This window comes from Bos taurus, chromosome 5, assembly GCF_002263795.3.
Source record: "Bos taurus isolate L1 Dominette 01449 registration number 42190680 breed Hereford chromosome 5, ARS-UCD2.0, whole genome shotgun sequence".
NCBI lineage: Eukaryota > Metazoa > Chordata > Mammalia > Artiodactyla > Bovidae > Bos > Bos taurus.
Genome location: NC_037332.1, coordinates 44,379,032 through 44,496,948, shown reverse-complemented (window position 1 = coordinate 44,496,948; position 117,917 = coordinate 44,379,032). Strand labels below are relative to the sequence as shown.

At 38.9% G+C, this 117,917-nt stretch overlaps 3 protein-coding genes across 3 annotated transcripts; all 3 read left to right on the top strand.

Moving 5' to 3' along the window:
* Positions 1-28,133: 28,133 nt before the first annotated feature.
* Positions 28,134-52,052, top strand: LOC787241 (lysozyme C-2). The gene is made up of 4 exons (XM_002687391.6): positions 28,134-28,269; positions 49,046-49,203; positions 50,509-50,582; positions 51,848-52,052. Exons 1-4 carry the CDS (start codon positions 28,134-28,136, stop codon positions 51,912-51,914), a joined length of 435 nt encoding a protein of 144 aa, XP_002687437.2. The 3' UTR covers positions 51,915-52,052.
* Positions 52,053-66,174: 14,122 nt separating this feature from the next.
* Positions 66,175-73,169, top strand: LYZ3 (lysozyme 3). Its single transcript, NM_174104.2, is given in 4 exon segments — positions 66,175-66,317; positions 67,569-67,733; positions 69,528-69,603; positions 72,605-73,169. Coding segments are annotated over 4 exon segments (444 nt in total). The 5' UTR covers positions 66,175-66,181; the 3' UTR covers positions 72,672-73,169.
* Positions 73,170-96,854: 23,685 nt separating this feature from the next.
* On the top strand, positions 96,855-104,610 carry LOC781349 (lysozyme (renal amyloidosis)). The gene is given in 4 exon segments (NM_001080339.1): positions 96,855-97,012; positions 99,586-99,750; positions 102,556-102,631; positions 104,105-104,610. Coding segments are annotated over 4 exon segments (444 nt in total). The 5' UTR covers positions 96,855-96,876; the 3' UTR covers positions 104,172-104,610.
* The last annotated feature ends 13,307 nt before the right edge of the window (positions 104,611-117,917 follow it).

Genomic DNA, 117,917 nt, shown 5'->3' with positions numbered 1-117,917 from the left:
CCAGTGTTCTTGCCTGGAGAATCCCAGGGACGGGGGAGCCTGGTGGGCTGCCGTCTATGGGGTCGCACAGAGTTGGACACGACTGAAGTAACTTAGCAGCAGCAGCAAGTTGACTCTTTATTTAAAAGGTGATTCTGTCTTTGAAATTCTAGGTTACCTTTTGTAATTGTTGCCTCCAGTTGGAGAAGCACATCCTTCTATAGTATGTTGCTAGTATTTATTTGTAAGCTTGGATTACTTCCCTGCATCATTTGTTATATCAAAACATTATTGTAACGCAGGTGATCAAGAGAGAAGAATAACACCTTAATTGTAGGTGGAGTATACTTATATACAGGAATTTACCAATTTTGTTGAATGTCTACACTGTACACATGAATGTCTTTTCTGAGAGGGTGGAAGGGAAACCTCAAAGGGACATAAGACCTCGAGTACCTCATCATGATGAATCTGAGGACAACATGACAGCAAACCTCAGAATAGACACTAAAGTCATAGATTACGTGTGATTGACATATGTCTACCATAAATTCTGCATTCTCTGAGTTCAAGGTTGACTTACTCAACGAAGAGTGGGTTGGAGGGAAGAGAAACTGGAGGGAAAGAGACTACTTAGAAAGCTAAGTCAGGCCAAGTCAGTAGTCCTGGCATGAAATTCAGATCTAAACCAGATAACATCGAGGATATTTGACTTGCAGTGGATTAAATTTTTTACATGAGGAAGGTAATTTTAAGTGTAGTTTTTCTATATTTAGGTTTATTTTATTCCCTTTTTTTTACAAAAATTAGTCATGTGTGTACGTATGTGAGCATGTGTAAATTTTCTCATTAGAAGATGCATACTTATTAGGAAACGTAGAAGTGTCCTAACTTCCTAGATGTTAAAGCATCCATTCATTTTTTTAAAGCAGGTTAGAGTTTACCATTCTATATGTTCATATAGTATTTTTAATTTACTAAGTTATTCTTTAATTGAAAATCCTTTTGAATTGACAATCAAGAAAACTATTTCCCAAAATAAAAGTGTAAGGCACCAATGCTAGCCCTTATCATCTTTGGGTCAGGTCATGTGAGACCATGTGAAAATGGTCCTGTTTGTGAGTTCAGTTCCTATTTGACTGAGTTGGAAATAGACCACTCACATGCCAGCAAGCAGCCAACTCAGAGAGGTATGAAGTTGACTTGAGGTGAGGCGTTGGGCTGAGAAAACGTGTGGCTGCATCTTAAACAACTTGGAGTGATGTCAAAGGGAGAACAGAATCATCTTTAATTCAGTGTGTACAGATAAATTGTTGTTAATAAGATTAGCATATTATCTTATTTGCTTCCTAAGGGGAGAAATAAAATGTTTGTTTGTGGAGTGGGGCAAAAGTACAACCCAAGCAACAATTTATTCTCTCTCCCAACACTTTGTGATGTTACCAGAGCTAATTTACAGATGAAATTACTGCTTTCTAGTTCAGTGAGAGAAATTTAATGATCTTGCAGTTGCACTGACATATATAAAAAGATCCAACCAATCCTTAAACCCCAAAGTCATACTTAATAGAGAAGTGAAATCAGAATACTCTTCTAGAGAGAAGAAACTAAAACAGGAACATTTCCATCTCTTTGTAAATAGGATTATGTTTTATCACATGTTTAAAAAATTGGTTACCTATTTCATGATATTACTCAATGATGAACGCCCACTTTTTGTGCAAATTGAGAAATGATTTTTGTAACCTGACCTATGTGGGAAGGGAAATATTTGTTCACAATGTGAAAAGAAGTGAAATCCACCCTAAGTTCTGATTGCATTGACCCTGGAAGTTTAAGGGCTTCCCTCATAGTTCAGCTGGTAAAGCATCCACCTGCAATGCAGGAGACCCCAGTTCGATTCTTGGGTTGGGAAGATCTGCTGGAAAAGGGATAGGCTACCCACTCCAGAATTCTTGAGCTTTCCTTGTGGCTCAGCTAGTAAGGAATCTGCCTGCAATGTGGGAGGCCTGGGTTCGATTCCTGGGTTGGGAAGATCCCTTGGAAAAGGGAAAGGCTACATAGTATTCTGGCCTGGAGAATTCCATGGACTCTATAGTCCATGGGGTCGCAAAGAGTCGGACACGACTGAGCAACCTTCACTGGAAATTTAAATACAACAGAAATAATAGTACAAAGGAAGTATGCACAAAGAAATCAAAAGCTTTCCCTAATTATCAGTTGTACATACATTAAGAATATTGATTTTTAGAGGCTCCTTTAGTGGTCTAAAGCTGAGCGCTGGAGAATTGATGCTTTTGAACTGTGGTGTTGGAGAAGACTCTTGAGAGTCCCTTGGACTGCAAGGAGATCCAACCAGTCCATCCTAAAGGAGATCAATCCTGGGTGTTCATTGGAAGGACTGATGCTGAAGCTGAAACTCCAATACTTTGGCCACCTCATGCGAAGAGTTGACTCATTGGAAAAGACTCTGATGCTGGGAGGGATTGGGGGCAGGAGGAGAAGGGGATGACAGAGGATCAGATGGCTGGATGGCATCACCAACTCGATGGACATGAGTTGGGGTAAACTTCGGGAGTTGATGATGGACAGGGAGGCCTGGCGTGCTGTGATTCATGGGGTCACAAAGAGTCGGACACGACTGAATGACTGAACTGAACTGAACTTAGTGGTCCAGGGGTTAAAAATCTGCCTGTCAATGCAGGGGACATGCGTTGGATCCCTGGTCTGGGAGGATCCCAGATGCCACTGAGCAACTAAACCCAGATGCCACTGAGCAACTAAACCTCTGAGCCACAACTGCTGGGCCCACACACTACAGCCTAGGAGCCACAGCTACTGAAACCAGAGTTCCTAGAACCATGTGGTACAAGAGAAGCCATGTCAATCAGAGGCCCAAGCATCACAACTAGGGAGCAGCCCCCACTCACTGCAAGTAGAGAAAGGCCACATGCAGCAGTTAAGACCCAGCACAGCCTGAAATAAACAAATAAGAAACATCTCTGATTAAGAAAAAAAAAAATACTGATTTCTAAATAGTCTCTGATTGTTTAATGACATTGCCTGGAGTTAGATGAAACTCTCAGAGGAAAATCAGACTTAAAAAAAAAAAAAAAAACATAAAATAAGTTGGCACAACTATATTGGGAACTAAAATCAGCAAGAGGTAGACAAAGAGGTTATAGTGTGTTAAGGGCTGAGAATAGTGTTGCATTGGAATTTCTTCCCTTTCATTTGAACTTCAAGGTAATGAGGTAAACTGAAAAGACCATGGACCTGACCTGAATCTAACTCCCAGATCTCCCACTCACTATCTATATGTCTTTGGGCAGGTGACTTTTTTTCTCTGGAGATATAGTTTTTCATTTGTAAAATGGACATACTACCTATCTTTAAGACCCCTGCAAGAATTATAAATAATGTTTATTAAGTGGCTAACACTTTGCAAGCATTTGACAAAAAAAAAAAAAGCTAGTATTATTTACCTTTCCTTTTTCTGCTGTGTCCCAAAATAATCTCCAATCTTGATTATTCAAACCTCTTAAATATCTCTTGAATCCCCCCAGTTCTATTATCCATTCCCTGCTCTATCTGCCATCTGGATTACTTGTCAGTTTTCTAGCAGTAGTCCCTGAATCCAACTGAGAGTGTTATTTTGTTTTGTTTTTAAAAATTTTGATCCAGTTACTCTCCAGTTTAATAGCCATGAATAGTTTCCATTGTCTTTGAGATTAATTGCTGAATTCCACTGTTTTGGGGATTAAGCTTCCCAGTCTGGTTCTGCTCACCCTCCAATGTTCTTTGCCACCAGACAACCTGATATTTTTTCATTGTCTGCCTAGCACATTGAGGAGACAGCAGCAAGGAAGACAGAAGAGAGTGAGTGCCTGGCAAGTATGCTTGAGTGCTCAGTTGCTTCAGCCATGTCCGACTCTGTGACCCTATGGACTGTAGCCCACCAGGCTCCTCTGTCCATGGGATTCTCCAGGCAAGAATACTGAAGTGGGCTGCTGTGACTTCCTCCAGGTAATCTTCCCCACCCAGGGATCAAACCCACTTCTCCTGTGTCTCCTGCATTGCATGTGGATTCTTTACCGCTAAGCCACTGAAGAAGCATGGCTAGTATGAAGAAAGGTAAAATCTTTGTGAGTAGCAGTAAAGTACCTGGCAGATTTATTAGACTGGTACTGTTTTAGGCTTAAAGATCATTCATGGGTCAGCAACTCTGTGCTAGACTACAGTAACTCTTAAAGCACAATATTGACTCCACAGTAGAAATAATTTCTCCTGTGTGTATTAAGTAGTAATATTTTTTCTCAATATGAACAGTGTTGTTGTTTAGTTGCTAAGTCATGTCTGACTCTTGTGCAACCTTATAGAGTGTAGCCTGCCAAGCTCCTCTGTCCATGGGATTTCCCAGGCAAGAATACTGGAGGAAATAAATACTCAGAATGGAAATACCCTGTCCATTTCCTTCTCCAGAGGATGTTCCTGATGCAGGGATCAAACCCACATCTCCTGCTTGGCAGGTAGATGCCTTACCACTGAACCACCTGGGAAGACCATGAACCAAGAGTATCTGACTCAAAACACCAAAACAGCAAGAGCACAGAGTAAATTAAATACAAAAGTTAGATGATTTCTGGAGTTTGGATGCTGTCAGGAGACGTAGGAAAGCATCTTGCTTGTTTGATCTATTTTGCAAAGAGTGGAAACTTAAATTGCAGAGACATTGAGAGCTAAAAGAACAGAAAGTGGTCACTAATCCTCAAAAAGGATACAGTGGTCTGGATTAGGCAAACCCAAATCATTTACCATTTTTCAATGACCCAGTACCTGGTCAACAAAATGCTAGCTTTGGATTGGGGTGAAGCACTGCCCTGAGTCAGGGAATGTCCCCACAGAGAGCCACTCTGACCTGTGGCTAGGATGCTGGACTTGCTGGGAGCAGCTGGATGCTGGTGCTGTTTCACAGGGCTATTACACAGCTCCATTAGTTGAATAAGACATTATTCCATCTTAAGCTTTCAGCATCTGGGCTCCCTGGGAAAGTCCAGTTGTGTCCCCCACCCCACATGCCAGCCCTCCCATCTCCCGTACCTCTTCCAAATTCTCCTAGCAGCCATGCTGCCACAGCAGAGATGAGATTAGGTCCTCTGCACCCCTGAGCCAAACTACACAAGGACAGTATCAGCTGGGTAATGAGAGCAGTGCAGCTGCTCTGACCATGGTCTCCAAAGGTCCATAATGGCTTCAAGAAACTGGCACTACTTCATAGCAAATGACTATTTACAGTCTTTGACAAAACTCATTCCAATGCCTCTTTTCATTAATACAGTCAATTAATTTACCAGTGTCAATTATTAATACTTTCTGAGGTTATGCTATTTTCATATAGCTTTTCATGTCCTTCATATGTTGACACAAATAGATTTTAATTTAAGAAAAAGCGGAGACATCACTTGCTGACCAGTTCCATCTACTCAGAGGTTGGAACTTATCTTCCCAGAGCCTGCCGGGAAGCTGGTGGGGCACGAACTCCCCCAGGGATCCCCAGGAGGATCTCAGCAGGAAAGGAGGCAGCCTACTGAGCCAGCCCTTGGGTCCTCTCTCTCCAAGGCAGGCAAGGGAACAGGGTTCTTCCAGCAAGCCCAGGAGCCCCACAGTGCCTCTCCCCCAGAAACAGATGTGTTCTTGGAAGGTTTTCTTTTCTTTGTTTTAATCAAAGGATTAAAACAATTTTAATTTACTAGTGTCAGTGATTTTCTGAGATTATCTATCTTCATACAGTTTTTCATGTCCCTCATATACTGACACAAATAGGTTTTAATTTTGTGCTCATAGAGAAAAACAGGACTACAGGAACAACAACAAAAAAGTGATGGGACAGATTATAGTGAAACTAGATTATCAAGACAGAGAGGTCTGAATCACTGAAAACAGAAACACCCAGGCTTACCTCCAGAGTCAATGGTAGCCTGAATCATGGAATGGTAGAGCCAGATGAAAACAGTTTCATCTCTAGGGCTCCCCAAAACCATTTCACTTCCCACTCTCCAGTCACATTCCCTCCCATTACATTCAGAGAAGGTAAGTCTGGGTCAGGTAGTGCAAAGGGCATAAATTTGCTATACCATAAATGGGTGCAAGAACCACCACTTTGCTTTATTTCTCTAAATCAAACAAAATTTGTCTCTAAGCCCTACTTCCCCAAAAGATGAGTCAACGATAGTTTTTTGAAACTTCTGTAGGTAATCCCCTGCCCAGAAACTTCCACCATCTCAAGAAACAACAGAGTCCAGAAAGCTTGAGGAAGACCTTAGAGTTTCAGTCCATCACGGAGATGTTCATACAATAGTTATTACCCAAGTTGACACGGTTCACTGAAAGACAGAAGCTCCTTCCCAAATCTTCATTGATTCCCAAGGTGGGCAATTCATGTTCGCTTTCCCCAGCAGTTACAGGCCATTCAAGAGACCTCTTGCCATCGCTCTGGGCCCCACATGGGAGTGGGATGCAAGGTCCTCCCATTTTTCAAGCACGATATCACTGTCATCTTAGGTCTCTCCAGACTTGCCTCTTCAATTACCCCTGGCCTCAGGAAATCTTTCTCTCCAGCTTATCCTCCTTCAGTGATATAATCTCCCAAATGAAAGCCTGGATGGGACAGAGTGTTCCAGGAGCTTGGCAACTTGTCTTTCACTCCAAGAATTATAAATTCTATCCTTACAAGAGTATTTTTTAGACTTTTTAATAAATTAACTATACAATAAAAATGATCCTAACCAAACAGCATTGTTCTGAGATATTCTCTCATGTTTCTCTTTATATAACTTACATGCCATTTTAATCCAGCTCATGAAGCTCAGTGAAAAATAATATTTAACTCCTTTCCATTGAAGCTTAAGAGACCACTGATCTGGATACAGATGAACTACATAAGAGAAGGTTAATTTTATTTATTTATTTTTATTAAAATGTAGTCAATTGAGAAGGTTAATTTTAAAGTTAAATGGCAGAATAATTCTACCAATATAGCTGAGTTCATATACACAGAGGAATGTTGAGGACTTCAAAAAAAAATCACTCTAGTTTTAGTGATTCCGCACACTCCTCTCTGTATGTGTCATTACTTATTATTTTGCTAATTGCAAAAGTAATATATGCTGAAAGAAGAAAACTTGGAAAATGCCAAAATATACAAATTAAATAAAAATTCTGAATCATATTCATAGATAATCATTGTAAACATTCTGATGTATATCTTTCATATCTTTTTCTTACATAATACATGTTAAACTTTTTTCCTTTTAATATATATATTTTATTGAAGTATAGTTGACCTACAATGTTTCAAGTGTACAGTATGGTGATTCAGTCATACATATACACGTATATTACTTTTCAGATTATTTTCCATTATAGGTTATTACAAGATATTGACTATAGTTCCCTGTTCTATACAGTAAAACTATGTTGCTTGTTGTGCATTTGTTTTTTTAATTAGAAATCTAGCATTCTATTCATACTAAGTCAAACAAGTGGAATCAAATGCTGTAAGTTTTTTAGCTAGGTAAACATTCACAACTTTTAAAATATATATATTATAAATACTATTTATATAATATGTTTACAAAAGCTTTTCTACTATGCTTGATAAAGGCTTGAGAAAGAACATTGATAAAGATAAAAATGAGATGGGAGATATTGGAAAACATAAGCTAATTGAAATGGGAGCACTGAATATGAAATTTAAAAAGTGAAACAAACTAGATACAAGAAAAACATTATCATATAGTCCAGTTGTTTTTAAACATGGCTGCTCATTAGAAATATATCTGGAGTTTTGGAGAAAAAAAACTTTACCTGGGCATTTGTATTTTTCAAAAATTCCAAGATAATTCTGATATACACCTGGATTTTAAAAAGTTATTATAGGTTTTTCTATTAAATGGTAGTTTTAGTGATATAGAATTCTATTAGTTTGTGTAGACCAATCATGATACAATGGTATTAAGTGAATAATTACATAACTACAATAGTAAAAATGCCTATCAGTTTTCACAATCAATAGCCAGACAAAAAATAAAAGAGAATTACAATTGCAAGCCATAATGGAAACATGATTAACCTAACAGTATAAAATAATTACATACAATTTGGAGAGTTAAGTAGAGTGATGTTATAAATGGAAATGCATACATGCACATGTTTTCATCCACCCAGTCAGCCAATGTCTTTTGGTTGGTGCATTTAATCCATTTACATTTAAGGTAATTATTGATATGCATGATCCGATTACCATGTTCTTTGTTGTTTTGGGTTTATTTTGTGTAGATCTTTTCCTTCTCTTGTGTTTCCTGCCTAGAAAAGTTCTTTTAGCATTTGTTGTAAAACTGGTTTGGTGGTGCTGACTTCTCTTAACTTCTTGTCTGGGAAAGATTTTGATTTCTCCATCAAATCTGAACAGGAGTCTTGCTGGGTAGAGTATTCTTGGTTGTAGGGTCTTCCCTTTCATCACTTTGAATATATCGTGCCATTCCCTTCTTGCTTGTAGAGTTTCAATTGCAAAATTAGCTGATAATGTTATAGGAGTTCCCTTGTATGTTATCATTTTCCCCTTGTTTCTTTTAATATTTTATCTTTCTCTTTAAGTTTTTCAGTTTGATTACTGTGTGTCTCCGTGTGTTCCTCCTCGGATTTATCCTGCCTGAAACTCTCTGTGCTTCCTGGATGTGGTTGACTACTTGCTTTCCCATGTGAGGGAAGTTTTTGGCTATTATCTCTTCAAATATTTTCTCATATCCTTTCTCACTCTCTTTTCCTTCTGGGACCTTTATAATGCAAACATTGGCGTGTTTAATGTTGTCCCAGAGGTCTCTTAGACTATTTTCACTTTTCCTCCCTTTTTTCTGTATTCTCTTCTGTGGCAGTGATTTCTACTGTTCTGTCTTTCAAGTTACTTATCCTTTCTTCTGCCTGAGTTATTCTGCTGTTGATTCCTTCTAGTGTATCAGTCATCTCTACTTGTTCTTTAGTTCTTCTAGGTCTTTGGTAAGTATTTCTTGTATCTTCTCCATTCTGTTTCCAAGATCCTGGATCATCTTCATTATCATTATTCTGAATTCTTTTTCTGAAAGATTGCCTATGTTCTCTTCATTTACTTGTTTTTCTGGAGTTTTATCTTGTCCTTTCAGTTGGAACAAAACCCTCTGCTTTCTCATCCTGATTGACTTTCTGAAATATGGCTTTCATTCTAGCTGCTGTGGGATTGCGGTTCTTTTGATTCTTCTGTCTGCCCTCCATTTAATGAGGCTAAGAGGCTTGTGTAAGCTTCCTGATGAGAGGGACTAGCCATGGGAAAAACAGTGTCCTGATCTGGTGGGCAGGACCATGTTCAGTAAAGCTTTAATCCAGTTATTTGCTGATGGGTGGGATTGCACTCCCTTCCTGTTGGTTGTTTGGTCTGAGGTGATCCAGCCCTGGGGTTGATGTGGCTCTATGGTAGGGTTAATGGACACCTCCAAGAAGACTTACATTAAAGGGCACCTTCCAGGACTGCTGCTGCTGGTGTCCCAGTCCCTGTGGTGAGCCACTGCTGACCCACACCTCCATGGGAGACCCTCCAACACATTGGATTGTGACATGTGACAAAAAGTGGATTTTATACAACAACCTGCAACATGTCACAGACAGCATATAGGTCTGCTTCAGTCTCTTATAGGGTCACTGTTCCTTTCCCCTGGGTCTTGGTACATGCAAGATATTTCCCCCCCACTTTATTTATTTTTTTGAATGAAGGATAATTGCTTTACAGAATTTTGTGGTTTTCTGTTGTACCTCAGCAAGAATCAGCCATAGGTACACCCATGTCCCCTCCCTCTGGAACCTCCTTCCCATCTCCCTCCCCATCCCACACTTCTAGATTGTCACAGAGCTCCTGTTTGAGTTCCCTGAGTCTTGCGGCAAATTCCCATTGGCTATCTATTTTACATATGGTATTGTAAGTTTCCATGTTACTCTCTCCATACATCTCTCTCTTTCCTTCCTTCTCTCCCCTGGTGTCCATAGCTCTGTTCTCTATGTCTGGTTCTCAAGATTTTTGTTTGTGCTGTCCAATAGTAGAGTCTCTGCTTCCCCCAGCCTTGTGGAAGTCCTGTAATCAAATCCTGCTAGACTTCAAGGTCAGATTTCCTGGATTTCCCTGTCCCTTTGCCAGATCCCCAGACTGAGAAGCCTGATGTGGGGCTCAGAACCTTCACAAAAGTGGAGAACTTCTTTGGTATTATTGTTCTTCAGTTTGTGGATAGCCCACCTGGCGGAAATGGCATTTGGTTTTATCATGACTGTACCCCTCCTGTACCAGCTTGTTGTGGCTTCTTCTTTGTCTTTGGATGTGGGGTATCTTTTTTTTTTTTTATTCCTTTATTTCTCATGTGTTCCCCATCCTGAACCCTCCTCCCTCCTCCCTCCCCATACCATCCCTCTGGGTCGTCCCAGTGCACCAGCCCCAAGCATCCAGCATCGTGCATTGAACCTGGACTGGCATCTCGTTTCATACATGACATTTCATTTTTTGGCAGGTTCCAGTGTCCTCCTGTTAATGGCTGTTCAATAGCTAGTTGCAATTTTGATGCTCTTGCAGGCGGAGATGAGCACACATCCTTCTACTCTACCATCTTAAACCTTTTTTTAATTGTAAAATACATGTGTATATTTTTAAAAGTCAAATGAGGTGTTATAAATTTAATGATAAAAATAGTCCTGACCTTTCTCATCCAATTCCCAACAGCAGAGGCAATCTCTTTCAACTTCTTTAGCTATTTTTAATAGGTTGGTACATGGGGAGGGAGGAGGGAGGAGGGTTCAGGATGGGGAACACATGTATACCTGTGGCGGATTCATTTTGATATTTGGCAAAACTAATACAATTATGTAAAGTTTAAAAATAAAATAAAATTAAAAAAATAAATTATTTACACTTACAAAAAAAAATAATAGGTTGGTACAAAAGTAATTGTGTTTTTGAACTGTGAATTTTAAGTCATTATAACTAGGTTCAATCACATCTTTATTAATCAAAATAGGAACCATTACTGTTAACACATTTTTGCCAATGAAAGGCATTTGTTTATTTCTGTAGCATAAAAATTTATGCTTTGGATGGCTGACTTTATTTTTCTGGGCTCCAAATCACTGCAGATGGTGATTGCAGCCATGAAAGTAAAAGATGCTTACTCCTTGGAAGGAAAGTTATGACCAACCTAGACAGCATATTAAAAAGCAGAGACATTACTTTGTCAACAAAGGTCCATCTAGTCAAGGCTATGGTCCGTCTAGTCAAGGTATGTATGTATTCATACATACAGTGGTCATGTATGGATGTGAGAGTTGGACTATAAAGAAAGCTGAGCACTGAAGAATTGATGCTTTTGAACTGTGGTGTTGGAGAAGACTCTTGAGAGTCCCTTGGACTGCAAGGAGATCCAACCAGTCCATCCTAAAGGAGATCAGTCCTGGGTGTTCACTGGAAGGACTGATGTTGAAGCTGAAACTCCAATACTTTAGGCACCTGATGTGAAGAGCTGACTCATTTGAAAAGACCTTGATGTTGGGAAAGATTGAGGGCAGGAGGAGAAGGGGACAACAGAGGATAGGATGGTTGGATGGCATCACCGACTCAATGGACATGGGTTTGGGTAGACTCCGGGAGTTGGTGATGGACAGGGAGGCCCGGCGTGCTGCAGTTCATGAAGTCGCAAAGAGTCGGACATGACTGAGTGACTGAACTGAACTGAACTGAAAAGCTCTGCCTCCTGCTGGTTGTGGAAGGGTTTTCCCTGCAAAAAGTTGTTGAGTTGCTTGAATAAGTGGTAGTCAGTTGAGAGGTCAAGTGAATATGGAGGATGAGGCAAAACTTTGTAGCTCAATTTGTTCAACTTTTGAAGTATTGGTTGTGGAACATGAAGTTGAGCTTTGTTGTGGAAAAGAATTGGGCCCATTCTGTTGATTGACCTGAATCAACCTGAATGCAGGTTGCAGGTATTGCAGTTTTCAGTATATCTCATTGATTTGCAGAGCATACTTCTCAGATATAATGGTTTCACCAGGATTCAGAAAGCAGCAGTGGATCAGACCAACAGAAGACCACGAAACAGTGACCATGATCTTTTTTGGTGCAAGTTTGGCTTTGGATAGTGGTTTAGAACTTCTCCATCCAGCCACTGAGTTGGTCATTACATGTTGTAGTATAAAATCCACTTTTCATCGCACGTTACAATCTGATTGAGAAATGGTTCATTGTTGCTGCATAGAATAAGAGAAGACAACACTTCAAAACAATTTTTAAAATTTTTGGTCAGCTCTTGAGGCACTCACGTATTGAGTTTTTTCACCTTTCCAGTTTGCTTCAAATGCAGAGTGAACATAGAAGGGTCGACATTGAGTTCCTCAGCAGCTTCTTGTGTAGTTGTAAGAGGATCAGCTTCGATGATTGCTCTCAATTAGTGGCTGTCAACTTCCGACGGCCAGCCACTGCACTCCTCAATGTCAGGGCTCTTTTCTCCTTTGCAAAATCTCTTGAACTACCACTGCACTGTACGTTTTTTGTCAGTTCCTGAGCCAAATGCGTTGTTGATGTTGTGAGTTGTCTCTGCAGCTTTATGACCCATTTTGAATGTGAATCAAAAAAATCACTTGAATTTGCTTTTTGTCTAATTTGTTTCCATAGTCTAAAATAAATAAAAAATAAATAGCAAGTAAAGTCATTAGCAAAAAAAAAAAAAAGAGAGAGATAAAGCAAGAAAGGCACATCAAAATGATGTATAACATAACCACATTTATTTAACAATGTATTCTAACATCAAATGGCAAAGTTCAGCAATGCAAAACTGCAATTACTTTTGCACCAACCAAATAGCTTCTTTAGTTATATTCTAGTATTACAGCCATATGGCTTCCCAGGTGGCTTAGTGATAAAGAATCTGCCTGTCAGTGCAGGAGCCACAGGAGACTCGAGTTTGATCCCTGGGTCAGGAAGATCTTCTGGAGGAGGAAATGGCAACCCACTCCAGTATTCTTGCTGGGATAATCCCATGGACAGAGGAACCTAGTGGGATACAGTCCTTGGGATTGCAAGGAGTTGGACACAACTGAGCAACTGAGGACACACACAATTACAACCGTATGTCATAAGAGTATGATTATTTTACTCATTTTTGATTTTCAATCATAGATACTCTTTATTTATCTCCAACAAGGAAGATAAGGATTTAGCTCTCTCAACTCGCCTTGCCTTGTTCCTCTTTACAAGCATGTACAAATACTCACAGATGAGTATAATATGATCTTATAGTTTGGTTGTATTTCTATTCTTAAGTTTCCTGGTTTCCTTGGAATTAACAATTGGCTTCCTTTCTGTTTGCTTACTTTCCTGTGTACTTATGCATGTATTAATTCATTATCCAAAGTCTCAGCCAGAGTTGTCAAATTCCTTTCAATAGGTTCAGACATTCCTGGTCTTTTTTTTTTTTTTTTTAAGCTGGGCTATAACACACATATTCTAAGATTTTTTTTTAATTGATTAATTGATTTTTATTTTTTGGTTGGGTCTTTGTCTCTGCAAGGGCGCTTTCTCTAGTTGTGGTGAGGAGGGGCTGCTCTTCATTGCCATGTGCAGGCCACGCATTGTGGTGCTTCTCCTGTTGAAGAACACAGGCTCCAGGTGCTCCAGCTCCAGTAGCTGCAGCACATAGGCTGCAGGGTCTAGAGGGCAGGCTCAGTAGTTGCGGCACACAGGCTGAGTTGCTCTGTGGCATGTAGAATCTTTCTCAACCAGAGATCGAACCCGTGTCCCCTGCATTGCCAGGGAGATTCTTATCCACTGTGGCACCAGGGAAATCCTCCAGGACTTTTTAAAGTTGATTTTTCCCCAGGGAGTCCACAAGGATACGGTTCCCTTCATTTTGATAATTTTCCTTCTCCTCTCTCCTGTATTAGCACTCTGTTACTAGAACCCACATCTTTTATCTTATTTGCTCTTTTGAAATTTTATCTACTTATTTATTTTTTGCCCAAGTTGCATGGCTTTTGGCCCTTATGCCTTTTTATAGTACAATTGTTTTAAAGTGGCAAAAAAAAAATGTTATTAACAGACCCAAGTACCTTTAGTTTCTCTAAAATGAAGTGAAAAGAAGATAAACCTATATTTGACAATGTTTCAGCATTTCTTCTTATCTGGAAATGAGCTAGATATTCAATGAATATGCATCATTTAAACTAAGGTTACAAAGAGTTTGAAAATGTTTTTTAAGCAGACATATTTTATAAAACATGATGAGAGTTGCAAAGTGTATTTACAAATATTCCTCCCACTTATATCCATTTAATTCATGTGTTCTTAACACTTATGCTTGAGTTGCCATGAAAATTTAATGAGACATTAAAAATTAATAATCATTTTAAGTTATTTTTCTTGTTGAAAAAACAGGCAAGTAGCAAAAATCACAGAAGCAAAGAACTTAAAAATTTAAACATGGCTTTTCTTCCTCCTAAGATGTTCACATACATTAAAGAAATGATTTTTATTGTAAATTTAGTTCTTAGGTTGAATTTACAATTTTATAATCTCAAGCATCTAGTAGAGATAACATAAACTTATTTGACATCTTAATTTACATAAGTACTTATATTTTCTTTAAGCCAATTAAATAGAGCTCTTTCACAAGTTTTTATGACTACTATCCAGAGGGAGAAAAATGTCATAAGTACAGAACATACATATATAAAGGTACATAGACATATAGATATTAACAGATGGAAACAGAGATCTTATAACTTTCATTTAAAAATTTTAGCCATGTATCAAGTACAATAGTATAAAACTCACTAGCTTATAAAGGATTTAATGGTGTTTCTTGCAAATGGACCAAGTTAAGTTTACCCCCTCAGATGACTGAAGCCTTTTGCTAATATTTTTGGAAAAGTCTATTAAGAATTTTGTCTTTAATGAATAATCTTGTAGAGCCAATGGGCAAAATTTGGGGCAAAGGAGCTTATGAAAATATCAAATGCAGTTTGTTCTTTTTAAAAAGCCTCTCTCTTTTTTGTTTGTTTCTAGTGCCATGATTGCTTTAGCCAACAATGATCTCTTTGGATGCTTACATTTCAAAGATATGGTAAGATCAGTAGTTACAAGGGACTGAGAAAGGACTGTAGGTTTTATATGAGATGGAACTCAAGGGCTTATTTGTCTATTTTCAGAAATCTAGGATAATTCTATAGCATTTTTCTTTTCTTTAACACTAGGAATTTATAGTTCAATGATTTTTTTTTTTTTTTTTGTAGTGCAGGCCCAAAATATAGGAGGTCTGGACCTGGCGGGATCTGCTATATAGAATAAGGGACATTAAATCAAGTCTTCTTGTGCATTTTCTGGATCTTTGTGAAATCTATTCCTTGGCTATCAACATTTAGGTAAGTTTTACACCTGCTTGAGAGATGTTGGCAGTTCTTGAAATTTATCCTCTTATCTTCCCCTCATAATCTTGTTAAGAAAGTGTGTGTGTGTGTGTGTGTTTCTCATACTAACCAAGGTGCTATTCTGTAGCTATTTCTCTGTTGTCTTTTTTTCATCTGATCTTTCCACTGGTATCAATAGGACATTTATTTAAAATGAGAGCTCTCTTAAAAATCCTTTTAGGTGTAAAAGTCCATCTTCAATATACCTATTTCAATTGTGACTCCAAACCAATAAGTGTTTTTATGACTTGAAACCAATATTAGGGCTTAGCCATGGACACAAGAGTCATCTCCTAAGAAATGTAGCCCTCTCAAAATGCAGAGCCCCCTCCAGAAAAGCCTAAGAATGCCAAAACTTTTCTTGTCATAAGTGGCAAAGAAACCTCTATCTCCAACAAAGTGAGACACCTTGAATCACTATCCTCCTAACCTGGGTTACCAGAAGGTGATACTGCTATGAGAGTTTTTCCTTCACAAATGAGGCAATGAAGGTAGAGGCCATAAAGGGCCCTTATGAATTAAGACAAACTTCCCTGATAGCCAGCATGTTTGGACAAAAAGAATGTTGCCTGTCACTTCATGTCTTCAGCTCCTAGCTGGCTGGCTAGCTGCTGGTGCAAGTCTGACAGACAACCTGAGCTACCTCCTCCCTACCACCTCCCCACTGGCAGAAGCCAGAGGGAATATTCTCACTGGTTACAAAGCCAAGTTCTCAGGATATAAAACAAGACAAATGGAGATTCTCACCTTATGGTTGTTCATCCTTATGACAAATGACAGAGACAAAGGGAAACATGATTCGTTCTGGAAAGCTAAGGATCAATAACCATAGGTGTTGATTACCAAAACCAAATTCACAAAAGTCAAAATTCAAGATCTATTTTCACAAATGCTTTTCTCCTGCCAGTGTGAATTTGAATAGGAATAGACAAGGAGAAATTGTTATCCTCTTTTCTTGACTGTGCACTCTAGATAGAAAGCTGGGAGACTGAAATGGTAAGAATTCTTACTTTCTGCTGGTCTGTTGTTGGTTATCCCATATCTCAACTGCCGTCTCCAGGGAAAGGGGAGCATTCCAGCCTTTCACTGTCCCATCTTCATCACTAGAAACTGTACAGGAGGAAAAATTTGTTTCCTTTTACCTTTTTTAAATTTTTGGCTGGGGCTCTGTAACGAAAGACAGATTAATAAGATAAAAGCAAACAAGTGTATTAAAATGTACATGCTACATATGCTCTGGAGAAATGCAGGGACGAGTGACTCAAAGAGGTGGCTAGAATTGGACTTACCAGATCATCTTAACCAAAGAACAATATATTTTTATGGGGCTACAAGACAGAGTGAAAGAGTGCTAGGCTTCTAAGGTGCCAAGTTGTGGGGTAGTAAATACATCAGAAACTAAGAGAAGATAATAGCTAGTCAGTAAAGGTTGCTTTCTAGAGTCCTATGATCCTTTCTTGGGGGCTAATAAGTGTCTGGGGCTGTTGAGGATAATTTCTGCACAAATTTATGTTCTGCTTTCAGGAAAATAGGGAGAGGACAGAGAACTTTTCTTGGATCTGCTCCTTCTCAGTTGCCTTCAGCTCAAAATAATTCTTGTGCCCAAAGGGAAGATTTTGGGGTGGCATATTCTGTTATTCTTCTGTGTGTGCATGCATGCTGCTGTTTCAGTTGTGTCTGACTCTTAATGACCTTATGGACTGTCGCCCACCAGTCTCCTCTGTCCATGGAATTTTCCAGGCAAGAATCCTGGAGTGAGTTGCCATGCCCTCCTCGGGGGGATCCTCCTGACCCAGGGATGGAACCCACATTTCATGTCTCCTGCATTGTCAGGCAGATTCTTTGCCACTAGAGATGAGAGAGTCGATTTCTAGGTAGGTTGATAAGAAGTTCCAGGTCTCCAAGGAGGAGAAAGGAGCCTGGGGCTTTCAAAGAGGAGATAGAGTTTTAGAATTCTCAAGAAGGAAAAAAGAACAAATGTCTTTTTTCTCTACATTCTTTAGTCTTAATGAGGAGAAGGGAATGACAGAGGATGAGATGGTTGCGTGGCATCACCAACTCAATGGACATGAGTTTGAGTAAGCTCCAGGAGTTGGTGATGTACAGGGAAGTCTGGCATGCTGCAGTCCATGGGGTCGAAAAGAGATGGACACATGACTGAACTGAACTGAACTTAGTCTTAGTCACATAAAGCTTTCACTTTCATTAAGAGGCTCTTTAGTTCTCCTTCTATTTCTGCCATAAGGGTGGTGTCATCTGCACATCTGAGGTGATTGATATTTCTCCCGGCAATCTTGATTCCAGCTTGTGCTTCAAAGTGAAAGAGGAGAGTGAAAAATTTGTCTTAAAATTCAACATTCAGAAAACTAAGATCATGGCATCTGGTCCCATCACTTTATGCCAAATAGATGGGGAAACAGTGGAAACAGTGACAGACTTTATTTTGGGGGGCTCCAAAATCACTGCAGGTGGTGATTGCAGCCATGAAATTAAAAGACACTTGCACTTTGGAAGTAAAGCCATGACCAATCTAGACAGCATGTTATAAAGCAAAGACATTACTTTGCCAACAAAGGTCCCATCTAGTCAAAGCTATAGTTTTTCCAGCAGTCATGTATGGATGTGAGAGTTGGACTATAAAGAAAGCTAAGCGCAGAAGAATTGATGCTTTTGAACTGTGGTGTTGGAGAAGACTCTTGAGAGTCACTTGGACTGCCTGGAGATCCAACCAGTCTATCCTAAAGGAAATCAGTCCTGGAAGGATTGACGCTGAAGCTGAAACTCCAATACTTTGGCCACCCGATGCAAAGAACTGACTCATTAGAAAAGACCCTGATGCTGGGAAAGATTGAAGGCAGGAGGAGAAGGGGATGACAGACGATGAGATGGTTGGATAGCATCACCAACTCAATGGAAATAAGTTTGAGTAAACCCCGGGAGTTGGTGATGGACAGGGAACCCTGGCGTGCTGCAGTCCATGGGGTCTCAAAGAGTCAGAAATGACTGAGCAACTGAACTGAACTGAATCCTGTTATCTTTAAATGTAAATTATGGGAGTGGGTCTGGTAAGATCTTTCTATTGTTAGTTCTAATCCTGTCATCTTTTTTTTTTTTTTTATTACATATTAACTCTTTTTTTTTTTTTTTAAAGAAAATCCATCCTGAACCCTCCTCCCTCCTCCCTCCCCATACCATCCCTCTGGGTCATCCCAGTGCACCAGTCCCAAGCATCCAGCATCGTGCATTGAACCTGGACTGGCATCTCGTTTCATACATGACATTTCACATGTTTCAATGCCATTCTCCCAAATCTTGCCACCCTCTCCCTCTCCCACAGAGTCCATAAGCCTGTTCTATATATCAGTGTCTCTTTTGCTGTCTCGTATACAGGGTTATCGTTACCATCTTTCTAAATTCCATATATATGCGTTAGTATACTGTATTGGTGTTTGTCCTTCTGGCTTACTTCACTCTGTATAATAGGCTCCAGTTTCATCCACCTCATTAGAACTGATTCAAATGTATTCTTTTTAATGGCTGAGTAATACTCCATTGTGTATATGTACCACAGCTTTCTTATCCATTCATCTGCTGATGGACATCTAGGTTGCTTCCATGTCCTGGCTATTATAAACAGTGCTGCGATGAACATTGGGGTACACGTGTCTCTTTCCCTTCTGGTTTCCTCAGTGTGTATGCCCAGCAGTGGGATTGCTGGATCATAAGGCAGTTCTATTTCCAGTTTTTTAAGGAATCTCCACACTGTTCTCCATAGTGGCTGTACTAGTTTGCATTCCCACCAACAGTGTAAGCGGGTTCCCTTTTCTCCACACCCTCTCCAGCATTTATTATTTGTAGACTTTTGGATCGCAGCCATTCTGACTGGTGTGAAATGGTATCTCATAGTGGTTTTGATTTGCATTTCTCTGATAATGAGTGATGTTGAGCATCTTTTCATGTGTTTGTTAGCCATCTGTATGTCTTCTTTGGAGAAATGTCTATTTAGATCTTTGGCCCATTTTTTGATTGGGTCATTTATTTTTCTGGAGTTGAGCTGGAGGAGTTGCTTGTATATTTTTGAGATTAGTTGTTTGTCGGTTGCTTCATTTGCTATTATTTTCTCCCATTCTGAAGGCTGTCTTTTCACCTTGCTAATAGTTTCCTTTGATGTGCAGAAGCTTTTAAGTTTAATTAGGTCCCATTTGTTTATTTTTGCTTTTATTTCCAATATTCTGGGAGGTGGGTCATAGAGGATCCTGCTGTGATGTATGTCGGAGAGTGTTTTGCCTATGTTCTCCTCTAGGAGTTTTATAGTTTCTGGTCTTACGTTGAGATCTTTAATCCATTTTGAGTTTATTTTTGTGTATGGTGTTAGAAAGTGTTCTAGTTTCATTCTTTTACAAGTGGTTGACCAGATTTCTCAGCACCACTTGTTAAAGAGATTGTCTTTAATCCATTGTATATTCTTGCCTCCTTTGTCAAAGATAAGGTGTCCATATGTGCGTGGATTTATCTCTGGGCTTTCTATTTTGTTCCATTGATCTATATTTCTGTCTTTGTGCCAGTACCATACTGTCTTGATAACTGTGGCTTTGTAGTAGAGCCTGAAGTCAGGCAGGTTGATTCCTCCAGTTCCATTTTTCTTTCTCAAGATCACTTTGGCTATTCGAGGTTTTTTGTGTTTCCATACAAATTGTGAAATTATTTGTTCTAGCTCTGTGAAGAATACTGTTGGTAGCTTGATAGGGATTGCATTGAATCTATAAATTGCTTTGGGTAGTATACTCATTTTCACTATATTGATTCTTCCAATCCATGAACATGGTATATTTCTCCATCTATTAGTGTCTTCTTTGATTTCTTTCACCAGTGTTTTATAGTTTTCTATATATAGGTCTTTAGTTTCTTTAGGTAGATATATTCCTAAGTATTTTATTCTTTTCGTTGCAATGGTGAATGGAATTGTTTCCTTAATTTCTCTTTCTGTTTTCTCATTATTAGTGTATAGGAATGCAAGGGATTTCTGTGTGTTGATTTTATATCCTGCAACTTTACTATAATCATTTATTAATTCTAGTAATTTTCTGGTGGAGTCTTTAGGGTTTTCTATGTAGAGGATCATGTCATCTGCAAATAGTGAGAGTTTTACTTCTTCTTTTCCAATTTGGATTCCTTTTATTTCTTTTTCTGCTCTGATTGCTGTGGCCAAAACTTCCAAAACTATGTTGAATAGTAATGGTGAAAGTGGGCACCCTTGTCTTGTTCCTGACTTTAGAGGGAATGCTTTCAATTTTTCACCATTGAGGATAATGTTTGCTGTGGGTTTGTCATATATAGCTTTTATTATGTTGAGGTATGTTCCTTCTATTCCTGCTTTCTGGAGAGTTTTTATCATAAATGGGTGTTGAATTTTGTCAAAGGCTTTCTCTGCATCTATTGAGATAATCATATGGTTTTTGTTTTTCAATTTGTTAATGTGGTGTATTACATTGATTGATTTGCGGATATTGAAGAATCCTTGCATCCCTGGGATAAAGCCCACTTGGTCATGGTGTATGATCTTTTTAATATGTTGTTGGATTCTGATTGCTAGAATTTTGTTTAGGATTTTTGCATCTATGTTCATCAGTGATATTGGCCTGTAGTTTTCTTTTTTTGTGGGATCTTTGTCAGGTTTTGGTATTAGGGTGATGGTGGCCTCATAGAATGAGTTTGGAAGTTTACCTTCCTCTGCAATTTTCTGGAAGAGTTTGAGCAGGATAGGTGTTAGCTCTTCTCTAAATTTTTGGTAGAATTCAGCTGTGAAGCCGTCTGGACCTGGGCTTTTGTTTGCTGGAAGATTTTTGATTGCAGTTTCAATTTCCATGCTTGTGATGGGTCTGTTAAGGTTTTCTATTTCTTCCTGGTCGAGTTTTGGAAAGTTGTACTTTTCTAAGAATTTGTCCATTTCTTCCTCGTTGTCCATTTTATTGGCATATAATTGTTGATAATAGTCTCTTAAGATCCTTTGTATTTCTGTGTTGTCTGTTGTGATCTCTCCATTTTCGTTTCTAATTTTATTGATTTGATTTTTCTCCCTTTGTTTCTTGATGAGTCTGGCTAATGGTTTATCAATTTTATTTATCCTTTCAAAGAACCAGCTTTTGGCTTTGTTGATTTTTGCTATGGTCTCTTTTGTTTCTTTTGCATTTATTTCTGCTCTAATTTTTAAGATTTCTTTCCTTCTACTAACCCTGGGGTTCTTCATTTCTTCCTTTTCTAGTTGCTTTAGGTGTAGAGTTAGGTTATTTATTTGACTTTTTTCTTGTTTCTTGAGGTGTGCCTGTATTGCTATGAACTTTCCCCTTAGGACTGCTTTTACTGTGTCCCACAGGTTTTGGGTTGTTGTGTTTTCATTTTCATTCGTTTCTATGCAAATTTTGATTTCTTTTTTGATTTCTTCTGTGATTTGTTGGTTATTCCGCAGGGTGTTGTTCATCCTCCATATGTTGGAATTTTTAATAGTTTTTCTCCTGTAATTGAGATCTAATCTTACTGCGTTGTGGTCAGAAAAGATGCTTGGAATGATTTCTATCTTTTTGAATTTACCAAGGCTAGCTTTATGGCCCAGGATGTGATCTATCCTGGAGAAGGTTCCATGTGCGCTTGAGAAAAAGGTGAAATTCATTGTTTTGGGATGAAATGTCCTATAGATATCAATAAGGTCTAACTGGTCTATTGTATTGTTTAAAGTTTGTGTTTCCTTGTTAATTTTCTGTTTAGTTGATCTATCCATAGGTGTGAGTGGGGTATTAAAATCTCCCACTATTATTGTGTTATTGTTAATTTCTCCTTTCATACTTGTTAGCATTTGTCTTACATACTGCGGTGCTCCCATGTTGGGTGCATATATATTTATAACTGTTATATCTTCTTCTTGGATTGATCCTTTGATCATTATGTAGTGACCTTCTTTGTCTCTTTTCACAGCCTTTGTTTTAAAGTCTATTTTATCTGATATGAGTATTGCTACTCCTGCTTTCTTTTGGTCCCTATTTGCATGGAAAATCTTTTTCCAGCCCTTCACTTTCAGTCTGTATGTGTCCCCTGTTTTGAGGTGGGTCTCCTGTAGACAACATATGTAGGGGTCTTGTTTTTGTATCCATTCAGCCAGTCTTTGTCTTTTGGTTGGGGCATTCAACCCATTTACGTTTAAGGTAATTACTGATAAGTATGATCCCGTTGCCATTTACTTTATTGTTTGGGGTTCGAATTTATACACCATTTTTGTGTTTCCTGTCTAGAGAATATCCTTTAGTATTTGTTGGAGAGCTGGTTTGGTGGTGCAGAATTCTCTCAGCTTTTGCTTGTCTGAGAAGCTTTTGATTTCTCCTTCATACTTGAATGAAATCCTTGCTGGGTACAATAATCTGGGCTGTAGGTTATTTTCTTTCATCATTTTAAGTATGTCTTGCCATTCCCTCCTGGCTTGAAGAGTTTCTATTGAAAGATCAGCTGTTATCCTTATGGGAATTCCCTTGTGTGTTATTTGTTGTTTTTCCCTTGCTGCTTTTAATATTTGTTCTTTGTGTTTGATCTTTGTTAATTTGATTAATATGTGTCTTGGGGTGTTTCGCCTTGGGTTTATCCTGTTTGGGATTCTCTGGGTTTCTTGGACTTGGGTGATTATTTCCTTCCCCATTTTAGGGAAGTTTTCAACTATTATCTCCTCAAGTATTTTCTCATGGTGTTTCTTTTTGTCTTCTTCTTCTGGAACCCCTATGATTCGAATGTTGTAGTGTTTAATATTGTCCCGGAGGTCTCTGAGATTGTCCTCATTTCTTTTAATTCGTTTTTCTTTTATTCTCTCTGATTCATTTATTTCTACCATTCTATCTTCTAATTCACTAATCCTATCTTCTGCCTCTGTTATTCTACTATTTGTTGCCTCCAGAGTGTTTTTAATTTCATTTATTGCATTATTCATTATATATTGACTCTTTTTTATTTCTTCTAGGTCCTTGTTAAACCTTTCTTGCATCTTCTCAATCCTTGTCTCCAAGCTATTTATCTGTGATTCCATTTTAATTTCAAGATTTTGGATCAATTTCACTATCATTATTCGGAATTCTTTATCAGGTAGATTCCCTATCTCTTCCTCTTTTGTTTGGTTTGGTGGGCATTTATCCTGTTCCTTTATCTGCTGGGTATTCCTCTGTCTCTTCATCTTGTTTAAATTGCTGAGTTTGGGGTGTCCTTTCTGTATTCTGGCAGTTTGTGGAGTTCTCTTTATTGTGGCATTTCCTCACTGTGTGTGGGTTTGTATAGGTGGCTTGTCAAGGTTTCCTGGTTAGGGAAGCTTGTGTCGGTGTTCTGATGGGTGGAGCTGTATTTCTTCTCTTTGTTCAGTCGCGCTGTGGGGAGGGAGGGAGGGATGCTGCAAACAAATGACACTGGCGTGCGCTCGCAGTGCCTCAGCCACACTGGGTCTGCCCCCGCTCACGGCGCGTGTAGCCTCCCTGCCCACACTGCTCGGGCTCTAGGTTGTTCCGCCGGGAACAATCCGAGGCTGGCCCTGGGTTGCATGTACCTCCCAGGTCCAAGCCGCTCAGGTTCAGGCACTCGGGTAGTCCTCAGAGGCGCAGACTCAGTTGGGCCTGAGTTTTGTGCTCTTCCCAGGTCCGAGCAGCTCAAGTGATGAGGTGTTTGGCGAGCGCCAATGCTGCGACTTATCGCCTCCCCGCCACTCGGTTATCTGGGTGTAAAACTGGCGCACCTTCTCAGGCAGATGTTAACGGTCCAGACCCCCAAAAAGTTTTAGTTAGCAAAGAAGCCTGCTTACAGTTTTATAGATAATGTCTCTCTGGGGCTGCGATTGCCCCCTTCCGGCTCTGGCTGCCTGTCACCGGAGGGGGAAGGTCTGCAGCCGGCTATCTCTGATCAATTCTTTGTTCCGTGCGCGGGCGTGGTGGTGTCTTAGGTTGGGGCTGGCTTTTCGCGTGGTAGATATCCCACAGTCTGGTTTGCTAGCCCAAATTATTTCGCTCAGATAGTGCTCAGGGTATGCAGGCCAGATTCTTACTCTAAGCGATGCAGCCCGCGCTGCGCCTCCCTGCCCAGCCCCCGCTTGCTAATGGCGCGTGCAGGTGTCTGCGCTGCTTCTCTGCTGGGGGAGTTACCGTAGGACTCGCAATCTTCGAGTTTTAATTGTTTATTTATTTTTTCTTCCTGTTATGTTGCCCTCTGTGCTTCCAAAGCTCGGCACAGATTCGGCAGTGAGAAGGTTTCCTGGTGTTTGGAAACTTCTCTCTTTTTAAGACTCCCTTCCCAGGACGGAACTCCGTCCCTCCCTCTTTTGTCTCTTTTTTTGTCTTTTATATTTTTTCCTACCTCCTTTCGAAGAGTTGGATTGCTTTTCTGGGTGCCTGATGTCCTCTGCCGGCATTCAGAAGTTGTTTTGTGGAATTTACTTGACGTTTAAATGCTCTTTTAATGAATTTATGGGGGAGAAAGTGTTCTCCCCGTCCTACTCCTCCGCCATCTTGGCTCCTCCTCTAATCCTGTCATCTTAAAATGTAAATTGTGGGTGTGGGTCTGGTAAGATCTTTACAACCTTGAGACATTCTTTTGATTTATTCTAAAAATCAACTTAAAAACGTATATAGCTCCCTTGCTAACACTAGCGAGTGGGGCACTCTTTGTCCCTCTTCTGATGTCTATGTCAGAAGCTTTCTCAAATTGCCAACGTCTGTTGGATCATCGAAAAGAAAGATAGTTCCAGAAAAACATCTACTTCTGCTTTATTGACTATGCCAAAGCCTTTGACTGTGTGAATCACAACAAACTGTGGAAAATTCTTCAAGAAATGGGAATACCAGACCATCTGACCTGCCTCTTGAGAAATCTGTATGCAGGTCAAGAAGCAACAGTTAGAAATGGACATGTAACAACAAACTGGTTAAAAAGCAGGAAAGGAGTACATCAAGGCTGTATATTGTCACTCTGCTTATTTAACTTATATGCAGAATACATGATGAGAAACGCTGGGCTGCATGAAGCACAAGCTGGAATCGAGATTGCCGGGAGAAATATCAATAACCTCAGATATGCAGATGACACCACCCTTCTGGCAGAAAGTGAAGAAGAACTAAAGAGCCTCTTGATGAAAGTGAAAGAGGAGAGTGAAAAAGTTGGCTTAAAGCTCAACATTCAGAAAACGAAGATCATGGCATCTGGCCCCATCACTTTATGCCAAATAGATGGGGTAACAGTGGAAACTGTGACCGACTTTATTTTGGGGGGCACCAAAATCACTGCAGATGGTGACTGCAGTCATGAAATTAAAAGACCTTGGAAGAAAAGTTATGACCAACCTAAGAGTATATTAAAAAGCAGAGACATTACTTTGCCAACAAAGGTCTGTCTAGTCAAAGCTATGATTTTTCTGGTAGTCATGTATGGATGTGACAGTTGGACTATAAAGAAGGCTGAACACTGATGAATTGATGCTTTTAAACTGTGGTGTTGAAGAAGATTCTTGAGAGTCCCTTAGACTACAAGGAGATCCAACCAGTTAATCCTAAAGGAAATCAGTCCTAAATATTCACTGGAAGGACCCATGCCACCTGATACAAAGAACATACTCATTTGAAAAGACTCTGATGATGGGAAAGATTGAAGGCAGGAGAAGGGGATGACAGAGGATGAGATGGTTGGATGGCATCACCAACTCAATGGAAAAAAGTTTGAGTAAACCTCGGGAGTTGGTGATGGACAGGGAGGCCTGGCATGCTGCAGTCCATGGGGTCGCAAAGAGCTGAGTACTGAACTGATGATACTTTAATAAAACTCTGGTAAACAAAAGCTCTTGAGTGATCAAGCCTGGTCTCTGGTCCAGAAGCTAAGTCTTCTTCTAAATCTTCAAAGATCACAAATGCGACACCGTTCACCATAAGCTATCAGAGCCACCTGGGAAGCCCTATTCTTCTGTAGGTTTTACTGTAAATTTCCTTTGCACAATGACCCCTTATGTTCTAAAATAGAAACTGAAGTAAGGCATTGTCAGAAAGGAGTTGGAATGTTATTCATCTGAACTTATGATGGTAAACATTAATTTATAAATTAAGAATTTAGAATAGACACTGGAAAAGTGAGTATAGGAATCTGGCTGAGCAACACAGTGTTGTGATACCTATCTATCAGAACAACAGGCAGTGTGTCATGTTCTTTTGTGGAAAGTGTTAAATGAAAAAGATGAAGCCAAGTTAGTGAAAGCACATAAAACAATTTGATGAAAATAATTTAATGAAAGATTGGAGCTCATTTTTAGTTGAGTAAAATGTTCATTCAGGTTTCTTTTCTTTATACTTGCTTAAATTATATGCAGGTCAGGAAGCAAAAGTTAGAACTGGACATGGAACAACAGACTGGTTCCAAAGAGGAAAAGGAGTACGTCAAGGCTGTATATTGTCATCCTGCTTATTTAACTTATATGCAGAGTACATCATGAGAAACGCTGGGTTGGAAGAAGCACAAACTGGAATCAAGATTGCCGGGAGAAATATCAATAACCTCAAATATGCAGATGACACCACCCTTATGGCAGAAAGTGAAGAGGAACTCAAAAGCCTCTTGATGAAAGTGAAAGGAGAGTGAAAAAGTTGGCTTAAAGCTCAACATTCAGAAAATGAAGGTCATGGCATCCGGTCCCATCACTTCATGGGAAATAGATGGGGAAACGGTGTCAGACTTTATTTTTGGGGGCTCCAAAGTCACTGCAGATGGTGACCACAGCCATGAAATTAAAAGACGCTTACTCCTTGGAAGAAAAGTTATGACCAACCTAGATAGCATATTCAAAAGCAGAGACATTACTTTGCCAACAAAGGTTCATCTAGTCAAGGCTATGGTTTTTTCAGTGGTCACGTATGGATGTGAGAGTTGGACTGTGAAGAAAGCTGAGTGCTGAAGAATTGATGATTTTAAACTGTGGTGTTGGAGAAGACTCTTGAGAGTCCCTTGGACTGCAAGGAGATCCAACCAGTCCATTCTAAAGGAGATCAGTCCTGGGTGTTCTTTGGAAGGAATGATGTTAAAGCTGAAACTCTAGTACTTTGGCCACCTCATGGGAAGAGTTGACTCGTTGGAAAAGACTCTGATGCTGGGAGGGATTGGGGGCAGGAGGAGAAGGGGACGACAGAGGATGAGATGGCTGGATGGCATCACCGACTCGATGGATGTGAGTTTGAGTGAACTCTAGGAGTTGGTGATGGACAGAGAGGCCTGGCGTGCTGCAATTCATGGGGTTGCAAAGAATCGGACACGACTGAGCAACTGAGCTGAACTGAACTGGAATTCATAATAAAATAGGTGTAAGTTCCTCTTTAGCAATAGTGCCAAATTCTTCCTGAGCAATGTCTTCAAGCAATGTCATTTCATAATTTTCTTGCAGATTAGTTCTTAGGACATCAGAATGTCCCTCTTCAGACATAAGAAAGAAAAAATTTAAAGTCAGTGGACCAATAAGCATTTCCTATTTACCACATGTCTCAAAGGGTGGAGCTTCCAAACCTGTCAGATAAGAGGGAAGTGAAAAGATGTTAAATACCAAGACCAGCTCACCCTGGTCAGCCTGGACTTTTGGCTTCTCAGTCAAGATGAAGGCTCTCCTTATTCTGGGGCTTCTCCTCCTTTCTGTCCCTGTCCAGGGCAAGGTCTTTGAGAGATGTGAGCTTGCCAAAACTCTGAAAAGACTTGGAATGGATGGCTTTAGGGGAGTCAGTCTGGCAAATTGTAAGTTAACTTCTCTTTCTCCTTTCAAACAGGTAATCATGTGTGGAACAGATACTAATAGAAGATGAATAATAAGAAAGGGACTTTGAACAAATGGTTTTTTTCTTTCTTGGTGGGTTTGTACACTTACAATTATTCAAAACATTGACTTGTTCCTTTAGAATCAAATGTACCAAGTGAAGGATTGATGCATGAAAGGGTCAAATTCTACAACATTCTAAGCATACCAGGTCCCCATGTACTCCTCTCAGTTCAGTTCAGTCACTCAGTCATGTCCAACTCTTTGCAACCCATGAATTGCAGCACGCCAGGCCTCCCTGTCCATCACCAACTCCCAGAGTTCACTCAAATTCAAGTCTGTCGATTCGGTGATGCCATCCAGCCATCTCATCCTCTGTTGTCCCCTTTTCCTCCTGCCCCCAATCCCTCCCAGCATCAGAGTCTTTTCCAATGAGTCAACTCTTCGCATGAGGTGGCCAAAGTACTGGAATTTCAGCTTTAACATCATTCCTTCCAAAGAACACCCAGGACTGATCTCCTTTAGAATGGACTGGTTGGATCTCCTTGCCGTCCAAGGGACTCTCAAGAGTCTTCTCCAACACCACAGTTCAAAAGCATCAATTCTTTGGCACTCAGCTTTCTTCACAGTCCAACTCTCACATCCATACATGACTACTGGAAAAACCATAGCCTTGACTAGATGGACCTTTGTTGGCAAAGTAACATCTCTGCTTTTGAATATGCTATCTAGGTTGGTCATAACTTTCTTTCCAAGGCGTAAGCACCTTTTAATTTCATGGCTGCAGTCACCATCTGCAGTGATTTTGGAGCTCCAAATAATAAAGTCTGACACTGTTTCCACTGTTTCCCCATCTATTGCCACTAAATTTGCCAGCTGGCACATGTAGGCTGACTATTACATAAGATACATTTGAGAACCTGGAATGTGTCTGTCAGCCCTTGGTATTTTACTTCAGCCATTTCCAGTTTGGAACTTGGGTTCTGTAAGCCTGAGTAAGGTACTACTTTTCTCATTTTTAATCTTCCTACCATGATGTTGGCTTTTAACAGCAAAGTTTTTTTCAAAATTACATTGAACTCTCAAAAATTGATTGATTTCTCCTCAATCAATATTGGCACAAGGATCCCTGAAATGCAGCATAAAACATCATTTTTAAATTCTGACTCTAATTCATTAATTGTTTTTCATTTTCTTCCACAGAATTCAAGGTGTGCTCTAAGGAAAAGATTTTTGGACTTTAGTCCATATTTGTCAATGTCATCACTGTATTTTTCAGGTTGAATTCAGACATATCCTTTCCATAGCTATTTTTTTTAATGAATGAGCCAATGGCTAGATGAATGGATAGTTGAAATAGTTTTTCCTAATCTTTGATTCTTGTTGTCTGGTTTCTAGTTTGATACCCAAATTCAGCTTTCAGTTCAGTTTAGTCACTCAGTCCTGTCCGACTCTTTGAGATCCCATGGACTGCAGCATGCCAGGCTTCCCTGTCCATCACCAACTCCCCAGAGCCTACTCAAACTCACGTCCATCGCATCAGTGATGACATCCAACCATCTCATCATTTGTCGTCCCCTTCTCCTCCCACCTTCAATCTTTCCCAGCATCAGGGTCTTTGCATCAGGTGGACAAAGTATTGGAGTCTCAGCTTCAGCATCAGTCCTTCCAATGAATATTCAGGACTGATTTCCTTTAGGATGAACTGGTTGGATCTCCTTACAGTCCAAGGGACTCTCAAGCGTCTTCTCCAACACCATAGTTCAAAAGCATCAATTCTTCAGTACTCAGCTTTCTTTATAGTCCAACTCTCACATCCATACATGAATACTGGAAAAACCATAGTTTTGACTAGATGGACCTTTGTTGGCAAAGTAATGTCTCTGCTTTTTAATATGCTGTTGAGGTTGGTCATAGCTTTTCTTTAAAGGAGCAACTGTCTATTAATTTCATGGCTGCAGTCACCATCTGCAGTGATTGTGGAGCCCCCCAAAATAAAGTCTCTTACTGTTTCCATTGTTTTCTTATCTATATACTATGGAGTGATGGGACTAGATGCCATGATCTTACTTTTCTGAGTGTTGAGTTTTAAGCCAACTCTTTTCACTGTCCTCTTCCACTTTCATCAAGAGGGTCTTTAGTTCTTCATCATTTTCTGCCATAAGGGTGGTATCATCTGCATATCTGAGGTTATTGATATTTCTCCTGGTAATCTTGATTCCAGCTTGTGCTTCATCCAACCTGGAATTATACATGGTATACTCTGCATATAAGTTAAATTAGCAGAGTGACAATATACAACCTTGATGTACTCCCTTTAACCATATTACCATTTGTTTCATCTTTCTATACAGGGTGGCATGGAAAAACAAGTGTCAAACCAAGATCTCAGGAGTTATGTTCAGGATTGCAGAGTCTAGCAGTGGCGTTTTCTTTCTTCAGCTTATTTCATCTCTTTTTCATATTAAGGAAATAATAGTTGAGTGGAAGTTTATGCTACCGTTCTTTCAAACAAATAATGTTTTTATAGAAGCGGAAGCACATGGTCTTCCTTCTAAGAGGCTTAATGTTTGCCTCATGTGTTTATTGTTTGATATTAGCCTAGAGTATATTTACGTTTGTTAATTGACTTAAGCTAGTGAATATTTGTCTAAAATGTTGATTATCAAATATATCTCCAGTACATTCATTTCTTAATTAAATAACCCAGACGTAATCTTGAATGACGCAAGTACTCCTCAATACTCAATATAAATATAACAAAAGAATACCTTTTTGTTATATTAAACAAATTGATCTTAGGCAAAAATCCCACCTGTGTAAGCCTGTGACACCTTCATCTGTGGAGTTGTCTCTAAAAATAGTAAAAGATAACTACTCTTGTTGGGCAATATAAAATTTAAAAGGAAGCAGAATGCCAAATAGCTAAAAATGAAAACAGCCTGCCCTAAGGATTTTGTTTTCATAAAGTGTGACCTTTGAATTAGATGTTTTCTTAGAAATGCTGCATTTACACAACTTTAGGAATAAACTCAGAATTTATTTATCAACGTATTTTAAGCCTTTTAAAAAACTCATTTATGCACCTTGCTGATTGTGAAAGAATATAAAGAAGGATTAGATAAATTGTTGCTTTCTCTTAATTTTATTTGCTTAGATTAATGCCTTATGACTGAATTCAGAGGCAGATAATTTTGCAAATATTGAAATCATTGCTAATTAATCACAGGTATGAAATCATGCATGCTAAGCATTTTCAATACATCTTTGCAATTCATATCTTGTCTTTTTCTGTTCAGAGCGATTTAGTGTCTCTGAAAAAGTGCCTATGTATATCTTAGGAAAAAATGATGTGACACTTGGTATTTCCTACCTCCTTACCTGTACCAAAGAAGATGGATATGGCTGCAGAAAAATTCATAAGCATGTTCACAGATCTCACTTTATTTATTTATTTTTGTACTTTCGGCCATGCCACTGGCTTGAGGGATCTTAGTTCTCTGACCAGAGATTGAACCCCCACCCTCACCAGTGAAAGCTGGGGTCCTAACCACCAGACCCCGAGGGAGTTTCCCTCACATTAAATTCATAACCACAAATCTCAAATGGCCTCTCAAGTCTGCCTGGTTGTCTTAGTCACTTCTCTGCAATCCTTCAGTGTTGGTGTCCTGACTCTTCAAAATGGCTGCCATTTTACTTCTCTCACTTCAAAGTCCCATTTACCATTTACTTCTCTCATTTCAAAGTCCCAGCGCACATGCCAACCACTGGCCTTCCACACTCTTCTCTCAGTAGATAACCTGGCCTCACTTTACACTGCCAGAACAGAAGCAACTGATACAAAATTCTCCGCTCCTGGCCACCATATAAAGCTCACATTTTCCCTGGGCTCACCCTCCCTTCCTTAGCCTTTTTTCACTGGGATGAAGGGCCTTTGTTCCTGCCAATGGCAGTGTATCCACATGCAGTTTTTTTTTTTTTTTTTACTTTTTATTTTGTGTTGGGATACAGCTGATTAACAAACAATGTTGTGATAGTTTCAGATGAACAGCGAAGGAATACAGCCATACACGTACATGTCCCCCAAACCCTCCTCCCATCCAAGCTGCCACTTAGCACTGAGCAGAGTTCCATGGACTCTACAGTAGGTCCTTGTTGGTTATCCATTTTAAATAAAGCAGTGTGTACGTGTCCATCCCAAACTCTCTAACTATCCCTACCCTCATCCTTCCCCAGGGCAATTATAAGCTCGTTCTCTAAGTCAGCGAGTCTCTTTCTGTTTTGTAAGTTCATTTGTATCATTTCTTTTTAGATCCCACATATAAGGGTGCTATATGATATTGCTCCTTCTCTGTCTGGCTTACTTTCACTCAGTATGACACTCTCTAGGTCCACCTATGTTGCTACCAATGGCATTATTTCATTCTTGCTTATGGCTAATACTTCATTGTATATATGCACCGCATCTTCTTTATCTGTTCCTCTGTTGATGGACATTTAGGTTGTTTCCATGTCTTGGCTATTGTAAACAATCCTGCAATGAATACTGGGATGCGTGATTATTTTCAGATAATGTTTTTCTTTGGATATATGCCCAGAGTGGGATTGCAGGGTCATGTGGACGGGTCGTGGTGTGGAGTTCTGACAAAATGTGGTCCATTGGAAAAGAGAATGGCAAATCACTTCAGTATTCTTGCTTTGGAACCCCATGAACAGGATTAAATGGCAAAAAGATAAGACACTGAGAGATGAGCCCCTGAGGTCAATAGGTGTCCAATATGCTACTGGAAAGACTGGAGGAATAGCTCCAGAAAGAATGAAGAGGCTGAGCCAAAGCAGAAATGACACCCAGTTCTGGATGTGTCTGGTGGTGAAAGTTAAGTCCAATGCTGTAAAGAACAATATTGAATAAGAGCCTGGAATGTTACATCCATGAATCAAGGTAAATCGGATGTGGTCAAACAGGAAATTTGGCCTTGGAGTAAAAAATGAAGTAAGGCAAAGGCTAACAGAGTTTTGCCAAGAGAACGAGCTGGTCTTAGCAAACACCCTCTTCCAACAACAAAAGAGGTGACTCTACACATGGACATCACCAGATGGTCAATACTGAAATCCGATTGATTATATTCTTGGCAGCCGAAATGGAGAAGCTCTGTACAGTCAGCAAAAACAAGACCTGGAGCTGACTATGACTCAGATCATGAGCTCCCTATTGCAAAACTCAGACTTAAATTGAAGAAAGTAGGGAAAACCACTAGGCCATTCAGGTAGGACCTAAATTAAATCCCTTATGATCTTACAGTGGAAATGACAAATAGATTCAGGGGATTAGGTCTGATAGACAGAGTGCCTGGAGCAATATGGATGCAGGTACAGGAGGCAGTTACCAAAACTATCCCCAAGAAAATAAAATGAAAGAAGGCAAAATGGTTGTCTGAGGAGGCCTTACAAATAGTTGAGAAAAGAAAAGTGAAAGGCAAAGGAGAAAGAGAAAGATATACCCATCTGAATGCAGAGTTCCAAAGAAGAGCAAGGAGAGATAAGAAAGCCTTCTTAAGTGAACAATGCAAAGAAATAGAGGAAAACAATAGAATGGGAAATATTAGAGATCTCTTCAAGAAAATAGAGATACCAAGGGAACATTCCATGCAAAGATGGGTACAATAAAGGACAGAAAAGGTAAGTAGTAACAGAAGCAGAAGATATTAAGAAGAAGTGGCAAGAATACACAGAAAAACTATACAAAAAAGGTCTTAATGACCTGGATAACCACGATGGTGCGGTCATTCACCTAGAGACATACATCCTGGAGTGTGAAGTCAAGTGGGCCTTAGGAACAAAGGTAGTGGAGGTGATGGAATTTCTGCTGAGCTATATCAAATCCTAAAAGATGATGCTGTTAAAGTGCTGCACTCAATATGCCAGTGAATTTGGAAAACACAGCAGTGGCCACAAGACTGATAAAGGTCAGTATTCAATCCAATCTCAGAGAAGGGCAATGCCAAAGAATGTTCAAACTATTGTAAAGTTGTACTCATTTCACATGCTAGTAAGGTTATGCTCGAAATCCTTCCAGCTAGGTTTCTACAGTATGTGAACCAAGAACTTCCAGATGTACAAGCTGAATTTAGAAAAGGCAGAGGAACCATAGATCAAATTGCCAACATTCATTCGGTCATAGGAAAAGCAAGAAAATTCCGGAAAAACATTTACTTCAGCTTCATTGACTATGTGAAAGCCTTTGACTGTGTGAATCACAACAAACTGTGGAAAATTCAAGAGATGGGAATACCAGACCACCTTACCTGCCTCCTGAGAAATCTGTATGCAGATCAAGAAGCAACAGTTAAAACCAGATATGGAAAAATGGACTAGTTAAAAATTGAGAAAGGAGTACATCAAGGCTGTATATCATTCAGTCTACTTATTTAACTTTTATGCAGAGTACATCATGTGAAATGCTGGGCTGGATGAATCATAAGCTGGAATCAAGATTGCTGGGAGAAATATTAATAACCTCGGGTATGCAGATGACACCACTCTAATAGCAGAAAGCTAGAGGAGCTAAAGATCCTTTTGATGAAGGTGAAAGAGGAGAGTGAAAAAGCAGACTTAAAACTCAGCATTTAAAAAACTAAGATAATGGCATCTGGTCTCATCACTTCATGGCAAATAGATGGGGAAAAAACAGAAATAGTGACAGAGTTCATTTTATTGGGCTCCAAAATCACCTTGGATGGTGACTGCATCCATGAAATTAAAAGATGCTTGTTCCTTGGAAGAAAAGCTATGACAAACCTAGACAGCATATTACAAAGCAGAGACATCACTTTGCTTGAACCATCACAACCAAGGTTCACATAGTCCAAGCTATGGTTTCTCCAGTAACCATGTATGGATGTGAGAGTTGGACCACAAAGAAGGATGAGTACTGAAGAACTGATGCTTTCAAACTGGTGTTGGAGAAGACCCTTGAGACTCCCTTGGACTGCAAGGAGATCAAAGCAGTCAGTTTTAAAAGAAATCAATCCCGAATATTCATTGGAAGGACTGATGCTGAAGCTGAAGCTCCAATACTTTGGCCACCTGATGTGAAGAGCCAGCTTATTGGAAAAGACCCTGAAATGCTGGAAAAGATTGAGGGCAGGAGAAGAAAGGGGCAACAGAGGATGAGATGGTTGGATGGCTTCATTGACTCAATGGACATGAGTTTGAGCAAACTCCGGGAGACAGTGAAGGTCAGGGAACCCTGGCCTGCTGCGGTCCATGGGGCCGCAAAGGGTCGGACATGACTTCGCAACTGAAAAACAAAAACAGTTGCTCTATTTTATACTGTTGTCCATAGTGACTTTACTAATTTATATTCCCACCAACAGTGTAGGAGGGTTCCCCTGTCTCGACATCCTTTCCAGCATTTATTTTTTCCACAGGCAATCTTCATCACAGCCCTCTTATTACTCCAGTTCAAGCTGAGTGTTTTCTGCATCTGAGTTTCTCCCTCTTTGCTGGATGATTTTTATCACCATGCAAAGTGCCCTGGTAAACGTCTATCTTACAAAGAACTCTCCATGGACTCTACATAACCCTCCAAGGACAACATCATTCTCTGCTCCCTTTTATAGGAACACTTCTGGGATGAGATATCTATGCTAATCTTCTCTGTATCCTTCCAATTTTTGTATATTTGCTGCAGAGGCAAGCACAACTGTGAATTTTAAAGTAACTCATCTTTAGCCAGTCTTTCTAAAGCATTTAACAAAGTTTTCTTTGAACCAATTGTGTTCATAGTTGTATTTTGTTGGTTTCCATAATACCAAGCCACGAAATCACTGGAAAAAGTACTATTGATATAGTTTAGGAACACATGCCTGAGTCTGATGGAATGTAATTAGTAACCAGAAGTTTCTGGACTTAAATGTGTGAATAAGTCAGTTTTATAGAAAGACTGTATAGCTAGGCTGTGTAAAGTTCTTATAATTGGGTACTCAGGTTATTCCACTAGATTTCTGACTTGTATAAAGGATACTCTAATGATATCGTTACAAGTAAATCTAAATGCATAGCTTTTCCGAAAAGTAGTTTCTTGTGGTGCTTGATTTAATAAGTATGAACAATTGAAATTTTCTGATACACGAAGTTGCTCTCTGACTTTCACCACATCTATACGTGAAGATGCATATTTTCCCACAGCTTTTTCAATAATGGGTGCTTTAAAATATATTTATTTTAGTGGTAAAAGTTGGTATCTTTTAAAATATTTTGTGATTTTTTTTTTTACAGTAGCTTAAACTCTTTTACATTTTAAAATATTTTAGGTATTTAAAAATATTAGTGTACTGCCATCTAGTGATAACTTTGTAAGAAAGAAAAGGGTAAGTCATACTTCAGTAATTTCATCTTATAATAGAGGAAACAGTTAAGCATATGCATTCATACCCCAAGTAATATAACCAATTAAGTGCGAACTCAAGAACAGAAAAATCCAAGCCAAGCTCTCATCCAAGAAAGATCTGAAAGATTCTTTTCTAATCCATTGTTCCTCCTAAGTCACAGCAGTACAGTCAAACCCAAAGTTCAGATGGTGAGGAAAATAATATTCTCATTCTTCTGATGAAAGCAGTTAATAAAACCTTTTTATATTTATACTGAAAATATTTCTAAATTTGCTCAATGCTCATAAAAAGAGTCATTTGAAGGAAAGGAGTTTTGTACCTACATATTTTGCATTTATATATAGATTATTTGGGAAATATATTTAACATCTCTTTGAAGAGTATAGAATTCTAATGTCATTCTGAATAGATTTCTCATGGTAGTTATAAGAGTGTGGGCTTAATTTTACTTAGTTACATAGTACCTGTTTTGTTTTTATCCCTAGGTGAAAGAGCCTATTTTTTTTTTGGCATTTGAGTGCCCACTCTGATGCTATACATGACATTTGGAAAGGGGATATGAGTCAAGGAATATTCTTTCTGTCCTTTGAGAGTCAAGAAATAATTTATACCCAATGAATACTCAAAATGACTACAATGTGCAAAATTCCATGAGCACACAAAGAAAGAAAACCGTGTGTTGTCTTGGAAGAAAGCAGTTGAAGGGACATACTGGCCACTTTCCCATATGGTATTTTTAATGTAAGCACCAAATCAATTCCATTGGAGTTCCTCATTTTACAGGTGTGGAAAGAAATTTAGGAAGATTCAGTAGCAAAGCAGTAATCCACTTAGGATCAGAAGAGCCAATCTAGAGCATGTGACAGGGGGACTTAGTGGCGATTACTTACAGAAGACGGGAGACGGCATGAAAGACTCCCCAGATAAAGCATCAGGATCAACAGGTTAGAAAACTTTGTGAACACAACAGTATAGAAACCAGATATAAAGTAGCTAGTATTAAATCTAATAAAGAGTTCAAGCCCTTTTGGAGAAAGTTTTAAACCTTTAATGGAAGGCACTAATATAGACCCAAAGTCAACAGACATACCAAGTTCATGAACAGGAAAGTTTAACGTAGTAAGTGTGACAATTCCCTCCAAAGTGACTTAGCATTAATGCAAAGCCTATTAAAATTCCAAGAGGTTTTTCAAATCTTACTGGATATGACAATCTAGTTCTAAATTTTATGTGGAATTAAAAGTAAATGAAGAAAGAGACTAGGGAAGAGTTGCTCCATCAAATTCCAAGAGGTTTTTCAAATCTTACTGGATATGACAATCTAGTTCTAAATTTTATGTGGAATTAAAAGTAAATGAAGAAAGAGACTGGGGAAGAGTTGCTCCATCACATATGAAGGGCTATAATAAGATAGTGCAGACTTTCTACAAGAATAAACAAATAGGCCATGGAAAAATACAGAGGTACCAGAAACCATATGTATATGAAAACTAGAGTTTATGCTAAGATGGAAATTGCTACGGATTACACTGAAATAGAAAAATGAGATCTTTACCTAATACTACACATAAATATCAGTTGTAGGTGGATTAACGTGGACTTAATGGGAGGGGCAAAGATAGACTATTAAGAAGAAAATATAGAAAATAATTTTATGACCTCAGATTAAGGAAGAATTTTTTAATATACAAGTACAAATCATAACAGGAAAGATTGGTAAATGTGAATAAAGTAAGAACTTCTGTTCATTAGAAGATACCACAAAGGCAGAGAAAAGACAAGTCCTAATGACTATCTGGGGTGAGAAATAGTCTCTCAATAAATAAACAATTAACATACTGTTAAAAAAAAAAAAAAGACAAGTCCTAAAGTGGGGAAACATACTTGAAACATACAAAAGTGACAAAGGATTAATATCAAGTATATATAATAAACTACAGATCTATAAGAGAATGACCAAAATCCAGTAGGAAAATGAGCAACAAACATGAACTGGTATTTCACACACACACAAATAGTCCATAAATATATAAAATGATACCCAACTTCATCGGTAATCTAAGAAATGCACATTGAAATCACAGGTGCCATTTCATACCTGCTAGGTTGACCTCCCCCAAAAATTTAATCAGTTCTAAGTCAAGTAAATGTCCATATACCCTTCAGGGAAGCTTGCATCTTTGCACTTGGGGGGCATTTGCAATAATGCATACAGCCACATTATTTCTAACAGCAAAAAACTGGAAACAGCTCAGATGTCCACCAGTATTAGAGGAGATAAATAGTAGGACATCTATATAATGAAATACTACACAGGCTGAAAAGACAAGAACTCTAACAGCACACTATGACTTAAATGAATCTTAAAATTATGTTGACTGGAAGAAGCAAGTCACAGAAGAATTCACACAGTATTATTCTGTTTATACTACTGGCACGATCCAAGGATTCCAATTTCTCCACATCCTCACCAATGCTTATTTTATATGTTGTTTGGGGTTTTGTTATATTTTGGTTTTATAATGGCCATCCTAGTGGGTAGGAGATGATATCTCATTTTTAGTTTAATATGAATTTCTCTAGTGCTTACTGATGATGATGATCTTTTCATATGCTTGTTGGCCATTCCAGGGATCAAGCCCATGCCCCCCACAGTGGAAGGCGGAGTCATAACCACTGGACTGCCAGGGAAGTCCCTCTCTTACCCATTCTTTAATCAGGTTCATCGTTTTGGTGTTGAGGTGTTAAGAGTTCTTTATATATGCTAAATATTGCCCTTTATCAGATATATGATTTACAATTTTTCTCCCATTCCATAGTTACCTTTTCACTCTGTTGATTATTTACTTTAGTGTGCACAGGTTTTTAAGATATGAACCCGCTAATCTGTATTTGCTTTTGTTGCCTGTGTTTTTGGTGTCTTATCCAAGAAATCTTTGCCAGATCCAAGGTCATTAAGTTTTTCTCCTATGTTTGCATCCAGGAGTTTTACAGTTTTAGGAGGAGATGAGGATTGAGTACAGTTTTCAGAAAGAGTATGGCTACATTCAAATTTCCTACTTTTAGGTCCCAGAACCATGAATCAATGGGAGAGAAATTAAAGTGGCTTGACTGAGATAATAGCAGTAGAGAGGAAGTAAGACTGAGTATATTTTAAATGTAGAGCCAACTTCGTTTGTTGATGGACAAAAGGTGAATATGAGAGAAAGAAATCAAGGATATCTCTATAGTTTTTGACCTAAGAAAGATTTATTTATCTGTTTATTTTGGCTGTGCTGGGTCTCCACTGCTGTGCTCAGGCTTCCCCTGGTTGCAGTGAGTGGGGGATACTCTCTAGTTGTGGTGCATGGGCTTAGTTGCCTCACAGCATGTGGGATCTTCCTGGACCAGGGATAGAACCCATGTTCCCTGCATTGGCAGGTGGATTCTTAACCACTGGGCCACCAGGGAAGTCCAAAATTTTCTTATTGAGTATGTTGGGTTTGAGAAAATGATTAGACTACCAAATGGAAACATCAAGTACTCATTTGGATGTATATATCTGGAATTCACCAACTTGATGGATATGAGTTTGAGCAAGCTCTGGGAGTTGGTGATGGACAGGCAAGCCTGGCATGCTGCATGGGATCACAAAGAGTCAAACACGACTGAGTGACTGAACTGAACTGAGTCTGGAATTCTGGGACAATTTAATGGTTGGAGATATAATTGTGTGAGGTTATCAGTGCCCAGATAGTGTTTCAAGCAGTGGGACCAGGTGAGATCACCAGGAGATTGTTGATGGATAAAGAAAAAATGTCATCAGCCTGAACCATAGGGAGCTCCTATGCCTAGAAAAAGGGGAAATAGAATGATGCAATTAAAAAGACAGAGGCAGAAGCTTATGAGGTAAGAGAACCAAGGAAGAAAGGAAAAGGGTGAGAAGGGAAAGAAGAGAGAGAGGGAGGGAGAAAGGAGGGAAGACAGGGAAGGAGAAGGGAGAAAAAGAAGAGGAAAAGTAGAGGAAGGAAGAAAGGAGGGAGGGAGGGAAAGAGGGAAAGAAAAGTTGGGTGTCTCAGAAGCCAAGTTTCACAAAACAGGGAGTGAAGTGTGTCACATGCCACTGAGGGTTTTGATGAGATGAAGACTAATCTGAGCTTTTGGCTTGACATCTGGAATTCATTGGTGACTTCCAGTTGAATGATTTTAATGGAGTGGTGAGGATAAAAGGATGATTAGAGTGAATTCAGGAGGGAATGGAAGGAGAGAAAAGAGTTTTTAAAAGAGTAAAGAAATGGGAAAGTAACTGGAAGGGGATGTTGTTATTAATTGGTGGATGTCTGGAATCTTACACAAACCAAAGGTCATGATGATGTATTCAGGAATGGCCAAGCCATATTTGAAAGATCATCTTCCACTTGTTGACTTACACAAAGTTGAAGGCCCACAAGGAGCATTGATTTTTACAAAATATCCACCTTCCAGTGAGCCGGTTTTGAGTTGTGAGAGTATGTAAAGATCCAGAATAGTAATCTCATTAAGGCCTCCACAGTCCTAACAATGGAATTTCATATTTTTCTCACATAGTACACCTGTGTGTCCTCATAGGATACTTGAAAGGCATAATGAACTTTTACCAGAACATGGTATATATTGACTTCAAAAGAACCTTTGTTTCTAGCAAGGACACAAAGTCACTATAACTCTAGCCTTCTAGATTGTGGTCCCACTTACACTATGGAGAAGTTCATTTGCCTCCATATACAAATATACTCCTTAAATATATTTATTTATTCAGGATAATTTGTGAGTTAGCATATGAATTAGAGCCCATTCCTTTTGGGAAAAATCATGTAAGAGAATTCTTTTGTAAAAATGGAGAATACTACTAGGCTGTGAAATTGGTGACATCCTAGATCCAAAGTTCCTTTTACCTTCTACTTAGAAACCAGCCAGTGCAACAAGGTGGCAAGGGAGACACCCTCTGTATTTGCTTCCTAGCACTGCTGTAACAATGCACCACAAAAACAACAAATGTATTGATTCACGGTTCTGAGACCTAGAAGTAGGAAATTTTAATGCAGCCATACTCTTTCTGAAAACTGTACTCAATCCTCATCTCCTCCTAAAACTGTAAAACTCCTGGATGCAAACATAGGAGAAAAACTTAGTGACCTTGGATCTGGCAAAGATTTCTTGGATAAGACACCAAAAACACAGGCAACAAAAGCAAACATAGATTAGTGGGTTCATATCTTAAAAACCTGTGCACACTAAAGTAAATAATCAACAGAGTGAAAAGGAACTGTGGAATGGGAGAAAAACTGTAAATCATATATCTGATAAAGGGCAATATTTAGCATATATAAAGAACTCTTAACAGCTCAACACCAAAACGATGAACCTGATTAAAGAATGGGTAAGAGAGGGACTTCCCTGGCAGTCCAGTGGTTATGACTCCACCTTCCACCGTGGGGGGCATGGGCTTGATCCCTGGAATGGCCAACAAGCATATGAAAAGATCATCATCATCAGTAATCACTAGAGAAATTCATATTAAACTAAAAATGAGATATCATCTCCTACCCACTAGGATGGCCATTATAAAACCAAAATATAACAAAACCCCAAACAACAAATAAAATAAGCATTGGTGAGGATGTGGAGAAATTAGAATCCTTGAATACTGCCAGTAGGAATGTATTAATAATATGGTGTATGGACTGTGGAAATCAGCATGAAAATTCCTTTAAAAATTCAAAATAGAGCTTCCTTGTTGTTCAGTTGCTAAGCTGTGTCTGACTCTTTGTGACCCCATGGACTCAGCACACAGGCTTCCCTGTCCTTCACTATCTCCCAGAGTTTGCTCAAATTCATGTCCATTGACTTGGTGATGCTATCTAACCATTTCGTTCTCTGCCACCCCCTTCTCATTTGGCCTTCAATCTTTCCCAGCATCAGGGTCTTTTCCAATGAGTTGGCTCCTCGCATCAGTGGCTCAGTGGTAAAGAATCCAACTGCCAAAGCAGGAAACAGGGGTTCAAGCCCTGATCTGGAGGATCTCACATGCCACGGAGCAGCTAGGCCCATGGACCATAACTACTGAACCTGTGCTCTAGAGCCCAGTAGCTGTAACTACTGAAGCTCATGTGGCATAGAGCCCACACTCTGCAGTAGAGAAGGCACCTCAATGAGAAGCCTGCACACTGCAATTAGAGAGTAGCCCCCACTTGAGACAGCTAGAGAAAGCTTGTGCAGCAATGGGATTCTCCAGGCAAGAATACTGGAGTGGATTGCCATTCCCTTCTCCAGAGGAACTTCCCAACCCAGGGATCAAACGCTGGTCTTCTGCATCGCAGGCAGGTTCTTTACCGTTTGAGCTACAGGGAAGTCCTAACTGAAGACCCAGTATAGCAATAAATAAATAAATATATAAATAAATTTTTTAAAAAGCCCACATGTGTTAAAATGTAACCATTTCTCTTTATATTAAAAAACCCCCACAAAATAGAATTACCATGTGATCTGGCAATCCCTCTTCTCATATCCAAAAGTATTAAAAGACAGGATTTTGAAAAAAATATTTGCACACACATGTTCATTGTGGCATTTTACTCACAATATCCAAGAATGGAAGCAGTCCAAATGTCTGCTGATAAACGGATGAATAATGTGTGTTTTATTCATACAATGGAATATTCTTCAGTCTTAAAAGAAGGAAGAAATCCTGTCACATGCTGCAACATGGATGAGCCTTGAGAATATTATGCTGAGTTAAAAAAGCCAAACATAAAAGAACAAATACTGTATTATTCCACTTTTGCGAAACATCTTGATAAGTCACCAGCAAAAAATTGTGATTCTAGGTTTCCTGTAAAAATCATGGGAACAGAAAGTAGAATAGTGGTTGCCAGGTGCTTGGAGGAGAGAAAAATAGAGAGTTGTTTTTGGGTGGATATACAGCTTTACTTTTTCATGAAAAAGTTCTAGAGACCTATTACACAACAATGAATGTTGTGAATATAGTTGACTCTACTGAACTGTACACTTAAAAATGGCTAAGAGGTTAAATTTTATGTATTTTACAATTTTTAAACTGCAAAAATGTGATAATAAATGATTTAACACATTGTAAAAATAAGCCTGAGCTTATGCAAATATATGTAAATTGAGTTCTTAGATTGAATTTATAATTTTATCATCTCAAACATGTAGTAGAGATAACATAAACTTATTTGATGAGCCTAATTTATTTTATTAAAAAATATATTTAGTTATTTGCCTGCACCAGATCTTAGTTGTGGCATGCAGCATCTTTATTTGCAGCATGTGGGATCTAGTTTCCTAGACCAAGGACTGAACCTGGGCCTCCCTACTGGAAGCTCAGAATCTTAGCCACTGGACCACCAGGGAAATCCCATGACTAGTCTTAATTTATACAAATGTTTCTATTTTCTTTAAGCCAGTTAAATAGAGCCCTTTCACAAGTTTTTAGGAATATATCCAGAGGGAGAAAAATATCCCATATACATAACATATATACACAGATAAATATAGACTTACAGATAGATGCAGCAATCTTACAGGTCTCAATTAAACATTTTAGCCACATTCAGGTACAGTAGTACAAAACTCAATAGCTTAGGAAAGAATCGTTAGCTCTAAATGGTGTTTCTGCAGATGGAACAAGGTAAGTTTACACACTCAGATGGCTGACCCCTTTTACCAAGATTTATGGGTACACCTTCTAAGATTTTTACTTGTCTTTAAAAGGTAATCTTATGAAGGCTGTGGACAAGATCTGGAGTAAGGGAGCTTATGAAAGTATCAAATAACAGTTTGTTTTTAAAATCTATATATTTTTCCAGTCCCATGTTTGCTTTAGGATGCTTGCATTTCAAAGATATGGTAAGGTCAATATTTCTATAGCACTGAGAAAAAATTGTAGGGTTTATCTAAGAAGGAACTCAGGCATACTTGCCTATTATCAGAAATCTAAGTCAATTACTATAATACTTTGTTTAACAGTAAGATAGCATAGTTCAAGGATATGTAAATTAAAAAAAATTTTTTTGTAGTGGAGCCCCAAAATACGGGAAGGTCTGAACATGGTTGTGTCTGCTTAGAATATAACAGACAATAAATCAAGCCTACCTGTGCATTTTCTGGACCTTTGCCCAAACTCTTTGCCAGCTATCTTTATTTAATTTTTTATACCTGCTTGAGTGACGTCTGCAGTTATTGATGCTTATTTTCTGATCTTCCCCTCCTAATCTTAAGAAAGTGTTTTGTTTTTTTTTTTCCTTCACACTAACCAAGGTATTCTATACCTATCTTTCTCCTTCTTTCTTTCTTTTCGTTGCAATTTGATCTTCCCATAGGTAAAAATATGACCTTTGTTAAAATGTGGGCTCTCTTAAAATTCCTTTTAGGTGTAAAAGTTTAAATCTTAAATAAATGTATTCCAGTTGTGATTCTCAACCAGTGAGTCTATTATGGCTTGAAACTATTTTTAGGATTTAACCACGGACACAAGAGGTGTCTCTTAAGAAATGTAGCCCTCTCAAGATTAAGAGCCACTCCAGAGAAAGCCTAAGGAAGGAAAGACCTTCCTTGTTATAAGTGAAAAAGAAACCTCTATCTCCCACAAAGTGAGACACCTTGAATCACTGATCTCCTAACATGTGTTACCTGAAAGGTGATACTGCTATGAAAGTTTTTCCTTCACAAGCCTGGTAACGAAGGTAGAGGTGATAGAGGCCTTGAGAAACTAAGACCCCTTATTAAGACAAAGTCCTTTGAGAACCAGCACGGTTGGACAAAGAGAAGGTTGTCTGTCACTTACGTCTTAGGCTCCTAGCTGGCTGACTAGCTGCTGATGCAAGCTTGACAGACAACCTGCACCCCTCAAGTGGCAGAAACCAGAGGGAGGATTCTCACTGGTTACATAGCCAAGTTCTCAGCATATAAAACAAGGCAAATAGAGATTCTTATCTTATGGCTTTTCATCTTTATGACAAATGACAGAGACAAAGAAACATAACTCTTTCTGGGAGGTTAACAGTTAATAACTATAGGTGTTGATTACAAAAACCAAATTCACAAGAGTTATGATTCAAGATCTATTTTCACAAATGTTTTTCTCCTGCTGCTGTGAATTCAGAAAGGAAGGGACAAGGAGAAAGTTTTATCCTCCTCTCTTGACTGTGCACTACAGAGAGCTGGGAGACTGACATGGTAAGAATTCTTACTTTCTGGTGGTCTGTTGTCAGTTATCCCATATCTCAACTGCAGTCTCTAGGGAGAGTGGAGTATTCCAGCCTGTCATTGTTCCATCCTCATCACTAGAAACCGTACAGGATGAAACATTTGTTTCCCTTTTACCCTTTTCAGTTTTTGACTGGGTCTCTGTAATCACTGCAGATGGTGACTGCAGCCATGAAATTAAAAGACGCTTACTCCTTGGAAGGAAAGTTATGACCAACCTGGATGGCATATTGAAGAGCAGAGACATTACTTTGCCAACAAAGGTCCGTCTAGTCAAGGCTATGGTTTTTCCAGTGGTCATGTATGGATGTGAGAGTTGGACTGTGAAGAAAGCTGAGCGCCGAAGAATTGATGCTTTTGAACTGTGGTGTTGGAGAAGACTCTTGAGAGTCCCTTGGACTGCAAGGAGATCCAACCAGTCCATTCTGAAGGAGATCAGCCCTGGGATTTCTTTGGAAGGACTGATGCTGAAGCTGAAACTCCAGTACTTTGGCCAACTCATGCGAAGAGTTGACTCATTGGAAAAGACTCTGATGCTGGGAAGGATTGGGGGCAGGAGGAGAAGGGGACGACAGAGGATGAGATGGCTGGATGGCATCACTGCCTTGATGGACGTGAGTCTGAGTGAACTCTGGGAGTTGATGGACAGGGAGGCCTGGCATGCTGCGATTCATGGGGTCGCAAAGAGTCGGACATGACTGAGCGACTGAACTGACTGAACTGACTGACTGTAACCAAAAACAGATTAACAAGAGAAAAGGAAACAAGTATAGTAACATATACATTTCATGTATACTTATGAGAAATGCGGAGGTGAGTAACTCAAAGAAGTGGCTGGAATTTGGATTTATTGATCATCTTGACAAATAACAACATATATTGAGAGGAAAGACTACACAGAGAAAAAGAGTAATAGGGGCCAAGGGTGCCAAATTTCAGGACGATAAATACATTACAAACTGATGGAAGATAATATGTAGTCAAAATGGCTGTTTTGTAGTCTTCTGGTGCTGTCTTGAGGCTGGTAAGTGTTAAGGGTTGTTTCTACACAAATTTATGTTCTGCTTTCAGGATGATAAGGGGAGGAGAGAACATTTCTGGGATCTGATTCTTCTCAATTGCTTTCAGCTCAAAATAATCCTTGGGCAAAAGGCAAGATTTTGGGGTGGCATAGTCTGTTATTCCTCTGTAGGTTTTACTATAAAGTTCCCTTGGTTTACAATGACACTTTATGTCCTAACATGGAAATTGAAGTAAGGCATTGTCAGAAAGGAGTTAGGAATGTTATTCACATGATGCTTACTAATTATAATAAGACATGGATTTATAAATTAAGAATTTACAAGAGACAGCAAAAGTATTTAGTATAGGAATCTGGCTGAGCCACAGGGTGCTGTGCTGTACTGATCAGAACAACAGGCAGTGTGTCGTGTTCTTTTGTGAAAAGTATATATAAAATAATTTTAAGTGAAAAAGATAAAGACAATATACTGCAGACATATAAAATGACTTAATGTAAATGCATGTTAATCAAAGATGGGAGCTCATTTTCAGTTGAGTGAAATGTTCATTCAGGTTTTTTTTCTCTAAACTTGCTCAACTTCATAATAAAACAGGAGGAAATTTCTTTTTTGGCAATAGTGCTAATCCCAGTTTTTCCTGAGCAATGTCTTTAAGCAATCTCATTTCATTATTTTCTTGCAGGTTAATTCTTAGAGTATCAGAATATCTCTCTTCAAATGTAAGAAGGAAAACTTTTAAGTCAGTGGACCAATAAGCTCTTTCTGTTTTCCACATATCTCAGAGGGTGGAGTGACCAAACCAGTGATATAAGAGGGAAGTGAAAAGATGGTAAATAGCAAGTCCAGCTCACCCTGGTCAGTCTGGAGGTCTGGCTTCTCAGTCAGTGTGAAGGCTGTCCTTATTCTGGGGCTTCTCCTCCTTTCTGTCACTGTCCAGGGCAAGGTCTTTGAGAGATGTGAGCTTGCCAGAACTTTGAAGAAACTTGGATTGGATGGCTATAAGGGAGTCAGTTAACTCTGACTCTGTAAGTTAACTCTTCTTCATCCCTCCAAATAGGTAGCCAGGTGTGGAACAGATACTAATAGAGAATGAATAACAAGAAAGGGACTTTGGGTGAATGGCTTTTTTCTTTCTTGGAGGGTTTGTACACTTATATCAGCTTGTTCCTTTAGAATCAGATGTACAAGCTGAAGGATTGAGGCATGGGAAGTTCAAATTCTATACCGTTCTAAGCATGCCAGGTTCCCATGTACTCCTCTAGCACCACTAAGTTTGCCAGCTGGCACATGAAAGCTGACTATAAGACGTATTTCAGCACCTGGGATATCTCTTTCAAACACTTGATGTCTGACTCTATCCATTTCCAGTTTAGAAGTTGGGTTCTTCAAGCCTGAGTAAGACTAAGATTTTCAATCCCCCTCCCATGATGTTGCAGAGAAGCCAATGGCACCCACTCCAGTACTCTTGCCTGGAAAATCCCATGGATGGAGGAGCCTGGTGGGCTGCAGTCCATGGAATCGCTAAGAGTCGGACACGACTGAGAGACTTCATTTTCACGTTTCACTTTCATGCATTGGAGGAGAAAATGGCAACCCACTCCAGTGTTCTTGCCTGGAGAATCCCAGGGACAGGGGAGCCTGGTGGGCTGCCGTTTATGGGGCAAATTCACCTCAAATACCAAATTCACCTCTAGGTATCATAAGAAATTTTCTTTCATCCAGAAAATACTCATTTTTCCTAATAAAAGTATTTTCCACTAGTGTATATATCTGCATCAAACAACCAAACCCACTCAACAATTCTGTTGATTTTCTATTCTAGGCTCAACCTTACCTGAGAGATGGGAGCAGAAGAGCATCTTTTAATATTTAAAAAAATATATCATTTCATTGGTATTACCAAATGATTTGCCAATGAAAGAATTTTCTTAAAAGCCCTTTAACACAAAAGTGTTAAAATATTTCACAAGTAAATACATCTTTATACTTATAAAAAAGTCATTACTAAAGTAGAATTAGTTAAATTGAACTAATTGGGCTATGAACTCTAAGTCTAGTTGTGTTGCTGTTTATAATCTAAAAATATTTTTATTCAGGGTTGTGTTTGACCAAATGGGAAAGCAGTTATAACACAAAAGCTACAAACTACAATCCTAGCAATGAAAGCACTGATTATGGGATATATCAGATCAACAGCAAATGGTGGTGTAAAACCCCCAAAGCAGTTGACGGCTGTCCTGTGTCCCACAGCAGTAAGACAAAATGAAGTTGAGTGATGGCTCAGGCCGCATCTGGTTACCCCTATAAGAACAGAGATTCAGTAGAAATTAAAATGTCTTGAAGAGTTCATTAGGGACCTAGAAAAATTCCACCATAACTTCTATAAACACTCTATTATCCTTCTCCTAATTTCTTAACTAAGAAATTAAAGAGCTGGTATCTTAAAAGGTTGCTGTTTGCTAACATACAAGTTAATTTACACATCTGTTTAATTGGAGTGAAATAAACATTCTATTGAGTTTCTTTTGAAATAGAGATAACGTATAATCTTAGGTGCACAAAATATTGGAGAACAATCTAAAATTTATATTGTTAAATTTTTATACATTAAAATTCCTAATAAAGAAGATTAGTCTAAGAATATCTTTTGTAACCAGGTAATTTACTTTAAAAAATATTTTGTATTATAATCTGTGAAGTGAAATTCGCTCAGTTGTGTCCAACTCTTTGGGAACCCATGGACTATACCGTCCATGGAATTCTCCAGGCCAGAATACTGGAGTGGATATATGTTCCTTCTCCAGGGGATTTTCCCAACCCAAGGATCAATCCCAGGTCTCCTGCACTGCAGGTGGATTTTTTTTTTTTTTTTTGTAGGTGGATTCTTTACCAGCTGAGCCACCAATATATACACATCTATCCCACATATGAACATGTAAGCAATGTATTTCACATAAAAAGAAACTGTAGTAAATTTACTGCTTTACAATATGCTCTTTATTATACAAAATTGTTTTTATCAACAAATACCAATGTTTATTATATTTCAAGATGAATAAATTCCACTAAATAAATATTCTATAATTTATCTACCCAACTCACACTGTTAAGGACTTAGGCTATAATTTCTCCTTTTATTAATTGCTTTGAAACATCTTATACACACATCTTTGGATGCATCTCTTATTGTTTCTTTAGGTTAAACTTCCAGTAATAGAATTGCTAAGCAAAGAACTGCTAGACCAGTTTCTGCTTGTTTGTTTTGTTCTGTTTTTGTGGTGCATAGTAAGAAAAAGAAGCTTCTATCACATATTCAATAGTTCCAAAAATTCCAATGACTTTGGAAAATGAGAAACAGAATGCATTATTTCATGCCAAATTGGACGGAATAAGGAAAGAGTTTTCTTCCAACATCACAGATACACTCACTCTTAAAAAATAATTTTAGTTGTTTTTTCCTCAACCTAAGAGAATTTAGTTGTTCTTTCATTAACCTAAGAGAATAAACTTACATGAAATTTCTGTGTTGTTTTCATTTCTCACCACCTTATTTTCATAATTAATGGGAAATGACATAGCTAAAGCTGTAGCATGTGCAAAGAAGATTGTCAGCGAGCAAGGCATTACAGCATGGTATGTTGTTTTTGTTTGTTTGTTTGTTTTCTCCTTCCAGTTCTATTGAGATGTAATCGACATACAGCATTGTAGAAGTTTAGGGAGTATAGCCTAATGATTTGACTTACATACATCATGAAATTATTGTCACAATGTTTAGTGAACATCCATCATGTCATATGGATACAGAATTAAAGAAATATAAGAAAATGTGTGATCAAAATTCTCAGGCTTTACTCTCAACAGTTTTCATTATAACGTATAGCAGTGTTAATTGTATTGATCACATTCCAAATTACATCCTTAGTATTTATTTTTCTTATTCCTAGAAGTTTGTAGTACCTTTGACTGCCTTTGTCTAATTCCTCGCCCCTCACCCCTCAGCCTCTTACTTCTGGTAACCACATATCTGACCTCTTTTTCTATGAGTTTGTTTGTATGTTTGTGTTTGAAGTATAATGGACCTACAACAGTATGTAAGTTCATGTCACAGAGCATGGTATGTGTTAAGAATTAAAGAGGAGAGCTGGGGACTTCCCTGGTGTCCAGTGGTTGAGCCTTTTTGCTCCCAACACAGGGGATACTGGACAGGGAACCACTTGGCATGTGATGGAGCCAAAAAAAAAAAGGGTGATGGGGGGTGCTGGGGGCTTTTGGCAATGTCTCGGGCCAGGTGGGATTTTAGACCCCAATCCCACTACCAAGAATCAACCCCCAACCCCAGCATTGGAATGGCGGAGTCTTAACAACTGGACCACCAGGAAAGTCCCAGACGAGAGCTCTTTTATCCAAATTATGAGAGAAGCGAGGGAATATTCCTAAGTATGTTACTGAGAACTGAACATTACAGCTTTAGGTTTATGCTAGACAATTTATTACATATAAACAATCTATTTTCAGTGATTCAGAATCTTATTCTTTTATTCCTCAATTTATTTTAGGGGATTCTAGAGTTTTTAAGGTTTTACAGGCTCTACTAATTCCTTGTCATATCTTGAAATTATTTTTGGAATTAAGTAAATGTGGAATGCACTCTGCAGTTGTGTTGTGGACTACGTGGGACTCACCATTTGTGTTCGGCATTCTGTGCCCCAGTGAAGGGGTAGATGCGAAGTCCTTGGTATACATGTCTCCAGTTAATAAATAGCAATATTCGGATCTGTCTGTAGACTCTATGTCATGTACTGATAAACTATTTTATTCTCCCAAAGGATTTGAAGTATGTACATTACAATGAAGCTATGTTTTAGCCTAAGTACCATTTGTTTCATCTTTCTCCACAGGGTGGCATGGAAAAGTCATTGTCGAGACCATGACGTCAGCAGTTATGTTGAGGGTTGCACCCTGTAACTGTGGAGTTAACATTCTTCAGCTCATTTTGTCTCTTTTTCATATTAAGAAAGTAATAGTTGAGTGAAAGCTTATACCATCATTCTGTCAAGCAAATAATGGTTTTACAGAAGCAGGAGCTGTGGTCTTTCTTTTAAGAGACTTAAAATGTATTAATATGCTACTTGTTTGATACTAGGCCTACAACATTTCTGAGTTTGCTATTAGAACTAATGCTGGTGAATATTTGCCTAAAACCTTAATTATCAAATATATCTCCAGCATATTCAGTTCTTAATCAAAAAAGATCATTTATGCATCTTGCTGATCATGAAGGAATATAAAGGGGAATTTGGTGAGCTGTTGCATTTCCTTAATATTATTATCTTAGATTCATGCATTATGACAGATTCAGAGGCTGATGAGTTTGCAAGTATTGAAATAATTGCTATTAAACAAATGTAAATTTATGCTTGCTGTAAAAAAAATGCATTTTCATTAAAAGCTTTGCAATTCATACCTTGTCTGTCTTTGTTTAGAGCCATTTAGTATTTCTGAAGAAATACATAAGTATATATTTGGGGAAAAATGAGCTGACACAGTAATTCAAACATGCTCACCTGTACACCATCAGAGAGATATTGCTGAATAAAACTCCATAGGCATGCTGACAGATCTCACTTAATTTTTTTTGAGCTGAGCTGCACAGCCTGTGGGATATTCGTTCCCCAACCGGGGACTGAACCCCGACCCTCAAAAGTGAAAATGTGGAGTCCTAACCACCAGACTGCTAGGGAATTCCCTTCAGTTTAAATCTGTAAACATAAACCTCAAATGGGCCCTGAAATCTGCTTGCTCATCTTAATGTCTTCTTGGCAATCCTTCTGTGTTGCTTCCTACTCTCCAAACTGATTGTCACTATTTACTTCTCTCTTTTCAAAGTCCAGCACACAGGCCAGCTACTAGCCTCCATACTCTGCTCTCAGTAGATGACCTGGCCTCACCTTACACTGCCAGAACAGAAGCAACTCATACAAAATGCTTCCCTCCTGGCCACCATAACAGAGTTCACATCTTTCCCTGAACCTCCCTTCCCTTCCTTCCCCTTTATCACTGGGATGAAGGGGCTTTACTCCTGCCAATGGCAGTGTCTCCGCATGCAGTCTTCATCACAGCCCTCTTACTACTCCAGTTTAGGCTCTTTCCTGCATCCTGAGTTTCTCCCTCTTTGCTGGATCTGCATCACTGTATGAACAGCCCTGGTAACCTTCCATCTTAGAAAGAACTCTCCATGGACTCTATATAACACTCCAACTACAACATTTTCGACTCCCTTTTACAGCAGCACTTTTGGGGTGAGATATCTATATTCACCCACTCCACGTCCTCACCTCCATTTCTCTTTTCATCTCTTCTTAATCTGACTGCTGTCCTCACGCAGCTCAAAAGGGCTCCAGCCTGACTCCTCTCAGGATGCCTTGGGGCTGATTCTAGTGATCACCTGATTTCTGTTTATCCTCCTTGATCTCTCAGCAGCATTTGACAGAGTGAACCACTTCCTACTTCTAGAAAAATATTTTTTCCTCAGCCTTTCCTTCTTTATATCCTTTTAGCCCTCTTGGCTGGCTGTTTCTCTGCTGTTTGATTTTCAACTGTGAGAATGCCCCAGGACTCAAGTCTAACCATTTGATACACCTGTTTTACTTATTCATTTATTTGTCTCTTCTTGCTGAAGGATAGCTTCAAAAGAATAGAATCTTTCCAGCTCTTTAAGGCAATTAAAATATTTCAATCTTTCCCGAATTTGCAAGTACAGGATAGACTTTTATGTTTTCTGAACAATATGAGAATATACTGCCAACATGGTGCCCAAAGGTTCTGAATCCTTCAGTATGTAAATCCTACAGAACCTCAAAACTTCATCCAAATCAGGAGGTGAACATTAACAAATTAGGACCACCTCATCATCAGATCTATGCAATTTTATCAATTGTGACATAACTTTTCTTAACTAAAGGTCTAATTCAGAATCACGTGTTAAAATTGGTTGTTATGTTTTTTCAGTTTCCTTCCATCTAGATCATTTCTTCACTTTTTCCTTAACTTTTATGACTTTAACCCTTTTAAAAACCTCAACTAGTTGTGCTATAAATGGCCTAGGGTTTTTCTGATATTCTCTGGAGTAGATTAGGTTATGCATCTCTGGCAGGGATGCCACAGACGTGATATTGTGCTCTTCCTCTTGCTTCCTTTCAGGTGACATGTAGTTTTGAAATGTTCTATTATTGATGATGTTCTCACTGATCATTTGATTAAGATGATGTCTGCAAGTCACCTACATTGTGAAGTATATGGGAAAGGATGAGGTGCTTTGAGAAATCTTCTTCCTCATCAAAATGTCAATTTATGCATTTATTTCTTGTATCAGTATAAAACCCTGGCTTTCTACTTTATTCCAATTATAATGAGTCTGAAAGTGAAGTCGTTTCATCGTGTCCGACTCTGTGACTCTGTGGACTATTGCCTACCAGGATCCTCAGGCGACAGTCCATGGGGTTTTTCAGGCAAGAGTACTAGAGTGGGTTGCCATTTTCTTCTCCAGGGGATCTTCCCAACCCAGGGATCGAACCTGGGTCTCCCGCATTGCAGGCAGATGCTTTACCATCTGGGCCACAGGGAAGCTTCATTATCATTTACTTTGATGTTCACACTGTCCCTGATTTGGCCACAAGAGCCTCTGCAAGCTAGCTTCTGTGTCATTTTGACACATCCCTGTCATTCTCTGGGCACTTTTTTGTTTTCTGGCATAAAATGTTGTAACGCTCACTTTGTTCTTTTCTTGCTTCATCCTGGAATTAGCCATTTCTCCAAAGAGCCCTTATTTTAAAAAACCAGCTCTGGGAAGTAAAGTCACTGTTCCCAGGCCCCATCAATGGTCAGAGCTAACGGATGTAGTATTTAAGTAATTTTTCTCTATTTAAATTGAATTTATATATCTCCAGCTCCAATCTTACATCACAAGGTTACTTCTAGCTTTTTTCTTTTTCATGTTGGCAACTCCCTTGTATGACAGTGGGAAACTGGGCACATACTGTCTTTAATATCCTTAAGATGTATCCTAAGCACATGCATATATTTGATCAATTTGCCTGTTTGTAACCAACTTTGTGATCTCCCAACACTGCCACATCATGGAATAGATGGTCTCCACTCAGGCTTTGATACCTCTCATCCGATCACCCCTTCTTCCACTTCTGGACACCTTCTTTACTGTGTTACATCTCTGATACTGTATGCAGGGCCTGTGTCCTTGCAGGAAAGAGGGCAGAAATCCTTCAATCTTCTTTACACACATGTTGCAAATATATAGAATAGTGTCAGTAGCATTGTACATGCAGTAGCAGTAGTATTGTACATGATCAATAAATATTGGTTAATTTAATGAATATTTCGATACTTTGGCAATTCCCCCACACTGGGCATTCTGAGAGTTTTCTTACTCTCTGATCCCACATGCTTTTGGGGCTCCAAGGGTCAGGTGTCAAGTTTATGTGACCAGACATGAGAGGACAGCTGGGGGTCCAAGATTCTGGTACCATTTTAATATGAATAAATGGCAAAGAATATGGGTTTATTCATATCAGGATATCCAGAGGTGTATGGAAAATGAGTCAAGGTAGGGGAGAGAGACTTGACGAGTGACAGCTCAGATGCAGAGACAGGATATAGCTAAGAAGCCCCAGAACTGACCCATGAGAATGGCTGACTGAAGAAACAACCAGAGATTAGCAAAAGTTGGCCTAAGAGGGATAGTGATTCTTGTTGAAGATTTTGCTTAGTGTTTTTGATAAATGTCATATCTTACTTACACCTGTTATTTTAATACCTTCAAGTTCCCAAACCAAATTTTGATCCTTGTTCTGAGATAGAAATAAAAATAAATATGAAAGTTTCATCATTTTTAAAAGACATTCAATTCCAATGTTGCTCAGTTTCACCTCAGGATATGATTTTGAAATGCAGAGTGATATTCCAGATGATTACTGGGCTCTTTCTTCCTGTAGCACTAGTTGTAACTGAGCCTTGAGCACATCTCTTGCACTTATATTTAGCAGACTTATTTAAAGAATATTTTCTTAAAAGTTGCTAAAAGGGAATTACTAAAAATGACTAATCGTGTGTGACTAATTAGATATGATGCATTTATATAGATGTCTATTATGCAAAGTATACTTTAAATCATTTACAATTTTTTGTTGTTGCTGTTCAGTCACTAAGTCATGTCAGACTGTCTCCTGCACAATGTTAGGAATCTCCACCCATAGTTCTTTAGACACTCTGTCTACAAGATCTAACCCCTTGAATTTATTTGTCACCTCCACTGTATAACCATAAGGGATTTTATTTAGGTCATATCTGAATGGCCTAATGGTTCTCCCTAATTCTACAATTTGAACCTGAATTTTGCAATAAGGAGTTCATGATCTAAGCAACATTCATCTCCAGGTCTTGTTTTTTTCTGACTGTATTGAGCTTCACCATCTTTTGCTGCAAAGAGTATGATCAGTCTGATTTCAGTATTGACCATTTGGTGACGTCCATGTGTAGAGTCACCTCTTGTGTTGTTGGGAGAGGGTGTGTGCTATGATCAGTGTGTTCTCCTGAACACACTGTTAGCCTTTGCCCTGCTTCATTTTGTACTCCAAGGCCAAATTTGCTTGTTACTCCAGGTATCTCTTGACTTCCTACTTTTGCATTTCAACCCTCTATGATGAAAAGGATGACATCTTTTGTTGGTGTTAGTTCTAGAAGATCTTCTAGGTCTTCATAGAATCAGTAAACTTCAGCTTCTTCAGCATTAGTTTTTGGGGGCATACCTGAATTACTGTGATGTTGAATGATTTGCCTTGGAAACAAACCAAGATCATTCTGTTGTTTTTGAGACTGCACTGAAGTACTGCATTTTGGACATTTTTGTTGACTATGAGGGGTACTCCATTTCTTCTAAGGCATTCTTGCCCACAGTAGTAGATACAATGGTCATCTGAATTAAATTTGCCTTTCTGGTCCCTTTTAGTTCACTTATTTCTAAAATGTCAATGTTCACTCTTTCCATCTCCTGCTGATCATATCCAATTTACCATGATTCATGGATCTAACATTCCGGGTTCCTATGTAATATTATTTTTACAGCATAGGACTTTACTTTCTCCACCAGACAAATCTACAACAGAGCGTCATTTCCGCTTTGGCCCAGCTCCTTCATTCTTTCTTGAGCCATTAGTAATTGCCCTCCACTCTTCCCCAGTATCATATTTGGACCCCTGTGACCTGGGGGGACTCATCTTCTGGTGTCATATCTTTTTGCCTTTTCATACTGTTCATGAGATCTTCACAACAAGGATACTGGTGTGGTTTGCAATTTCCTCCTCCAGTGGACCACATTTTGTCAGAACTCTTCAAAGGGATCTGTCTTGATAAACCAACTAAGTAAAAGAGAAGGCACAAATTACTAAATTCTGATACATGTGCTGATTAGTACAAGAACTAATATAGGATGAACTTTGAAAAATTATGCTAAGTGAAAGAAGTCAGTCACAAAGGACCACCTATAATATGATTCCATTCATATAAAATACCCAGCCCAGGGAAGTACAGAGAGATAGAAAGCAGATTAGTGATTGCCTAGTGCTGGAATTAGGGGTCAGTGGGTGAAAGCTGAAGGATACCTGGTTTCTTTTTTTAACACGGTTTCATTCTAGTGTGATGAAAATGATCTGATATCAACTTAGTTAATGGATATACCTCTCTGTGAACAATTTTAATATATTCTTATATACAGAAAACTTGATGAACTTAGTTATTAGTTCTAACAGGTTTTTTTAATGGGTTCCTTAGGATATTCTAAGTTCCCTGTGGCTCAGAGGTTAAAGCATCTGCCTGGAATGCAGGAGACCTGAGTTCAATCCCTGGGTTGGGAAGATCCCCTGGAAAAGGAAATGGCAACCCACTCTAATACTCTTGCCTGGAGAATCCCATGGAGGGAGGAGCCTGGTAGGCTACAGTCCATGGGGTCACAAACAGTCGGACAGGACTGAGCAACTTCACTTTCACTTTCTTTCACTTTAGGATATTCTATCAAGTTGGCCAAAAAGTTCCACAACATTTTATGGAAAAACCTGAACAACATTTTTGGCCAACCCAATACATGAAAGATCATGTCATCTGTGAATAGAGATAGTGTTCCTTCTCCTTTCCAATCTGAGTGCCTTTTATTCCTTTTCAGTGTTGAACTGAGGTGGTGAGAGTGGGCTTCTTTGTTTTGTTCCTGATCATAGAAGAAAAGTATCCTGTCTTTCTTCATTAAGTATAATCTTATCTGTAGCTTTTTAATAGATGTCTTTTATCAGACTGAAAATGTTCCCTTCTAGTCCTAGTTTGCTGAATAGTCTCATGAAACTGTGTTGGATTTTTTCAATGCTGTTTTCAATGTCTGCTGAGATGATCATTTTGTTTCTTTTTTTTTTTTATCCTATTGATGTGATGTGTTACACTGATTTTCAGGTGTTGAACCAACCAGTATTCCTGGGAAAAATCCATTTGGTTATAGGATATAATTCTTTTTATGTGTTGCTACATTCAGTTTCATAGTATTTTGTCAAGGATTTTTACTTCCGTATTCATAAGAAATATTGATCTGTTAGCTTTCTGTTCTTGTGATGTCTTTCTTTAATTTTGGTATCAGGGTGATATTTGCCTCATAAAATGGGTTGGGTACCTTTTCTGATTTTTGGTGGAGTTTATGAAGAATTGGTATTCATTCTTCTCTTATCCATTTACATTTAATGTTATTATTGATATAGTTGGATTTACATCTGTGATTTTATATTTTATTTGTACATATCTCATGTCTTTTTTGTTCCACTTTTCCTCCCTAACTGTGTTTTTTCATTAAACAAAATTTTCTAATGTAGTATTTCAATTTCTTAAATGATTTTTCACTAGTTTTAGGGATTTTTTCACTTGTTCAAGAAAATGTGGATAGTTTACAGGTGTTGGCTATTTAAGAATAAAGTTGCTATGAATACTCATATAGAAGTTCTTAGGAGGAAAGAAGACATTTCTCTGGGGTAAATACCCAAGAGTGGATTGCTGGGTTGTAACTGCCAAGCTATTTTCATACTTAATAGAGAAATGAAATCAGAATACTCTTCTGGAAAGAGAAAACTAAAATGGGAACATTTCCATCACTTTGTAAACAAGATTATGCTTTATGACCTGTTTGAAAAATAATTTCTCAGTGATGATAGCCCAATTGTTATGTAAATTGAGAAAGAATTTTTGTAACTTGATCTATGTGATAAAGTGAAAAGAAGTGAGATCCAGCCTAAGTTCTAATTGTATTGACTGTGGACATTTAAAGATAACAGAAATAATAGTACAAAGAAAGTATGCACAAAGAAATCCAAAGCTTTCCACAATTATCAGTTGTGCACATTAAGAATATTGATATTTAAATAGTCTCTAATTGTTCCGTGGCATTCCTGGTGTTAGATCAACCTCTTAGAGAAAACTCACACCTTAAAAATAAATACATAAAATGGGTTTGCATGACTATACTGGGATCTAAAATCAGACACGTGATAGACAAAGAAGTTATAGCCTGTTGAGGGATGAGGATTACATTGCAATAGAATTCCTTCCCTTTCACTTCAACTTCAAGATAATGTGGTAAACTGAAAAGGCCATGGAATCAACCTGAATCTTAAATCCTAGCTCTCCCGCTCACTAGCTATATGTCTCTGGACAGAGGATTTATCTTCTCTAGGACACATTTTTTTCATCTGTAAGATGGACATAATTCCTACCAGTAAGACGCCTGTACAATTATGTTGTTGCTGTTGTTCAGTTGCTAAGCCGTGTTTCACTCCTTGCGACACTATACATTACAGCAAGCCAGACTCCTCTGTCCTCCACAGTCTCTGAGAATTTTCTCAGATTAATGCCATTAGGTGATAATGCTTTCTAATCATCTCATCATCGGCCACTTCCTTCTCCTTTTGCCTTCAGTCTTTCCTAGTAGTATGGTCTTCTCCAATGAGTTGACTCTTTACATCACATGGCCAAAGTATTGGAAATTCAGCTTCAGCATCAGTTCTTCCAATGATTATTCAGGGTTAATTTCCTTTAGGATTGATTGGTTTGGTCTCATTCCAGTCCACGGGACTCTCATGAGTCTTCTCCAGCATCACAATTTGAAAGAATCAATTCTTCAATGCTTGCTGCTGCTGCTGCTAAGTCTCTTCAGTCGTGTCCGACTCTGTGCGACCCCACAGACCGCAGCCCAACAGGCTCCCCCGTCCCTGGGATTCTCCAGGCAAGAACACTGGAGTGGGTTGCCATTTCCTTCTCCAGTGCATGAAAGTGAAAAGTGAAAGTGAAGTCACTCAGTCCTGTCCGACTCCAGCGACCCCATGGACTGCAGCCTACCAGGCTCCTCCGTCCATGAGATTTTCTAGGCAAAAGTACTGGAGTGGGGTGCCATTGCTTTCTCCGCTTCAATGCTTAGCCTTCTTTATGGTCCAACACTCACAACAAACATGACAACAGGAAAACCTGTAGCTCGGAGTATACAGACCTTTGTTGGCAAAGTGACGTCTTTGCTTTTGAATACACTGGTTTGTAGTCGCTTTTCTTCCAAAGGGCAAGCATCTTTTGATTTCATGGCTGCACACACCATCTGCAGTGATTTTGGAGTCCAAGAAAGTAAAACCGGTCACTCCTTCCACTTTTTCCCCCTTCTATTTGTCATGGAGTGATGGAACTGGGGCCATGATCTTAGGTTCTTGAATGCTGAGTTTTAACCAGCTTTTTCACTCTCCTCTTTCATCCTCATCAAGAGGCTCTTTAGTTCCTCTTCACTTTCTGCCATTAGAGTGGTATCACCTGCATATCTGAGGTTGTTGATATTTCTTCTGGCAAGCTTGATTCTAGCTTGTGATTCATCCAGACTGGCATTTCCCATGATGTATTCTGCATATAAGGTAAATAAACAAGCTAATAATACACAGCCTATCGTACTCCTTTCCCAATTTTGAATCAATCAATAATTGGTGTATTAATTCATTACCCAAAGTTTCGGCCAGATTAGTGGAACTCCTTTCAATAAGTTCACACATTCCAGGCCATCTTCAAGTTTTTCCCCAGGAAGTCCACAGGGACACTTTTCCCTTCATCTCAAAAATTTACCTTCTCCTTTCTCCTGTATTAGAACCCCATTTCCTAGACCCCTCATATTCGATCTTATTTGCTCTTTTAAATTTTTATTTATTTATTTATTTTGGCTGAGCTGGGTGGCTTGCAGGATGTTAGTTCACCAACCAATGATTGAACCTGGCAGTGTAAGCACCAATTCTTAACCACTAGCCTGCCAGGGAATCCCCAGGAATATATCATTTTGTAATTTCTAGAGACATATGTCTTTTTATAGGACATTTGTTTAGAGTGGCAAAAAGAGCATGTTATTAACAGACCCAAATATTCTTCATTTCTCTAACAGAAAGTCAAAAGCAGATAAACATATGTTTGGCAATTAATGTTTCAGTATTTTCTCTTTTTTTGGAAATGATGTACATATTCAGTGCTTGAGTTGCCATGAAAATTTCATGAGACACTAAAAATTAACCATTGTTTAAAATCACTGCAGATGGTGATTGCAGCCATGAAATTAAAAGACGCTTACTCCTTGGAAGGAAAGTTATGACCAACCTGCTGCTGCTGCTGCTAAGTCGCTTCAGTCGTGTCTGACTCTGTGTGACCCCATAGATGGCAGCCCACCAGGCTCCCCCGTCCCTGGGATTCTCCAGGCAAGAACACTGGAGTGGCTTGCCATTTCCTTCTCCAATGCATGAAAGTGAAAAGTGAAAGTGAAGTCGCTCAGTCATATCCGGCTCTTAGCGACCCCATGGACTGCAGCCTACCAGGCTCCTCCATCCATGGGATTTTCCAGGCAAGTGTACTAGAGTGGGGTGCCATTGCCTTCTCCTAAATTGTATATTAAAAAGCAGAGACATTACTTTGCCAACAAAGGTCCATCTAGTCAAGGCTATGGTTTTTCCAGTAGTCATGTATGGATATGAGAGTTGGACTGTGAAGAAAGCTGAGTGCTGAAGAATTGATGCTTTTGAACTGTGGTGTTGGAGAAGACTCTTGAGAGTCCCTTGGACTGCAAGGAGATCCAACCAGTCCATTCTAAAGGAGATCGGTCCTGGGTATCTTTGGAAGGAATGATGTTAAAGCTGAAACTCCAGTCCTTTGGCCACCTCATGCGAAGAGTTGACTCATTGGAAAAGATTTTGATGCTGGGAGGGATTGAGGGCAGGAGGAGAAGGGAACGACAGAGGATGAGATGGCTGGATGGCATCACCGACTCGATGGACGTGAGTTTGAGTGAACTCCAGGAGTTGGTGATGGACAGGGAGGCCTGGCGTGCTGGGATTCACGGGGTTGCAAAGAGTTGGACACGACTGAGCGACTGAACTGAAAGTTATTTTTCTTGTTGACAAATCCAGCAAGAAGCAAAAATCACAGAGGCAAAGAACATTAAAATTTACATGTCTTTTTTTCTTACCATATTGATGACATACATTAAAGAAATCATTTTTTAAAAATTCAGTTCTGAACTTGAATTTATAATTTTATCACATCAAGCATCTAGTAGAGACAACATATTTGTTATCAAGCTTATTTTAAGAAGGTTAATTTATTTTTTAAAAAATATTTATTCAGTTATTTGGCTACACCAGGTCTTAGTTATGGCATGGGGGATCTAGTTCCCAGGCCAGGGACTGAACCTGGACACCTTGCATTGGGAGGTCAGAATCTTAGCAACTGGACCACTAGGGAAATCCCATGACTAGTCTTAATTTATACAAGTGCTTCTATTTTCTTTAAGCCAGTTAAATAGAGCTCTTTCACAAGTTTTTAGGAATATATCAAGAGGGAGAAAAATATCCCATATACATAACATACATATATAGATATAGACAGACATATAGATAGATGCAAACAGGGATCTTACAGCTTTCATTTAAACATTTTAGCCACATTTCAGGTACAGTGGTACAAAACTCAATAGCTTATAAAAGAATGTGTTCAGTTGCTTTAGTTCATGGGGTCTTTGAGACCCCATGAACCATATCTCACCAGGCTCCTCTGTCCATGGGATTTTCCCAGCAGGAATACTGGAGTGTGTTGCCATTTCCTACTCTTGGGGATTTTCCTGACCCAGGGATGAAACCCTGTGCCCCCTGCATTGCAGGGGGATTTATTACCCCTAAAGCCCTGTAGGGAAGCTTCTGGGAAGCCCTATAAAAGAATAATTGGATCGAAATGGTGTTTCTGCAAGATAGAACAAGTTAAATTTACCCACTGAGATGGCTGACCCCTTTTACCAAGATTTGTGGATAAGACTTTTAAGATTTTTATTTGCCTTTAAAAGATAATCTTACAGAGGCTGTGGACAAAGTCTAGAGTAAGGGAGCTTATGGAAATATCAAATAACAGTTTGTTTTTAAAATCTCTCTTGCTATTTTTTTTTCCAGTCACATGTTTGCTTTAGGCTACAGTTATCTCTTTAGATCTTAATGTTCAAAGATATGGTAAGGTCGATATTTCCAAAATACTGAGAAAGAATTGTAGGGTTTATCTAAGAAGGAACTCAGAGGCATGTTTGCCTATTATCAGAAATCTAGGATAATTCCTATGACATTTTTGTTTTCTTTAACCGTAGGATAGTTTAGTTCAATAACTTAGTTTTTTAAAAAAATTTTTGTAGCACAGCCCCCAAATACAGGAAAGTCTGGAAATGGTCAGGTCTGCTATAGAGTAACAGGCAATACATCAAGCCCTCTTATGCATTTCCTGGACCTTTGTCAAAGCTCTTTCCTGGCTATTTATATTAATGTAAATTTTACACCTGCTTGAGTGACTTCTGCAGTCCAGATGTTTATTCTCTGATCTTTTCCTAATATTGTTAAGAATGTGTTTTGTTTTTTTCCTCACACCAAAGTATTCTTCTATTGCTATATTTTTCCTTTCTTTCTTTTTTCTTTTCAATCTGATCTTCCCATTGGTAAAAATAGGACATTTGTTTAAAATATGAGCTCTCTTAAAAATTCTTTTAGGTATAACAGTTCAAATCTTCAATATACCTATTTCAATTGTGACTCCAAACCACTGAATCTTTTTATGATTTAAAACCAATATTAGGGCTTACCCATGGACATAAGAGGAGTACCTTAAGAAATATAGCTCTCTTGAGATGAAGAGCCTCTCCAGAGAAAGCTGAAGAAACAAAGATCTTCCATGTCTCAGGTGGCAAAGAAACCTCTGTCTCACACAAAGTAAGACCTCTAAAACAACTGATCTCACCCATATCACTAGAAAGGTGATACTGGGTTGAGAGTTTTCCCCTCAAACCAAGCAGGGAAGGTAGAGGCCATAAAGGCCCCTTATGCATGTGGACACTCTATTAAAACAGACTGCCCTGAGAGTCGGCATGGCCGGACAGAGAATACTGCCTGCCACTTCATGTCTTAGGCTCCTAGCTGGCTAACTGTTGATGCAAGCCTGAAAACCTGCACTCCACAAGTGGCAGAAGCCAGAGGGAATATTCTCACTGGTTACAAAGCCAAATTCTCAGGATATAAAACAGGACAAATGGAGATTCTCATCTGATGATTTTTCATCCTTATAACAAATGACAGAGACAAAGTAAAACATGACTCCTACTGGGAGGCTAAGAATCAATAACCACAGGTGTTGATTACCAAAACCAAATTCACGAGTCATAATTTAAGATCTATTTTCACAAATGTCTTTCTCCTGCTGCTGTGAATTTGGAAAGGAAGGGACAAGGAAAAGCTTTACCCTCCTGTCTTGACTGTGCACTCTAGACAGAGAACTGGAAGCCTGACATGGTAAAAATTGTTACTTTCTGCTGGTCTGTTGTCGGTTATCCCATATCTCAACAGCAGTCTCCGGGGAGAATGGAGTGTTCCAGCCTTTCGCTGTCCCATCCTCATCACTAGAAACTACAGGAGGAAACATGTGTTTCCCTTTACTTTTTACCATTTTTAGCTGGGGCTCTGTAACAGAACACAGATTAATAAGAGAAAAGGAAACAAGTTTATTAACATGTACATCTTATGTATACTTGGGCTTCCCTGGTAGCTCAGATGGTAAAGAATCTGCCTGCAACGCTGGAGACTCGCGTTCCATCCATGGGTCAGAAAGGTTCCCTGGAGAAGGAAATGGCAACCCACTGCAGTATTCTTGCCTGAAAAATTCCATGGACAGTCCATGTGAGCACAAAGAATTGGAAATGACTCAGTGAGTAACACTTTCACTTTCTCATGCATACTTGTGAGAAATGAAGGGATAAGTAACTCAAAGAGAAGGCTAGAATTTAGATTTACAGATCATTTTAACCAAAGAACAGCATATATTTAGAGGGGCAACTAGAAAGAGGAAAAGAATACTAAGCTTCTGAGGGTTCCAAATTTTGGAACGATAAATACATTAGAAAGGGAAAAAAGATAATATCTAGTCAAACTGTTGTTTTGTAGAGTCCTTTGGTGCTGTCTTGGGGCTGAGAAGTGTCCAGGGTTGTTGCTGATTAATTTATGCACAAATTTATGTTCAGCTTTCAGGAAGATAGGGGGAAGGCAGAGAACTTGTCTAGGATCTGTTTTTTCAGCTCAAAATAATCTTTATGCCAAAGGGGAAGATTTTGGAGTGGCATATTCTGTTATTCTTCTGTAGGTTTACTATACAGTTTCCTTGCTTTACAATGACGCTTTAAGTTCTAACATGGAAATGTGAAGACTTAATGTAAATACATGTTCATCAAAGATGGGAGCTCATTTTCAGTTGAGTAAAATGTTCATTCAGGTTTTTTTTTTTCCTTTAAACTTGCTCAACTTCATAAAAATAGGAGGAAGTTCCTCTTCGGGCAATAGGTCTAACCCTGAATCTACCTGAGCAATGTCTTTATGCAATGTCATTTCATTATTTTCTGCAAGTTAATTCTTAGGATATCAGAATATCGCTCTTCAAACATAAGAAAGAAAACTGTTTAAGTATATGGACCAATAAACTGCTCCTGTTTTTCACATGTCTCAGAGGGTGGAGCCACCAAATCAGTGAGATAAGAGGGGAGTGAAAAGATGTTAAATAGCAAGTGTGGCTCACCCTGGTCAGTCTGGACATTTGACTTCTCAGTCAACATGAAGGCTCTCATTATTCTGGGGTTTCTCTTCCTTTCTGTCGCTGTCCAAGGCAAGGTCTTTGAGAGATGTGAGCTTGCCAGAACTCTGAAGAAACTTGGACTGGATGGCTATAAGGGAGTCAGCCTGGCAAACTGTAAGTTAATTCTTCCTCCTTCCAAACAGTTAGCCATGTGTGGAACAGATACTAATAGAGCATGAATAATAGGAAAGGGACTTTGAGTGAATGGCTCTTTTCTTTCTTGGAGGGTTTGTACATTTACAGAGGTTAAAAACAGCAACTTATTTCTTTAGAATCCGACGCACCAGGGGAAGGAGTGAGGCATAGGAGGTTCAAATCCATATCATTTTAAGCATGTTAGGTGTGACTGTACTTGTCTAGAGCCACTAAATTTGCCAGGTGGTACAAGCAGGCTGACAAGAAAAATATTTCAGCACCTGTGATATATCTATCAAGTGTTTGACTAAACATTTTCAGTTTGGAACTTGGGTTCTGCAAGCATGAGTAAGGTAGTATTTTTCCACTTTTAACCCCCTTATCATGGTGTTGAGTTTTTAACAGCAAATTTTTAAAAAATTACTCTAAACTCTCAAAACAGGGACAGTGGGAACCTATTTCCTCTCAATTAATATCTACATAAGGATCTCTGAAATGCACCATGAAATGATATTTTATTAATCTGACTTTAGTCCATTAATTAATTTTCATTTTCTTCCACAGAATTCAAGGTGCACACTAAAGAAAAGTAACTGTGTATTTTAGTCCATATTTGTCAATGTCATCACTGTATTTTTCAGATTGAATTCAGACATTTCCCCTCCATAACTATTTTTGAATGAATGAGCCAATGGCTAGATAGATGGATGGATGACATAGTCTTTTCTATTCTATGATTCCTTTGGTCTGGATTCTAATTTGATACCCAAGTTTACCTTTAGGTATCATAAGAAATTTTATTTCTCTGAGAAATTCCTTATTTTTCTTAATAAATATTTTTTAAAATAAAAGTATTTTTCCATTAGCTTATACATCTGCTGATAATGAACAAACCCATTCAACAACTCTGTTGACTTTTCTATCTTGGCTGCATCTTACCTGAGGGATGGGAGCAGGGGAAGAGTAACAGGAATGGCAGAAATAGCTATTTTAATGTTTTTAAAAATATGTTGTTTTGTTTCATTAGTATTACCAAATGATTTGCTAATAAAAGAATTCTCTTAACGGAATTCTTAACATGAAGGTGTTAGAATATCTCACAAGTAAAATACATCTTTAAACTTATAAAGTTGTTACTAAAATAGAATTAGTTAAATAGAACTGATGGGGCTATGAAGTGTAAGTCATGTCATGTTGCTGTTTATAATCAAAAAATACATTTTTTTTCAGGGTTGTGTTTGACCAAATGGGAAAGCAGTTATAACACAAAAGCTACAAACTACAATCCTAGCAGTGAAAGCACTGATTATGGGATATTTCAGATCAACAGCAAATGGTGGTGTAATGATGGCAAAACCCCCAACGCAGTTGACGGCTGTCATGTATCCTGCAGCGGTAAGACAAGATGATGTTGAGTGATGGTTCAGCCCCCATCTGATTATACCTATAAGAACAGAGATTCAGTACAAATGAAAATGTCTTGAGGAGTTCATCAGGGACCTAGAAAAATTCCATCTGAACTTTTAGAACTTATTATCCTCCTCAAAATTTCTTAAGTAAAAAATTAATGAGCTGGTATCATAAAATGTTGCTGTTTGCTAACCTACAAGATTTTCTGGAATGACCTGTCGTGTTATTATAACTAGACTTGTTGATGCTTGTAAAGAACAATGCTATTCCTCTTACTTACCTGATTTGGGGAGGAGAGGGTAATTCGATTATGTGGTATTTTTCTAATCTGCCCTGATTTATTGGAAAACAAAGGATTACTAACTAACCAAAGAGGAGGACTATGTGTGGTCCTTTTAAAAATTTTGTTTTTACTTTTTATGATTAAATGTTTTAAATATATGGAAAATTAGAAACATTAATACAATAACCTTCAATATGTTCATCATGTACTGTGACAGTTATTAATATTTGGTCATATTTATTTATCTTATGTATATAAACTATATATATATATGGGTTTTTTTGCTGAGTGATTTAAAGTGAATTATTCACGGTGAATAGAAAATTATGACCTTTCATTTCGAAATTCTTTAGCTTGCATCTCCAAAAAGTACAGTTCCTATATGAACGTTGTCATTCTGACAAGTCAATTTATAGATCCGTTGAACTGGGGTGAAATAAATATGCTACTGAGTTCCTTTTAAAATAGAGATATGGAATCTTTAGTGCATAAAGTATTGGAGAACTAATGCAAAAATTGTTAAATTTTTACATACTAAAATTCCTAATAGAGAAGATTAGTCTAAGAATATTCTTTTGTATGCAGTTAATTTACATAGATAATATTTTTTATATAGTAATCTTTAGTCATTGAGTAAAAATTGTCTCTAACCCAAGATTTATGAACACTGGGTAATTTTTGGAATTACAGCTTCTTTCACAATATACATCACTCATGGACATGAATATAAAACTATATTATGCACATTTGTACCCACATACAAACATGTAAGCAATGTGTTTCAACAAAAATGAAATTGTACTAAATATTCTGCCTTATAATATGCTCTTTATTGCCCAAAATTATATTATCAGCAAACACCAATCTTTATTATATATCAAGATGAATAAATTTCACTAAATATATATTCTATAATTTATCAATCCAATGCACACTGTTAATGCACTTAGACTATATTTCCTTTTTATTTTCCCCTATGAATCATTTTGTACACACATCTTTGGGGATATCTCATTAAACAGAAAGTGAAAGTGAAGTCACTCAGTCGTGTCCGACTCTTTGCAACCCCATGACCTGTAGCTTACCAGGCTCCTCCATCCATGGGATTCTCCAGGCAAGAGTATTAGAGTGGGTTGCCATTTCCTTCTCCAATTACAGAATTGCTGAGCAAAAAATTGCTAGACCGGTTTCTGCTTGTTTGTTTTAGTTTTGTTTTGATTTTCTGGTCCCTAGTAGAAGAGAACCTTCCATCACATTAGTTAATAGTTCCAGAGCTGCCAGTGACTTTGGTAAATGAGAAACAGAATGCTTTATTTCATGCCAAATAGGATGGAAAAAGAAAGAGTTTTCCCTCAACATTCACAGATACATGGACTCATAAAAAACAAAATTTTGGTTGTTCTTTGCTCAGCCTAAGAAAACAAAGCTGATCGAACTTAAACTTATAATGAAATTTCTATGAATGTTGTCTTCATTTCTTACCATCTCCTTTTCAGAATTAATGGAAAATGACATCGCCAAAGCGGTAGCATGTGCAAAGCATATTGTCAGTGAGCAAGGCATTACAGCATGGTATGTTTTGGGTTTTTTTCTCCCCTATTCCAGTTCTACTGAAATGTAATTGACATACATCACTGTAGAAGTTTAAACTACACAGCAAAATGATTTGACTTACATACATTGTGAAATTATTGTCACAATAAGTTTAGTGAACATCCATCATGTCATATGCTGCTGCTGCGGCTAAGTCGCTTCAGTCGTGTCTGACTCTGTGCGACCCCACAGACGGCAGCCCACCAGGCTCCCCCATCCCTGGGATTCTCCAGGCAAGAGCACTGGAGTGGGTTGCCATTTCTTTCTCCAATGCATGAAACTGAAAAGTGAAAGTGAAGTCACTCAGTCATGTCCGACTCTTTGCGACCCCCTGGACTGCAGCCAACCAGGCTCCTCTGTCCATGGGATTTTCAAGGCAAGAGTACTGGAGAGGGTTGCCATTGCCTTCTCCATTATGTCATATAGATACAAACAAAGAAATAGAAGAAAAACTTTGTGTGTGTGATGAAAAGTCTTAAGCTTTATTCTTTTAACGATCTTCATATACAACATATATCAGTGTTAATTGTATATATTACCACATACATTACATCCCCAGTATTCATTATCTTATACCTAGAAGTTTGTAAGAATTTTGACTGACTTCATCTAATTCCCCACCCTCATCCCCTCCCACTACCCCTACCTATGATAACCACATATTGACCTCTTTTCCTATGATTTTGTTTGGATGTATGTGTTTGAAGTATAATGGACTTACACTATGTAAGTTCCTATTACAGAGCATGGTATGTGTTAAGCATGAAAGAGGAGATCTGGGGACTTGCCTGGCCATCCAGTTGATAAGACTTTGTGCTTCAATGCGGGGGTTGCTGGACAGGGAACTGCATGCCATTAGATGCGGCCAAAAAAATAAGGGGAGGATGGAGAACTGGGGGTTTTGGTAGTGCCTTTGGGCACCTAGGATTTTAGCCTCCTACCTAACTACCAGGAATATACCCCAATATTGGAGGGGTGGAGTCTTAACCACTGGACCTCCAGAGAGCTGTTTTACCCTACTGTTATGAATGAAGCAAAGGAATATATTCCCAAAGACCAAAATATGCTACTGAGGACTGAAAATTGCAGCTTTGTTTGTGTGTTCCGTCAGTAAGTCATATCTGACTCTTTGTGACCCCATGGACTGTAGAACACAGGCTTCCCTGTCCTTCATTATCTCCTGGAGTATGCTCTAATTCATGTCCATTGAGTTGGTGAAGCTATCTAAGCGTCTCATCCTCTGCCATACCCTCTTTTTTTTGCCTTCAATCTTTCCCAACATCAGGGTCTTTTCCAATGAGTCGGCTTTTCAGGACACCTGGCCAAAGTATTAGAACTTCAGCTTCAGCATCAGTCCTTCCAATGAATATTCAGGATTGATTCCCTTTAGGATTGACTGGTTTGATTTCCTTGCTGTCAAAGGGACTGTCAAGAGTCTTCTCCAGCACCACTATTCAAAAGCATCAATTCTCAGGCACTCAGCTTCTTTATGGTCCAGCTGTCACATCTGTACATGACTACTGGAAAAACTATAGCTTTGACTATAGGAAACTTTGTCGTCAAAGTGATGTCTTTGGTTTTGAATACACTATCTAGGCTTGCCACAGCTTTTCTTGCAAAGAGCAAGTGTCTTAATTTCATGGCTGCAGTCACAAACCACAGTGATTTTGGAGCACAAGAAAATAAGATCTGTCACTGCTTCCACATTTTCCCCTTCTATTTGCCATGAAGTGATGGGACCAGATGCCATGATCTTAGTTTTTTGAATGCTAAGTTTTAACCAGCTTTTCCACTCTTCTTTCACACTCATCAAGAGGCTCTTTAGTTCCTCTTCACTTTCTGCCATTAGAGTGGTATCATCTGCATATCTGCGGTTGTTGATATTTCTCTTGGCAATGTTGATTCCAGCCTGTGATTCATCCAGCCCAGCATTTTGCATAATATACTCTGCATATAAGTTAAATAAACAGGATGACAATATATAGCCTTGTCATACTGATTTCCCAATTTTGAACCAATGAGTCGTTCCATGTAAGTTTCTGACTGTTGTTTCTTGACCTATATGCATGTTTCTCAGCAGACAGACAAGGTAATCTGGTATTCCCATCTCTTTAAGAATTTTCCACAGTTTGCTGTGATCCATAGCACAGTTTGCTTGTATATCCATACAAGGCTTAAGCATAGTCTATGAAGCAGAAGTAGATGTTTTCTAATAAATTCCCTTGCTTTTCCTATGATCCAACGGATGTTGGCAATTTGATCTCTTGTTCCTTTGCCTTTTCTAAATCCAACTTGTACATTTGGAAGTTTTCGGTTCATGTACTGCTGAAACCTAGCTTGAAGGACTCTGAGCACAACCTTACTAGCATGGGAAATGTGCTATGTGAAATGTGGAAGGAGCACAATTGTACGATATTTTGAACAGTCTTTGGCACTGTCCTACTTTGGAATTGGAATGAAAACTGATCTTTTTGAGTCCTGTGGCCACTGCTGAGTTTTCCAAATTTGCTTACATATTGAGTCAGCACTTGAAGAGCATTATTCTTTAGATTTATGCTGAACAATGTATTATATAGAAACAGTTTATTTTAATTGAATCAAAATCTTATTCTGTTATTCCTCAGTTTATTTTAGGGGATTTCTAGAGGGTTTAAAATTCTCTCTCTTCTATCAATTACTTGTCATATCTTGAAATTATTTTGGAATTAAGTAAATGTGGAATGCACTCTGCAGTTGTGTTGTGGACTACACAGGACTCAACATTTGTGTTCAGCATTCTGTGCTCTAGTGAAGGCTTGATGGAGATGTGAAGTCCTTGGTATACATACCTCCGGTTAATAAATAGTGATACTTGGAACTGTCTATAGTCTCTATTTCATGTATTGATAAGCTATTTTGTTCTGCCAAAGAATTTGAATATGTTTATTACAGTATCACTATGTTTAAGTCCTATTACCATATGTTTCATCTTTCTCCACAGGGTGGCATGGAAAAGTCACTGTCGAGACCATGACGTCAGCAGTTATGTTCAGGGTTGCACCCTGTAACTGTGGAGTTATCATTCTTCAGCTCATTTTGTCTCTTTTTCACATTAAGGAAGTAGTAGTTGAGTGAAAGTTTATACCACCATTCCTTCAAACAAATAATATTTTTACAGAAACAGGAGCATATGGTCCTTCTTCTAAGAGGCTTAATGTTTACCTGATGCGTTAACTGTTTGTTAATAGGCCTACAATATTATTCAGTGTGCTAACAGAACTAATGTTGGTAAATATTTATCTAAACTCTCAATTATCAAATATATCTCCAGTACATTCAGTTCTTAATCAAAGAAAGATCACTTATACATCTTGTTGATCATGAAGGAATATAAAGAGGGATTAGAAGACCTGTTTCTTTTCCTTAATTTTATTATCATAGATTCATGCATTATGACTAAATTCAGATGAGATTGCCAGTATTGAAATAATTGCTAATTAACTATAGATATGAAATGATGCATCTGTAAAAAATACAGACATTTTCATTAAAAACCTTGCAGTTCATACCTTGTCTGTCTTTGTTTAGAGCTATTTAGTGTCTCTGAAGAATACATATGTATATATACAGGAAAAAATGATACTTAATATTTACAACATCTTTATCTATACCCAAACAGATGGATATTGCTGAAGAAAAATCCATAAGCATGCTGACAGTTCTTATAATTATTATTATTATTTTTTTTTTTTGGCTGAGCTGATCAGCTTGTGGGATCTTAGTTCCCCAATCGGGGATTGAACCCACACCCTCAACAGTGAAAGATCAAAGTCCTAACCACAAGATTCCCAGGGAATTCCCTTCAGTTTTAATTTATAAACATAAACCTCAAATGGGCACTCAAGACTGTCCGGTATTCTTAGTCACTTCTCTGCAATCCTGTGTTGGTGTTGCCACTCTCCAAAATGACTGCCACTATTTACTCGTCTCTTTTCAAATTCCCAGCACACATGCCAATTACTAGCCTTCCACACTCTGCTTTCAGCAGATGACCTGGCTTCTCACATTACACTGACAGAACAGAAGCAACTCATACAAAACCCTCCCCTCCTGGCCACCATAACAGAGCTCACGTCTCTCCCTGGGCCCACCCTCTCTTCCTTCCCCTTTATCACTGGGATGAAGGGCCTCTGCTCCTGCCAATGGCAGTGTCTCTGCATGCAGTCTTCTTCACAGCCCTCTCCCTACTCCAGTTTAGGCTGAGTGTTTCCTGATCCTGAGTTTTCCCTCTTTGCTGGATCACCCCCATCGTGGTACAAACTGCTTTGGTAATCTTCCATCTTAGAAAGAACTCTCCATGGATTCTACATAACCCTCCAACCACAACATCATTTTTGACTCCCTTGTTTACAGCAACACTTCTGGGATGACATGTCTATATTCACCCACTCCACCTCCTCACCTCCCTTTCTCTTTTCATCTATTCTTAATCTCAGAGCTGTCCTTACTCAGCTGAAAATGGCTTCAGCCGACTCCTCCCAGGATGCCTTGGGGCCAGTTCTAGTGATCACCCGATTTCTGTTCATCCTACTTGATCTCTCAGCAGCATTTGACAGAGTGAACCACTTCTACATCTAGAAAAGTTTTTCTTCCTCAGCTTATCCTCCTTTACATCCTGCCTCATTGATGGTTTCTTCTTAGCTCTTCTTGGCTGCCTGTTTCTCTGCTGTTTACTTTTAACTGTGGGAGCACCCCAAGACTCAAGCCTGTAACCATTTGATAGACATGTTTTATTTATTCATTGATCTGTCTCTTTTTGCTGAAATATAACTTTCAAGAGAATAGAGTCTTTCCCCCTATTCTAGACATTGAAATAATCTCAATTTTCCCCCCAAATTTTCAAGTACAGTATAGCCTTTTATGTTTTCTGAACAGTTTGAGAATACACTGCCAACATGGTGTCCAGTGGCTCTGAATCCCTCAGTGTGTATTTGCTACATAACCTCAAAACATCATCCAAATCAACAAGTGAATACTGACAAATTAAGACCACCTAATCAATGGCAACCCACTCCAGTACTCTTGCCTGGCAAATCCCATGGACAGGGCAGCCTGGTGGGCTGCAGTCCATGGAGTCGCTGAGGGTCGGACACGACTGAGCAATTTCACTTTCACTTTTCACTTTCATGCATTGAAGAAGGAAATGGCAACCCACTCCAGTGTTCTTGCCTGGAGAATCCCAGGGACGGGGGAGCCTGTTGGGCTGCGGTCTGTGGGGTCGCACAGAGTCGGACACGACTGAAGCGACTTAGCAGCAGTAGCAGCAGCAATCATCAGATGCTATGCAATTTCATCAATCGTCCCATTAGTGCTTCTTAATTAAAATGTCTAATTCTGATTCACGTTATATTTGTTTGTCATGTTTTTCAGTTTCCTGAAATATAGGTCACTTTTCACCTTTTCCTTGACATTTATGGCTTTAACCCTTTTGAAGACCTCAACCAGCTATGGTGTGAAATGGTCTAAGATTTTTCTGATATTCTCTGGGTTAGATTAGTTATGCATCTTTGGCAGGGATACCATAGCAGTAATGCTGTGCTCATCTCCCTGCACCCTTTCAGGTGACACAGTTTTGAAACATTCTATTACTGATGATGTTCTCATTAATCATTTGATTAAGGTGATGTCTGCAAGTCACTTCCATTGTGAGGTATTTGGGAGAGGGTGAAGTATTTTGAGAAAATGTCTTCCTTATCAAAATGTCAATTTACATTTTTACTTATTATATCAGTATGGACTCTCGGCTTCCTACATTACTCCAATTATTATGTATCATAATCCATGGCTATTATTTATTTTGATGTTCACATTTGTCCCTGAGAGCCTCTGCAAGCTAGCTTCTATGTCACTTTGACTTGTCCCCATCATTCTTTGGGGACTTTTTTGTTTTCTGGTGAAGATGTTCTAATGCTCACCTTCTTCTTTTCCTACTTCAGCCTGGAATCAGTGATTTCTTTCATGAACGCTTATTTTAAAAAACAGCTATAGGCAGTACAGTCACTGTTCCCAGGCTCATCAATGGTCAGAGCTAGAGGATGTAGGTATTTACATTATTTTAATCTATTTAAATTGAATTCATATAGTATCTCCAATATCAATCTCACACCACAAGGGCAATTCTAATTTTTTCCTTTTTCACTGTGTTACATCTCTGACACACCATCTGGGCTGCTGTCCTTACAGGAAATAAGGCAGAACTCCTTTACACTTGTTTACACCCATATCCCAAATATCTGGAACTGTGCCTACAACATGATGAACAATAAATATTGGTTGATTCAAAGGATCTCTGAAATTATTTGGCATATTCCCCCACCCAGGGAATTCTGAGAGTTTTCTCACTTTATAGTCCCACATGATTCCAGCACAGCAGCTTCTGGAGCTCCAAGGGTCAGGTTTCAAGTCTATGTGACCAGCCATGGGAGGACAGCTGGGGGGTCCAAGATTCTGGGACCATTTTGATATGAATCAACAGGAAAGAATATGGGTTTATTCATATAAGGATATTGAAAGGTGTATGGAGAATGAGTCAAGGTAGGGAGAGAGACTTGAAGAGTCACAGCTCAGATGCAGAGACAGGATATAGCTAAGAAGCACCAGGACTGATCCATAACAATGATTGACTGAGAAAACAACCACAGTAGCAACAGTTGGCCTAAGAGGGAAAACAATGCTTATTGCAGATCTTCCATGTTTTTTTTTCACGTCATATCTTACATATACCTGTTATTTTAATACAGTCAAGCTCCCAAACCAAAAATTGACCCTTATTCGAAAATGAAGTAAAAATCAATATCAAGGTTTCCTCCTTTTTAGTTCAGTTCTGTTCAGTTGCTCAGTTGTGTCCTACTCTTTGCAACCCCATGAATTGCAGCATGCCAGGCATTCCTGTCCGTCACCAACTCCTGGAGTCCACCCAAACCCATGTCCATTGAGTCAGTGATGCCATCCAAACATCTCATCCTCTGTTGTCCCCTTCTCCTCTGGCCTTCAATCTTTCCCAGCATCAGGGTCTTTTCAAATGAGTCAGCTATTCACATCAGGTGGCCAAAGTATTGGAGTTTCAGCTTCAACATCAGTCCTATTGATGAATACTCAGGACTGATTTCCTCTAGGATGGACTACTGGTTGGACCTCCTTGCAGTCCAAGGGACTGTCAAGAGTCTTCTCCAACACCACAGTTCGAAAGCATCAATTCTTCAGCACTCAGCTTTCTTTATAGTCCAACTCTCATATCCATACATGACCACTGGAAAAACCATAGCCTTGACTAGATGGACCTTTGTTGGCAAAGTAATGTCCCTATTTTTCAATATGCTGTCTAGGTTGGTCATAACTTTCCTTCCAAGGAGTAAGCACCTTTTAATTTCATGGCTGCAGTCACCATCTGCAGTGATTTTGGAGCCCCCCAAAATAAAGTCAGCCACTGTTTCCACTGTTTCCCCATCTGTTTCCCATGAAGTGATGGGACCGGATGCCATGATCTTTGTTTTCTGAATGTTGAGCTTTAAGCCAACTTTTTCACTCTCCACTTTTACTTTCATCAAGAGGCTTTTGAGTTCCTCTTCACTTTCTGCCATAAGGGTGGTGTCATCTGCATATCTGAGGTTATTGCTATTTCTCCCACCAATCTTGATTCCAGCCTGTGCTTCCTCCAGCCCAGAGTTTCTCATGATGCACTCTGCATATAAGTTAAATAAGCAGGGTGACAATATACAGCCTTGACGTACTCCTTTTCCGATTTGGAACCAGTCTGTTGTTCCATGTCCAGTTCTAACTGTTGCTTCCTGGCCTGTATACAGGCTTCTCAAGAGGCAGGTCGGGTGGTCTGGTATTCCCATCTCTTTCAGAATTTTCCACAGTTTATTGTGATCCACACAGTCAAAGGCTTTGGCATAGTCAATAAAGCAGAAATAGATGTTTTTCTGGTACTCTCTTGCTTTTTTGAGGATCCAGCATTTAAAAGAAACTCAATTCCAATGTTTCTTAGTTTAACCTCAGGATAGGATTTGAAATGCAGAGTGATATTCCAGATGGTAACTGGGCTTTTCTGGTAGCACTAATTATAACTGAGCCCTGAGCACATCTCTTGCACTTATAGTTAGCAGATTTATTTTAATAGTATTTTCTGAGAAGTTACTAAAGGGAATTATGAAAAGTTATAATCATGAGTAACTAATGTCATTCACAGATACATTTTTTTAGTTATATGCATGTCTATTATGCAAATTATGTCTTAAATAATTTTTAAAAAATTGTTGTTTTTCAGTCACTAAGTCACATCTGACTCTGTGTGACCCCATGGACTGAAACTAACCCAATTTTATAAATCTAAATATAATATAAATATTATATTATATAAAATAAAAAATAATTTTTGAAACAAAACAGAGCAACAACAGTAACAAATAAATAGACACCTGAATTCCATTATTTAAAGAGAGGAGAGGTTGGTTAGGAGAAAAATAGCTGAAGTATGGCAGACACCATCAGAATATTGTAAAGTAATTATTCTCCATTTAAATATACAATTAAATTAAAAAAAAAAAAAGAAATGAGGCCCTGGAAACTTCATTCACCAAGAATTTTTTCTTTTTTTTGGCAATGCTTTGTTCTTTTCAGATCTTAGTTACCTGACCAGGGACCCAGGGCAGTGGAGGCACAAAGTCCTAATCACTGGGCCGCCAGACGATTCCCACACTAAGAATTTCTAATCATATAACATAGGTACTCTTGTTGTTTCTCAGGAATTCCCCCTCCCTATATTTATTTCTAGAAATAGAATGGAATCTTTAAAAATTGAAATTCCTCTATATTGTTGTAAATTTTAGAGAAGTCACACTGTGATGTGAACGCCTCACTTTTCTAAGTTAGGACCTTATAGCTCCAGCCCAGATGCTTTTTTTTTTTTTAAGATGAAAGGACCCAGCTGGACCACCAGACATATGGACTTGGGATTTCAAACACAACATATTAAAAGTTGGACTTATCATATCCTACACTATCCTCCTCTAAGTTTATTCACTGTCCAATATTCCCCATAACTGCCCACCAGCAACTCCAAAATTAAGCTTGCTTTCCCCCTCTGCCTTGTACCTCTCCATCAAAGCGATCAAAAAATTCTCCTGGTTCTGATCCTTTGATATCTGTCTTATCTATCCCCTTTTCTCTGTACATCCTGCCTGCTTCTATCTTGATCTTTCATTATTTCTCTTGTAGATTGTAACAGCAGTTTCTCAAAGAATTATTTGCAGTCCACAGTCCTCCTAAGAGACCATGAATTGAACAAAATATTAAAGATTTTTTGCCCATTTTATGGACTGATGATGCACAATTCTATATATTTTCATTTGTAAATAAAACAAAGGATTACTTATTAATAACCAATTAAATGAGTTATTAAGGTTGGCCAATATTTTGTATTAATAAAATTAGCACATTAATAGGATTTACTGATTAAAATAGATCCCACAAAGAAGTCTGGATCAATGTAATGTTATTGTACATCAATAGTTGAAATTACCCTTATTTTCAGAATAGAAGCCTTCCATATCGGTGTCATAGTTTTAAGTTCCTGCTTTTTTGCTTTTTAACTATAAGTTCCCATAAATGTAGCTTTCTTTTTTTTTATTTTTTAACTTTACAATATTGTGTTGGTTTTGCCATATATCAAAATGAATCCAGCACAAGTATACCTGTGTTCCCCATCCTGAACCCTCCTCCCTCCTCCCTCCCCATACCATCCCTCTGGGTCGTCCCAGTGCAGCAGCCCCTAGCATCCAGTACCGTGCATCGAACCTGGACTGGTGACTCGTTTCATATATGATATTATACATGTTTCAGTGCCATTCTCCCAAATCATCCCACCCTCTCCCTCTCCCACCGAGTCCAAAAGACTGTTCAATTTCCCATAAATATAGCTTTCATCATAGTGCTTTAGGTTTATGCTGCTGCTGCTGCTGCTAAGTCACTTCAGTCATGTCCGACTCTGTGCGACCCCATAGATGGCAGTTCACCAGCCTCCCCCATCTCTGGGATTCTCCATGCAAGAACACTGGAGTGGCTTGCCATTTCCTTCTCCAATGCATGAAAGTGAAAAGTGAAAAGTGAAAATGAAGTCGCTCAGTCGTGTCCGACTCTTAGCGACCCCATGGACTGCAGCCCACCAGGCTCCTCCGTCCATGGGAGTTTCCAGGCAAGAGTACTGGAGTGGGTCGCCAGTGCCTTCTCCTGCTTTAGGTTTATAGCTACCTTTAAAAACATATATGCATTTTTATTCAAATACTAGCCATTCACAACCCTAATGATAAAGTAGGTGTATATATATATATATATATATATATATAAAATCCCGTTAATAAGCCTTGGTTTACAAAAAATGACATTTCATCCTATGACTCAGAATTTTTTTCTCAGGAAAGTGGCAACAGTAGGGTGAAATATCTTATGGGGTCATTTCTTCCCCCTGCAAAGTAGACTACAATCAAAAGAATCTGAAGATCATGGTCTTTATTACCATCTTGGCTTTAACTTCTGCCTCCTTTCTCCAAACACATACACATTATCACTGTAGTCTGGACTCTCAAGAAGAGATCTTTTTTTGCACACAAAATAAATTTGTTTCATATCTCTTGCTCAGAATATTTCAGTTTCAACATTGCCTTCAACAATGATTATTAGCATATTTTAGATGCTTTTCCCTTTAAGAATAAGTGAAAAATAATTAAAGCTTCTAACTTTCTTCTGAGGAAAATGTACATATACACACAATATAATCTTATACAACTCAAGAGGTTTTGCAACACCCCTGAAGCCCATCCACAGATCTTCTAGGAATCCCTCACCCAGCCTATACAATTTGCAAATTGAGTCTCCTTTGAATAGTATAAAAGATCTTTTGCCTACCTAACCAAACTCTTAACTTCCTCTCCCCACTTCAAAAGGAATTTTCAGAGCATATTATATTCTCTCTAATACCTCTTTTTTAAAATAAACTTTTAATTTTAGAATAGTTTGAGATTCACATTAAAGTTGCTATGATGGTACATATTGTTTCTGTATGCACCAAACCCACTTTCTCCTATTATTAACATTTTACATCAGTGTAGTACATTTGTTACAATTAATGAAAAAAGGTGGTGGTTTAGTCATTAAATCATGTCTGACCCTTGTGACCCCATGGTCTGTAGCCCACCAGGCTCCTTTATCCACAAGATTTCTCAAGAAAGAATACTGGAGTGGATTGCCATTTCCTTCTCCAGGGGATCTTCCTGAGCCAGGGATTGAACCCTGGTCTCCTGCAGGCAATTTCTTGCATTGCAGGAGGATTATTTACTGGCTGAGCCACCAGGGAAGCCCCAGTGAACCAATATCAGAATGTTATTACTAAATAAAGTTCATACTTTTTTTCAGATTTCCTTAGGTTTTATGAAATTACCTTTTTCTAAGATCCTCTCCAGAGCACCATATTACATTTAGTTGGTATGTTCTTTTGGCTCCTCTTAGCTCTAATAGTCTCTCAGACTTTCCTTGTTTTTTGATGACCATGACAGTTTTGAGGGACACAGACCAGATATTTTGTAAAACGATGCTTACCTGGGATTTGTCTGATGTTTTTTCTCATGATTAGTCAAGGATTATGTGTTTGGAGAAGGAAGACCACAGATATCATTTTCATCACATGGTATCTAGGATACCTCCCATCAAAATAACCTATTACTGTTGATACTAACTTGGATCCACTGCTGAAGTAATATTTGTCAGGTTTCTCTGCTGTAAAATTACTCCTTTATCCTCCTTTCCATACTGTATTCTTGGGAAGGAATTCACTATGCACAGCCCACACTGAAGAGTGGGGAGTTATACTCTATTTCCTTGAGGGCAGAGTATCCTTGTAAGTTTCTTGGAATACTTTTGCATGGGAGATTTGTCCATTCTTCTTTCGCTTTGTTTTTAAAATTGTTTTACCTCCGTAAAAATGATGAAATAACAAAACATTCTCCAAATTTCTATGACTATAGACACAATTTATTTCTTATTCTTGTCACAATGTCCATCATGGTTCCATATGTGGCTCTGCTCCACAGTCACTCAGGCACTCAAGCTGACAAAAGGTTTTACCAGCAGGTAACTATACCTTCGGACACATACAACTTCATCAGTTGGCAAGGTAGGTAGAAAGCACTGGAGTGTTTTCACTAGCAATTAAATGTTTTCACTTTAAAAGTGACCTGTATCATTTCTTCCCATAGCTCATTGGCCAGAATTACATAGTTTTCCCTAAATTCAAGGGAATAGGGAAGTATAATCCTCCCCTGTGCCTGGAAGGAGAGAGAACCAGACCTGGAAGGTTCCTATCACAAATCTGTTACCCCAACTATCCACCTAACAAAATCCTATTCTTCCTCCAGTTCTCATTCATCTTAAGTGCTGTGAAGCCTTCATTGTCTCTTCCGCACAGATTTCAGATCCTCCTTGCTCCATCAGTCCTTTGAGCAGACCAACAGTAAACAACTATTGTGAGTGAGTGTTAGTCGCCCAATCGCGTCTGAGCCTTTGCAACCTCATGGTCTGTAGCCGGCCAGACTCTGCTGTCCATGGGATTATCCCAGTAAGAATACTGGAGTGGGTTGCCATTGTAACTGTTGGTTTGCAGAGAAAAACAATTATGCCTTTTCACCTTGGTATCCTCAGCTTTAATACAGTACCTCTTACCTAGAAAATATTCAATCAACTTCTATTATTTATCGAAATCCTAAATTCATAACCAAATGTTACATAGGTGCTTTTTCCCTAATAAAATTATTCATGCATAAATTCTTGACAATTGAAGTATAAAATTGTTTTCCTTTACTAACTTTAACATTGAATCATACCTTCAAAGATTTTACATATATTGGCCTGAATAATCCTGTATCTCAAACATATGGTGTTGTTTCTAATTTATTTCAGAGACCTGAGTTAACTCTTTATTTAAAAAATGATTCTGTCTTTAAAATTTTAGGTTTGTTGGTGTGCTTTATTGCTCAGTCATGTCTGACTCTTTGCAATCCCATGGACTATAGCCCACCAGGCTCCTCTTGTCCATGGAATTTTTCAGCAAGAATATCAGAGTGGGTTGCCATTTTATTCCTCCAGGGGATCTGCCAGACCCAGGGATTGAACCCAAGGTCTCTTGCATTAGCTGGCAGATCCTTTACCAATAGCACCATCTGAGAAGCCCCCAAAGTAAATGGTCTCATTCCTAATTTCTTTCAGAAATCTGAGTTAACTTTATCTAAAAAGTGATTCTGTCTTTAAAATTCTAGGTTATCTTTTGTAATTGCTTTCTCATGTTGGAGAAGCACATCCTTCTGTAGTTTATGTGCTATGCGTGTGTTTAGTTGCTCAATCATGTCTGACTCTTTGCGACCCATGGACTATAGCCTACCAGGCTCCTCTGTCCAAGGGATTCTCCAGGCCAGAATACGGGAGTGGGTTGCCATGCCCTCCTCCAGGAGATCTTCCCAACCCAGGGATCGAACCAAGGTCTTCCACTTTGCAGGCAGATTCTTTACCATCTGAGCCACCAGGGAAGCCATGGCTGTAGTTTGTGGTTGATATTTGTTTGTAAGCTTGCATTACTTCCCTGCATCATTTGGAATATCAAAACACTATTTTAACACAGGTGGTCAAGAGAGGAGTGTAACACCTTAATTGTAGGTGGAGTATATTTATATACAGGGAATTTACCAATTTCATTGAATGTCTACACTATACATATGAGTGTCCTTCTTTCTGAGAAAGCAGAGAAGCCTTAAGGGAGTATAAGACCTCAAGTAGCTCATCATGATGAACATAAGGACATGACGGCAAACCTCAGGATAGACAATAAAGTCATAGGTGACATGTGCTTGACATATGTGTGTTATAAAGGCCGAGTCCTCTGAGTTCAAGGTTGGCATGCTCTGGATGAAGACTGGGTTGGAGGGAAGAAGACTGCTTAGAAAGCCAGGTCAGTCCCATCATGAAATTCAAATCCTGACCGGATTTCACACGCTGACTACGCAGAGGATATTTGACTTGCCGTGGATTGAACTTTTACATAAGGAAGATATTTTAAGTGCATTCACTCAGTCGTGTCCAACCTTTTGTGACCCCATGGGTTGTAGCCCTTCAGGCTCATCTGTCCATAGAATCCTCCAGGCAAGAATACTGGAGTGGGTTGCCATTTCCTTCTCCAGGTTTCTATATTTAGGCTTATTTTATTCCTGTTATTTTTCAGAAAAATTAGTAGTCATGCACGTATGTATAAGTGAGTTTGTGTAAACTTTCCTATTAGAAGATAGTATACTTATGAGAAAACTTAAAAGTACCTTAACTTCCTAGATGTTTAAACATCCATTCATTTTTTTTTAAGCAGGTTTAAGTTTACCGTTTTATATTTACATGATATTTCTGATTTACTAAATTGCTCTTTAACTGAAAATCCTTTTGCAGTGGAAGGGAAGCTCAAGAGGGAGGGGATTTATGTAAACTTATAGCTGATTTACATTGTTATACAGCAGAAACCAATACAATATTGTTAAGCAATTATCCTTCAATTAAAAATAAATCTTAAGTAAGACCAGAAACTATAAAACTCCTAGAGGAGAACATAGGCAAAACACTCTCCGACATACATCACAGCAGGATCCTCTATGACCCACCTCCCAGAATATTGGAAATAAAAGCAAAAATAAACAAATGGGACCTAATTAACCTTAAAAGCTTCTGCACATCAAAGGAAACTATTAGCAAGGTGAAAAGACAGCCTTCAGAATGGGAGAAAATAATAGCAAATGAAGAAACCGACAAACAACTAATCTCAAAAATATACAAGCAACTCCTACAGCTCAACTCCAGAAAAATAAACGACCCAATCAAAAAATGGGCCAAAGAACTAAATAGACATTTCTCCAAAAAAGACATACAGATGGCTAACAAACACATGAAAAGATGCTCAACATCACTCATTATCAGAGAAATGCAAATCAAAACCACTATGAGGTACTATTTCACACCAGTCAGAATGGCTGCGATCCAAAAGTCTACAAGCAATAAATGCTGGAGAGGGTGTGGAGAAAAGGGAACCCTCTTACACTGTTGGTGGGAATGCAAACTAGTACAGCCACTATGGAGAACAGTGTGGAGATTCCTTAAAAAACTGGAAATAGAACTGCCTTATGATCCAGCAACCCCACTGCTGGGCATACACACTGAGGAAACCAGAAGGGAAAGAGACACGTGTACCCCAATGTTCATCGCAGCACTGTTTATAATAGCCAAGACATGGAAGCAACCTAGATGTCCATCAGCAGATGAATGGATAAGAAAGCTGTGGTACATATACACAATGGAGTATTACTCAGCCATTAAAAAGAATACATTTGAATCAGTTCTAATGAGGTGGATGAAACTGGAGCCTATTATACAGAGTGAAGTAAGCCAGAAGGAAAAACATAAATACAGTATACTAACGCATATATATGGAATTTAGAAAGATGGTAACAATAACCCGGTGTACGAGACAGCAAAAGAGACACTGATGTATAGAACAGTCTTATGGACTCTGTGGGAGGGGGAGAGGGTGGGAAGATTTGGGAGAATGGCAATGAAACATGTAAAATATCATGTAGGAAACGAGTTGCCAGTCCAGGTTCGATGCACGATGCTGGATGCTTGGGGCTGGTGCACTGGGACGGCCCAGAGGGATGGTATGGGGAGGGAGGAGGGAGGAGGGTTCGGGATGGGGAACACATGTATACCTGTGGTGGATTCATTTTGATATTTGGCAAAACTAATACAATTATGTAAAGTTTAAAAATAAAATAAAATTGGAAGAATTAAAAAAAAAAAAATCTTAAAATAGAAAATCTTATTGAATCAGTAGTCAAGGAAACTATTTTCCAAAATAAATCTGTAAGGCACTGATACCAGCCCTCATCATCTTTGGGGTCAAATCATGTTAGACTCTGTGAAAATGGTGCCATGTTTGTGAGTTCAGCTTCTATTTGACTGAGTTGGAAATAGACCACTCCCATGCCAGCAACTAGCTACCTCACAGAGGTATGATGTTGGCTTGAGGTGAGGGGTTGGGGTGAGAAAATGAATTAAAAAAAAAAAATCTTAAACAACTTGGAGTGTTTCGTCTTCAATTCAATGTGTACAGATAAATTGTTGCTAATAATAAGTTGAGCATGTTATCTTATTCGGTTCCTAAGGGTAGCAATAAAAGGTTTGTTGAGAGAGAGAAAAAATACAACCCAAGTACATGACCTTATTTGCAACAATTTCTTCTCTCCTACCCCAACATTTTCTGATGTTGCTGCTGCTACTGCCGCTGCTAAGTCGCTTCAGTCGTGTCCGACTCTGTGCGACCCCATAGACGTCAGCCCATCAGGCTCCCCTGTCCCTGGGATTCTCCAGGCAAGAACACTGGAGTGGGTTGCCATTTTTTCCCCCAGTTTTTTTGTGATGTTACTAGAGCTAAATTACAGATTGAAACCATAGCTTTCTAGTTCAAGAAAGAAACTGAATGACTATGCAGCTGCACAAATAAAAAGATCAAACCTAATCTTAAATCAAAAAGTAATGCTTAACAGAGAAATAAAACCAGAATTCTCTTCTGGAAAGAGGAAACTAAAACGGGAACATTTTGTTCTCTTTGTGAACAAGATTATGCTTTATCATCTGTTTGAAAAATTATTTTTCAGTGATGAATGCCCAATTGTTATGTGAATTGAGAAAGGATTTTTGAACCTCACCTGTATGGGAAGGGAAATATTTGCTCATAATGTGAAAAGGAGAAGTGAGATCCAGCCTAAGTTCTAATTGTATTGACCATGAACCTTTAAAGATGATAGAAATAATAGGACAAAGAAAGTATGCACAAAGAAATCAAATTTGCTCAGTTATCAGTTGTGCACACTTTAAGAATTTTGTTATTGAAATAGTCTTTAATTGTTTTGTGGCATTCCTGGTGTGAGATCAATCTCTTAAAGAAAAGTCACACTTTAAAAATAAATACATAAAATGGGTTTGTACAACTGTATCAGGAACTAAACGTGGTAGATAAAGGAGTTACAGCATATTAGGGGGTGCGAATTGCAAAGCGATAGAATTCCTTCCCTTTCACTTCAACTTCAAAGTAATGTGGTAAACTGAAAAGACCATTGAGAGGATCTGAATCTAAATTCCAGCTCTACCACTATATATGTCTTTGGGCAGGTGACTTTTCTTCTCTGGGAACACATATATTTTAATTTGTAAAATGGACATAATACTTACATTTAAGACGCTTGTATGAATTATGTTGTTGTTCATTCAATAAGTCATGTATCCTCTGTGGCCCCTAGGACTATAGGACACTAGGCTCCTCTGTCCTCCACTATATCCCAGAGTTTTTTCAGATTAATTCCATTCAGTGGTAATACTATCTAACCATCTCATCCTCTGTCACCACTTTCTCTTTTGCCTTCAATCTTTCCCAGCATCAGGGTCTTTTCCAATGAGTTGGCTCTTTGCATCACATGGCCAAAGTATTGGAGCTTCGACTTCAGCATCAGTCCTTCCAATGAATATTCAGGTTTGATTTCCTTTAGGATTGACTGGTTTGATCTACTTGCAGTCCAAGGGACTCTCAAAGTCTTCTCCAGCACCATAATTAAAAAGCTTCTGTTCTTCAGTGCTCAGTCTTCATTATGATCCAACTTTCACATCCGTACATGACTTCTGGAAAAACCATAGCTTTGACTAGACAGACCTTTGTCAGCAAAGTGATGTCTCTGCTTTTGAATACACTGTCTAGGTTTGTCATAGCTTTCCTTCCAAGGAGCAAGCGTCTTTTAATTTCATGGCTGCACTCACCGTCCACAGTGATTTTGGAGCCCAAGAAAATAAAATATCTCACTGTTTCCACTTTTCCTTCTTCTATTTGCCATGAAGCGATGGGATCAGATGCCATGATCTTAGTTCTTTGAATGTTGAGTTTTAAGTCAGCTTTTTCACTCTCTTCTTTCACCTTCAAGAGGCTTTCTGCTATTAGGGTGGTGTCATCTGCATATCTGAGGTTATTGATATTTCTCTGAGCAATCTTCACACATTCCAGAACATCTTCAAGTTTTTCCCCAGGGAATTCACAGGGACTCTTCTCCCTTCATCTCAATAATTTACGTTCTTATCTCTCCTGTATTAGAACCCTGTGTTTAGAACCCCCATATTCTAACTTATTTGCTCTTTTTATTTTTTATGTATTCATATTTATGGCTGAGCAGGGTGACTTGCAGGATCTTAGTTCCCCAACCAAGGATTGAACTTGGGCCCTAGCAGTGAAAGCACCAATTCCTAACCACTAGACAACCTGAGAATTTCCAGAAATACATCATTTTGGAATTTCTAGAGCCACATGCCTTTTTAATGTATATCTTTTTAAAGTGGCAAAAAAAGCATGTTATTAACAGACCCAGATATCTTCATCTCTCTAATATGAAGTTAAAAGCAAATAATCTTAAATGAATGTTTGGCAATTAATGTTTCAGTATTTTCTCTTTTCTGGAAAGGATCTACATATCCAATGAATATTCATCTTAAATTTAAGGTTACAGAATGATTTTGAAAGATATTTTTAAGTAGATGTAGTTTATAAAATATAATGATGGTTGCAAAATTCATTTATAAACCTTTTCCCCACTTAGTAGCAGAAGTAGTAGTAGTTAGTCACTCAGTTGTGTCCAACTCTTTGTGACCCCATGGACTGTAGTCCACCAGGCTCCTGCGTCCATGGGATTCTCCAGGCAAGAATAATGGAGTGGGTTTCCATGTCCTTCTTCAGGGGATCTGCCCAACCCAGGGATCAAACCTGCATTGCAGGCAGATTCTTTACCATCTGAGCCACCAGGGAAGACCCTTTTGCTCACTTATATCCATTTAATTCATGTGTTCTTAACAATTATGCTTGAGTTGCCATGAAACTTTCATGAGATATTAAAAATTAACCATCATTTTGAGTTACTTTTCTTGTTGAAGAACCAGGCAAGTAGCAAAAATCACAAGAGGAAAGAAACTTAAAATTTACACATGGCTTTTTTCTCTACCATATTGACATATATCAAGAAAATCATTTTTATTGTAAACTGAGTTCTTAGATTGAATTTATAATTTTATCATCTCAAGCATCTAGTAGAGATAACATATATTTATTTGATAAGGCTGATTCATTTATTTTTTAAAAAATATTGACTTAGTTATTTGGCCGCAACAGCTCTTAGTTGTGGCAAGCAGGATCTCTATTTGCAGTATGTGGGATCTAGTTCCCAGACCAGGGACTAAACCTGGGCCCCCGGCATTGAGAGCTAAGAATTTTAGTCATTGGACTGTCAGGAAAATCTCATGACTAGTCTTAATTTATACAAATAATTCTATTTTCTTTAAGCTAATTAAATAGAGCACAAGTTTTTAGGAATACTATCCAGAGGGAGAAAAATATCACATGTATACAACATACAAACATAGATATACACAGACATATAGCATTTGGTCCCATCACTTCATGGGAAATAGATGGGGAAACAGTGGAAACAGTGTCAGACTTTATTTTTCTGGGCTCCAGTGTCACTGCAGATGGTGACTGCAGCCATGAAATTAAAAGACACTTACTCCTTGGAAGAAAAGTTATGACCAACCTAGATAGCATATTCAAAAGCAGAGACATTACTTTGCCAACTAAGGTCCGTCTAGTCAAGGCTATGGTTTTTCCTGTGGTCATGTATGGATGTGAGAGTTGGACTGTGAAGAAGGCTGAGCACCAAAGAATTGATGCTTTTGAACTGTGGTGTTGGAGAAGACTCTTTAGAGTCCCTTGGACTGCAAGGAGATCCAACCAGTCCATTCTGAAGGAGATCAGCCCTGGGATTTCCTTGGAAGGAATGATGCTAAAGCTGAAACTCCAGTACTTTGGCCACCTCATACGAAGAGTTGACTCATTGGAAAAGACTCTGATGCTGGGAGGGACTGGGGGCAAGAGGAGAAGGGGACGACAGAGGATGAGGTGGCTGGATGGCATCACTGACTCAATGGACATGAGTCTGAGTGAACTCTGGGAGTTGGTGATGGGCAGGGAGGCCTGGCCTGCTGCGATTCATGGGGTCACAAAGAGTCGGACACAACTGAGCGACTGAACTGAACTGAACTGATAGATGCAAAACAGATCTCATAGCTTTCATTTCAATTTAGTCACATTTCAGGTACAGTTGTACAAAACCCAAGAGCTTATAAAAAAATCAGATCAGACCAGATTAGTCGCTCAGTCGTGTCCGACTCTTTGCAACCCCATGAATCGCAGCACACCAGGCCTCCCTGTCCATCACCAACTCCCGGAGTTCACTCAGACTCACGTCCATCGAGTCAGTGATGCCATCCTCTGTTGTCCCCTTCTCCTCTTGCCCCCAATCCCTCCCACCATCAGAGTCTTTTCCACTGAGTCAACTCTTCGCATGAGGTGGCCAAAGTACTGGAGTTTCAGCTTTAGCATCATTCCTTCCAGAGAAATCCCAGGGCTGATCTCCTTCAGAATGGACTGGTTGGATCTCCTTGCAGTCCAAGGGACTCTCAAGAGTCTTCTCCAACACCACAGTTCAAAAGCATCAATTCTTTGGCGCTCAGCCTTCTTCACAGTCCAACTCTCACATCCATACATGACCACAGGAAAAACCATAGCCTTGACTAGACGAACCTTTGTTGGCAAAGTAATGTCTCTGCTTTTGAATATGCTATCTAGGTTGGTCATAACTTTCCTTCCAAGGAGTAAGTGTCTTTTAATTTCATGCCTGCAATCACCATCTGCAGTGATTTTGGAGCCCAGAAAAATAAAGTCTGACACTGTTTCCACTGTTTCCCCATCTACTTCCCATGAAGTGATGGGACCGGATGCCATGATCTTCGTTTTCTGAATGTTGAGCTTTAAGCCAACTTTTTCACTCTCCACTTTCACTTTCATCAAGAGGCTTTTGAGTTCCTCTTCACTTTCTGCCATAAGGGTGGTGTCATCTGCATATCTGAGGTTATTGATATTTCTCCTGGCAATCTTGATTCCAGCTTGTGTTTCTTCCAGTCCAGCATTTCTCATGATGTACTCTGCATATAAGTTAAATAAGCAGGGTGACAATATACAGCCTTGACGTACTCCTTTTCCTATTTGGAACCAGTCTGTTGTTTCGTGTCCAGTCCTAACTGTTGCTTCCTGACCTGCATACAAATTTCTCAAGAGGCAGACCAGGTGGTCTGGTATTCCCATCTCTTTTAGAATTTTCCACAGTTTATTGTGATTCACACAGTCAAAGGCTTTGGCATAGTCAATAAAGCAGAAATAGATGCTTTTCTGGAACTCTTTTGCTTTTTCCATATTCCAGCGGATGTTGGCAATTTGATCTCTGGTTCCTCTGCCTTTTCTAAAACCAGCTTGAACATCAGCAAGTTCACGGTTCACATATTGCTGAAGCCTGGCTTGGAGAATTTTGAGCATTACTTTACTAGCGTGTGAGATGAGTGCAATTGTGCGGTAGTTTGAGCAATCTTTGGCATTGCCTTTCTTTGGGATTGGAGTGAAAACTGACCTTTTCCAGTCCTGTGGCCACTGCTGAGTTTTCCAAATTTGCTGGCATATTGAGTGCAGCACTTTCAAAGCATCATCTTTCATGATTTGGAATAGCTCAACTGGAATTCTATCACCTCCACTAGCTTTGTTTGTAGTGATGCTTCCTAAGGCCCACTTGACTTCACATTCCAGGATGTCTGGCTCTAGGTCAGTGATCACACCATCGTGATTATCTGGGTCGTGAAGCTCTTTTTTGTACAGTTCTTCTGTGTATTCTTGCCACCTCTTCTTAATATCTTCCGCTTCTGTTAGGTCCATACCATTTCTGTCCTTTATCGAGCCCATCTTTGCATGAAATATTCCTTTGGTATCTCTGATTTTCTTGAAGAGATCTCTAGTCTTTCCCATTCTGTTGTTTTCCTCTATTTCTTTGCATTGATCGCTGAAGAAGGCTTTCTTATCTCTTCTTGCTATTCTTTGGAACTCTGCATTCAGATGTTTATATCTTTCCTTTTCTCCTTTGCTTTTCACTTCTCTTCTTTTCACAGCTATTTGTAAGGCCTCCCCAGACAGCCATTTTGGTTTTTTGCATTTCTTTTCTATGGGAATGGTCTTGATCCCTGTCTCCTGTACATTGTCATGAACCTCATTCCATAGTTCATCAGGCACTCTATCTGTCAGATCTAGGCCCTTAAATCTATTTCTCACTTCCACTATATAATCATAAGGGATTTGATTTAGCTCATACCTGAATAGTCTAGTGGTTTCCCCTACTGTCTTCAATTTCAGTCTGAATTTGGCAATAAGGAGTTCATGGTCTCAGCCACAGTCAGCTCCTGGTCTTGTTTTTGCTGACAGTATAGAGCTTCTCCATTTTTGGCTGCATAGAATATAATCAATCTGATTTTGGTGTTGACCATCTGGTGCTGTCCATGTATAGAGTCTTCTCTTGTGTTGTTGGAAGAGGGTGTTTGTTATGACCAGTGCATTTTCTTGGCAAAACTCTATTGGTCTTTGCCCTGCTTCATTCCGTATTCCAAGGCCAAATTTGCCTGTTACTCCAGGTGTTTCTTGACTTCCTACTTTTGCATTCCAGTCCCCTAGAATGAAAAGGACATCTTTTTTGGGTGTTAGTTCTAAAAGGTCTTGTAGGTCTTCATAGAACCGTTCAACTTCAGCTTCTTCAGCCTTACTGGTTGGGGCATAGACTTGGATTACTGTGATATTGAATGGTTTGCCTTGGAAACGAAGAGAGATCATTCTGTCATTTTTGAGATTGCATCCAAGTACTGCCTTTCGGACTCTTTTGTTGACCATGATGGCTACTCCATTCCTTCTGAAGGATTCCTGCCCACAGTAGTAGATATAATGGTCATCTGAGTTAAATTCACCCATTCCAGTCCATTTCAGTTCGCTGATTCCTAGAATGTTGACATTCACTCTTGCCATCTCTTGTTTGACCACTTCCAGTTTGCCTTGATTCATGGACCGACATTCCAGGTTCTTATGCAATATTGCTCTTTATAGCATCGGACCTTGCTTCTATCACCAGTCACATCCACAGCTGGGTAGTCTTTTTGCTTTTTGTCCATCCCTTCATTCTTTCTGGAGTTATTTCTCCACTGATCTCCAGTAGCATATTGGGCACCTACTGACCTGGGGAGTTTCTCTTTCAGTCTCCTATCATTTTGCTTTTTCATACTGTTCATGGGGTTCTCAAGGCAAGAATACTGAAGTGGTTTGCCATTCCCTTCTCCAGTGGGCCACATTCTGTCAGATCTCTCCACCATGACCTGCCCATCTTGGGTTGCCCCACGGGCATGGCTTAGTTTCATTGAGTTAGACAAGGCTGAAGAATAGTTGGATCTATATGGTGTTTGTGGCAGATGGAACATGGTTTCCCCTCAGATGACTGGTGCCTTTTACCAAGATTTTTATTAAGATTTTTGCTTGTCTTTAAAAGATAATCTTATGGAGGCTGTCAACAAAATGTGGATCAAGGGAGCTTATGAAAATATGAAGTAACAGTTTGTTTTTCAAATCTCTCTTTTTTTTTCCAGTCTCATGCTTGCTTTAGGTAACAATTTTCTCTTTGCATGTTTAAATTTCAAAGATATGTTAAAGTCAATATTTCCAAAGTACTGAGAAAGAATTGTAGGGTTTAATCTAAGAAGGAACTCAGGGGCATATTTGCCTATTATCAGAAATCTAAGCCTATTTCTATAACATTTTTCTTTTCTTTTATAATAGGATAGTTTAATGCTATTTTAAGTTTCTTTTTTTTTAATTTATTTATTTTTTGTAGCCCAATCCAGACTATAGGACATTCTGGACATGGTGGGATCCTTCTACAGAATAACAGACAATACATCAAGACTTCCTGTGCATTTTCTGGACCTTTGTCAAAACTTTTTCCTGGTTATCAATATTTATGTAAATTATAAACCTCCTTGAGTGATGTCTGCAGGTTTTGACATTTATTCTCTGATCTTCTTCTTTTAATCTTGTTAACAAAGTATTTTGTTTCGCTTTGTTTTCTCAAGTAACCAAGATATTTTTCTGTAGCTATCTTTGTCTTTCTTTTTCTTTTCTTTTCAATAGGATCTTACCATAGGTAAAAATAGGACCTTTGTTTAAAATGCAAGCTCTCTTAAAAATACTTTTTAGATATAAAAGTTCAGATGTTCAATATACCTCTTTCAACTGTGACTCCAAACCAATGAGTCTTTTTATGGCTTAAAACCAATATTAGGGTGGCTCAGATGGTAAAGCGTTCGATCCCTGGGTTGGGAAGATCCCCTGGAGAAGGAAATGGCAGCTCACTCCAGTACTCTTGCCTGAAAAATTCCATCGATGAAGGAGCCTCACTGGCTACAGCCCATGAGGTTGTAAAGAGTCGGATATGACTGAGCAACTTCACTATGGACATGAAAGGTGTCCTCTAAGAAATGTAGCCCTCTCAAGATGCAGAACGTCTCCAGAGAAAGTCTAAGAAACAAAGACTTTCCTTGTCTCAGGTGACAAAGAAAGCTCAATTCCCACAAAGTGGGACACCTTAAATGACTGACCTCCTAAACTATGCTACCAGAAAGGTGATACTGGGATGAGAGTTTTTTCCTTCCCAAATCAGACAATGAAAGTAGAGGCAATAAAGTCCCCTTATGAACTGAGACCCTTTATTAAGACAAACTCCCCTGAAAGCCAGCATGTTTGGACAAAGAGAAGGTTGCCTGTCACTTCATGTCTTCAGCTCCTAGCTGGCTGACTAGCTGCTGATGCAAGCCTGACAGACAACCTGTGTTTCCAAGCAGCAGAAACCAGAGGGAATATTCTCAGTGGTTACAAAGCCAAATTCTCAGGATATAAAACAAAACAATTGGAGATTCTCATCTGATGATTTTTCATCGTTATGACAAATGAAAGGGACAAAGGAAAATGTGACTCCTTCTGGGAGGCTAAGGATCAATAACCATAGGTGTTTATTACCAAAAACATGTTTACAAGAGTCACAATTCAAGATCTATTTTCACAAATGTTTTTCTCCTGCCACTGTGAATTTGGAAAGGGAGGGACAAGGAGAAATATTTATCCTCGTCTGTTGACTGTGCACTACAGACAGAGAGCTGGGAGACCGACGTGGTAAGAATTCTTACCTTCTGTTAGTTGTCAGCTATCCCAAGGCTCAACTTCAGTCTCCAGGGAGAGAGGGGTGTTCTGGGTTTTCACTGTCCCATCTACAATACTAGAAACTGTACAGGAGGAAGCATGTGTTTCATTTTACTCTTTTCGGTTTTTGGCTGGAGCTCTGTAATAAAATACAGATTAACAAGAGAAAAGGAAACAAATATACTAACATGTACATCTCATGTATACTTATGAGAAATGTGGGGATAAATAACTCAAAGAGGTGGCTGGAATTTGGACTTATAGAGCATCTGAACCAAAGAACAGTATATAATTAGAGGAGCGACTACAGAGAGGAAAAGAGTAGTAGGCTTCCAAATGTATCAAATTTGGGGATGATAAATACATTTGAAACTAATGGCAGATAGTAACTAGTACTAATGTTTGTTCTGTATAGTCCTCTGGGGCTGTATTGGGGCTGATAAGTGTTCAGGGTTGTTGGTGATTAATTTATGCACAAATTTACGTTATGCTTTCTGGAAAATAAGGGGAGGACAGAGAACTTGTCTTTGATCTGCTTTTCCTCCATTGCCTTCAGCTCAAAATAATATTTGTCTCAAAGTGGAAGAGTGACATATTCTGTTAATCTTCTGTCAGTCAGTCAGTTCAGTCGCTCAGTCGTGTCTGACTCTCTGCAACCCCATGAACCACAGCATGCCAGGCCTCCCTGTCCATCACCGACTCCCAGAGTTTACCCAAACCCATGTCCATTGAATTGGTGATGCCATCCAACCATCTCATCCTCTGTCGTCCCCTTCTCCTCCTGCCCTCAATCTTTCCCAACATCAGGGTCTTTTCAAATGAGTCAGCTCTTCGCATGAGGTGGCCAAAGTACTGGAGTTTCAGCTTTAGCATCATTCCTTCCAAAGAAATCCCAGGGCTGATCTCCTTTAGAATGGACTGGTTGGATCTCCTTGCAGTCCAAGGGACTCTCAAGAGTCTTCTCCAACACCACAGTTCAAAAGCATCAATTCTTCAGTGCTCAGCCTTCTTCACAGTCCAACTCTCACATCCATACATGACCACAGGAAAAACCATATCCTTGACTAGACGGACCTTTGTTGGCAAAGTAATGTCTCTGCTTTTGAATATGCTATCTAGGTTGGTCATAACTTTTCTTCCAAGGAGTAAGTGTCTTTCTGCCATAAGGGTGGTGTCATCTGCATATCTGAGGTTATTGATATTTCTCCCGGCAATCTTGATTGCAGCTTGTTATAGGTTTTACTACAAAGTTCCCTTGCTTTACAATGACCTTTTATGTTCTAATGTGGAAATGTGAAGTAAGGCTTTGTTAGAAAGAAGTTAGGAATGTTGTTCACATGAGGCTTACTGATCATAGTAAAACATTGATTTATAAATTAAGAATTTACAATAGACACCAAAAGAGTGAGTATAGGAATCTGTGATCAACATGGTGCTGGGCTATTTACCAATCAGAACAACAGGAGTGTGTCATGTTCTTTGTGAAAAGTGTATATAAAATAATTTTAAGTGAAAAAGATAAAGACAATATGCAAAACACCTTAATGTAAATGAATGTTAATCCAAATGGGAGCTCATTACCAGTTGAGTAAAATGTTCATTCAGGTTTTTTTCTTTATACTTGTTCAACTTCATAATAAAATAAGAGGAAGTTCCTCTTTTGGCAATAATGCTAACTCCAGTTCTTCCTGAGAAATGTCTTTAAGCAATGTCATTTCATTATTTTCTGCAGGTTAATTCTTACGATATCAGAATATATCTCTTCAAAGATAAGAAGAAAAACTTTACAAGTGTGTGGACCAAAAAGCTCTTTCTGTTTTCCACATGACTCAGAGGGTGGAGCCACCAAACCAGTGAGATAAGAGGGGAGTGAAAAGATGTTAAATAGCAAGTCCAGCTCACCCTGGTCAGTCTGGACATTTGACTTCTCAGTCAACATGAAGGCTCTCATTATTCTGGGGTTTCTCTTCCTTTCTGTTGCTGTCCAGGGCAAGGTCTTTGAGAGATGTGAGCTTGCCAGAACTCTGAAGAAACTTGGACTGGATGGCTATAAGGGAGTCAGTCTGGCAAACTGTAAGTAACTCTTCTTTCTCCTTCCAAACAGTTAACCAGGTGTGGATCTAACAGAGGATGAATAATAAGCAAGGGACTTTGAGTGAATGGGCTTTTTCTTTGTTGGAGGATTTGTACACTTACCATGGTTAAAAACATCAACTTGCTCCTTTAGAATCAGATGTACCAGGTGAAGGATTGAAGAATGGGAGAGTCAAATTCTATATCATTCTAAATGTAAGACTAGAAACTATAAAACTCCTAGAGGAGAACATAGGCAGAACACTCTCTGACATACATCACAGCAGGATCCTCTATGACCCATTGGAAATAAAAGCAAAAATAAACAAATGGGACATAATTAAACTTAAAAGCTTCTGCACAACAAAAGAAACTATTAAGCAAGGTGAAAAGACAGCCTTCAGAATGGGAGAAAATAATAGCAAATGAAGCAACTGAAAAACAACTAATCTGAAAAATATACAAGCAACTCCTACAGCTCAACTCCAGAAAAATAAATGACCCAATCAAAAAATGGGCCAAAGAACTAAATAGACATTTCTCCAAAGAAGACATACAGATGGCTAACAAACACACGAAAAGATGCTCAACATCACTCATTATCAGAGAAATGCAAATCAAAACCACTATGAGGTACCATTTCATGCCAGTCAGAATGGCTGCCATCCAAAAGTCTACAAGCAATAAATGCTGGAGAGGGTGTGGAGAAAAGGGAACCCTCTTACACTGTTGGTGGGAATGCAAACTAGTACAGCCACTATGGAGAACAGTGTGGAGATTCCTTAAAAAACTGGAAATAGAACTGCCTTATGATCCAGCAATCCCACTGCTGGGCATACACACTGAGGAAACCAGAAGGGAAAGAGACACGTGTACCCCAGTGTTCATCGCAGCACTGTTTATAATAGCCAGGACATGGAAGCAACCTAGATGTCCCTCAGCAGATGAATGGATAAGAAAGCTGTGGTACATATACACAATGGAGTATTACTCAGCCATTAAAAAGAATACATTTGAATCAGTTCTAATGAGGTAGATGAAACTGGAGCCTATTATACAGAGTGAAGTAAGCCAGAAAGAAAAATACCAATCCAGTATACTAACACATATATATGGGATTTAGAAAGATGGTAACAATAACCCTGTATATAAGACAGCAAAAGAGACACTGATGTATAGAACAGTGTTATGGACTCTGTGGGAGAGGGAGAGGGTGGGGAGATTTGGGAGAATGGCATTGAAACATGTATAATATCATGTATGAAACAAGTCGCCAGTCCAGGTTCGATGCACGATACTGGATGCTTGGGGCTGGTGCACTGGGACGGCCCAGAGGGATGGTATGGGGAGGGAGGAGGGAGGAGGGTTCAGGATGGGGAGCACAGGTATACCTGTGGCGGATTCATTTCGATATTTGGCAAAACCAATACAATATTGTAAAGTTTAAAAATAAAATAAAATTAAAAAAAAATAAAAATAAAACAAAAACAAAAACAAAATAAACATGCCAGGTCCCCCTATACTCCTCTAGGGCCACTAAATTTGCCAGCTGGCACTTGTAGGCTGATTATAAAATGTTTCAACACCTGGGATATCTCTTTCAAGCCCTTGGTGTCTGACTCTAGCCATTTCCAGTTTGGAACTTTGGTTCTGCAAGCCTGAGTAAGGCGTTATTTTTCTCATTTTTATACTCCTACCAAGATGTTGGGCGTTTAACAACAATGCTTTTTCAAAAAATTACATTGAATTCATAAAACAAGAACAAGGACAGTAGGAACCTATTTCCTTTCAGTCAATATCCATATATGGATTCCTGAAATGCAACAAGAAATGACATTTTATTATTTTCACTCAAGTTGATTAATTTGCATTTTCTTCCTCAGAATTCAAGATGTGCATTAAGTAAAAATTACTCTGTATTTTAGTCCATATTTGTCAAGGTCACCACTGTATTTTTGAAATTGAACTCAGACATTTCCCCTGTATAACTATTTTTGAAAGAATGAGAAATGACTAGATGGATAGATGCATGATATAGTCTTTCCTAGTTTATGATTCCTGTTGTTCAGATTCTAATTTGATACCCAAATCCACCTTTCAGTTCAGTTCAGTTCAGTTCAGTTGCTCAGTCGTGTCCGACTCTTTGCGACCCCATGAATCACAGCACACCAGGCCTCCCTGTCCAACTCCTGGAGTTCACCTAGACTCACGTCCATTGATTCGGTGATGCCATCCAGCCATCTCATCCTCTGTCATCCCCTTCTCCTCCTGCCCCCAATCCCTCCCAGCATCAGAGTCTTTTCCAATGAGTCAACTCTTTGCATGAGGTGGCCAAAGTACTGGAGTTTCAGCTTTAGCATCATTCCTTCCAAAGAACACCCAGGACTGATCTCCTTTCTCTTAAGGACGCTTTAACATGAAAGTGTTAAAATATTTTGCAAGGAAAATATTTCTTTATATTAATACTTATGAAAGTCATTAGTAAAATATTATTATTTAAAAGAACTGATTTGTCTATAAAGTATAAATCATGTCCTGTTGTTGTTTTTCAACTAAAAATACATTTTTTTCAGGGCTGTGTTTGACCAAATGGGAAAGCAGTTATAACACAAAAGCTACAAACTACAATCCTGGCAGTGAAAGCACTGATTATGGGATATTTCAGATCAACAGCAAATGGTGGTGTAATGATGGCAAAACCCCCAACGCAGTTGACGGCTGTCATGTATCCTGCAGCGGTAAGACAAGATGATGTTGAGTGATGGCTCAGCCCCCATCTGGTTATACCTATAAGAACAGAGATTCAGTACAAATGAAAATGTCTTGAGGAGTTCATCAGGGACCTAGGAAAGCTCCATATTAATTTCTAGAAGCTCTATATTATCCTTCTCCTAATTTCTTAAGTAAGAAATTAAAGAGCTGGTATGATAAAAGGTTACTTGTTTGCTAACATCAAGAGTTTCTGTAATGACCTATGACTTTATTATAACTAGACTTGTTGATGCTCTGTAGAAAACAATACCATTTCTCTTTCTTATCTTGTTTGGGGAGATTTAGGGATAATTTGGTTGTGAGGTCTTTTTTTTTTTTTAATCTATTCTCCTTTATTGGAAAACAAAGAATTATTAGTTAAACAAAGAGGAGGAATACATGTGATCATTTTAAAAAATTATTTTTACTTTTAATGATGAAATGTTTTAAAAAATAGTAAATTAGAAACATTAATAGACATCAATATGTTCATTATGTACTTTAACAGTTCTTAATATTTTTTAATATTTACTTCTTTTATGTATATAAATTATATGCGAAAGTGAAAGTTGCTCAGTCATGTCCAACTCTTAATGATCCCATGGACTCTACAGTCCATGGAATTCTCCAGGCCAGAATACTGGAGAGGGTGACCTTTCCCTTCTCCAGGGGATCTTCCCAACAAATTATATATATGGGTTTTTTTTTCTTGCTTAGCGATTTAAAGAAAATTAGAAACATTATGATACTTCATTTCTAATTTCTTTAGCTTGCATCTCCATAAGATACAGTTCCTATATAGATATTGTCATTTGGACAAGTTAATTTACAGATCTGTTTAATTGCAGTGAAAAAATATTCTATTGAGTTCCTTTTAAAATAGAGATATGGAATTTTTAGTGCATAAAATATTGGAGAACAATTACAAAATTTATATTGTTAAAATTTTAAATATTAAAATTCTTAATGAGAAGATTAGTCTAAGAATATTCTTTTGTATCCAGTTAATTTTCTTTAAAAATATTTTGTATTATGCAATAATATGTGGTCATTGTGTAAATATTCTTACTACTCTGAGATGTATGACCACCAGCAACTTTTGGTGCCCACAGTTTCTTTCAGAATATACATCACTCATGGACATGAATGTAAAGCTAAATTACATATATCTGTACTCAGATATGAACATGTAAGCAATGTGTTTCAACAAAACAGAAATTGTACTAAACTTACTACTTTACAATATGCTCTTTATTGTACAAAATTATTTTTATCAACAAATACCAATCTTTATTATATTTCAAGATGAATAAATTCCACTAATAAAATGTTCTATAATTTATCAATCCAAATCACACTGTTAAGCACTCAAGCTGTATTTTCCCCTTTTATTAATTGCTATGGAACATCTGGTACACACATCTTGGGTACATCTCTTATTACTTCTTTAGGATAAACTTTCAGTAACAAAGTTGGTAAGCAAAAAACTGCTAGACTGGTTTCTGCATGTCTGCTTGTTTTATTTTGATTTTATAATCCCTGGTAAAAGAGAACATTCTATCACATTAGTTAATAATTCCTGGAGCTTCCATTGACTTTGGCAAATGAAAAACAGAATGCTTCTTTTCATGTCAAATATGATGGAAAAGAATTTTCCCATGGTGTTCACAGACACATGGACTTTTTTTTTTTTTCACATTAATATAGTCTATTTATTATTGACAAAGGTACAAAAGTAATTCAGGGAAAAACGGCTTTTTAACAATAGTGTTGGAAAAATTAGACATCTATTTGAGTAAAATAGAACTTCAGCCTATTCCTCATCTTATATAAAATTAACTCAAAATGGATCATGCACATGTGGATAAACTGTTAAACTATGAAACTTCTCGAAAAAGAAAAGATAAAAAATATGTGATTTGAACTAAGCAGAGAGTTCTTCTATATAACTTCAAAGTATGGTCCTTTGAACTTTTTTAAAAATAATAAACTGGATGCTACCAAATTCTTAATCTAATGCTATGCAAGTAATTCTAGCCAGAGAATAAAAAAGGCAAGCTGCAGACTGGAAAAAATACTTTCAAATCATAATTGACAAAGTACTTGTATTCAGAATATATAGAGAACTTCTAAAGGTTCAACAGTAAGAATAAATTCAATTAGAAAATAAGAAGAAGTTTCAGTAGACCTCTTGCCAAAGAAGATCAGTTCAGTTCAGTCACTCAGTCGTGTCCAACTCTTTGTGACCCCATGAACCACAGCACGCCAGGCCTCCCTGTCCATCACCAACTCCCAGAGTTTACCCAGACTCATGTCCATTGAGTTGGTAATGCCATCCAACCATCTCATCCTCTGTTGTACCCTTCTCCTACCCTCAATCTTTCCCAGCATCTGGGTCTTTTCAAATGAGTCAGCTCTTCCCTAGGTGGCCAAAGTATTGGAGTTTCAGCTTCAACATCAGTCCTTTCAATGAATATTCAGAACTGATCTCCTTTAGAATGGACTGGTTGGATCTCCTTGCAGTCCAAGGGACTCTCAAGAGTCTTTTACAACACCACAGTTCAAAAGCATCAATTCTTCGGCACTCAGCTTTCTTTATAGTGCAACTCTCACATCCATACATGACTGCTGGAAAAACTGTAGCATTGACTAGAGAGACCTTGACACATGGACTCTTAAAACATACTTTTAATTGTTCTTTCCTCAGCCTAAGAGAATAAAGCTGGCCGAACCTAAACTTAAAAAGAAATTTCTATGAATGTTGTTTTCATTTTCCACCATCTCCTTTTCAGAATTAATGGAAAATGACATCGCGAAAGCTGTAGCGTGTGCCAAGCAGATTGTCAGTGAGCAAGGCATTACAGCATGGTATGTTGTTCTTGTTTGTGTGTGTGTGTGGGTGTGTGTGTGTTTTCTCCTTCCAGTTCTATTGAGATGTAATTGACACACAGCACTGTAGAACTTTAAGACAAATAGCAGAATGATTTGACTTACATATATCATGAAATTATTACCACAATAACTGGTGAACATCCATTATATCATACGGATACAAATTAAAGAATTAGGAGAAAAAAATTTATGTGTGATGAAAAGTCTTAGGCTTTACTCTGTTAGCAATTTTCACATATAACAATAGCCATGATAATTGCATTTATCACGCTGTACATTCCGTTCGTAGTATTTATCTTATACCTAGAACGTTGCAGTACCTTTAAGTGCCTTCATTCACTTTCCCACCCCTCACTTCACCCACTACAACCTCCACTGGTAACCATAAGTTCAGTTCAGTTGCTCGGTCATTTCAGACTCTTTGCAACCCCGTGGATTGCAGCACGCCAGGCTTCCCTATCCCTCACCAACTCCGGGAGTTTGCTCAAACTCATGTCCATCTAGTCCGTGATGCCATCCAACCATTTCATCCTCTGTCGTCCCCTTCTCCTAATCTGACCTCTTTTACTGTGAGTTCTTCCTATATTTGTTTGTTTGTTTTAAATATAATTGACCTACAACACTATGTAAGTTCCTGTTACAGAGCATGGTTTGTGTTAAGCATTAAAAAGGAGAACTGGGGACTTCCCTGGTGGTCCTCTGATAAGAATTCGTGCTTCTAATGCAGAGGATGTTGGACAGGGAACCACATGCCATTAGGTGCTGCTAAAAAAAGGTGGGACTCAGGAAGAATTGGGGTTTTTTTGGCAGCACTCCAGGGCATGTGGGATTCTAGCCTCCCACCCCACCATCAGGAATCAAAACCACTCCCTCAGCATTGGAAGGTCCAGTGGTCCTTAATGCTGGACCACCAGGGAAGTCTCAGGTAGAGCTGTTTTACCCTACTCTTCTGAGAGAAGGCAGAGAATATTCTCAAAGACATAAGTATGCTACTGACAACTGAAAATCACAGCTTTAGATTTATGCTAAACAATGTGGTACATAGAAACAATCTACTTTAACTGATTCAGAATCTAATTCTTTTACTCCTCAATTTATTTTAGGGGATTCTAGAGTTTTTAAGATTCTACAAATAATACCAATTTCTTGTCATATCTTGAAATAATTTTTGGAATTAAGTAAACGTGGAATGCACTCTGCAGTTGTGTTGTGAACAACACAGGACTCACCATTTGTGTTCAGCATTCTGTGCTCTAGTGAAGGCTGGTAGAGATGTGAAGTCCTTGGTATACATATCTCCAGTTAACAAATTACAATACTTGGATTTTTCTATAGCTTGTATTTCATGTACTGATGAACTATTTTGTTCTCCCAAAGGATTTGAAGTATGTACATTACAAGGAAGCTATGTTTTAGCCTAATTACAATTTGTTTCATCTTTCTCCACAGGGTGGCATGGAAAAGTCACTGTCGAGACCATGACGTCAGCAGTTATGTTGAGGGTTGCACGCTGTAACTGTGGAGTTATCATTCTTCAGCTCATTTTGTCTCTTTTTCACGTTAAGGAAGTAATAGTTGAATGAAAGCTTATACCACCATTCCTTCAAGCAAACAATGGTTTTACAGAAGCAGGAGCATATGGTCTTCTAAGAAGCTTAATGTTTATCTAATGTGTTAATTATTTGACACTAGGCCTATAATATTTTTCAGTTTGCTAGTAAAACTAATGCTGGTGAATATTTGTCTAAATTCTTAATTATCTAATATATCTCCAGTATATTCAGTTCTTAATTAAAGCAAGAACATTTATGCACCTTGCTGATCATGAAGGAATATAAAGAGGGATTAGATGAACTGTTGCTTTTTCTTAATTTCATTAGCATTATGACAAATTCAGAGACAGATGAGTCTGCAACTATTGAAATAATTGCTGGTTAACCACAGATATGAAATGACGCATGCTATAAAAATACATTTTCATTAAAAACTTTGCAATTCAAACCTTGTCTTTGTTTGTTTAGAGCCATTTAGTGTCTCTGAAGAAATATCTATGTACATATTTTGAACAACAAAAAAAGGGCTTCCCTGGTGGCTTAGAGGGTAAAGTGTCTGCCTGCAATGCGTGAGACCCGGGTTCGATCCCTGGGTTGAGAAGATCCCCTGAAGAAGGAAATGGCAACCCACTCCAGTACTCTTGCCTGGAAAATCCCATGGACAGAGGAGCCTAGTAGATTACAGTCCATGGGGTCACAAAGAGTTGGACACAACTGAGCAACTTCACTTTCCTTTCCTTTTGAAAAAAATGACATTTAGCATTTCCAACATCCTCATCTATACCCAGACAGATATGCTGGAGAAAAAACCATAAGCATGGTGAAAGATCTTACTTAACTTTTTAAATTTTTTTGGCTAAGCTGCACAGCTTGTGGGATCTTAGTTCTCCATCTAGGGACTGAACCTTTGCCCTCAACAGTGAAAGCAGGGAGTCCTAACCACCAGACTACCAGGGAATTCCCCTCAGTTTAAATTCATAACCACAAATCTCAAATGGGCCCTCAAGACTACCTGGTCATATTAGTCACTTCTCTGCATTGGCGTCCCCACTCTTCAAAATGTCTGTCATTATTTACTTCTCCTCTCATTTCAAAGTCCAGGCACACATGCCAACCACTGATCTTCCATGCTCTCAGATCTCAGTAGATGAAGTCAGAACAGAAGCAACCTCATAAAAATTCTCCCCTCCTCGCCACCATAACCGAGCTCATGTCTTTGGGTCCATCCTCCCTTCTTTCCCCTTTATCACTAGGATAAAGAGCCTATGCTTTTGCCAATTGCAGTGTCTCAACAGGTAGTCTTCATCACAGCCCTCTCACTACCCCAATTTAGGCTAAGTTTTTCCTGCATTCTGAGTTTTTCCTCTTCACTGGATCATCCCCATCACTGTATTAACTGCCCTGGTAACATTCCAGAGCTCTTGGTGTACTCTACATAATCCTCGAAGTAAAATATTATTCTCTGCTCCTTTTAACAGCAACACTTCTGGGATGAGATATCTATTTTCATCTACTTCATGTCCTCACCTCCTTTAGCCTTTCAACTCTTCTTAACATGACTGCTACCTCACTTAGGAGAAATCTGCTTCAACCTGACTACATTCATGATGTCTTGGGGCCAATTCTAGTGATCAGCTGTTTTCTGTTCATCTTACTTGATCTCTCAGCAGCATTTGACAGAGTGAACCACTTCCTACTTCTAGAAAAGTTTTTTCTTCCTCAGCTTCTCCTCCTTAACATCCTGACTCAATGATGGCTCCTTCTCAACTCTTCATGGCTGGCTGATTTCTGCTGTTTGATTTTTAACTGTGGCAGTGCCCCAGGACTCAAGCCTATAAAAGTATTGGATAGACCTGTTTTACTTATTCATTTATTTGTTTCTTCTGGTGGAAGTGTAACTTTCAAAAGAATAGAGTGTTTCCCGCTTTTTCAGGAGATTGAAATATCTCAACCTTTCCCCAAATTTGCAAGCACAGGACAGCCTTTTAAGTTTTTGAACAGTTTGAGAACACAAGGCTGATACAGTGCCCAGTTGCTCTGGAATCCATCAGTGTGTAATTCCTGCTGCTGCTGTTGCTAAGTCGCTTCAGTCGTGTCTGACTCTATGCCACCCCATAGACGGCAGCCCACCAGGCTCCACTGTCCCTGGGATTCTCCAGGCAAGAACACTGGAGTGGGTTGCCATTTCCTCCTCCAATGCATGAAAGTGAAACGTGAAAGTGAAGTCGCTCAGTCATGTCCGACTCTTCGTGACCCCATGTACTGCAGCCTACCAGGCTCCTCCATCCATGGGATTTTCCAGGCAAGAGTACTGGAGTGAGTCGCCATTGCCTTCTCCAGTGTAATTCCTACAGAACCTCAAAACATCATCCAAATCAGGAGCTAAACACTGACAAATTAGGATCACCTAATCATCAGATTCTATGCATTGCATCAATTGTCCTATAAGTCCTTCTTAATTACAAAGTCTAATTCAGAATTGTGTTACATTTAGTTGTTATGTTTCCCAGTTTCTAAATTTAGATCACCTCTCATTTTCTCTGACATTTATGACTTTAACCCTTTTGAAGATCTCAAGCAGCTGTGGTATAAAATAGCCTAAGTTTTTTTTTTTTTTTTTTATGTATATTCTCTGGAATAGGTTAGGTTATACATCTTTGCAGTGGAATCTTAACCAATGGACCTCCAGGAAAGGCCCCAAAAGTGAGGTTTTTTTAATGAAATACAGTTGGATTTTGCTTTTTATTAAGTCTGACTTTTCATTTCAGTGTCAAGCCATCCTAAGTGCTTTTTCTTTTGATTTTCAATACTTGCACTCTTCTCCTGCTATTTGCTCTTAGCCCACTTTTTCCATAAAATTTGATTATAGCTACTTTAAATAGCTTGTTGTTGTTCAGTCGATCAGTTGTGTCTGACTCTTTGCAACCCCATGGACTGCAGCACATCAGGCTTCTCTGTCCTCCACTAGCTCCTGGAGTTTGCTTAATCTCATTTCCATTGAGTCAGTGATGCCATTCAACATCTTATCTTCTGTCTCCCCCTTCTCCTCCTGCCCTCAATCTTTCCCAGCATGAAGATATTTTCCGGTGGCTTTGCATATGGCTTTTCCCAGCATCAGGATCTTTTCCAATGGTTCTTCATATCAGGTTTTCAAACTATTGGAGCTTCAGTTCAGCATCATTTCTTCCAAGGAATATTCAGGGTTAATATCCTTTAGGATTGACTGGTTTGATCTCCTTGCTGTCCAAGGGATTTTCAAGAGGATTCTCTAGCACCACAGTTTGAAAACATGAATTCTTTGATGCTCAGCCTTCTTTATTGTCCAATTCTCACAGCCATGCATGACTACTGGAAAAACCATAGCTTTGACTATACGAACCTTTTTTTAAAAATCATTTAAAATTTTGTTGTTGCTGTTGTTCAGTCACTAAGTCATATCCGACTCTTTGGGACCCCATGGACTGCAGCACACCAGGCTCCACTGTCCTTTACTAACTCCTGGAATTTGCTCAAATTCATGTACATTGAGTCGGTGATGCCATCTAACCATCTCATCCACTGCCTTCCCCTTCTCCTTTTGCTTTCCAGCATGATGGTCTTCTCAATGAGTCATTCTTTATATCAAGTAGCCAAAGTATTGGAACTTCATCAGTCTTTCCAATGAATATTCAGGATTGATTTCCTTTAAAAATGACTGCTTTGATCTCCTTGCAGTCCAAGGAACTCTCTTTTTTTCCAGTATTAGATATAATGGTCATCTGAATTAAATTCACCCAATCTTGTCCATTTTAGTTCACTGATTTCTAAAATGTCAATGTTTTCTCTTGCCATCCTCTGCTTGACCACGTTGACTTTATCTTGATTCATGGACCTAACGTTCCAGGTTCTTATGCAATGTTGTTCTTTACAGCATTGGAGTTTACTTTCACCACTAGGCACATCCACAACTGACTATTTTTTTTCTACTTTGGCCCAGCCACTTCATTCTTTCTGGAACTATTTCTCTGCTCTTCTCCAGTAGCATACTAGACATCTACCGACCTGGGGGACTCATCTTGTGTCATATCTTTTTGCCTTTTCATACTGTTCATGGGTTTCTTGAGGCAAGACTAATGCAGTGGTTTGCCATTCCCTTTTCCAATGGACCATGTTTTGTCAGAACTCTCCACTATGACCCATCCCTCTTGGGTGGTCCTGCAAAGCATGGCTCATATCTTTATTGAGTCATGCAAGACTGTGATCCATGTGATCATTTGTTTAGCTTTCTGTGATTGTGGTTTTAGTTCTGGGGGATGTGAGATTATTATTCTTACTTCTGTCTACCCTCTGATGGATGAGGGTAAGAGGCTTGTGCAAGCTTCCTGATGGGAGTGACTGGCTGTGGGGAAAACTGGATCTTGCTTTGGTGGGCTCAGACAGCAAAGAATCTACCTGTGATGCAGGAGATCTGGGTTCAATCCCTGGAGAAGGGAATGATTACCCACTCCAGTTATTCTTGCCTGGAAAATCCCATGGTCAGAGGAGCCTGGTGGCCTACAGTCCTTGGGGTCACAAAGAGTCAGACACAGCTGAGTGACTAACACTTTTGGTGGGCAGGGCCATGCTTAGTAAATCTTTAATCCAATCATCTGCTGATGGGTGGGTCTGTTCTTACTCTCCATAGTTGTTTGGCCTGAAGTAATTCTTTGAGAAGAGCTGACTCATTGGAAAAGACCCTGATGCTGGGCAAGATTGAAGGCAGGAAGAGAAGGGGATGACAGAGGATGAAATGGTTGGATGGCAACACCAATGCTATGAACATGAGTTTGAGTAAGCTCCGGGAGTTGGTGATGGACAGGGAAGCCTGGTGGGGTCACAAAGAGTCAGACACGACTGAGTGACTGAACTGAACTGAACTGAACTGAAGCAACTCAGTCCTGGAGTGTACAAGCTCTATAGTGGGGCTACGGTTGTTGTTCAGTAACTAAGTCGTCTCTGACTTTTTGTGACCCCATGGACTGCAGCATCACAGGCTCCTCTGTCTTCCACTAGCCCCTGGGGTTTGCTCAAACTCAAACATGTCCATTGAGCTAGTGATTCTATCCAACTATTTCATTCTCTTACCCCTTCTCTTCCTGCCCTCAATCTTTCCCAGCATCAGGGTCTTTCCCAGTGAATCAGCTCTTTGTATCAAGTAGCCAAAGTATTGGAGCTTCAACTGCAGCGTCAGTCCTTCCAATGGATATTCAAGGTTGATTTCCTTTAGGATTGACTGATTTGATCTCCTTGCTGTTCAAGGGACTCTCAAGAGCATTCTCCAGCACCACAGTTGGAAAACATCACTTCTTTGATGTTCAGCCTTCTTTATGGTCCAACTCTCACAGCCATACATGACTACTAGAAAAACCATCATTTTGACTATATAGAACTTTGTCAGCAAAGTCATGTCTCTGTTTTTTAATATGTTGTCTAGGTTGCTCATAGCTTTCTTTCCAAGGAGCAAGCATCTTTTAATTTCAAGGCTGCACTCACCATCCACAGTGATTTTGGAGCCCAAGAAAATAAAATCTCTCACTGCTTCAACTTTTTTCCTATTCTTTTTGCCATGAAGTGATGGGACCAGATGCCATGATCTTAGTGTTTTTGGAATGTTGAGTTTTAAGCCAGCTTTTTCACTCCCCTCTTTCACCTTCATCAGGAGGCTCTTTAGTTCGTCTTTGGTTTCTACCATTAGAAGTGGTAATGGCAGTGGCATCATCTGCATATCTGAGGAGGGCTACTGGCTATCTCCACAAAGGACTGGTGCCAGCACATGCCTCCCAGGACTGCTGCTGCCTGTGCTCTTGTCCCCATGGCAGGCCACTTCCAACCCCTGCCTCCGTAGGAGAAAATCTTTTCATCCGTGTCAGACTGGCTTCTGCTCAGGATTTTGAAGCTGCTATATTTCTGAGTCATTCTCTGCTCTGCTCCTCTCCATTCATTCTGAAAATTGTTCAGGAGGTCAAAAGTCCATCACTGGTCTTAGGTGATAATTAAAGCACTGACAGGCCTGTATTCCAAAGGCTCAGGGACAATCCAGTTTCTTGTCTTTTCCAGTTTCTGGAGGCCATCTGGTCTTCCTAAAGCTGAGATGCCTGCAGCAGCAACTTCTTCCAGCCTCTACTTAGTTAGGTTTATCAAACCTCTACCAAACTTTTCAAAGAGTCAGATTTTTATTTGTTGATTTTCTCTATTGTTTTTCTGTTTTCAATTTCACTGATTGCTGCTTTAATTTGTATTATTTCTTTTCCTCTGCTTTAGGCTTGAGTTGTTCTTGTTTTAGGTTCTAAGTTAGAAGTTCAGGGTTTTTTTTTTTTTCCCACAGTTTATTCTCTACTAATATATGTCTTTAATGCTATACATTTCTCTATAAACACTGTTTTTACTGCATCCCATACATTTGGATGAGCTTATTTTTATTTTCATTTAGTATAAACAAATTTTTCATTTCTCTTGAGACTTTTTTGGACCCAGTGTTATTTAGAAGTGTGATGCTTCATCTTTATTTTTAAAATATTTTTTCTGTGTATAAAATACTAGGTTGACTGTTTTTGCCTTTCAGTACTTTAAAAATGTTACTCCAACGACTTCATTGTTTTTGTTTCCGACAAGAATTCTGATCTCACTCTTTGTTTCTCTATATGTAACTAGTCTTTGTTTTCTGGATCCTTAAAAAGCAGAAACAGCTTAACTGAGATAAAATTATTTTCATAACCCATTAGTAGTCACTTCTCATTTCTCCCCAGTGCTCGTAGCACTAGCCAGCCACTAATCTCCTTTCTGTCTCTACAGGATTGCCTAACTAGACAACTCATGCATATAGTGTGTGGTCTTCTATAATTGTCATTTTTCACTTAGCATCATGTTTTCAAAATTTATCCATGTCATAACATGTATCAGTACTTCATTTCTTTTTATGGTGAAATAATATTCAGTTAGATGTATCCTTTTAAATGTATGTACCACATTTTATTTATGTGCTTATTAGTTGATAGCCATTTGAATTGTTTTCATTTTTAGCTGTTATGAATAATGCTGCTATGAACACTTGTTTACAAGATCTGCATGAACACGTGTTTTCGTTTCTTTTGAAATGAAACCTAGGAGTTGAAGTGCTGGATCATAAGGTAACTATGTGCTTAACATTTTGAAGAACTGCTAGACAATTTTCCAAATGACTGTACCACTTACATTCCTGCCAGGAGTGTATGAGATTTCTATTTCCTTGCATCCTAACCAATATATGTTATTATCTGTATTTATGAATCTAGCCAGTACCACACTGTCTTGATTACCATTGTTGTGTAGTAAGTTTTGAAACTGGGGGGTGCGAATACTACTTTATTCTTTTCCAAGATTTTTTTTGCTACTCTGGGTCCCTTGAATTCCATATGAATTTTAGGATCAGCTTGTCAGTTTCTACAAAGAAGTTACTGGGATTCTGATAAGGATTTTGTTGAATCTATAGATCAGTTTGGAGAATATTGCTATCCTAACAATGGTAAGTCTGCTGGTCCTTGAACATGTAATTTTTCCCAATTATTTAACTTCTCTCAACAATGGCTAGTGGTTTTCAGTGTGTATGTTTTGCACTTTTTTGGTTAAATTTATTCCTGAGCATCTTATTCTTTTTTAATAAAGAATAAATAATCTTATTTTTTAATAAGAATAAATAATAATTACATTTGTAAAAGGAATTATTTTCTTAGTTTCATCTTTGGATGGTTCATTAAAAGTGCACAGACATGCAACTGACTTTTATAACTTGATCCTGTATCCTGCAACCTTGCTGAACTTGTTTATTAGTTGTTGTTTTTTTTTTTAACAGATTCTTTAGGATATTCTATCAGGTTGGCCAAAAAATTCAGGTTTTTCCATAACGTTTTATGGAAAAATCCAAATGACATTTTTGGCCAACCCAATACATACAAGATCATGTCTACCATGAATAAAGATGGTTTTACTTCTTTCCAATCTGGATGACTCTTATCCTTTTTGTAACTAATTGGTTTGGCTAGGGCCTTCAGTACAATGTTGAAAAGAAGTGGTAAACAAAGAAGGGCTTCTTTGTTTTGTTCCTGATCTTGGGGGGAAGGTATCCAGTTTAACAAAATTAACTATACAGTTTTTTTTGTAGACATCCTGTATCACACTGAAAATGTTCCCTGCTGTTCTTAGTTTGTTGAGTAGTTCCATCAGGAAATGGTGTAGGATTTTTTCAATATTTTTTCTATATCTACTGAGATGATGATGTAATTTTTGTGTTTTCTCTTGCTGATGGGATGTGTTGCATTGTATTCAGGTGTTAAGCCAGTTAGTATTTCTGGGATAAAATCCACTAGATCATGGTGCATAATTCGCTTTATGTGTTGCTATTCAATTAGGTATTATTTTTTGAGGAGCTTTACCTCCATCTTCATAAGAAATACTGATCTGTAGTTTTCTGTTTTTGTGATGTCTTTCTTTAATTTTGGTATGAGGGTAATATTTGCCTCCTAAAATGGATTGAGTACTGTTTCTTATTCTGATTTTGGTAGTTTGTGAAGAATCGGTATTCATTCTTCTTTTATCCATTCACATTTAATGTTATTATTGATAGTTAGATTTACATCTGCAATTTTATTTTTTTTACACGTTTCATGTTTTTTTGTTCCACTATTCTTCCTTTACTGCATTTTTTCATTAAACAAGTTTTTCTAATGTAGCACTTTAATTGAATGATTTTTCACTATTTTTAGGGTTTTTTAGTAGTTGCTCTAGTTTTTACCATCTTTATCCTAACTTATCAAAATCAGCTTCAGATTTTTACCACCAAAAAATAAAACTATTCCTCTTGGCATTCAGTAGGAGGGGCTTTCCTGATGGCTCAAATGGTGAAGAATCTGCCTGCAATTTAGAAGACCCAGATTCAGTCCCTGAATTGGGAAGATCCCCTGTTAATGGGAATGGCAACCCACTCCAGTACTCTTGCCTGGAGAATTCCATGGGTAGACGAGTCTGGCAGGGAACAGTCATGTGGTCACAGAGAGTCAAATATGACTGAGTGACTAACAACACAACAGCTTTATTAGTGTTATGTATTTTGATTTGTAGGAAGGGGAATTCACTATCTTTTAATAACAATTTTATATTATTTACAATTTTGCAACAGCTGTGTTCTTTTTATAGTCACACAAAAAATAAAAATAAAATACACAAATAAATAAATAAAAAGAGAAACAATGTTGAGGTTCAAGTAACCTGCAACACATATAGGAAAAAATTTAAGGATAAAATATACTTTCACGCCCAGCTTATTTTCTTTTTCCTAAAATGACAGAGTGTCCAAATCATTATGAACCCCTGTAATTACGTATTTCTCACTGGTCTTTTTTGTTATATCAGATTTAAGTGTCAAAATAATTCTATTCAAAGGTTTTCAATGAAAGGTAAGAGAAGATAGTAGTTTTAAATTCAGTAAAGTTCAACAAAGGTAAAATTTTTTTCTGTTTAACTGACAAAATTATTAATTATAAGTAAATCGTATTCTTAAAATGTTCATCAGATCAGATCAGTCACTCAGTCGTGTCCGACTCTTTGCGACCCCATGAATCGCAGCACGCCAGGCCTCCCTGTCCATCACCAACTCCTGGAGTTCACTGAGACTCACGTCCATCGAGTCGGTGATGCCATCCAGCCATCTCATCCTCTGTCATCCCCATCTCCTCCTCCCCCAATCCCTCCCAGCATCAGAGTCTTTTCCGATGAGTCAACTCTTCGCATGAGGTGGCCCAAGGACTGGAGTTTCAGCTTTAGCATCATTCCTTCCAAAGAAATCCCAGGGCTGATCTCCTTCAGAATGGACTGGTTGGATCTCCTTGCAGTCCAAGGGACTCTCAAGAGTCTTCTCCAACACCACAGTAAAAGCATCAATTCTTAGGCGCTCAGCCTTCTTCACAGTCCAACTCTCACATCCATACATGACCACAGGAAAAACCATAGCCTTGACTAGACGAACCTTTGTTGGCAAAGTAATGTCTCTGCTTTTGAATATGCTATCTAGGTTGGTCATAACTTTCCTTCCAAGGAGTAAGCGTCTTTTAATTTCATGCCTGCAATCACCATCTGCAGTGATTTTGGAGCCCAGAAAAATAAAGTCTGACACTGTTTCCACTGTTTCCCCATCTATTTGCCATGAAGTGGTGGGACTGGATGCCATGATCTTCGTTTTCTGAATGTTGAGCTTTAAGCCAATTTTTTCACTCTCCACTTTCACTTTCATTAAGAGGCTTTTCAGTTCCTCTTCACTTTCTGCCATAAGGGTGGTGTCATCTGCATATCTGAGGTTATTGATATTTCTCCTGGCAATCTTGATTCCAGCTTGTGTTTCTTCCCGTCCAGCGTTTCTCATGATGTACTCTGCATATAAGTTAAATAAACAGGGTGACAATATACAGCTTTGACGTACTCCTTTTCCTATTTGGAACCAGTCTGTTGTTCCATGTCCATTTCTAACTGTTGCTTCCTGACCTGCATACAAATTTCTCAGCAGCCAGATCAGGTGGTCTGGTATTCCCATCTCTTTCAGAATTTTCCACAGTTTATTGTGATTCACACAGTCAAAGGCTTTGGCATAGTCAATAAAGCAGAAATAGATGCTTTTCTGGAACTCTTGCTTTTCCATGATCCAGCGGATGTTGGCAATTTGATCTCTGGTTCCTCTGCCTTTTCTAAAACCAGCTTGAACATCAGGAAGTTCACGGTTCACATATTGCTGAAGCCTGGCTTGGAGAATTTTGAGCATTACTTTACTAGCGTGTGAGATGAGTGCAATTGTGCAGTAGTTTGAGCATTCTTTGGCATTGCCTTTCTTTGGGATTGGAGTGAAAACTGACCTTTTCCAGTCCTGTGGCCACTGCTGAGTTTTCCAAATGTGCTGGCATATTGAGTGCAGCACTTTCACAACATCATCTTTCAGGATTTGGAATAGCTCAACTGGAATTCTATCACCTCCACTAGCTTTGTTCATAGTGATGCTTTCTAAGGCCCACTTGACTTCACATTCCAGGATGTCTGGCTCTAGGTCAGTGATCACACCGTCGTGATTATCTGGGTCGTGAAGCTCTTTTTTGTACAGTTCTTCTGTGTATTCTTGCCACCTCTTCTTAATATCTTCTGCTTCTGTTAGGTCCATACCATTTCTGTCCTTTATCGAGCCCATCTTTGCAAGAAATGTTCCTTTGGTATCTCTGATTTTCTTGAAGAGCTCTCTAGTCTTTCCCATTCTGTTGTTTTCCTCTATTTCTTTGCATTGATCGCTGAAGAAGGCTTTATCTCTTCTTGCTATTCTTTGGAACTCTGCATTCAGATGTTTATATCTTTCCTTTTCTCCTTTGCTTTTCACTTCTCTTCTTTTCACAGCTATTTGTAAGGCCTCCCCAGACAGCCATTTTGCTTTTTTGCATTTCTTTTCTATGGGAATGGTCTTGATCCCTGTCTCCTGTACAATGTCACGAACCTCATTTCATAGCTCATCAGGCACTCTATCTGTCAGATCTAGGCCCTTAAATCTATTTCTCACTTCCACTGTATAATCATAAGGGATTTGATTTAGCTCATACCTGAATGGTCTAGTGGTTTTCCCTACTTTCTTCAATTTAAGTCTGAATTTGGCAATAAGGAGTTCATGGTCTGAGCCACAGTCAGCTCCTGGTCTTGTTTTTGCTGACTGTATAGAGTTTCTCCATCTTTGGCTGCAAAGAATATAATCAATCTGATTTTGGTGTTGACCATCTGGTGATGTCCATGTATAGAGTCTTCTCTTGTGTTGTTGGAAGAGGGTGTTTGCTATGACCAGTGCATTTTCTTGGCAAAACTCTATTAGTCTTTGCCCTACTTCATTCCATATTGCAAGGCCAAATTTGCCTGCTACTCCAGGTGTTTCTTGACTTCCTACTTTTGCATTCCAGTCCCCTAGAATGAAAAGGACATCTTTTTTGGGTGTTAGTTTTAAAAGGTCTTGTAGGTCTTCATAGAACCGTTCAACTTCAGCTTCTTCAGCGTTACTGGTTTGGGCATAGACTTGGATTACTGTGATATTGAATGGTTTGCCTTGGAAACGAAGAGAGATCATTCTGTCGTTTTTGAGATTGCATCCAAGTACTGCATTTTGGATTCTTTTGTTGACCATGATGGCTACTCCATTCCTTCTGAAGGATTCCTGCCCACAGTAGTAGATATAATGGTCATCTCAGTTAAATTCATCCATTCCAGTCCATTTCAGTTCACTGATTCCTAGAATGTCGACATTCACTCTTGCCATCTCTTGTTTGACCACTTCCAATTTGTCTTGATTCATGGACCTGACATTCCAGGTTCCTATGCAATATTGCTCTTTATAGCATCGGACCTTGCTTCTATCACCAGTCACATCCACAGCTGTGTATTCTTTTTTCTTTTTGTCCATCCCTTCATTCTTTCTGGAGTTATTTCTCCACTGATCTCCAGTAGCATATTGGGCACCTACTGACCTGGGGAGTTTCTCTTTCAGTCTCCTATCATTTTGCCTTTTCATACTGTTCATGGGGTTCTCAAGGCAAGAATACTGAAGTGGTTTGCCATTCCCTTCTCCAGTGGACCACATTCTGTCAGATCTCTCCACCATGACCTGCCCATCTTGGGTTGCCCCACGGGCATGGCTTAGTTTCATTGAGTTAGACAAGGCTGTGGTCCTAGTGTGATTAGATTGACTAGTTTTCTGTGAGTATGGTTTCAGTGTGTTTGCCCTCTGATGCCCTCTTGCAACACCTACCGTCTTACTTGGGTTTCTCTTACCTTGGGCGTGGGGTATCTCTTCAAGGCTGCTCCAGCAAAGTGCAGCCATTGCTCCTTACCTTGGACTAGGGGTATCTCCTCACCACCGCCCTTCCTGACCTTTGAGGTGGGATAGCTCCTCTAGGTCCTCCTGCGCCCACGCAGCCACGGCTTCTTAGATGTGGGGTTGGTCCTCCCGGCCACTGCCCCTGGCCTCAGGCGTGGATTGCTCCTCCTGGCCGCAGCCCCTGGCCTCAGGCGTGGGGGCGTGGGGTAGCTCCTTCCGCCCGCCGCCCCTGACCTCGGACGCGGGATAACTCCTCTCATCGCCGCCCTTGACCTCTGACGCTGGGTATCTCCTCTCGGCCGCCCCGCCCCCGACCTCAGACGCAGAGTAGCTCCTATCGGCCATTCCTGCGCCATCGCAGTCTGGTACTCTCGGCCGCTGCCCCTGACCTCGGAAGTGGGGTAACTCCTCTTGTATGCCGCCCTTCCGGCATGGGGTCCTCCCGGCTTCTGCTCCTGACCTTGGACGTGGGGTGGCTCCTCTTGGCTGCGCTTAGCGCGCCGCCGGTGGCAGCCACCTGCGCTTAGCGCGCCCGCAGCTGCCTTAAAACATTCTTATTTTGAAATAATTATAAATTCATAGAAGTTACAAAAAATGTACAGAAGAATCCTATGCATGCTCCCTCCAGCCTCTTCCACTGTTAACATTTTGCACAACTGTAGTACAGTACCCAAGTAAAAAACTGACATTGATACAATCTAGAAGGCTTATTTAAATTCACCACTCATACATGTACTTATTTGTGGGTGTGTGTATGTGTGTGTGTGGCTTTATGGTGCTTTATCACATGTGGAGTCTTGGATAATTACAATCAAGATACTTGATCATACAC

Excerpts from the sequence above, each read along its gene's own strand:
- LOC787241 (XM_002687391.6), top strand. The coding sequence starts at position 28,134 with ATGAAGGCTCTCCTTATTCTGGGGCTTCTCCTCCTTTCTGTCCCTGTC. Across the intron at positions 49,204-50,508 it reads GTCCTGTGTCCCACAGCAGT|TTAATGGGAAATGACATAGC; the intron begins AAGACAAAATGA and ends TTATTTTCATAA. Across the intron at positions 50,583-51,847 it reads GAGCAAGGCATTACAGCATG|GGTGGCATGGAAAAGTCATT; the intron begins GTATGTTGTTTT and ends CTTTCTCCACAG.